This window comes from Erithacus rubecula (genome assembly GCF_903797595.1).
Source record: "Erithacus rubecula genome assembly, chromosome: 5".
NCBI classification, from domain to species: Eukaryota; Metazoa; Chordata; class Aves; order Passeriformes; family Muscicapidae; genus Erithacus; species Erithacus rubecula.
Window position 1 is genome coordinate 5,921,281 of NC_136687.1, and position 127,508 is coordinate 6,048,788.

At 42.3% G+C, this 127,508-nt stretch overlaps 1 protein-coding gene across 4 annotated transcripts; it reads right to left on the minus strand.

Moving 5' to 3' along the window:
- Positions 1-33,635: 33,635 nt before the first annotated feature.
- On the minus strand, positions 33,636-102,427 carry FAM53A (family with sequence similarity 53 member A). Of its 4 annotated transcripts, none has more exons than XM_079306622.1 (5): positions 102,325-102,427; positions 82,106-82,350; positions 75,382-75,436; positions 70,885-71,669; positions 33,636-34,829 (listed from the first exon to the last, which is right to left on the minus strand). In XM_079306622.1, exons 2-5 carry the CDS (start codon positions 82,181-82,183, stop codon positions 34,506-34,508), a joined length of 1,242 nt encoding a protein of 413 aa, XP_079162748.1. In that variant the 5' UTR covers positions 82,184-82,350; positions 102,325-102,427; the 3' UTR covers positions 33,636-34,505. The 4 variants fall into 4 exon arrangements, with proteins under 4 accessions (XP_079162748.1, XP_079162745.1, XP_079162747.1 ...); XM_079306619.1 differs by having other exon boundaries at positions 70,885-71,672; XM_079306621.1 differs by lacking the exon at positions 102,325-102,427 and adding an exon at positions 101,928-102,185 and having other exon boundaries at positions 70,885-71,672.
- Between the last annotated feature and the right edge of the window lie 25,081 nt (positions 102,428-127,508).

The window sequence follows — 127,508 nt, forward strand, 5'->3', positions numbered from 1 at the left end:
TTTGCAATACTGTGAACCCAACATGGAACCAGGTGCTGGACCATCAATTCCAGTCCCTTGGAAATGCTGGTGCAGCATCCCTACATCTCTCTTAGATTCTGACCCAGCTTCATCTCAACCTGAGTGACATTATTCTCCCTCAAGCTTCCCATTTGTGACCAGACATCACTTCTCTGATAATTACAAATTTCCTAATTTTCAATCCATGTTTATTTGTGTTTGACTGAGTTCAATCTGTTCTCGTGTCAAGTTTATTCTTTTATTAAATAGTTCTTTTCCTCCCCTAAATATCCCTTCTCCTGGATATTTAGTCTCCAATGCATTTTGTTTTCATTGCTCCTCCTCAGTCTTGGCCGCACTAAGGAAAATGAGCCACACATTTTATATCTCTTATTTTTATACAATTCAATGGCCTCTTCAGCAATTCTGGTGACTTTTGGAGAGCTCTTGGCTTAGCTACAGCCCACACTTTCAAAAAACAGATGCAGAAAGAGTGTGAAAGTGTTGAGGACCTCCTCTTAGGGAAGGAAGGTGTGGATGTAAGTGCTTACCTTCAGTTGCCCAAGTTGGAAAATGTTAGCTTCTGACCTCCCAGTGCTTTAATTTCCTCACCTGTAAAACAGAAAGAACAACACAGACCTCAAAGGGGAGTAATTAAGTTTTCCAAAGTGCTCCAAGATCTTAAAATGAAAAGTTCAGTTCTGAATGTGAAGCTCTTTTGTCTGCTGTTCTTTACTTGTTCCTTCTTAAGCAGTGCAAACCCTGGAGTGAAGGCACTGAGCCAGAGCAAAGCCAAGGCAAGCTCCTCATTGATTACAGTGGGAACCCCTTATGCAAAAGGTTTCATAAGGGGTGACAGGCATCTGCTGCTGAGACAGAGCAACAAAGATTGGGAGAGAAAGAATACTGACTGAAACCATTGCAAGGCCAAGTGAGATCAGTAGTTTTTCTTTAGAAATAGCAGCAAACAGTTATATTTATTTTTCTTGTTTTGCTTCAGCAGAAATTTCTCCAAGGATGATCACCATATGCACCCTCATCTGTAATTAATAAATGTTTGGAAGGACACTTTCCCACTCAACATATGAAATTATAGATGATCCCTTAATTCCCCAGACATTTGCAAGCCTTGTCTTGTCAGAATTGAATTTACTACAGCTGATTACCCTGAGAATGCATTGACCTTCTTAGCTCCTGCTGTGGTCTTTATTTTTTCCATGGCAGATAATATGGGGACCAGAAACTGGGGACTTGGTAGTAGGGATTATGTGATACTAATGAGACAAAGCTTATTGTTGATGTTAACTGTTATTACCACTAAAAAAGTGCACAACTTCAGACAGATGGACTTCACTTTGTTACACCAGGAGGGAGTGAATGCATTTTGACAGTAGCAGCATCTATTTAAAATCTGGATCACATCTGGTGCTTCTCTGAAGCAGACCATATCTGATCAATCAGAATTATGGCTCTTCAATCTCCAGACGAGTTAGAAGAAATTCATTATCTGTTTTGAAGCCTGCTTCTCTTTCATCTATTTAAAAAAAATGAATTGTCATCAGATCCATTTAGCTACTAAAAGAAAAAAAATGTACAGTAATTAAACTAACTAGCAAGCTCCACATCTGAAGATATGATTAATTCTTTGAAACTCAGTGTGTGTAGGTACTTGGCTCATGCTAGGCTTCAGTCAACAGTTTCCTAGCTGATGAAACAGATAGCCTAGGACTTATCTCCATTTCTGGTTAATTCATAAACTCTTGGAAATACCCACAGGAATTTCTCCAAACTCTGTCAGAAGTCAATATTTGTCTTCCAGTAACATTTAGTCCTGGGCATGGGGCTTGAGAGTTACCACCTTGAGGACAGCAGTGTCTCCATCCTGCTCCCAAGGATGTCACCCTGTCCTGTGTGTCCCTTCTGGACCTGCAGTTTCAAATGCTGACAATTGACACTGCATGCTGTGAGCTCCTCCATGTGTGGTCTGCTGAACCCAAAAAGGAGGTGAGAGTCTGGCCTTACAAACAAGCAGAAGGCAAGAGGATCCTCTTCTGGATCACTTTAATTTCTTCAGTCTCTTATGATTTTCTTCTTGCCTTTGCTGGTGAGCACAATCATCAGACCAACTAGAACTCTGAAGTTCTTATCACTGCTTCCATCCTTACCATATTTTAAGAGCACAGTTTGGAAAGAAGCCTTGTGAAAGCAATCAACTTACATCTCCCTCATTCACAACTTTTCAAACAAAACTATTATTAAAAGATAAAGCATTTTATAGGTGTTATAACTAAAGTTAGTGAGAGGGTGGGGAAACACAGGTTTTATGAGCAAAAGTATAAACTTGGAAGAACAATTTAAAAAGTTCATCAACATCTGTGAAATATTTCTCAAGCTTCTTTGTCAAAGTGCTGTTTTTAACTCCTGCTAACAAAAGCTAGGGAAATTATCTATTTTTTTTTTGAGTGAGGTGGAGGCAGTGACTGTAACCTTCCAGAGGAGCATCAGGTGTGCAAAAGAGACCAAGGCTGGCATTAATTTCTTCTGTAGCAGTGATAGCTCAGGAGCAAATGATTTTGACTGCTTGTTGATCACGTCCAGATGGGTAAAGCACAAAATGAGGTTATAATAGCTGCCTGCCTCAGTGCTAAACCACCCTCAAAATTAGGTGGGGCAGTTCCAAAGCCATTTATCTACCTTGGGTGCAGGACTCTCATGGCAAAATTGACTCAGGATGATATATATCAAAATCTCCTGCTGGCAGTAGTAACTCCTCTGGAATTTCTACAAATCATGGTTGACAATTTTCTAACCAAGAAATAAAAGCTAACAGTAACTAAGGTGGAAATGATTATGTTGGATCCCTGTCTGAGTCAGTTAAAAACACATGGTATTTCAACACAACCAGGTTCACAAAGCTGAAACAAGCACAAGCCAGTTGTAAGGAAGGACTGAAGACTAAAAGTTATGCATGCAATGAATAGTTTAAAATTATTTAGCTGGATGTAAAAAGAACCGAATAACAACAACAAAATCAGACTAAAATTGTAAGTAAGGAAGCAAGCATGGTTCCAAAAATCTAAAGTATACAAAATAAGCAATAATAATGGATGGATGTTTAGAAGACAGATGTTGCAAACACTGAAAATACATCCTGGAGCTATACAAAACTAATAAGGAAGCAAAGGGATCCAAGGAAATATATATGGACAAAAAAAAAAAATACAGGAAGGAGCAGATGTTTAAGTCCATTGAGACCAAGTGTAACCCTACTAATACTGAAAGCCCATGAATAGTAAGAGCACCAGAATAGTCAGTAATAATGCAAAAAATCAGAAGTGAGTGCCTTCCCTTCCCTGGAGTAAACCAGGACATGCTCATATCATAAGGAAAGAATGAATATTTTCTACTCAGGCCATAATTGAAATGGAAGGAAAACAGTCACTACTGAAAAAACTTTTTAACAACCAGATTTGTGGCACCAGGATTACTAAAAGTGCAGGTTAGGAAGTTCCTCTGGATGCTGCTTTTAGTAACTCAGGCCCAGCAGAGGCAGAAACATGAGAGAAAGCAAATACTATTGCAATGTTTGGACAGGGTGAAGGAAATGATCAAATAAGTATAAATCTGTCATCCTGGGACTCACTAAGGGTTGCAATAACAGAAAAATTTACAAGACTTAACTACTAAAGATTTCAAGGAGGTACTCTAAATATTTTGCAATTTATGGAAAACAGAGCTTCTAAAAGTTGCTGTTATGATCACTGTCAAACATAGAGACAGATAATACCTGTTGATTTTGCTTGTTCTCATCTCCAGAAAAGATGGGAAATATACTGCATATTCACTAAGTAAGAAATATCTGGGGTTTAGAAAAATGTGACACAAAATAGAGACATATTTCTTCGAAAAATATTTCTTATCAAACTTAGAAGGATGAAGGTCCCAATTAATGCTTGTACAATTTGGCCTAATTTTTAATTTAAAATTACCAGCTGTAATCTGTAACCTTTTATTTAGTTGTGGTGATGAAGTAATAGTTTTTTGTGAGTATTCTAAGAATGGTTTAAGGCTTTAAGGCAGTGCAATCCAAAACACCTGTGGACACCCACAGATGATACAATGCAATCTCTGTTGTCGCATAGGCTTCAGTAATTAAGCTCTGATAGAAAGAAATAAAGAATTTGTGAAAGAAGTGGAAGAGAAATACTCAACTCCATCTGATTTCCACCCAAGTCAGAAACAGGCATGAAGCATCATCTCCAAAAATAACTGAAATGCTTCCTCTTTTTTTTTTTTTTTTTTTTTTTTCTTTTAAATCTACCATTTCTCTGCTGAAACGAGGCATGCCAATTCCTTGAGGTGAAGAGCTGGATTCCCTTGTTGTGCTCCCTCTGAACCATGCCCAGTGGAGGTGCAGGGTGCAGAGCCCCAGCTCAGGCTCTCCATCGCTCCGTGCGCTGCCCAGCCCTGCCACACACGGACTCCAAACCCACCCTGAGCCACCACACCTGCTCCAAAACCACCTGTCACTGGGGGGTGGGCTGGAGAGCCAAGATTAGCACAGGGGAGCACAGCAAAGTGCCCACATTTGCATTGTGGAAATGGAATCAGCACAGGCTGAGCTGTTTTCCCGTGGAAGGCACTCGCTCTTATCAGCAGGTTAAATTCCACACAAGCCCCTTTAGCATCTAATTTTTTCAGAGAAATTGATCCAATGTTTTGCAGCAGGAAAACAGAGCCCTCTTTTCCAAGGCAATACTTCAATCTGTGTTTCTGTCTAATAAAATTTATCCCTAGGGCCATAGAGAAGGCATTGCTCACTGCTTTAAAGGAAATGTTTTTTTAAAGACCCCATAGTTCCTCACCTTTTATAAACTCCTCTGCCTCACAGATCTGTCCTCTCAAATCTTGATGCCTCATGGGTGCAGCTACACCAAAATTTTTGCAAATGCCATTCAAGAATTAGTAAAACCAAAGTTCTGCATTGATGTCAGCTTTTGGCTCTCTATGAGAATTTATTCCTCCTTGCTTCTAGATGTGCCCATTGACTCTCTTGAAGGAAAGAAAAGGACAGACTTCTCCCAAATGCTGTGTGTGCCATTCCACATCCAGCTGGGAAATCACAGCGTTGGAGCCAGGCTTGCAGGGATTGCAAATCCCTTGTGCCAGGAGTGTCCTCAGACAGACAAAGCACAGCCAGCAGAGAGCCTGGAAATGACAGCAGGTTTTGCTCAGGTCACCCTGAGCCATAACCTTCTGTGTGAACTCCCCCATTTCCAGGAGCAGGGTGGGAGGTGCACATGAGAACGCCTGGGGGAAGGAGGCACATTTGCAGCACATCTCTGATCATCCAGATATGCTGCCAGGAGTCTGTTTGTGGGTACTCGGTTATCACATTATGATTTGCAATATTCCAAAATACAGAATAAAATAAAAAAAGACCCCAAGCTGAGACAATGCCCTGCAGCACCAGCTCTGATGGTAGAAACAGATTTTCCACACCTGCTGACTTCACACCCAAACCCACATCTGTTTAATAAACAGTAGCAGGAATAAAAAAATACCAGCTCTGGAGTTTCATCAACAATTAGAGTAAACTTGTTATTATGTCAACAATCAGCTATTTCTGCCTGATGACTGTCACGAACATTCATCTGAGAATGTTTCTGAGTTGTTCTTATTTGGGACAAGGGCATGAAACAGGTGTAATTTTAAAAGCACTCAGATAATGTGGCATGGATTGCTTTGAAAGGACTCTCATGGTGGAACTCAGACACAAAGTTATCTTGCTCATACATGTGGTATCAGCACATTTTCATCCTTGATTGAGTTCGAATTTTAAAGTTAATTACATTAAGTTCGACAAGATGAGGAGATTGTGTGCTGACAGTCTTTTTGCTTTGCAAGCCATGCCAAATGCCAGTGATTAGCACCTTACAATCTCCTGATCTTCATCCCTAACATTTTTCTTCGAAGTCTTGTATTTCAGATTCTTCAGGTATTCTACACAGACCTACCTAATCTTCCCATTTTAATGTTGTTCCTCACCTTCCACACATGCCAAGCATTACAATGCTTGTTGACTCACTTAGCAATGCAGCCTTGCAAGACCCCAACACACTTGTCATAAAGAGGCTTATAATGAAAATACTCCATGGAAGAAAAGAGAAAACACTTATTTTTCTTTTTTTTTCGTTTTGTTAAAATACTGCATTTTAATTTCTTTATGAAAAAAAAATTAAACACAAAATGTTAATAGTTTTTATGGCTCTTACAAGAACACATGTATTAAAGCAAGGCACTAAGTTGGACCAAGTGCAACAAAGCATTATAGTCCCAATTCCTAAAACCAAGTAAAAATTCAGAATGCTGGCAGGAGTCAAGGCTCCTCCAGCTGATTATTACAGATTTCAGTGATCTGAGAAAATTAATGAATCCAGCCCACACCCCTGAGCTGTTGAATCAGCCTGCAAAAGAGAACCCTTTGCTGGGGTCCCGCTGAAGCACCGTCTGCCATCAGCTGTGGACACGTCCTGCTGGGTCCCAGCTCTGCTCCCCTTTCAAAGGCAGCCAAATCCATTTGTGTCACACTCTCTGCCTGCCCTGGACCATCCCCTTCTGCCCTGTGCCCATTTGGCAGGGCCCCCAGCCCTTCCTGCAGCCCAGGCTCCTGTCACACACACAGATTGCAGCCTGAGCACCGTTTTGGCACCTCAAACACACAACACCTGTTTTGAAGGTTAACAGATAGTGACAAGTATAATCACAGCTTCTGCTGAAGTTGTAGCCTGCCAGACAGCAATTATGCTATTATTTTCAATAGTTTTTTCTCCCCACACACATAACCCATCAGTTTTGCAAGGCAGTGCCACAGGCAGCTGCAACATGCTCTGTTTTGGCAAGGTGGTCACCTCTCCTTGACTCCTTCCTGATGGCCAGCAGCTCTCAATGCCATTCCCCACCAGGCCATGGCATTTCTCTGGGATGTTACTGCTCAAAGGTCACGGTACGAGGATGCTCCAGCAGCTTTTCCCAGCTTAAGTCCATCAGGTGAGGTCATGTCTAGAGCTCTCTGCTCACATTTCACCTTTGGGGCCCTGGGGTCTGTGGCCAGGAGCAGTCACGAGCTGCCCCAGTTGTGGTTGTGCTGCAGAACTGGGACTGGAGCCGGGGTCACTGCCAGGGCAGGAGGGGGAGGCTCAGATATCCCTGCCTAAAGGTTCCCACGCCCAGAAAGTTCCTCATAATCTCAGCACAGGGGCTTTCATTTGTCAGGGAGTGTGCTTTGACAGAGGTCTTCTCCCCAGGCAGCTGGGCTCATCTCTTGTGCAGGGAGGAAGAGAGGGAAAATTTTAAAATGAGAGTGTAATAACACCCCCAGCTCCTCCATCCCCTACAATGCACAGTTTCCTGCAGCCTCAGTGAGGACACAATTCCTGGCCATTACAGTGGGAACAAAAACACTGTCTTAGACCTTCATATTTTCAGCATTAGGCTTCCAAAAACTTCAGACCAGAAGCAATTATTCATTTTTCAGTGCACCATTTTGATTTTATCTTGGCACAGAAAGGAGAGACCAAGTGTTCTCCTTCCTTTCCTGGAAGAAGGTCTAAAGATATGTGCAACACATCCAAGGTCCATTTCAAGGTCCATCTCTATTGCAAGCCCTGCTGACCTGAGCTGAGCAGCACAGACACAAGTGAGGGATTCTTCTTCAGGGTGCTTAACACACTCTGCAATTGAATCCCTGGGGCAGAAAATAAGCATTGGACATGGGGGATGTAAGGACAGGGAATAAAAAAGAGGTTGTTACTTCACAAAACAGGGGCACACAACTTTTTGAAAATACCTTTATTTTTCCAGTTAAACTGAAAAAGAAGGGAAGTTTTAAATACTCATTTGAGTGGTCATTAACTCTGTCACCAAAAATTAAACAAATATAGTAGGATGAAATTACAGTCTGCAGCACTCCTTTCCAGTGAAATCCACTGCTTGTTTCCACTGGAGCTGATGTGCTTTCTGTGGGACTACACAAAACAGGCAGCCCTGTCCCTATCCCATGAATGGGGACAAGAGCCATGTCTAGCAGATTTGTAGATGGTGACAGGGACAGTACTGATATTTTCATTGTGGAAAATCAGAGGGTCAGGATGTAGCTAGGAGAAAATTACACTACTGGTGTTGTGATGTGCCAGCATAGGAAAACTCAGAGCACTGTTTCCTTTGGGGTGGGAAGGATGGACAGGGAATAGGGTTTTTCTCTTTGCTTGTTTCCCTGCTGCCTGGGATGCAGATGAGCATGGCATTCTCCTAGTTTTGGGGAAGGTAATGCTTCCCCTGTAACTTTCTGGCAAAATGCCAGTTTGGAGGAATCCACAATTTCCCTGCAGACAGGGAATGTGCTGATGGCAGCATGGTTTCCAGGGGCATCCCTTACCTGCTCTGAGTTAAGAAAGTTCACAGACCTGCACAGACGGGATTGTTGTGGGGGACCTGGAACTATCAGATGCCAAAATCTCATGCCAGTTTTTCCTGACCTAGGCTTGCACTGGGGGTACTTGGAGGCATCATGTCCCAGAATACAAACAGAGGGGCTTGGCATGGGAAGTGGAGCTGAGGATACAAACACCTGTCAGCAGCAAGCCCAGATCCCACCTGCCCTGTGCAGTGAGAGAGCAAGGAGAACAGGAAGGTGGGATCAGCTCCTGGGCATTCCAGGGTGGGCTCATGGTGCAATTGCTTCAAGAGAGGGGAGATCAGCCTGCTGCATCTCCTACCTGGACCACAGGGTGGGAGGGGAGTCATGGAACATACCCAAAATTGCAGGTGGTGCTTTCCTGACAGGGAGGTTCACAGCAGTTCATGATCCACCTGCTTCTGGTGTGGGACTTACACCCCTCCACATGCTAAAATGCTGGGCACAGTTGTGGATGCTAAGAAACAGAACAGCTCAGCAGAACAGTCTGCAGGAGGGAAGAGGTTATTTAAAGGGTGTTTGCCCAGGCTCTGCACCAGCACTGCTGTGTTGGGAGGCTGACAATCCTACTGGGGGAGCAGTACGAGGTGAGGAGCTTAGTGCCAAGTTCTCATCAGCCTTTTCCAACCACAACACTGCAGCTAAATTTAAACAAAATCTGTTCCTGTCCATTCTGCCTGCCGTGATCTTGCCTGTCACACACACAGTGACCTGAATTTGATACAACCCCCAGGCATTTATTTATTCATTTATTTTCAACCTGTTCACCTGGTGACCACCCACCCCTCCAGAGCAGCCCATGACCTCTGGAGCAGACAGTGTGCCAGGGGCACCCAACCTCCACTGCATGGGAAGGGACAGAAAAATGCAATGAATTTGCTGATGAGGTGCACTCACAGTCTCCAGGAATTGTTCAGGACCTGCAGCTGTCCAGCTCTCAGGTGGCTTGGGCAACCTTCTCCACTAAAAACAAGGCCAAAAAGAGGGTAACTTCACAAATATTATTTTTTTTCTGAGAGCAGATCTCCTTGGCAAATGCTTTTCCTTTTTCTGCGAGAGACAGAAGAAATATCTGCTCAGACCTCCTGTGTCTCAGCTGCAGGACAGGTCAGTGAAGAGCAGTGAAATAACTCATCAGCTGAGTCCATGTGGTGGGCTCCCATCCCCAATGATGCCACACGAGTTTTCCCCATATATTATAATCAAATAAAACCAAAATTTCCATTCCTTTTCCATCCTGCACTAGTGCCACTGGAATGATATGTAGGATAACACCAGGAAAGTTACAGCTGCAAAGTAAGTAAGGATTAAGTTTGCACACTGGAGGTTATTACCCATTAAAAACATTTCTTTTGTTATGTATCAGAGGCAGAGTTTTGAGGAAAAAATCTATTGACATACTGTCTATAACTAACACAGCCAGTTAAAATATTGTGTGGTATATTGTTAATAGGATACCAGAAAAGCCCAAAACAGGAAGAACACCATTAACAAAAACATAGTGCATGTCCTCAGCAGAAGGAAGAGACAAAACACACCTATATTCCACAACAGTATCCAAAACTTTCCCATTTGGCAAAGATGAAATATTATCCTCAACACAGCACTTTTGAAATCCAGGATGGGTGAGTGGGTAACTGCCAGACCCTTTTATTTCTTCTTCAAAAATTTCTGAAAGGAAATAATAATTTATGAAACCTTTCTTATTGATAAAAAAAAAAAAAATAAAAAGAAAAAAAAGAAAAAGAAAAAGAAAGAAGGAAGAAAGGAAAGAAGGAAAGAAGGAAAGGACAACAAAAAGTCCTGGCTACTTATGACCCTGCCAAAGAAGTTTTTTTAATTAATAACCTGGGAGAAACCTAGGCTGTGAGTTGGGTTTCTGTCCTAGTGTTCAGTGAATTAAAGTAATACAGAACAACATTAAAACTTGTTTGTTTTGCCAGGGTCAGTTATGGGCTGATATGGGACCTGTGACCAAACTACCAGGACTTTCCTGTGTCTGGTGCTGTCATGCTGGATTTTTGTTAAGAAACCCTGCACAGTCTGCACGTGCTCTCCAAACAAAACTAAGGCTGTGAGCACTGAGTGCACAGAGACAATCCCCCTGATGAGCCCAACAGCTCCCAAACACACACCTGACCCAATCCCTTCCCCAAAGATGACATGAGGACTCCTCTGTTTTAGCTGGTTACATTCAAAATTAAAGAGAATATTTGCTTTTCCATAACTTTCCTTTAGAGTCTGCATAGTCTCATAAACAACAATGGGCTCTGGGAGGATTTTAAAAAATCTCCTCCTGTTTTGAAAATCAGAAGTGAGACTGGCACTACACAGGCAAGTGTGCAGAGAGTCACTCTGATAGCTGGACCCAACCTCTTCTGTACTTCTGCTTAGCTGAAACTAATCAGCTAAATAATTACTGATTAATGCTAGTTAATGCTGAACCATTCTGTGTCACCCTACAAATGATCTACAGGAGCTACACAGGACACACAACCAAAGCCTTCACCCCAGAACAATATGGAAGAAGGCTCATATTTCTGATTCAGGATCTGTCTTTGCCACAGAGGATAAATGATTTCTGCAATACAGTCTTGGAGACAGCTCTGCTGATGATAACTTGTCAACAGGGCAGCAGGAAGGCAAGGCCATTAGCCTTTCAGTCCCTGTGTATGGAAATGGGGATGGATTTCTGGGCTGCTGCTCAAGCCCAAATACCAGCTCTGCACTGTTTGGAGCACCAGATAAATAAAGCCATCTACATCACTTATGAATGGCCAAAAATGGAGGACAACAGGGAGAACCTCCTGGGGCCTCCAGGCAAGGGGCAAGCTGAGCTGAGAGCAGAGACTGGCACATAGCTGAGAGCACTCCCACACCACTGAGTCACTCCCCACCACCAGGAAAGCAGAATCCATCCCTGCTGGCTCCTCAGGACAAGGTGACTCCAGCATGGGATGTGGTAGGGGAACAGCATCCACCTTTTTGGCTCATCCCTGCACAGCACTTTGCACCACAGAGGAACATTGTGGGACACCAGCCTTGATGCAGAGGAGCATGTTCCCCAGCCCCCAGCCACGACCTTGCAGTGCCCCTCCCCACAAGGACACCCCTGTACATTCATTTTAAATACTGAGGGGTGATCCACTCCCCCACCACCCTGCAGCTCAGTGATGCTTAGCCAATTAGATTGATCCAGGAGTCCTAAGTGGGATATAGTCAGCATTTAAGTAGATCACTGACAAAAATAGAAAATCAGAAGGACCTGGGAGCTATTTTGGTCTAGCCTTTGACTGTAAATGGTGTGGCTGATAGCTGAGACTACTGGCTCCATTACAAATAAAAGCCCCATCTAGAGTAAACAGATGAACTGACTCAAATAAACCAGCTTCTGTTTTTACATTTTTAAGAGCCTTTTCCTATGAGAAGTACTCTTAAAAAGGTCTGAAATGCCTTATCCCAAGGTCCCTCACAAGTGAAACAATTAACCCCTACTCTTACCAAATACCTTCTCTTTTTCAAGTGCACCCAGTTATTGATGTACACAACCATTTTCAGATTATGCCCTTTTATTCAGAACAACAATATCCATATATGAAAATACAGTTCATATCTCCTGGTGCTATCAGAGAATTTAGTTTCCAGTAGATAAGATTTCTGAACTAAACCATGTTTGGGAATGCAATATCCAGCCTCTGATCTTTGACTGCTTTAATATTGGCTTCCCACTGTAGCATTTGAGAAATGTTAATGGTCTCTTTTTTTGAGCAGCCAACACCTGTGAGAGGGAGGGAGGTGGTATTATCTCTATTTTACTGAGGATCCCTGTTAGCAGAAGCAAGCAAAGGTCAAGTTATCTGCAATGTCTATAGCCCACCAGAAATAGTTCTTCTGGGTTCTATGGAGGGTATTAAAAAGGTAAGAAAGTTGGTCAAAATATTTCTTGGAAACCAAACTTACCCTGGCAGCAGAAGAATGCTTAACCCAGAAAAACAAAACAAAACAAAACCCCAGCAAACCAAAACAAACTGCCAACACAAACCCCAGAGGGTTGAAGCTCAATTAAAGCACTGAAATAAAGAGTATTTTTCCCCATGGTGAGGATAACCTTACCATGATCTCCCAAAAATGGTGTCCAATTTCTTCATTTAAGAGTTTTAATACAAACCCATTTGGGAACCCTGAGCTTGATGCAAAATGATGTGTTATGGTTGAACCATGGGGGAGGTCAGGCTGAAAGAACATCACAGTCCCTTCCAGCATGAAAGTCTGTGACAGGTCAGTGTCTTTCATATGGATAGTTCTTGCTCCAAGCAGATGCTGAATTATTGCAGCATTTAAGTGTTTTGCTGCTGGCTCTGATAGGATTCTGTGCTCCAGCCATGCTGCCCTCAGCTCTCTATCTTCAGAAGAATGCCCTGCTGATAAGGGCTGACATGAGCTTTGACTTCCAGGCACCATGTTATTATAAAAAGTACCAGATCCAGAAATGGACTGGCAATCCAAGATAAGAGAGTGGCAAAATATCAATTTACAGCCTCTTGCTCAAGACAGGCACATCCCAGAGACAGAACACATGGATGAACTGCTTGCTCACATTGCTCCAACATGCCAAGGATTCTCAAGTCTACTTGCCTGGAAATTTTCCAGCAGTACCTGGGATGCCAGAACTGTGCTTTAGTAGATGACACCTCCTAATATGTCACCTTGCACTGATGTCTCTTGTGGAGGAACCTATTAGAATTCAGCCTAATTGAAAAATCATGGAATAATTAAGGACGGAATGCACCCCTACACCAACCCTTGCTTGAAACAGGGTCACCTTCAGAGCTGTCTGCTCCACTTTAAGTATCTCCAAGGATGGACAATCCCCAGATTGAAACTACTGAAAGAAGAATCATAAATAATGGAAACAAGCTCTTTTTGCCAGTGGTAGAGGGTAGAGCAAGAGCAGTGGTAAAGGGGAGCAGAGGAGGTTCCCAGCTGCAGCTCAGGAGGCTCTGGCAGCTTTGGGAGCTGGAAATGGGGTAAAACTCCACCCTTGGAGATTCTCCAGAGTAGGTGGCACAAAGCTGTGCTGGTCTCACCTCCTAAGGGCTGCTTTGAGTAGAGGTTGGATTAGACATCACCAGAGATCCTTCCCAAATACTGTGTCTGATTCTGTCAATAGATTGTTCAGTGGATCAATCAGTCAGTGGAAGCAAACATAGTTTTTGCAAAGTCTTACCTCAAAATCCTATCAGATATGTTGGAAGGATTGCCAGACAAGAGGGACAGAGCAGCTGGGTTGATTCACTGCACCTGGGTTTTGAAAAACTCTGATAAATGGTAAACCCTCCAAATAATTTATTGCCATGGACTATCATAAATTCATACCAGATTAAAACAAAGGAAGTTAAGAGTAAAGGATGGTATGAATGCACACATACACATATGGATCCATATTTTTGCATATATTTGTACATTCAGACATATGTAACAGAAGAAGAGTTTCTAGGAAGTCCCCCAATACCTTGTAAATATGCTGGAATTTCAGGTGTTTAGTGCAATCATAGTCATCTGGAAAGAGAATGAGTGATGAATGAAATGACCAATCATCAAGTATTAAAAGTTATCCAAGATTTTGTAGTCTAAGCCTGAATGTGAATAATTGTGAAAAGATGACAATGAAGCCACAGTTAAAAGTCAGTATCAATAAACACGGACTAATTTATGCAGTAGAAATCATCCTAGCCATACACAGAAAAAGAACTGACATAATTGTCTGAAAATTCCAGAGGCTTTGAAAAAGAGAGTGATAGGGTTTATCAGAAGAGGGCAGAGAACAAAATTAAAAGTTCATTGCACCCCCCAAATTTTGTGGAGGGAAGTGCTGATCAGAGCATTTGTGTGCCAAGTGACAGAGTGAACTCTGCAGCTTGCAGAGAGCTGATGGTGGGGTGTGCCCCCACATGCAGAAACACCAGAAACTGGCTGCTCCATCTGTAGGATGGCTTTCCCCTGACCCTGGCATAGGTTCCTTGCAAAAAGTATAACTGTGCACAATTCACAGCTGTGCACCCAGGTACCACCCATAACAGGACAATTAGCAGCCTGACACCGCTTAAATATTTCATTTTGCATGGCCAAATTTCATATGTGTGACCAGAGATCACCCATTTCAGCCTGCAGAGGGAGAGTGAGGAGGGAAGAAAGCAGGGGACAGACCTCTGACTCACAGGTGCTCAAGTGTGATAAGAATAAAAGAGAAATGGCTCCACACAAGATGCATCTTTCACACCCACGGGCTCCACGATGGGACTGTAACAACCATGCTGTCTTCAAGTGGCATCAGGAACAGCAGGGATTCCAGTTTAAGGCCACCACTTTTTACTTATAAATAGTACTGGTGGGTGGAAATTCCCATTTCCAGTTTTGTAAGAGAACTAATTGCTCTAGAAATCTCTGTTCTCTGCAGATAAATCAGTGTCAGAGGCTGGGGCAGGTTCAACAGCCCAGAGGACAGTCTGGGCACCAAGAGCAGTGGGCAGGACACTCTATTCCATGGGCCAAATTGGCTGGTGCACCAAATTGGACTTGCCTGTGGCTGTTCCCAGGTAATGAGTCCAGTGAAAGAAAAGCTGCCTGCTCTTGGATCACGATGAACTCTCTCCATCTCCGGGCCACATGTTGCCATAAGAAGCAGAGACCTGAACTGCCAAGAGTTTTTCTGTCAGCTGAACAAATCTGTGTCTGATGGACAACCCTTTCTAGAAAGATTTTCATACAAAGTGCTTAAATACATTGGAAGATTTACAGTGTAGGTTATTAAGAGCTCGGATATCAGAGAGTTCCCCCTCACCCTCAAACCCAGTTTTCCAGACACAACATACAGAACTTTGAGTTCTTGGTATGATAATCATGATCCAGATGGATTTTGGTTCTGCTCCCAGTATAACCATTTGTAAGTCATGGATGCAGTAGTATTTTTGGCAGAAGTATTTTGACTTCTACTCCTTACAGAATGTTGTTCTGCTTCTTAGAGAATGTTGTTACAGAGTCCTGCAAAACCAAGAAATGCCACTTTTGCATTTTAGTTGTGCCTGACAGGCTTCAGAAACTAAAACTCAACCCCACAGTTTGCAAGCAGAGAGAGTGACAGGAAAGCTGGCAGGCACCCAAGCCCATCCTGACAGGGGGAACTGGCTCAGCTGTTTCTGAAAACTACTCAGTTCACCCATGCACCGAGCAGTTTTACAAGTTAGTCATTAACCACCTCACCCCCACTGAGCCACACAAGTACAGCAGCCTGGCTCTCTGCAGACAAGTACCTTGCAGATGTGCAATGGATCCAAACCCTCACACGCTCTTTTGGGGTCTTGGGCAGGAGGAAAAGAAGGAGTCTTGGAAAGAGGCTCCCATCACAAAGAGAAGTCAGGAGCCTCTGTGGGTGCAGAGCCAAGTGCTGAAGGTGAGTTACTGGAAGTCAGCTGAAGCCTTACAGAACCTGAGAACAGCTGCTGCAAGTGTGACACTGCTTGCTGGCAGGAGCTTACCTAGGGCATGAGCAAAGAGCTCTTCTTCCACCTGGAAAAGACCCAAAGCCCCATGGTGCTTGGAAGATGTCTCAAACACAGGATCAGGGCATGTGCCCTCACAGGAAAGAGCTGTGGGGATAGATGGGGGCAGGTGGAGAGAAATGAGACCTGGCAACTCAGGCATGCAGCAGAGCCCTCACTCCCACTTCTTGTTCACAACTTAAGGATACACAGCTCAAGATGTGTGTCCTTATCACTATGCCATGCCTCCAATCTCCAGGACAAATTCTGTATTATAGAATTTTCTCATCCATTCATATTTTCAGGGGCCAGTTAAATCAGAAAGGGCTGGAATAAATCACACAGAAGAGGACCAGCCCTTTTTGCTCAACTTTGAAGAGACCTACTTTGAGAGAGCTTTGAGAGTCCCCATGGCTGTGGCTCTTTGTCCCCTCAGAGCAGGACAAGCCTCATTAGCACAGGGGAAGATTTCCTGACCACCTTCTGGTACTCTGGAACACTGCAGTGAAAGGCTGGAGAGAACATTTCATAAACAAAGACTTCCCTCCCATTCACATCAGCAACATCATGGAAGGAAACAAAACAAAAAGTGACAATGGGCTGAGACAACACCCTGCACCCTGGTACCCCAAAACCCCACTGCAGACAGTGGCTGTGGGGATACTGACTGTCTGTCCTCTTCTAAATGTGTCACTGCAGCCAGGGTGGGGCTGGCAGGTGGCATGCCACAGAGTCACAGAGTCACAGAGTCACAGAGTCACAGTCACAGAGTCACAGAGCCACAGAGTCACAGAGTCACAGAGTCACAGAGCCACAGAGTCACAGAGTCACAGTCACAGAGTCACAGAGTCACTCAGTTGGAAGAGATCTCCAAGATCAATGAGTCCAACCCACGCCCTAACACTTCAGCTAAACCACAGCACCCAGTGCCACATCCAATCTTTATTTAAACACATCCAGGGATAGTGACTCCACCACCTCCCCAGGCAGACCATTCCAGTACTTTATCATTCTTTCCATAAAAAACTTTTCCCTAATATCCAGCCTGTATTTCCTTTGGTGCATCACAGGACTGTGTCCTCTCATTCTATCAGTTGCTGCTTGGAGAAAGAGACCAACTGGTCCCAGCTGGGAATGGGGTCCAGGCACAGCCATGCAGTGATCTGAGCCCCTCAAGCCTCCCAGCTCACCCCAGGCCACTCTGAGCCACACCATGCCCTCCAAAGGAAGGATTCCATTTCCATCTGCAGCTCTCAGAGAAACAAATCAAGAGATCCCTCATTGGTTTTAAGACAAAAGGGGAGGGGAAGAACACAAGGTCAGAGCAGGACTGATTTTCAGCCTCCCTGCAGGTCTTTCCTGTTCATTGGAAAGTTTGCTGAGGGCTACAGATGAACCTCCAGTGCAACCTTTGCTCCAGACAGCCTGGAGTGCTTGGGAGAAGGAAATGACTGAGCTGGCAGTGTGTCCAGCAAAGCTGGGGTGTCCTGCCACTCTCTGGGGAGCAGAAAGCCAAACACCTCACAGGAACCTTTCAGGGCACAGCTCCTTGCCACAGGCCTCCAAGCAAAGGCAAACACCACTGGAACTATGGCTCTTGAGAGGATGCAGGCAAGCCCTGTGTCCAGCAGAGTCATGGCTGTCAGGGAGCCACGAGCACAACTAGAAATGAGGCCCTTCTGCCATGGGAGCACACTGGGATCCTCACTAAAGTGACTCAAAGGGAATGAAGATCTCACCCCTCGAGGCTGCTGAGTTTGCCTGTCATGCTCATCTGTGAACACTTTTAGCCTACAAACCTCAGGCATGTGGCCAAATAGTTATGGAGAGACATTGCCCTGTCCAGATTGCACTGGCAAGGAGGCAGCATTTGCTGCAGAGCCCTTGTTCCTGCAGTAGTGCTTGTAGGGCTCTGCTTTGAGATTATTTTTTTTTAATCAAACTTTAAAAAAGTTTGCTAACACGAGCCACTTTTCCCTTGAAATAGGCAAATGTGGTTGTGAGCCCTAGGTTATGAGCAAAAGTGCAGATCCTACAAAGCTAAGAGAAAGAATCAGAGGAGATCCTGCAGGGTGTGAGTGCTGTGTGCCCAAAGCCTCCTGCAAAGGCACAGCTCACCCTTGCTGGTCTCACTGGTACACAGAGATGCCTCTCAAAATGGCACAGAGTTACAGCTGCACTTCATGAAAGATGTCATTACCCTAATCAGTTTTTCAGGCTAATTCCTCCTTTAATTGAACCTCTTGCCCAGTCCTGGGCATCCAGGGGCTGTTGCCTTGCAGGGCTCAGCCCTCCTGCAGCCTCTGTGTGGCCAATCCCTCTCTGGCCAGAAGAGCAGCCCCCAGAGCTGTGAGCTGGGGACCCCCAGCCCCAGGGAGGTGACACCACAGCAGGGCAGCTGTTCCCCAAGGCAAACCCCAGGAGTGTCCCCTGAGTGCCAAGGGACACTCCTGAGCTGGGGTGACACATCCCACATGGGCAGTGGCCTCCAGCCCTGCCAATGGGCTACAGGTGGCCACAGCAACTGCAAGCTGTCCTGAAACTGGAGCCTTTACAACTAGTTAAATAACAGATATGGTCCATTAGTTTGGCAGGCCGACAGGCCCCCGTGCCAAAAAGCCCATCTCTACTCAAAAGGGACACTGTTAACAGTAACTCAAGAGGATGCAACAGAAGAAAATAAACAACAGTTGAGGCAGTTGGTGTAATTGGCCAGCAGACGAAAATAAATTTATGCCAGCTTGTGAATACAGCTGCTGAGCATGATTCAGTGAGTAAATCGTGTGGCACAGAGCACAGGGCAGGCAGGAATAAAATTAAGTAAGAGACAAAAGCCAGGCTGCCTCTTGGAGAATATCACCCCTCCAACCACCCATGTCCCCTCATGTTATTAATGTATGGGTTTCCCAGCCAGCCATAATGTTTTTCAGGAGGGACATATGCTTGAACCACTGCTAAAACAAATACCCAAACCTCACAAAACCCAAGCAGAATTTAAAAAAAAGGAAAATGTTCAGCAGAAAATCCCAACCATTTCAAGTGCTCTTTGAGCACCATACATGAATAACAAAGAGTGAGCCTGCCATTTATTCCTTTGCGGATCACTTTTAAGATCAGCTTTTGTTCTGTGCTTTTTAGAGCAGCTCAAGTCCAATGGACAAAAATTCCATTCCCAGGAGCACACAAGAAAGAACTGGGAGCCCTGGGCTGCACATTTCACCTTTACTTTTTCATTCTATACTATAAATGTTCAGCATGGTCTTAACAAACTGAGCCAGCGTCTTCCTTTATGCAGTGGGGCCAACAGCTTGGAAACTGGAATTCTGCAAGCATGAGAGGAGGATGGAGGGTGTGGATGATGTGAATCACCCAGGAAAAGAGACCTCAGCCAGAGTGGATGGGACCCTACCAACCATTAACACAACTTCTACTTTGCAGATGTTGCTTCCTGATTTTAGATAGCAGAGAAAAGTGTTCCCCTCTTCTCATCTTGGCCTGGATATGTAGAAGGCATTTTAAAACACCTGTTTATCTCCTGGTTTAGCTGCAAACCACTTGCTCTTATCAGCTCTCTCCGTGAAACACTAGCCTGTTTTTTTTTTTTTTTTTTTTTTTTTTTTTTTTAGAGCAGCTCCAGCTCTTGCTGGCACAAAGATGTCTTCAAAAGCAGCAGAACCCCAATGCTCATACTGTCTTCCACCTTCAAAGGGACCTCCCAGCTTGTTGCCAGCTCAAGCCCATCCTTTGCAGAGAGATGGGGGTTCTCCTTCTTACACAAACAAGCTCCTAGAAAGAGTTTTTTTGCCTTGCCTTTTTCCTTAAACTGATGCACTGCTTGATTCCCTCTGGTTTATTCACTCCATCTTTTTCAAAACAGCCAACCCAATCACAGTGCAAAGCAATGAGGTCACTGTAAACTCCACTGAAGATGTTATCACTATTATCCTCTGGTTCCCTCAGTCTTTGATTTGACTGCCTTGTTTTCCTGAGCCATATGGGAGGATAGTGCCTCCCAGCAAAATATAGACGTGAGGAGTCTCCAGGGCTCTGCCTCAGATAACTAAGACACCAGCATTTCCTTGACAATTATAACTGTAAGAAACAGAATTTTTTCCTCTTTTCAGTTATAGAAGAAATATTTGGGCCAGATTTTCAGTGTATTTCAAATCCCAAATAGGCACAGCCAACAAATGGCCTGGATTTTTCCCTAGATCCAAGAGGCTCTTGGAAAAATCAGGTCATAAAAGTGAGAGCAGGAGCTGCTGAAGGCAGAGACCTTCTACCAAACCCTAAACATCTTCCTGTGCTGACAATCACTTCACTTTCCAGCCTCCCATGGAGCTTGGGAAATAATGTCACCCTGGGAGCATCAGACAGTGGTGGGAGGTAAGGACCACTGAAGTTCATGTTGTTAGGAACAGGTGACACATTTAAGCAGATATATTTTCATGCTCTGGTAGGATGAACCAAGGCCAGGAAGACAAGTGTATGCCCAGTAAAAACACCATTTCTTTCTTTGAATATGACAAACACATCTGTGGGGTGGCCACAGAGCCCCCAGTCCCCAAGGCATTGTAGGGTGAGGTTAACTAATTAAAAGTGTTAACTAATTAAGAATGGGCTGTGTTTCGTGCACGTTTGAGGCCACAAGGCTCCTTTGGGAAAGCTGTTGGTGGCACATGTGGCTGTGCACAGCCACGTGAAGGCACTGGCTCTAAAGCCTGGCTTTGTCCCTGCAGAGTCACTCATCCAAAGTCCTCCAACTGCCTTGCAAACATTAATTGTGGGCTCGTGTGCTGGGGATGCAGGTTAATATCAACTGCCCTGTTTTACAGACCGTTGCATAATCTCAGCTGATGTCATTCAGAAACTAAAACCAAAAGGTCAGCTTTAAGGACTATATCCCTTTCCCTGCATTGTGCAATATTTCTTCATGTTACATAACCATTTTTCCTGGTATTTTACATGTGTGTCTATCCTAAATTCTGCTGCCTTCCACAATTGTCTGCTCTGTGACCACAGATAAGTGCCCTGCTTATTTATTGGAGATATCCCTTATCTGCAGGCTTTCATCACCTGCTGGAGTCCCCAGCAGCTCCCAGCCCCACAGAGCAGCACCAAGCCCCACGTGCAGGGGCTCAGGGGGCTCTTTGGACACAAACCTTGAGCAGATATCATTGAGGCAGCCTGTGAACCAGACACTCGTACAGCCTGTGACTGTCCACACACATCTGGAAATCTGAGATCCTGCATCAAGCCTGGGTGGGAGGCACATCTGCCCAAGTAACAACTGGCAAATTTTAGCTCTCTGGAGGCTAATTTTCAGGGTTTGGCACACAAATTCCCCCTTTATTTGGAGAAATGCCAGTGTGATCAGAGGGTTTTCAGCTCCTCAGACCTCCCTAGGGTGGTGGGTGTGTTAAACCACACCTCATAAAGGGACAGACAGCTATTGCAGAGTGACAGAACCATAGGGATGCATATCTCAGTTGTGGGGCAATTTCTGCTCATATTAGTGGGACCTTCTGCTGCTGCTTCATTATTGAAGTGTGCAGTGACAGCCAGCTTCAGAATAACCTTGTTTGCAGCAGGTGCAGCTCCACATTTCATATCTCTGAGTTCATCTTTTGTTTGCTTTTCTCTTGTTGGCCAAACTTCTGGTAGAGCTCTGCTCAGGGTGACAGCACCAAGTTACAAAAGCTGGATAGATAAGGAGCAGGAAATGAGTTTCTCTAATGGATACAAAATTCATCCAGATATCAAGGTCAAGCAGAAAATGAAATTTTCTTTCCCCCCCCTCCTTTTTTTTTTTTTTTTTTTTTTTTTATAACTCGGTGAAACAAGAGTGATATTCTTGTCACAACTGCAATGTAACTGGTGATAAGAGACATGAGAGGCTGTGCTTCACTCTATAGTGTCCCATGGAGCATGTCCACAAGAAAAGAACTACCTTAGAGAAGACTGTGACAAAATATGCAGCCCAGGAGAATCACCATGGGAGAAGCTTGAAGACTGATTTCCCAAAGGAAGCAATAGTCTGACATAGCTCATCCATCCACCTCTTTCTTGTCGTGTTCCCCTTGGACCTGAGGCAAGCAGACCTCACACTTCCTCCACCCCCACACTGCACAAGGTGTAATCCTTTAAAATAACTCAGCAAGACACCACTCAGCCTTTGCATCTTGTCAGAATCCATTTTGGAAATTCCATTTTCATCCCACCATGGTGGCAGATCATGCACTGGGACCTGTATCCACCAATCCAATAGCTATGATGGTGATTGAGGTTAAACCATCATCTTTGGGGCAAGTTAACTTCAGCTTTAAACTGATTCCTCTCCTGTAAGGACAACATGATGTTCTGTTCCTGATGACAATGACCCAGAAATGACCACAGCTCAGCACAACTTAGAAAGATGAAGGAAAGGTGCCCTCTCCTCCTGGCTGCAGTTGAAGTTATACAACACCTTCTAGATTTTCCAAAGGACCATTTTACTCTTTGACAGGCCCTTAAACTTTTTTCCTTTTCTTTTATGCTGCACAGAAGGGAAAACACTAGCCTTGCTGACTGAAAACTATTTCAAGCAGTAAAAGCTGGCAATACTGAGAAGAAACATAAGCTCGAGAAGGAGCTGTGCTCCAACGAGTACCCTGTTGTGAGATAAGTTTTTCTTTTAGTGATGAATCAACATAATAATCCATCTGTAACCCTAGATGTGTCTGCCTGTACTACAGCAAAGGGCCATCTGCCCATCTGCATATATGTTCAAAATGCTGCCGGGACAGCCACGATGGGCTCTTAATGAAAGGCACTTGGCAATTAGTACTTCAGTGAAATCGTGCCTGGGTGGCTCTGAACCCTCATTTGTCCTTCCCACTCCAGTGCAACAAGTGTCTGTAACTTTTTCTCTTTGTTTTTATTCCAGCAATTTCTCCTTAAAGCCCGGTGGGGAGGGGTGGACACGTTCTGATGCCTGCAACAGCAGGAGCCGAGGCAAGTTGTAATCAACATATGTCCTGTGTGAGCTGCAGGGCTGGGAATTAGCGGGACAAACCGCTCCTCCTTTCCAAAACCCCCACCTGCTCGGGGCCAGGCTGCAGCAAAGCCATCCACTGCGTGGCTCCATCTGTCTGACAAACAGGCTGCACGTTTGCTGAAAGCTGAATCGTTTTGCCTCTATTTACTTCCCTCCTTTCCCCCCCTTTCTTCTAATTGGGGCTGGTTTGAAAGGTGCAGAGACCCGCGGGAACAAAGCGGCGCAATGAGGCCGCGCTCGTTAAACTGCTCCAACCGAAACCCGCCGGCCAGAGAGGCACAGAACCTGTCAGCCTCCAGCCAGGGAGGGAAAATTTAAAATAAAATCACTCAGGCTACGGAACGGTGCAGAAAATCCACTGGGGAAGCTTTGTGTTAGTCAGAGGAAGTAGCTGCAACCAGGATGCCAAGGGTGATGCAGCTCATGGGTTCTGCTGGGGAGGAGAAAATGTCAGATGTTAAAAGTCCTGAGGACCAGCTCTCCAGCAGCACTTAGCAAAGGGGAAGCATGGGGGAGACCACCCTGAGTCCACCCCCAGCTCTGCTGCAGGCTCTAAGCAGTTCTAAGGTATAGCCACAACAATTAGATTGAGCACAGTCCCCAGAGTGCTCAAGAAAATATTGAAAATTGTGTGCATTGGCACTGCAGTGTCTGAGCAGGTGCAACCAGGAGAGCACAGCCCCTTGGAGGAGGTCTTCCCTTGGTGTCCACATCCTGACAGTGCTGTGGTCAGTGAAATAACCATATTTCTATCCCTGCTGCAAGAAAACAAATGATGGCCAGGAGGCTGAAATGCTCCCAATCTGGAAAGCATGGACTGCTGCATGGAGCTTCTAGGACATGGTGTGGTCATGAATCTCCTTCATCTAATCACTTAACCTTATTAGGGAAATGACAGATTTCTCCACTAATCAGACCTTCCATTTCACTTACAAAGAAGAGACTGAAAAAGGGAACTAATTGTGATTCCGAAAGACATTTTACTAAAAACTTTCAACAATCTACCAGGCAGTAAAGACACATTATTTTCCCAGCAGTCAGGACTATCTTCATAGTAATCTGTTATGGTTTCAGGTGGACTACTCTCAAAATGCATTAGACTGTAAAAGCTATTTGCAAGGATTATTATTGGTGGAAGCACCAACTTTCTGGTGAGAGAATGAGAGATGGAGAATGAGTCAGGTTTCAAACAAGATTTTGACAAGTCAAAAAGGGTGTTTCTGGGGAAAGCATCTCTCTTTACAGATGATGTGAAGTTTTTCTTCATTCTTTGCCACTTCCTCATTGAGTTTCTCCCTAGCATGGCATAGTGAGGATCTGAAAGATGCATTGAGCTAATATTTAGGACGGGAAGACTGTGGGTGAACAAGGTTCACTACACATCTGAAAGTGTTGATACACACAGCTGGTATTGCTGCCAACTCCAGTAGATTTCTCTGTGGGTTGCAGTGCTCAAATTTGGCTCAATGTCGTTAGAGGTGTCCATTCTTTCTGTCTGTGATTTGCTCTTTGGCTTTGGGAACACATATACTGACCTGTCCATCCAAGACAAGCTTGCCACAGATATCTCACCAGGAAGAGCAGCTTTGCCCCAGCCCCCCATGAACCCCCACTGCCTGTCTGTCCCTCCTGACTCCCCCTCTCCAAGCAATGCAATTTAAGAGCCCAGCAATTTACATGCCAAATTGCAGTTCAAAGTTTGCAGGAGTGGATTTCAACACCTGAAACGGTGCTTGGCCTTCAGCCATATGAATTGCCAGTCCCATTTTCCCAGCCTTTCTCCCAGCTCTGCCCAAAAGGAGGGTGCTAAATTCCCTGCATCCACGTGCCTCGTGCCCTGTGGGCAGAGCATCCCTGCCCTTTTCATCCTCTGAACCATGATGGGGGCTTTGGTGTCAGTGTGGACACAAGGAGAGATTCCCAGGAACAATTCTACAGGAGTGCATGTAGTGCAACCACTCACATGCAGGGACAAGGGAGAGGGGCTGCTGCAACTCATCCACTCTCAGTGGGCAGCTCTGGAGAGATTTTGTTTTATGGCTTCAGTGGGGAGAGCTCCTCAGCTCTGATGTGTGTTTACCAAGGGATGAGTAACACAGTGAGTGACAGGGAGCCACAAGGCAGGGAGGAGGGAAGAGCCCAGTCCTTTGTAAAAGGTCTGTGAGGCAGCCTGACCCTTTCAGCCCAGCCCAAGGCCACCAGTGCCTGTCCCAGTGATGCTGTAGGGTGCCAGACCACAGCTCCTCACCAGGATAGTCATGCAGGCTGGTGTCCTGCCCCATCCAGCCCTGTGCCTGGGCTGCCCCTGGCTGGGATCACCCAGCCCTTGCTCCCCAACACTGATCTCCAAGCCTGAGACCCCATTCCACAGCCTGGCAGGGGGATGCAGCTGTCCCCATGCTGGAACCTCCACATATCCCATGGGAGCTGAGCCCAGATGTCCCCCAAACCTGGAGCTTTCCACCTCCCTGTAGGACAAATCTGACACCAGGGCAAGGAGGAGAGGTGTGCACACCATGCCAGGAACCCCAGCTCATGGTCAGAGGGGTTAAAACAGGGGGAACAACACGGGATGAGCCAAGTTGCTGTGGCAGAGCCTGGATGCTGGCTGGAACATCATAATTTCCCACATCCCTGTGCATAGCTTCAGACATAAAATTCAGAAATTTTATCATTGCATGGAGGAGGTGAGGGTGGGATGGAGGAGCAGGGCACAGGCAGGTGTCTTGGGTTGCAATACAGGATGTGTCCAGCAATGTGTGTTCTGTCCCCATCTGTTAAATCTGGGTGGGGCAGTGCCCCTGATCTCCTGGCACATATTCTCTGCTAATGGGCCATCTTTAAACCAGCTGGGCAATCATCTTTGTCTTTCCCACAGCCCATCCTCCCTCCAGGAGATATCTCCTGTTCATGGCCATTGAGTCCCACTGTATGACTGATAAAATTCCATCATCCCACTGGGAGATGCCCCAGCCAGGGCAGGAGCCAAGCCTTTCCTACCCAGAGAAAAACTGAGATTTTGGACACCAAGGAACCTTCTTTCCACTGGATTCCAGAGCAAAGCCAGACCTTTCCACATCATCCCTGCACCTTCAGAGGAAACTGCACCTTCTCCAGGAGCACTGCTCCAGCTGAACCACATCTGCCACTGCAGGAGGATGCAGCACCATTGAATGGGACTGCTGCCAACACCCTGACTGACTGACGGGTACCAGCTTGGATTCTGACTCTGGCAGTGTTTTGGGATTGTTCTTTATAATACTTTATTTCTATTTTAATTTTCCTAGTAATGAACTGTCATTCCTAATTCTGATATCTTTGCCTGGGAGCCCCTTAATTTCAAACTTATAATAATTTGGAGGGAGGGGGTTTACATTCTCCATTTCGAAGAGAAGCTCTTGCCTTTATTGGCAGACACCTGTCCTTCAAACTAGGACAGCAGGGGAGTCACCCAGCCAGTGCACCTTGGGAATCCAGCATCCCTCCCCCAAACAACCCGAATTTTGGGGCACGCCATGGGGCTGAAGGTGAACTCTCATCAGAGCTCATCCCAAAGCCCACGCCAGGAGCAGGCTCATGATACAAAGCCCAGCTCCAGCCCCAGCCAGGTCCAGCTGCCTTCCTGTGCCCCCCTGGATTTGCATAACTATCCATGGGAGGAGAGGGGCCCAACAGCTGGCCATTGGCAAAATGGATTATATCAGCCTTTTGTCCCCCTGTCTGGCTCGCTCTCTTTGCATATTCAAGCTTTTTCCCCCACCCAGGCATCTCCTGTGCTGGGAACTCGAGGTGCTCCCAGCTCAGCCCCTTGCCACAATTCATTTTTTTTGAGTATACAAATATCCCAGTGAGGAAATGGAAACAGATCCATGGAACAGAGCTCACTGTGAGAGAAGCTGGGAGCATGGAAATGAGGTTGGATGTTAACATTTGCAAGTGGATTTAGGAACAGGTGTGACTCACTGGAATCTGTGAAAATGCAGCACTACACGAATTAGGAAAAAAAATACATTTTAAAGTTGCTCCTTTTCTGTCACTGTGCACAATACTTGTGTCTTCAGGAGTTCAAGGTCTAGACAGCTTCATGCATGCACAACAGACCCAGTGCTTTCCTGCCTATGGGCTAAATTCACATGATTTTCCTCAAGGGCAATAGTTTTAGGAAACTTCCCTTGGCAAGAACTCAAAGAGATTGGTGCCTAAAGACTATCCCAGCCATTCCCACTAGCTCTGAGTAAGGCTGACTGAAAGAAATTCCTTCCTTTAGAATGAATGTTTGCTTCACACCAAAAATATGTTGGGTAGAACAACTTGTATTTGCTACAGTTCAAACATTGTGCTACAACCCTTTTGGTTTAAATTATGATTGCCTATATTGGGCTTTTTTTCCTATTAAAATTTTGCCATTTCTTTTGAGTTCTCTGTTTCCCTTCTTTGTTTCTGTCACCATTTCCTCATCTGCCTAGACAATATAATGACATTTGAAAGCAGAACATTCACACCAGACAGGCATGCCAGACACACTCACCCTGCCCTAAATGATGGAGAGGAGCTCCCAGGTCAACAACATTTTTATTACAAGATCCTGATTTTAGAGTTGTTTCTGATGACTTAAAGGTGTTCAGGCTGAAGTTCTTCCATGGTGTTTGCTTTGGATTCATTCCTTCCATTTGTTGGAAAAAAGCTAAACTGGGTCAACACCAAAACCAAAACAACCCACCAACCATCTAGGTAAGAAGCCTTAGCATCTGTAGGGATTCACTTTCCTGTGATCATCACAACACTTGTGTCACAAATCAGCATTTGTGGTTCCTGTAAAGTTTCATCCAATTCTGACCTTTCCTTTAAGGTGGAGAAACACAGCACTTTGTACACCCTTATTTGAGATTGGAAATTGCAGCATCTCAGCTCTCTCACATTTCACATGGGATGGGCACACACTTGCTGTCCCATCTCTCTTTCACTGCCCAGGTAGCCCACACACCACCCAAATCCATCTGGACCAGATTTTCAGATTTTCCAGACTGAGAGAGGATAATGGATGTAACTGAGCAGTACAGAGGATAGAACAGAATGGTGGGATGGGGAGACATTAGGGATGCTTATGAGTCAGAGGGGAAAACCAGAACTAGATCATCTTGTAATAGCCAGACTAAATTCCAGAGTAAATCTTTTGCTCCCTAGGCATGGACATTGCTTTCTTGGCAAGTAAAAAGCTATGAAGACATCTGCAAAGCATGTATCTTGTTTCCTCTCTGGTGGATCCATTCTATCAGACAATAAATGCAGTAGTCCTAGGCTGTATGCTTGCATAGAGACTGACTCTGACGTGGGCCACACAGAACAACATAGAGTCATTTGGGTTGGAAAAAACCTCCAAAATCATTGACTCCAACCTTCTGACCAAGCACCACTTTGTCAGCTGGACCACAGCCCTGACTGCCACATTCAATCATTCCTTGGACAGTGACTCCACCACCTCCCTGGGCAGTCTGTTCCAAGGCTTAACAACTCTTTTCATGAAGAAATTTTTCCTGATGTCCAAACTGAACCTCCCCTGGAGCAGCTTGAGACTCTGTCCTCTCATCCTCTCACTGGTTTTCTGGGAGGAGAGGGTGGTCCCCACCTGCCTCCAACCTCCTTACAGGGAGTTGTAGGGTGACAAGGTCTCTCTTCAGCCTCTTTCTTTCCAGGTTTTTTCTCTCCAGCTCCCTTAGCTGCTCCTCACAGGACTTACAAAGGTCATGACAATGCTGTTGACTGAACCTGAACAATTAGCATATTTTCCTGTCTTGTTTCAGTGGAGGATTTATATCACATAATGTTTTCAAAACTTTGCTAGATGTAGATGAACACTGAAGTCCCTCAGAATTAGCAAACATCAGTTAAGGCTAAACACAGACTCACAGTTTGCTCTCATGCACCTTTCTGCATTATGTAAGATGTTCTATTTTCCATGGGAACACATCTCAGTGCATGGAAAGAGCTTTGGGAAAATGAAGCAGAGTCATGCAACAAAATCACAAACAAGAGCTACAGCACTGACCTTTCCCTTGCTGTAGACATCATGAGCTCTGACACTTCCAGAAACTTGTTCAGTGTCCCAAACCCTCCCTCACCTGATGCATAGTGGCTGTGAGAAGAAGCAAGGGGGAAAAAAATGCTGGGGCAGCTGAACATGAACATCATCCCAGCCCACACCTGAGTGCTCTGGGAGTACATCCTCACTCCATGCTGCTGCCAGGAGAGTTCAGCAGTTTGTTTGGGAAAGTGGGACACAAGATTTCAGTACTCTACAGAATATCCCTCACTTCCAATTCACATCACTGCTCACATCACACAGCTTTCCTGAACGAGGAGACCACAGCTCTTCATCCAAACCGAGGCATCATGAAAAGTTTAATCTTATGGTTTGGGTTTTACAGAGTTTGAGAAATGAAATGCCACTCTAAGGAAGTTTGAAACTTGTTTCCATGGGAGCTCATGCCATGTTTCCCTGGATAAAAGCACTCACAGCATAGATCTCAAAGGCATTTTACAACAGCAAAAATCCATGAAAGCAGTACTGCTGATGGGTCCAAGAAGCAGATAGTGAAAGCAGCCTCATTTTCTCCTAGTAAATACCCAGCACTTCAGCATGCCAGTGACTGTTGTGATGACCAGATGGCGGTGGGAGCAGTAAGTTGGATGATGTTAACTACAGACAAACTCCAAAACAACTGATGTCCAAACCCACTTTGAAAACACACCAGAATGGGCTGCTCAGCATATGGCACCAACACTCCACTGAAACTGCATTTGGTGTCCTTTAAACAACCAACAGGCTCCACCAAGGGGTCTGAGGACGAGCAGTCACAGCAAGCAGGGCCCCAGATCCCAACTATTTGATGCTTGTCCCTTTATAATGGTGATGAAAAGGTGCAGAGATGTGGTGGAGGTGTCAGCCTGCAGCTCCTGGACCAGGTGCAGGTAAGGTGAGCATGTGTAACACAAGCCACCAGTACAGCTGGGTCACCTCTTCTAATGACAAGACCTTGAAGGAAACCTCTGCTGAGCAGCACTGGATGGCTCCTAATGAGAGGATGAGCCCTGCTGTGAGAGCCCAGTGTGCAAGCACACAGATCTAGACTCGGGTACTTTCAAAAACAAACAATGTGTCGTTTGCAAAATAAACACAGAGAACAGATTGAGAAAAATTATTCTGGCATCTGCAGATCTCCACTGAGGGCTTTCCAACCAACCTGTGGGTTTTCAGAGGAACTGCAGAGCCCATCTTTACACCAACAGGTAAGTAGCAACTTCACCTGTGGTTTAAAAGTAAAGGTAAATTCGCTAGGCACCACCTCTCAGAATGAACCTGCAAACACAAAAATACATATTTATGTTTTTCTGAGAGATGATTTAGCCCAGTGTTACACCATAGAGGTCTATATTCTAACAATGTCAGCTCTGAGCAGCATCCACAGATCCCATCTGAACCATGCATGGGAGCTCCTTCCTTTCTGCTTGAGTGCTCTCCTTGCCACCTTATTTTAATCTTCTCTTTTTTCATCAGTTATTTACCTTGAAATATCAAGGCTTGCTTGGAGATGCAAGCTGTACAGATCCAGAGGAAAATGGGACAGGATCCAGAGGGAAAGGACTGTGGGAAGCCAGCCAGGCATGTCCCCTGCCCCAAAGCAAGCTGTAACACAGCTATTGCTGCTGACAGATGCTTGCTCTTAACAGATCTCCATTTGTGGAGCTGCTGCTACTGGCTCCCCACACATCTGTTCAGTGACTCCATACCCTTTTCTTAAATACTTGGCCTCAGAAGAAACTACCACTCATCCCAGCTACAATTTAAGCCCCATCAACCATATGATTTCAAGCTCAATCCTTCCACTGCACCCTCACAAGTCCCTTTCCCACATTTTCAATGTATCAGTCACACCAAACTCCACTGCATTTTCCTGCCCCATGTGCAGTGTCTCAAGTTGCACCTCTGAAGTACAGGATTATCTTGAATCTCACCAAATGCACTACCATTTGTGAACCCCAGCCTGAAGCTTTTCCACCAGCAGGACCAGCTTTGTCTGAAACAGTGCTTACAAGCTGCCACAACTCTGAATTTGTGCAGTTGTTTTACCCTGCCTAAATTTAGTGCTTGTCTAAAAAGGATCTTGTCTTTCCCCACCATCTCCTCCCTGCTGCAACCATTTCTACAAGTTGCCAAGATTATTTTGAATTCTAATGCTATCTTATCTTTCACATCTGTCCAGCTTCCTGTTGACTGTAGCTTTAACGTGCATACTACTTTGTTATCCAGGTTGCAATAAAAATGAAAGATAAGTGACCTAGAGCAACTCCCTCAGCCCCAGGCAGCACAGCCTTCCGTTCTGACACTGGGTGCAAGATGGAAGGAAACCACTCCCAGAGCAGAGCTGCTCACAGCCCACTCAGCTGCTTCCAAGCACAATTCAGTCTCTGGAACCACACTTTTCCCTTCTTGCAAACCATCCTCTATTTGCTCAACAGCCACATCACCATCCTATAAGCAAGTGTGCCACGTTCACCACCTGTAATTTTGTTTTAGAACAGGACTTGAGATCTCATGGGGAGGATGCAAAGTCCAAGCCTGCCCCATCTGAAGAAAGTTTCAACCAACAATTCCTTTTGCTGTTGGTTCTCATGGGGAATTACACACTGGAATCTGCAGACTAAGTGTATAGATTCCTTCCAGCAGATTTCTTCATTCACCAGTGTCACTGCACAGCTGTTCAACTGCTTATTTTCCTGTCACCGACTAACACGAGCCTAAACTAGATAATTACTGCTTCCTACTGTCATGAAATTCGTTCTTCAGTATTGAAACCCACTCCTTGCTGTTTGTTTCCATGAAAGGGCTATTTAGTTTTAACAGCTGGCTTAGCAGGAGGCTGAGTCCTGTGTTACTATCAGCAAATGTATCTGTAACTTCCCTTGGGAAAGCCCTTCCTACTCTAAGGATCAGGGTAGGAATGTGGCTTTGTGTTGACTGAAAGCAGCACACCTACAAAAGCAATTCATCAACACCATAGGCAGGCTGTATTTCAAAGCCAGAACAAATATTATCTGGTTGTCTACCCTTGCCTTTGCTTTATCACCATCTTATTGATAGCTTCAGCTCTTGTTATTTTTTCATTGACAATGCACATCTTAGCCTCCTTCTCTCTGTGTCCTCTGAGGCATTCTCTTCTTTTGCTTCTTCCAGAAGCTTGTCTTCTTTGGGGGAGGAAGAACTAAATGGATTGCCACATTAGCTATCTCATTTTGTGCCATTACACTTTTAACTAGTGCTTTTAAATAGGTAAATTAGCTTTTAAGTGATCCCAGTTGTACCATTGGCCTTTGCTACAATCCAGCATTAAAGCTGGATTTTACTTACTTACTGGACTTTACTTTTACTTACCTCTACTGCTCAATTAAGAATACACAGAGAGGAAAAGCAATTCTACAGCCAGCACCTGCAGTCCAGGAGTGAGCTGGGTGGTTCCATCACCACACTGCAGCACTTTTCCCATCTATCCATGAGGAATTGGCTGTACCTCACTCACTGTTTCTGGAGGAAGCACCAACAATAGTGATTCCTCATCACATAGAATTATTCCAACTGGCTGCAGGTGCCAGCACCTGTCTGCTCTGTGCTGCCCCACAGCAAGCATCTGTGGGGTGAGACAGTCCCAACAGGAGCTTCTGAAGGAACTCAAGTCTTTGCTCCAACAGCAACTCCTTTATTTACTCTAGAAAAAGGAGAATGATTTTCATCCACAGTGAGTGGCTTCACTGCTCCCACACAATGTGCAGTAACACACCAAGAACCTGGCAAGTCTCTGCAGTGTTCTTGCACCTTACTACACACATGCCAGTATCAACAGCACAGACCACTGCCAGTTGCAGTACAAGCTGTAAAAGCGAGAAAAAAGTTCAGAGCATCTTTCTGAACACCCTTTTAAAATATTGTTTAGTTTCTGAGTTATGTGCACTTGTTCAGTAATTAAGGGACATCCCTTTATGATCAAAGGTTGACCCTAATCACATGGCTGGATCCTGTATCACACCTTGCCACAGCCTTTGGCATATTCCTCAAGGGTTTTTTTTCATATTTTAATCATATTGCATTAGCTGACTGGTTGCTGTGTTTTGGTTTTATGTCACAAGTTCCAGTAGAAGTTGGCTCATTTAAGCACACTAACATGATGGACTCAAATGCCATTACCTGAGCTTCCTTTCCCTATCCCATTTAACACCATTGAGATGAATTTCCCCCTTGAAGATGTTCCTTATTGTAGCTGAACTAAAAAAAAAAAAAAAAAAAAAAAGTACATGTTGCAATAGTCTGCAATGAGAGCAGTGTGACATTTGAGATGATTCCAGTGAATGTAATCATTGAGACACTTCTGGGATCCAGCATGAGTTATTCCACAGCTCTCCAGACAAGCCTGATGTCACTTTTCTTTCAGATGACCAGAAATCTGCCCTTCCTCTCCACCAAATTCCACACCTAAGTACTCCATTACAGAATCTACTGCATTTTTCACCAGTGAAATCCATGACCAGACACAAGTGCAAAGCAAAATGTCATTTTATTTAATTCAAGGACTATTTTCCTTCTAGTATTGCTGAAGGGATCACCTCCTGGGGAATTGATCATTACAAAGTCCCTGTCTAAAAGTTCAAGTGCTCTTGTTGTACATTCTTTTGAAACACAGAAAACATAATGACCAAGTAGGTGGGCAGCTACTTGCAGTTTTAGCCCACCTAAATTAGCATTGCTTCAGGCTAGAAAACAATTCAAGTAGTAAAATAATGAAAAATGTTAACCTTTAAGGTCACTACCATATTTTGATCAAAAAGTCCTGAACGTATGAAAAGAACATTTGTACATGTTATGAAGTTGTTTTTTAACCAGACACTGTCAAAGATGGCAGTTAAGTATTTTGGACCAGTTGTCAACCAGATATTTAAGAGTTCTATCTGAAGGTTTATTACCAATTTCATTATGCAATTCACTTTTCACATTAAGCTCTTTAACAAAAGCAACATAGACCCGCACCAGAATCACTGTAGACAGATTTAGTTTTATAGAATGCCCTTCTGAAAATTCGTTTCAAAATAGAGATGCTTTTTCTCCAGAACTGTAAAAGCCATAAAAATGCAAAATATTTGTTAGGAAATTTTTAATCAAAATTATTCCTTAATGTTCAAAATAACATTTAACCTCCTACTTTTTTTTGTTGTTGTTGTCATCCACATATTGACCAATAGACTAAACAGGTAACAATGGTTCATGTTTTTCCCCCACCTGAAACATTTCTTCTACACAAGCCCAAATAGGCAAATACAGAGATTCAGGGACATGGATTATGCATGGCAAAGGTAATCCTCTATCACTTTAATTTAGAACAATTCTGCTTCTAGCACACAACGTGGAGTCTCAGTTGTTTTCAATCTGCTCTAGGTCCAAGTCCCCACAGTCTAGAGGGAAGATTCCCTCCTCAGTGCTCTCACAATCACTCGTGTCCTCGTCGCTTTCGCACACGGCGTCTGCTTTCTTATAATCCCTTCTTCTGAAGCCACCTTGGCATGGCCCGTGGTGCCTCCCTTCATCCAGCTGCTCTTTCATCGGGCTGGAGCCAGGGGTGATGATGTTCATAAGATCATTTGAGTCACATGGGGATGACACAATTGTCTTCATTTGTGTGTCATCATCATCATCTTCATAGTCAAGCGAGCAAAGACTTTTGGAATTTTTTAAAGTCTGCAATAAAAAAAAAAAAAGAAACCATGACTATATTAACCATGACTGAACAGGAGGAACAGAATAAATTTTTGAAATTCTTGTATGGTTTGAGTGTATGTACTCAAGAGTGCCACGTGCTTAAAGTAATCCTGGAAATGAGAGGCATGAAGAAAGAGGAAGAATGGTATTTACTTACTACACAGCCAGGCTTTGCATGGATATTTTGCCTAGATGCTCATTTGTGAGAAAAACAGTCCCCTTTCTTATGCAAGAAGATCCAAAAACCTATCCTTGTCAACTACATGAGGAGAGACAGACACCCACCCAGTTTGCTGTATTGGGTTTCTGGCAAATCCAGAGCATTTGGTGACACCAGCATTTAGGTCAGACAGCTGCTTGCAGCCTGGTCAACAATTAATTTCCCCTGTAGACAATGAGCCCTCAGGCGTCACCTCAGTGAGGCTGCCAGGACAACTGGCACATTTGGGTAATCTCAAACAGAAGAAACCCAAGCCTCTACTGGGAGCATCTTGCTCCAGAGTCAGCTCAGCTTGTCTTTCAGCTGGGTACTGTCTGAACAAGAGCTCAGGAGCAATTCTGTTTAAATTCAAAGAATATTAAAACTAGAGGGGCACTAATCTTTATTTGTACAACAGCAAAAGAAAAGAAACACTCAGCAAATGGGCTGCGTCTGTATCAGAAATAAAGGAAAAATTGCCTTAGCTCCTCATGAAGCTGTAAGGGACCCTTGGCTAGAATCCAGAGAGCATTTAAGAAAAAACAAATACACAGAGCAGAACTTCAATTTTAAGATGTAAGAAACTTCCAAATTGTGCCTCATGCATGCACCCAGAGAAAGGAAGGTGAAATAGCCAGGGCTCCTCTGAGAGGTGGTGCAAGATAGAATAATGTCACACTCATTTTCAGTCTCTCACTGGTCAAGTGACTCCAGTCTCACACATGGCAATCATTCGATTACAGGGAGATCCACAGGGAACAAGACCAACTTTCACACCCATTTCCAGCTTCCTCCCCCAATTTGTCATTTGTTAAGTATTTCATATTTGTTTATTTGAAATAGGAACATTGCAACATTGCTAGTATGCTGCATTCCAGATGCTCTTCCAGAGAATAGTGTAATGGCTCCTACTTCACCAATGCACATCAGCACATAAGGGGGCTCACCAGTATCTTTTTTGTATTTTTTAAACACAACTTCACAAATTCATAAGAAATTTGAATTAGCCTTGTCTGTATACAGCTGGTTAAAAGAGGGAAGCTCACTAGGGGAGGGAATTAGCTTGATCCCTTAGGCTGGAACACCTTGCAGACAACCCCATGCCATGCTGCAAGGTCACAGAGTTCCTTGGACACACTTACATCAAATCTACAGGGAAAGCTCAGGAAAGAGCAGAGCACTCCAGGTTTGGAGCTCAGCCACAGCACAGGCAGGCTGATGGTGACCAGCAGCACTGGGATGGGATGGTGGCCCCAGCACTGCTGCCCCTCCATGGGGAGGGCACTGCAGCAGCATTCCCTGAGCCTGCACCACATTTAACACACCAATTCAAAAATGCACAAATTTAACACATTTCTCTACTGATCAGAGGTTTCTTTTGCTCTTCCCCTGCTCCAACAGCTTTCATATCTCACATTAGATGAGTAGTTAACAAGTTACACATTTCTGGCCAGAAAGATCTATAAGGGATAACCTAGTTTATTTGAACAAACAAACAAGACCTCATCTAGGAGCTGATTTATGTAACCCCAAGGCCTCCATCCAAGGATGAGCTCTCAGAAAAGAAAAAAAAAAAAATACTGCTGGTCATAGTTCTGCTGTCAGGAGGAATCCAAAGTCTTGATCAGCCATGGTTAAAGCCCATATCCAGTTTTGTACATGACTAACACCAACAAGATAAATAACCTTGCATGATCAAAAGACTTCTATTTTCAAATCTCACTCCCCTGTGAAAACAGCTTTGGTACAATGTACATTCTTGTTTTCAAAATGCTTCCATATAGCTCACTTACAGTTCATTCAAGTAGAAACATTTGAGTTTCTTTCTATGACTAACAGGTACCAATTTCTCTCCTATTTACTTAAAAGCAAGCCAGTATATTTTTAAAGCAAAAAACTTTAAAGTATATTTTAATTCTAAGTCTATCTCATTGCTTTGAAAAACACAAGATGTGTTCTATCTCCTTATAGGGGACAATATTTTCAGTTCTTTAAACTTACAGTAGGTACTGGGAGGGATAGGAACCAAATAAAGAGAAGCTTTGAAGGTTCTGCTTTCAGTGTTTTAAAAAGGAATTCCTGAGTCCCCCTTCAAAATATCTTTTATTCAATTTACTGCTAGAAATTAATCCAACCACACAGCTGTCCTTCTAGAAGGTTTGTGTACATAAATGGAAAATTGCCTGTTAGCTGCACTGTGCTGAAACCACTTGAATGGGAACTTTTAGCCGGTTTCAACACAACAGCAAGTGCATTCAACTGGTTCTTTGTTCACCCACTTGTCACAACCTCACAAACTAAAAATAGGTGGATTTATTATCTCGCAGCACAATCCAGCTCCTTTCACAAAGCAAAAGGTAGAAATTGCAATGCATTCAGGCCCTCTGAACTGCAGCTTTCCATGTTACACTGGTACAGTACCACACCTTTCAAGAACAATTGTGCTCAGTGGGGAGCCTGCGAGTACTTGCTCAATGGTCCTCATTTTATAAAGGATGCTGGACTAGCAAGACAAAAGAGTCCACAGTTGGCAATGGATAGAACTCAATCAGCTAGAAGTATTCTTTTGTGTGATGGAAAAAAAGGGGGGAAAAAAAAGAACCTCAGAGTTTTAAAAGAAGTGAGGCGATAAAATGTCTGAATATTACAAAAAAAACCCCAACTTTGTACCAAAAACAATGGTGGGGAAGGAAATAAAAGAAATCTCTCTAGACCCTTGCCACACAAAGCAAACAAGAAAGGCCCAGAGCAGCTTGAAAGGAAGCTAATGTCTGTACTCTTTATTAAACCTTCAGCTCAGAAACCCATAATACATCACTTTCCAAATATAAGAAGCAATAAGAAGGTTGTTTTTGTTTTCCTAACAAAACTAGAGCATTTGCTACAGTAGTCAAGGGAAAAAATAAGACATTTATGTGCATGAAAACCTAGTGTATAATGGGAGCAGCAGTTCTCATGCTTCTCCCCCAAGCCCCCATCATGCTCCAAGTCCAGCCCGTGGCTCTGAAGATCCAGCTGCTCTCAAGAGGTGCAGCTGCAGCAGCTGGCACACTGAGCAAGCCTGAAACCACCACCAGCCCTCAGCCCACCCCACTGCTTTCCCAGCACCAGCCATCACCACGGGATGGGCTGCTCCCTGAAGTCTCAGGCTTAGGAAGAGAGGGAATTCATCCACTACTCACACTGGTTATTTGGCTTGCTTCCTGTCCCATCCTGAGACTTCTGCCTATAAGCAGCATCTCCTGTGGCATCAAAGACTGGCACACAGGATTTCTCAACTGTGAAGGTCTCTCTACCAGTAATGTGAAACACAGGGATGGTGCAGTGATCCTCATAAAGAGGAGATTCTGGAATTTCCTGGAGTATCAGCATCTAATCCAAGAGTAAAATACCAAAGTAGCAGAACCCAAGCATGGAGCAACGTGTGGCTTTTTTGTTCCTTCCTTGTATCTAGCCAGCTGATGGAGATGGGGCAAGTTAGATGGGCTGCACTTCTCTTTGAGAGCTTCATGGGTCCTTACTTCACTTCCCTGAATTATGTTTCCTGTAGATTAGTGAGACTGGCTCGAAAAAATGCCTTTACTGATAGTAACTCATAGTTAAACTTCATACCAGAAGCACCAACAGCACAATGCATTCACGTTTCAGACACCAACCTGTCCCCAAAGAGGTCACAGCTGAGTCTCAGCAACAACAAAACCCAACCAAGGTACAAACTTGTTACTTGAGGAGATTAAGGGGAAGGCTTAAGGAAGGACTTTATAAGAACTGACACAAAAGCCTGGTGCTGAGGAGCTCTCAGTCACACTGAGAACAAACCTTCACCTGGCTGACATCACACCCAAACACACACAGATGTGAAGGGTGTCCCTCCCTCTACACTGAATGTTCACTTCATGCACATAATTACTTACATTTATACTTTCACCTGGGACAATTCAAGCTGGAGATGTCTACTATAAATGATTAGAAATGTCAACTGGTTGTACAGATTTAAAAATATCCTATCACAGTACTAATTCCTGCATCTTCTACTATGCATAAAGTGAAAAATAGTATGAAAAAATGCTGTGTTTATGTAACCAACTATTAATCTTTCTGTAAAGTAAATCTCTTGACATGACTGACTTTTCTGTCTTGAATTGCACTAAGCATTTTGTGAACACTCCAGTGTTTGGAGATAACCTTTTCTTTCAAGATTCTTGCAAGTGAGTAGAAATGCTGCTTCACTGATACAAAGTGGTGCTGACAAGAGGAAAACAATATAGTATTCTCCATGATGTTATGTGCTTGAGGCTTGCTAATGCACTATAAGTTAAAACCCAAAGTTAAGTGGGAAAGAATCTCTCCCTGTTCAAACAAGAAAATAAAAGGTGCAGAAATACATTAGATTTTATAACTCAAGTGTCTAGGAAAATGCTTCAGATCTAAAATCACTGAAGATTTTTAAGTTATGCATTTGAAATAAATCAAAAGAGAAAGAATGATTTTTCTTGCATGAGGTTAGAAAACAAGTAGTGAACAAGAACATTTTATTTATGCATTATGTAGAAACCATCAAATCCCAAGAAAATTCCTGACACCTTCCTGGGCAAAATCAAACCTCTGTTCAAAGAGCCAAAGATGCTCTTTTCTCTTTCTAGCCCTGCACTTATCCTTCGTTTTCCTGGAAATTTAACATGTACTTTTATATATTCAAAAGGCAATGTTTATGTCATCATCTATAGCTAGTAATCAGAAAAGAACTGCAATACTGGATATGAATGAGAAAGAGAAAACAGCCTCTAACATTCTGCCACATAATTAGACACTGAACTATAATAACTATCCCTTGCAGCAGATAAAGAATTACTGCTGCAATTCTTGTAGTCAAATAAGGTAAAACTCTATTTGCAATGCCAAAGACCCAGTTAAAAATCAATACAAGCTGACAGCAATACACAGCACTATGGCTACAAAGTGAAATGACAATAGTTCAGTGCTTTGTCTCTGCTGTATCTTCAAAGATTACTTCAATTTTGTAGATGTAGGTGCCCAGGAAGGGAAAGAAACTGCCATCAACTCATTTCACATCAGATGCTAAACAGCATCATGATGTAACAGGCTTTCATCTCCCACTAGCCAGACTGTTCTAGATTTAAGTGTGCAGTTTTCTGGTGTAGTCTACCATGAAAGTTGATCTATTTATTGGCCTAGATATTTGTGCTTATATTCCAAATTGTGCCACAGTATCCTTATAAGTTTTGTTTACAAGCCACAAGAACCTGTGATTTAATTTGGTTTTCTATTTAGTGCTATTAGTTGAAAATTTAAAAAAAACCCTAAGAAATATTTATGTGAAATGCTAAATTTATCTAATTATGCTCAGATATGACAATACAAGGCTGCTCATTGTGTGAAGTAACTGAAAGAAACCACTGGAACAGTTAAAGTCTCCAAGTGGAAATAATAAAATGCACAAAGAGTGGGGTACAGGAGGGGAAATCGGGGTCCAGTCCCTGACTGAACATCACTGAACCCACAGAGGGTCCCCAGCACTGGTGAGGGGATTTCAGAACTCAGGCACTGCAGCCTCCAGAGCTGTACAGCAGGCCTACTCACCTAACCTGGAAACTTGTAGGACCCAATCAACATCCCTGCTATCACACCACAATCCAAACAGCCAATCCCAACAGGCAGATCCCAAATACATCAGGAATTAAAAATACCAATGCCCAAATACCTACTCCCCTTTGCCCCAAACTCAAGACTTAAAAATCATCCAACATGAGATTGCACCTAAGATAGTAAACTGCACACTCAAACTAAACAACCTCTCAAACAAAGTATCTTTTCATTCTAGTGGTTTGCAAAGATGATCAGACCAACTGAGAGCATCCCCAGCCCCTCTAAGAAGTATCAACTCACCCTCTTCATGCTTACAGAGTACATGCACTCAGTGTAGTCCCAACAATAAGTAACATAAGAAACTAAGGAATTTAAGGAGATAAAAGAAAAAAGTTTGTCAGCCTAAAAGTATTTAAACTGAATTTAAGCACCTAAACTACTGTCATTTTGTAGCTATTCCTTTAACAATTACATTTTGGTTGGATGAGGCAATTTAGTGCAGGAAAGTCAGTGCTGGGGGTTTAACAGCTTCTACAGGTAAGGACCATTCATCTCAGGGGTTAACTTTTGTTTGCTTTTAAAGACAAATTGAAAGCTAAGCAAGTTAATGCAGTACTTAATGCAACACAGTCAAGAATATGATTCAACACTAGTGCTAACATGGAGAGGGTGAGCATATAGCAATTTTCCCCTTTATAAAGCCCAGATCAACATTAAACCACATCTTAAAATTTTACAGTATGGAATTTTAATCAAGATGTTAGCCTCTTAGATTTTCTAATTCAGTGGATTTGTGAACTGTAACCTTTTACCTTTGCTGTCTGAGTAAGTATAAATCATGCAAGCTTTTATTGCAAGAATGTGGAATTACACTCCACAAACATCAGGCCTACCTATTCCACCTGCATGTAATTAAGCAGAGAAAGTTTCAGCTATTCTTAGGAGCAGTCCAGCAGGCACCTACAGATGCTATGAATTATGCCATTAGCTACAACAGAGGGGGCTCACATAGAGGATTTAACTCTTCTGAAGTGACTAATAATCAATACAGTGCCAAAGTGGAGCACTGACATTGTTTTGTTTCTCTGCATAATACAGTACAAAGCTTGGGCCAGGGACAAGGAGGTTTAAGGCAAATAGGACAAATTCCTAGATACAGTAGCACTGTTCATCTGAAATGCACCCATGCATTAAAACAGATTTCTTCAAAGACAAAGAAGCATCACATAAAAAAATTATTCCAAAGGGCACTGAAAGAACAGGGAAAGGACCTGGATGATAGGCTCTTGCTCTGGTCTTGTTTCAGCAACAGCTGCAGTCAGGGGTCTCTGCAGTACCACAGAAATTCTTCTGCCTTAATGTAAACCATTGTCTTTGCACACCTCCAGCCAGATAAATTTCTACTTGCTGCTTGACCCTAAACACATCTATTATGGACAGTGAATTTATTCTCCTTACAGATAGACTGAAGAGCTAGACAATATGGAATTGGGCCTCTACTGTGCTTGAGCTGCATAAGCTCAAGAGGTTTTGGTCCGGCAAATCCAATCAGCCAACAGCACTAATGAGCAATGGTGTGATGAACAAACAGCTGCACCACTTGTGTGCATACAGGGATGATAAACACATCTGGTTTTGTAGTAGAAGGACACAGAGGGAAACAATGTAAGCACATGCTCTCTCCCAGCAGAAGTGATTCATGCTTTGCCAGAGTCATTCCCTCTTTTCCTATTCAAGAACTATTACCTTTCCTTTCAGAAAGAAAACAGGCTGTGGAAACAAGAAACAAACTGTGTATTACCATCTTCCTTAGTAACATGACAAAATAATTTTACAAAGACTTAGTTTAAACCACTTCTAATTAATACAGATGAAAGAAGCATCTATTTTTCCACATTTTAGACTGGGAAACCAGAAGGCACGCACACATCATTAACATGAGCTACACACACATCCCTGAACAGAAACACAGGCACAAAAGGAGCAGCACAAGAAAACTGCTTAACAAGACTATGATTGCTTGCAGTACCATCTCTCAGTGTTCAGCATTCAGGATCCACAAACAAAGACCACCCTGGGTAGTCAAAGCCTTCTGATGTATTATTCCTCTGACAGAGGAATTAACAGACTACAATCAGCTCTGAAACAACACAAACAAAAAAGTTACCTCCAACCCCAGGAGTTTTAATAAGTTTCTCAGTTTCTAACTAGATACATTTAGACAAGAAAAGAAAAAGCTGTGCTTCCACAAAACTCCAAATAAAAAGTGACATTTTAAAGTTTGCCTTGCCATGCCACACTCTGCTCTCAAGTAACACTGTTTAAGTTGACTGATTATGCACGGGAATAACACAGGACAGGATTTGACCCTTGTGGCTTCAGAACATGACCATACTGGCTTAATTTCCTGCCATTTATGTGTCATCTATTTTTATAGAGAAGTTCTATTCCTGAGAAGTTTAGCCAAGGTCTTATTCCTTCATCACTTTGCTATGAGCTGCAAACAATTACTTTAACAACTGAATCACATATGCAGCGATTGCTGCAGTGAACATCCACATACCAACTTCTCTTAAAATTCCTGCATGTTCTCCTTTCATTTTGTTTTTATCCTTATGTCCAACATTAAGTTGATATGATGGGTCAAACTTAGGAGAAATTAGAGAAGCAAACTCCAAATCCTGATTCCAACGCTGCCCTCATTAGTTACTGACAGATGTCAGACTCACCTATATTATTGGGTTATGCTGGAACTCCATCATAACTAGCATTTTAAGGGATTCTATAATTGGGCCATAAAGTTCACTTCTGCCAGGGGAGGGGGATGGGGGAAAAAAAGGGAAAACTACCCCATCAGCTTGGGAACAGCTCCCCCTTCTCCAAATCAATTTTCCACTACAGAAATACTTGTCTAACACAAAGCCCTAAGATCTTGCTATGCAAGTGCACAGAGGGACACATGGGCACAGTCACACTCAGACAAAGCACAAGTGCTGCTATGAATCTTTTGCTCAGCTCAATGCAAAACTCACAATTTAACAGTAAATTCTTCCAGGAGCATTAATTCAAACTGTAGGTGGACCTTTACCACTAATTATTTCCAGTGACAAGTTAAATTGAACACAATGCATTTGTTTAAGAAGAACAGAATTAGTACCAGAGATTGAAAGTGAATGGTGCAAGGACTGCATTTTTCTAGCTCAGTATTTGATTTTGGGCTATTTGAACATTTTGGAAATAATGTGGTTATTGACATTAAATGACAAGATTGCTATTCAACTTGTACTAAAACTTCTGTTTGATAAATTAACTTCAGACAGGTTTGTTTATTGGTTCAAATACCAAAGCTGACAGCATGTCAGCAATTGATGCTCAGTATGTTTTTTTTTTTTAAAGTCATGAAACCATATATGAGGTCCTTTATCCTTCAGTGCAATACATGTTTTAAAACACATCATACCAAGTCAGAGGAGAAGCAAAGTGTATACAACTTGTGTAGGGTAGAGTCAACACTCATATTCCCAAAACAGAGGTAACACTAAAACTGAGCTCCACCTCTCACTGTATGGCCTCAGTTTCCCCCTGTTTGCATGAAAAAGCTGCAAAATTAAAAAACTATACACATTCAATTACTACATGTGCTTTGTTCTACAGATGAGGATCTACTTATGCTACTCCAGCTTGCAAACTTCCTTTTGAGTTTTAGTCACATGGCTACTAATATAATGAAAACTGAAATCAGGAAACTCATCAGAAGTCTCATTTATTTAAAATTCCTTTTCTGCTAGTATTTAAGTTTTACTGCAAAACACATGACATCAGAATTAAAGTGAGTATTTTCAAATATAGAAACAGATGAGCTATTTGATTATCTGCAGCTCACCTTCACACTAAACCATCACCTCCCAGATCACTTAAGCAGAAAAACCTCTCCTTAATTAGCTATTTTCCATTAGAAGTTGCATCTAACAGCAACTTAAGAACAGGACAAACATCTCTTCAATTTGTATGTACTTGAAAAAAACATGTAAACAAGTCGATATTTCCCACACTAATGGAAAAACTGACATCACTAAGTGATGTAGAGAAATTCCCATCAGTTCATTTTCACAGGCTTGAGATACCTGCTCTGCTTTTATCACAGCTATGCACCAGTGCATACATGCAGCAGGCACTGATCAATGCAATGCAAGACTAACAAAAGACCAAGTGACAGTTAAATTTAAGACTCTTCCAAGTGATTTTAATAAACCTCTCTGCAGAGAAAAGCCTCAAATGAATCAACCTGGTTTAAGGGGTTGTTTAGATGATGATGCAGCAAGTCAGAGAGTGACTGTCACAAAGCAAGGGAAGTTTCACAACAGATAACAGTATGGAAGAACAAAATTGAGTTTCTGAGTTAAGTCCTCACATTCAGGCACCACAAAAATGCACTAATCCATTAATTTGATTAACATGTTATTACAAAAATACTGAATATTTAAAAAAACCTCTCCCTGAATTAAATTCAAAGACATAACATCTTTTTTTAATAAATTTTAGAAGATTACACTGGGATTTTATTTTTTTGCCAAAAAAAAATCTGGAAAAAGTTCCCATATCAATGATGAAACATGAAACACTACTCGACACTTCTGCTAGCCATCATCTCTTGCAATTTAGAGCACAGGAAAAAAAATAACTTAATCCCCTGCCACCTGCCAAAACCCAGATGGTAGAACCTGAGAGAAGTGCTCTCACCTCTCTTTAAACCTTCTGAGGCAGCTTAGGCACATTAACTATAAGTACCCTATATTTAACACTGAACCACAGCTCAACTCAGTATTGTATTGTTTTCCAAACAACATCACCAATAATTTTAGCATAATCCAATTTTCTGATGGGATAAGTAATAATTAAAAATAAAATATCCACAGCTGGCTGAAACCTGGCATGTGTGTCAATAGATGGCCCCTTTCTTTTCTCATAATGTCAAATGCAGCTGGTCTGGTACTCATTAGCTCTTTCAGCAACAAAACTTATTGTACATACAGGAACTTGCAAGAAAGGAAAAGCAACTCTGCAGCAGATATTTAAGTGCCTCCTCTCCTCAGCACATTGCTTACAACAAAGGACCACAAGCATACACACAGAGCTGACTGCAGGTATGGCAAACACAGCCATGAGTAGCTCTGGGTATCTGCAAGACATTTGTTACAGAATCCATTCACAAAAGAAGGGAGAAACCTCCATCCTTAATGAGATTTCCTTTTCTTCACTCTCCTCAGGGCTTATACTCCCTCACTGTCAGAGCACAGGGACCCTCCAGCACAAGGGCTCACTTCATTAAATGCCATTTTGGGCCTAATTTCACATTGTGACCCACTCTGCCGAGGCAAAGAAAGCAAAACGCCAGATGCTCTCTGTGCCTGCCACCTCAGCAGCGTCTCATTCACTGCTCCAAAAAACTTCCAGGCATCCATTCAAAACCAAGTACCCCCAGCCTGGTCTGTCCTGTCACAGGACAAAGTGCTGGCTTGTCTTCAGCTCACTTTTGATGCTTGCCTATCATCTCCCAGCCCTGCCTACTCCTATCTCCTTTCCTTCTTCCCAAGCCTGCTGGAATTTGAACTTTAAATGGACGCCCTCCATGGCAACAATAGATAAAAAAGGAGCCTTTGATTGTTCATGCGTTGCAGAAAAGAAAGGAGGAGATTCATCCTGGCTGCGACCTAGCAGAAACTCATCAAGCACAGCTCCCCTTCATTGCAGTGGGATGCCTGAGCCTGGAGCTGCTCATTCAAGCTCCCTGCCTCTATGTTTCCATTCAAAGAGGATGAATTCTTCAGGTTTCCCCCCCTGTTAAGGAATTAAATGTTGATCCTGTGAATGAAGGGCAACACCAAGCTTGGAAAGCTGCCAAAAGGTTCTGTAACACTCAGCAGTTTGGAGTTAATTCAATACTTATTGATACCTAGCAGGATTTATAGCTGCATTATTTATAAGGGGGGGGAATCACAGAGCCATATTTAGACCTTGGTAATAAACTATTTTTAGCACCATCTGTTTTTCTGGTTTGTTCCCTTGCTTAGGCAAGAGCATACTTTTATCCAGCTCCCCCTTCCTTGCCCATTTAAAAGAATCCACAGAGTCTAAACCAAAGCACAAGTTCGTATCACTTGGATTATTTATTGTGCAGCAATCCTCCTAATCATGTTCTGGAAATCAAACCTGCTGACTAAAGACAGTCTTGGGCTGATGTAACACTATATCTTGTCTTCACACAACTGAGCAGATTTTTTTGATGTAAGGGGCAATGTGTTTCACACAAAGGAGGTTACTATCTGGAAAGAAACAACTGATCATTAACTGCATTAAGCCATCTGAAAACTGGTTCACAACTCCTGGCAGTGTTTTTCTGGGACATAGTTGCCAAGTTTCACCCTCAAACACATAGATTTTTATTTTTCTTTGGTCACATGTACATTCTGCCAGGCCAGGCTGCTGTTAGAGGGGGAGAAAAATCATAAGCAGCTGCTGCAAGCACCTTGTTTTAGAGATGAGTTTTAACTGCAGCTGTTACCCACTCAAAAGCTCCCACAACCCTTAAATTACCTCTGAGTTTATATGGATATTTCTGCTTTTAGTAGGTGACAACACTGGTGGCCTCTGCAGCACAACAAAGGACAGAATGAAGGGATTTCTGGTTCAATCTGCAGAGATTGAACTCTGAAAGAAGCAAGGCTTTGGGTACCTCATGCTGATTAAGTTGTCAGAAATGCACTTGATAGCAGCAATATATCCATCTTACCCTCCCAGCTCACAAAATTTTGTTTTTACCCAAACAGTAGCACAAATATTCAAAAGTTTCACTGTTAACTGGGTCAGAATAAGAAATTTTACTGTAGAGCAAGGCAGAAAACTGATGTAAATATGAGCTCATGGAGTTCTTACTTGTTACAAAGGGCAGCAGCATGAAGGGTTGCAAGCTGGTTTCCTAGTCCTTGCAGCACAGGTCAAGCATTCCTAGGAAGCAGACTGCATGCAGCAGAAAACCAAAATAACTCCCAGCATGCAGTACATAGGTAAAAATTAAATTCTACAAATGCACAACAGAAACATACAGCCACTATAATGGATTCCAACAATCTGGAGGGCTTTGAAGTTTTCAAGCAATCAATATTATTAATAGAACATTCATTTGGCACTGGCATTATGCAACAATTTCAGTGTGATGGAAATGTAACAGTGCTGCCCACACTGCAGCCCCTGGGATGTTTCCTTCCACTTCACTGCTCTTCTTGTTGGTTTTTCCAGTGGAAGAAACAGGACACAGCACTAACAGCAAGTACAACAAACAGCCAGGTCCATCCTTGGCAGCACAATACATGCACAGGCCATTCCCAGGGTGGTGAGGTCTGCTCCTGGTGAGAAGCATCTCCACACACCCCAGCAGCAACCACTGTGTCCCATCTGCCAAAGCTCCCCACTGATGTGACCAGTGCTCTGTCCCTCTCCAGGGAAAGGAAGCTCCAAATCTGTGCTGCTTGGAGAGGACACCTCTCAAAGGACAGACTGTCTCAACTGAGAGAGCTCAATAAAAGCTGCTCAAAGCACAGAATCAGCCTGCAGTACTTGGAGTGGCCACACAAAGCACATGGACAAAAGCCAGCACATACAGTAACTGTCGCAATAAACTGGAGATTTATTGCCAAGTATGTTTAAGAGTAAAAACTGAGATTACAACTTGTAGTTCAATTCCCTAAGGCTGTTGCATAACCTGCAAATATATTACAACATGAGAGCAAACTAATACTGGTGATTAACCAGGAATATAATCAGAGGATCTGGAAATCCTCAAAAAATGCAGCTTACTGCAATTTTTATGGCATCCAACTTTCAGGAGGCAAGGATGCTCACTTGCACATAAACACACACTTTTGTGAAGATTTGGAAGATGTAACCTACCTGATCATTTTTACAGAGCTGACACCTTACTAGCTAGCACATATGCATATTTAGAATGATTCTGTACTCAGACAGGACTATAGGGACAGATGAATCAATCTCAGAAAGCAGCTGGTGAAGATGATGGAAAAAAGATGCAGGATCAGGCTCACTAGGATCTGCCCATCCACCCCTTACACACCAGATGGCTCTGGAAAGAAAACAGTTTTCTGTCCTTAAAAATCAGTGATCACAAAGAAAGAACTTCTTGATTAACTCTCAAGTCCATACCCATTTGAGGGGTGGCTGGGTGCCAGTGAAAGGAACTGTGGCAAGTCAGAAGAATCTGTACAAACTCCATTTATATCCTGTTCCATTCAGGGATCTCTCCCCTCCATCCCAGTGACTAAGGGATCTGAGCAATTGGGATCCACAATACCAACACAAACCCTTTCAGTCAATATTCTTACATAGCTAACCTATGTGAAATTGATCTACAACTGCTTCTAACTGTACCAAATTATATATTGGCAAAAAAAAAAGGAACTATCAGGAGATTGGTATTGTATCCTACTTAAGTAGCATAGCTAAAAATCTATAAATGAAGTCTGATCTTATCTATCTTGAACCTCCAACTTTAAAAAAATGCTCCAAAAGCACTAAGGTAGTTTGAACAAAAATGTGACTTTTTTAAGTCATGCAATAAATGTATTTTTTAAACCTTGGTAAGTTTGTTACCACTCCTTAGCATTTTGAACAGTATTACTTCAGTCCTCATGATGATCATTAGTCTGCAACAAGTTTCCATGTCAAGACCTCCAATGGTAGAGCACAATGAAAAAAGTGCAGAAAGACCTTTTAATATATTAAATGAATTGCACATGTGCTCTGTAAGCAGCCACAAATAAATCTTTGTCTCCTGATACTAGTCAGAATAAACATATCAATATTAGCCTGCAAGGCCACTAACATTAACTCAGTGTTAACTCCTCCTGATTTGGAGTGCTATCACCCTTGCTCCTCCTAGCAGAAGCATTTTATCATGACATATACAAAACTCCCTGACAATATCCAACAGTTCAGTGTATTTACACAAGCACATGCTGGCTTATGTCCATTACAAATGTCTGGAGGCCATCTGAATGAGTCTGTGCTACACTTTGCTCAAGCTATAGGTGGGAATCCACCTCTTTAGTTAAGATTTAGGAAGTGGATACACACTTCAGGTATTGCAAATATGCTTTACAAACAACTCCTCCTACCCCCATCAAACAGAATAACCAGTGTATTTACCAGATTACCCATACCCTAGAGTTTAATCTGTTTTTGAATCAGACTGTATCACTACAAGATGTAGCAGAAACACTATGCTTGACATGCAGGCAACCCATTGACTTGAGGACCCATTTCTCTTAAAACTGAATTCTTCTGCTGCCCACTCTTGCAGGCAAAGGACACCTGCAGAGCTCAATCACCACAGAACAGAGGTAAAATAAGCTGAATTTAAACCAGGGCTTTGTCCAAAGGAGATGAAAACCACCAGACAGTTTGGATCTCAGAGAGTTCATTGGTGCCTCAAAAGATGGGAATCAATTAAGTTCTTTCTAGTATACTGAAGCCAATCAAGATTATTCATTACTACCTAACTACTCAGGGTCCTTGCTTTCTGCTGTTAAAGGACCTTAGGCTCAGTAACAGAAAGGACTGAACATTCTCATTTCTTCTATGGTTATTCTAACTCTCCATGAGGTGTCCTCTCTCTAGGAGAGCAGAAAGAATTCAGTTCTTTTAGAGTATGAATGCCAGAGAATAGTATTTTTTAACATGGAGCATATATACACTTTAGTCACAAATCTGAAGTGAGTCTGGAAGTGAAACACTCCACTGCAAAGTTAAGTATTTCTGTACATATTAAATTCCATTATTACATTCCTACTCACCTGACAAAGTACTTCTATTCAAGAAGCTTAAGGGCCATTTACCAACCCAAATGCACACTTGCATGCCCTGAAAGCACACCTTACTGTGCCAACTAGGTGAGCTTTGCAAAATTGAAAAATGCAAGTTTATTGCTCTGGGACATGCAATTTTAACAAGCCTTGGAAATTCAACTTAAAAAATTTTTGGTTCTACAGTAACAGAGGCTCAAATTACAAGAGTTATACAACCAAAATAATATTAAATGCTTAACACAATGGCTTGTGCATTGAGTACTTCAGGACAGTACAATCACTCCAAAATCCCTGAAACTTCCAAGTCCTTATTTTGATTCAGAAAAGTATGCTCAAAGCAAGTATGATGAGCAACACTCTCAAAAGAAAAACCTGCTAGGCAAGCTATTATGCAAAAGTAAACTCCTAATTAGATGGTGAAAGGAGAGAAAAAAAAATAAAAACCAAAAACAAACCACACTAAGCTTATATTTGAGGGGTTTGGAGCACATCAAGAGTCAGCCTCTGGATCAATTTTTTTGTGCACTAATGAAGAATTTAATTGAGGCTCTATGTTGACTACCATCAAGCATATCTTTTTTCTGCCACTCTCAGCACACACTGCAGCAGTTACAAGTAACCTTGAAGCTCTACAAAATAGGACATGACAGTTAAGCCACAAGCACCTGTCATATGTGTTTTAAGATCTTTCATACTATTTGCACATCATAACACTACTTCATATCACTTATTTCAACCTACTAGTTGAAACTTAAATACCCTTGTAACACACAGCTTTTAAAAAGGACAATTTTCAACACACTGGCTGAAATGGAGTTACCCAGCATTAGCTGGAGTTCAGAAAAAATTCAGTCCTGCTAAGCAATTGACACCACAGTATTCTTGTTCCAATACTGCCAAGACCACATAGTTCTCCTGCTCTTTACTGGTAATGTGAATTAGTCTAGAAGGCAAGCAAAGCACACTCTGATCAACGTAAAACAGAACTGAAAACTTAGATAGTTAAAATATAACTAGACAAAGGAAAAAAGTCTCATACAGTACCAAGAGCCACACCTGAAGAAGGCTGGGAATATGCAAAACCCTTTCCCAGAAGGGCAGTATCTGCAGAGCTTAAATTGCTCAACCTCTGGTCTTAAAGGCTCTTTTAAACTCTGTACTTGTAAAACCTTTAGAGACTCAAGCATCATATACAGAATTTTTGAGTTGTGACAAAAGGACCACATAGGCTATGTGCCTTCTGGTTTTACTGCTCAGGCTTGGCTGAGGGAAGGCAGCTGCTTTCAGCAAGAAATGTTAGTAAGTGTGGAATGGCAGCCTCCTGCTACATGCATCCTTCCTGGGGAAGGGGGAATGAATCTACAGCAGGCACCAGTGACCCCAGTGAAGCATCAGTGACCCCAGAAGGGACACACTGAGCCAGGCCTTGGTTCTAATGCACACTTAAAGATCTACCCAAGAGTGAGACCTACCACTTCTCCTTCCCTTTCCACTCACAGGCACAGGATGTTGTTCTCCTATTGCACTAGAACACAGTGTCCTTCTGAAAATGAAATAGTTACATACAGAAAAAAATCTGCAAGTAGAATTTCGACACTTTGATATTTCTGATCAAGGCAGACTATGCAATGATACCTGAAACACTAGGGTACTGCAAATACTCAATGCTAAAAACTTTCAACAGGCCTCCGAAATATAACTCCATATTTTATCCCACTGAAACACATCATGAAAACACTTTTGTGCTGGAGATACTTCATGCTTAAAACATTCTAGTGACTAAGAGGGCCAATTTTTGCAATTCTTAAAACTGAAATTATTAAGGGTTTGCATTTGCAAAGAACGAATTTGGAATAGGCACTACACTAAGAGAAGAGTGTCTGCATTCAGCTGTTCTAAAACAGACATTGTCCTTCACACCTCACACCCTTCTCACTTGAAAACTGCTACACAGGCAAGTCTCAGCTCACTCATACATGGGGCCTTCCTACAACTTATCCTCTCAAAGTAACAAGTTGTCAAATTGGTGGTATGATTAGGGAAAAAAAAGTTAAAGTCCAGGCCACCTTTGGTAATAGTGCAAAATAATTCATGTGAAAAAATGTTAGTGTTGTTTTCAAATTAAAGTCAGAGGGTGTTTCCCTGCTACAGGAAAAACATGTTTGACAGACTAAAGATAACGCTTGTCAAATCATCCTGCATACCTTGCATTAATAAAGAACAGTTCAATTTAACATTAGCACAGTTCAGATGAGTTCATGCAGCAAAGAAGCAGTGGTCCTAGGTCAGAGAAATACAAATTTGTACAAGCATCTACAAAAAAGCTCCATGAGTTGATCCTCTCTCTCCTTTCCCAGTTTCCCAAGTACTCTGCATTTTTGCTTCCCCTATCATCCTTCTTTATGATGCCTATAAGAACTCTTGTAGATCAAAAAGAAAACTGCCAAGGTTACACTTCACAAATTAGTTGTTGAAATTGTTTTAGTTTACATCAGTTTATCAGTTCCTATATCTAATTTGAATACTTGAGTACTTAGTCACTTGGTTGAAGTTGACAAGGTTACCACATTAATAACTGAGTTATCAGCACGCTGTTGGCTGCTCAGCAGTACTGGAAGCAAGTAAAAACAGTTGCATGTAAGAACTGAGGATGCATTTGCTATTTCCCCAAAAGCAAAGGAAGACAGTTAAAATGGAAGTGCTGCTTGCTGTTCAGCAAACATCCGGATCGATGGAACAGTCATTTCACAGAGCACTGAATGAACCAAGTTATTTTTTAACTACTGCAAGTTCAAGATTCTTAAAAAAGGCTGTTGGGCGGATGAAGTGTGTCACACCAGTATTGCAACAAGAACAACTAATGGAAAACTACCCAGGCTTCTGTTTCACACAGCATGCTGCAGCTCAGACTCCAAAAGGTTTGGGCTAAGACAAGCTCTTCACATTTCTGCCATTGTATTGTGGAAGTCAGAGCATTTTAGCCACTGCAGGTTTGCCAAAAACACCCTATCAGCAAGATACATCTTTTGACATAGCAAAATTAAGCTTAGCACAAAGGCACCTATCTACTTATCCAGTTGATGACTTGCACTAGAAATATTATTTAATCCCTGATTATCTTCTACTGCACTTCAGAGTTAAGAACTCCCATTCAGGAGCTGCATTTTGTTCTCCATCACTTCATTATTACATCAGACCTAATCTCCAAGGTACCACCTTATTCCCCAGCTAATGCAAATATTTACTTGAACTATTTAATTGCATTTTTCAACCAGACAGGTGATGTCTGATCAAAGTATTTTCCTGAAAGTCAGATTCACAACACAGCAGATGTGCTCACGTGGCAAAGCAACCTCAAAATCTGTGGTGGGATCTCCAACACTGGGAACAGTGCAGAGAAACTATAACCATGACAACAGCAACTCACCTACAAAAAAGAAAAAAGGCTGCAACACCTCCTGATATCAAAACAACACAAGTCTTTACTTCATCCTGCATTGCCCAAATGCAAGCAGCATTTTTCACTCCAAACTGACACTTTCAATCTTGATCTCAAGAGCAAATCTGAAACCAGCTCCTTCTGCTACACATACATGAATAATTTATATAATTAAAAGTGCATCAATTTAGAGAATTATTCAAAAACTAAGAAAATCAAATACTCCAGGACCTAAAGAAAAGTATGTTAAAATAATTCATTTTTGAAATCTCTGCTTGCACAAAAAGTTGGCCAACTCCAAACATCTGGATATGAAGAAACTAGCAAGATTTGAAAGAAATTTAGTCTCATTCAGTCCTGATTTTCTTTAGACTCACCTGAAAGTAACTGTACTAACTTCTGACATAAATAATTTTTTTCATTTAGCAAAAATTCTTTAATCTTTTGCTTCAAAATACACAGTAAAAACCACATACACCTGACAACTTGAATGCTGGTAAATCCCCACAGATTCCAGAAACACTCAAAATCCACACCAGAGGATTGACTGCCCACCAGCACTAACTGCCCTTCCTGCTGCTCTCTCCCTTCAACCATACCAAAAAATCCCCAGACTTTAGAGGCTTCTTGGCACTGTCTGTCCCTGGGTAGCTCTTCTAAAACAGACAAGATCCCTTTTGCTTTTTGCCAACTTAAACCATTCTCATTTCAAAATGGAAATTCTCCCCTACACACAAGTCCTCACCCTTGTAATTTTTGCAACAAAAGCTCATTTCACACCACGACTGCAGCTGCATTTGTTGTAAGCCAATTTTCTTCCTTCACCAAAAATCCCCAGCAGTCATTACAGTCAAGTAGTCTTACAGATACAAGTCTGAAGCAAGTTATTTTCCCTAATATGTTTATAAACCACACTGAATTTTAAAAGTCTTTTTGAACATCAAAAACCCCACAGAAGATACATGTTCTCCACTAATCCAGTTCAAACCTAGTACTTTCTTATCTTGTGTGCACTGATCTCACAGGAAGTTGCTTGGGTGGAGACTTCAGAAAGTTTTCAAAAGCCTCTGAACTGTATCTGAATTACTAGTCTGGTTTTATTGCACATTCCCACTTTCTACAATCCAAACAGACCTTAAACCAGAATATAGTTCCAGAGAAAAAACTCTGCCCTGGCATATCTTCAAGCCAGGGAGATCACACACCCCACTCAGCAGAGCAATTCATGTCACATTCTATTTACCCTTACTGACATAATCAAAGCAGGTTAAAAGACTTTTCCACAAGTAAGAGAGGAAAGGAAGCTGAGTGACCAGACTTCAGTCCAAGGGAGCCCAGAACAGCAGCATGACACAACTGGTCTTGGAAGTTACACCTTGTCCCAAAAGGAGAAGGGTGAGTTATTCAAAACCATGCTATGACACAGCACTTGGAATAAAAACCAAGTTACAGTCTGTACTAGAGACCCTAACAGCAACAAAGCTGCACTGCCCACAAAAATAAAGCATTGAACCTCAATTGCTTACTCCAGGAAAGTACACAGAAAGTTAAGTCCAGAAGAGAATAATTGCTCCTCTTCATCATGACCAGAAAGTTTTCTAAGAACTGCACCTCTTTAGTTTCATGTATTTAAGAACATTGGTATGTTTATCTAAAGTGTGGCACACAAACCTGTTCCAAACTCTAATGTTGTCCTCCATGACCAGCTAAATCACCATTTATGAGTTTTCCATTACACAGTGCAGCAATACTGAGACCCTCATATGGAGCAGAAATCTATTCAACACACAAAACAACTGCTCAAAGGTGGAGGTGGCAATACATCTTTGTGGCAATGCATCTGAAGACTGCTTAAGAATGGGAAAAATATGCCCCAAAGTGTACATTATATCCACAAACTTCATGAGTTAAAGTTGAGTGACATCAGCCACATAAGGGAAGGCTGGAATATTCATGAACTTGATTGAAATGATATCATGGGCACATTTATAGAGAAGCACAAGGTCACACCATCAAACTGCATCACGAGGAATTAATCAGTTGGAAGGGTCAGAGTAGGACAAGAAAAACAAGTGACTGAAGTCACCAACACAAAACAGCCATAAAAGGAGAGAGAATAAAAGCAAACAGAAAAAAATAGAGGTAGGCTAGGTTCACAGTCTGCTTCAGCAGAGCCTGGCTCACTTTGCATGGCTAAAGAGACAATCAGCAATAACTTTCTCTAAGCAGGCACACTGCAGAGAGATCAGCTGGAAGGAAGAGCTAAAGAGCCAGCCAGGCACAGGCACACTAGGTAAGGACATGTGATATGATCAGCCATGAGTAACTTTAAGAAATCACTCATAACCTTTTTCATGGCAGTTTTCTAACAAACCAACCATGTTGGGAATGTACAACAAAATCCAATTCCAATTAAAATTCATGGTAGATGGTGCTCACATGCTAATCCTAAAAGTAAAACATAACACACCACAGCAGCTTCTGCAATATTCACTGATTTTTACAGAGCCCAGGAACCTGTGCAATCTCTTTCAACAAGAGACTTCAGCTTGGCTATACTTCTGATGGTTAGTGCTTCTTAGAAGTTGATTCTTCCACAGTATGTAAGAAGTGAAGAAGGTTAAGGAAGAGAAACTAGCAGGGTGGGGAGTGTTACACAAGAACAAATTTATCATAAATCTCAGGACATATTTAAATAGATCACAGAAAAATAGTTTGACCACAAGCTGGCCAGTGAAGGGTGAAAGTAGCCTTACTCTGTGTACACAAAACCTTTTCAGATGGAGAGAAGAAAAAAAAACTCAAAGTAGGTATGAGTCACTTAAAGAATTTAAATACGACTGCTTTGGAACTGACGTGTAGAAGGGGAAGGTTTGAAGCAGAGGGAGTTAACAGCAGCACTCACAGTTCAATAACAGTTCCACTGAGGTTTGTTCTTACAGATTAGAGGTTATTACAAATACAACTGTTCACTAAAAATGCATTTCAACATCCTGCCCCTCCTTCATTTCCTCTCTGTAATCCTTTGGTTTACAGTTTCCAAACGTGAACTTCAAGGACCAAGTTATTTCTGCTGTAACCCAAAGGTAAAACCACTAATATGCATTACAAACCATATTATCATTACAAAACTGGACTTGACCCTCAGTCTGAATGAAAACAATCCCCCCCATGGAAGACATGAAGTCTGTTTCACAGCAAGGGAAAGACTTCACCACAACAGAAGAAAAAACCATCCCAGTGTGACAGCAGCTAAATCAGCCAAGCAGTACTGCTTGCAACATCTCCTGTAAAATATCAAAGCAAAAAAAGGTTGTTTTGTTTTTAGATAAACAGAAGAGAAACTCAAAGTGTCCCAAACCTGTCACTTGTTACACTCTGCAGACAGTACGTTGTAGCACTAGCTTGAATCTCCTTCCTATTTAGGTCACAGTTCCTGCTACTCCCACAAGTTACTGTAGGACAGAAACACCTCATATTGCTGCTACTACTTGTGGTAAGTGTAGCAGTATATTGATTTCTGCTTTGTGTAACTGGCAGTTGGTTTCATCACTACTCAGGAGAACAGGAATCCTAACTGAAGCTATTTCACAGGTGCATGAGGCACTCCTAAAGTAGAAGATCCAGCATGTATCAGTAGACTCATACCTGAAGAAAAAAAATAGCATTTATGCTTAAACAAATATTTGAAACCAAAGACCGTCTCAGGAACATCAGCTTTACAAATACTGCTGCTCAGGGAATTAATAATTGGAAGAGACAGGCACTGAGAGCTATTTATAGACCTAGAACATACACTAAAAGGGTTGCAGAGGACATTCCCTCCTTCCCCCTCCAACTCTGGCATCCCCTCCTGAAGTATACTAGCATGCTTTTTTTAACCCATAGCTTTAAGGCACTAACTTTCAGACTATCAAACTACTGACAGTGGCAACATAAACAAAAAGATATCCCTGAATTCTCCTTGGGAACACACCTTTTGGGCAGTTTTCATCCTTTTGCCACCATCCTCTGGCTGCTGACTGCAACTTGTCTCACAGTTCCCCAGAGGCCTTCATATTTTTCAGAATATGTATTAAGGCAGAAAAAGCCAGAACTATGCTAAGTGGATTTCAATTTAATATGGTAATGTTAAAGATTCAAAACCACAGTCATGGATTGCAGAAGCAGATTCACTAAAAAAAATACAAGTACAAGCCATAAAAACAGTTGATCACATAAGCAGAAGGATGTCCTGTGTGTCTGGGAGCAAAGAGTGGACAAGGAGATGTTGGAGGGAGTTCACATGGCTTCACAGATGCTGGATGCTCTCAGATATGCCATGGCTACAACATTCAGCAAACATCAGGGTCACTAGATCCCAAGCCTACCTAGTCAGGGCATGTTTTGTATAAGGCAGCTTCTTACAGTAGCCTAAGAATAGCTCAGTGTATTTAAATAGAACTAACTGTGGGTCATGTCACCACACAAGAGGATCAGAGCACTCAGTTCCACTGGATCTTTCTGCTACAAGTCATAGAATATTCCTTAGTGCCATAATGCAAGTGGAGCAGGACTTAGTGATGCTCAGCACCAGGAAGGACAGCTGGTTTTCTGGACAGCTATTCTCTACAAGGATCTAAACAGGATTTTGACACCAGACCAAAGAACTTAAAAAAACCCTAAACAGAAAGCAGAGCAGAGCTGCAAAAATAACTCAGAGCAAAGCCAAAGGGACTCACAGAACAGCAATGTACATGAAGCAGAACCTGAGGAATGGCAAACTGTGTAAACTACTTAATTCTGCACATGTCTTGTTCTCACACAGTAAATAGAGAAAGAATCACTCCTGCTTCCAACCCTCCCATTCTCCCTCCAAAAGAAAGAGAGCTTACAGCAGCAAGTACTAGTCCATAACATCCTTATAAAGCATAAGGATATTCAGGAACACACAGATACAGTAATAGGGAAAGAAGCTGGCAACACTTAGGAAGAAAAAAGTTTTTAGACCATGTGAAATTAGCCAGCAGACATCATGCTGAGTTGCCAATTCCCAGTAAACACAGACATGCATTTTGTAAAGATGCTTAAATGCCATCTGAAAAAAATATTGACTCCTAGTAGAACAGTTCCATACTTTAGGTTTGTACCATGTAAGATTCATCCTAGAGGAAAAGGCCTTACATGCAGACAAAGGTTTCCTTTTTCAAGGCCTGTTACTGAAGGAGCTTTTCAAGTTCAAGATTTTTTTTTTTTCCTTAAGAACACAGCTGGGCAGAATAGCATCCAAATTCAACAGTATCAGAGGCAGAGACCAGAGGTTCTCCAAACCCTGTGTCAAACCATCAGATTAACCCCTTCAGGCAACAATGTTCAAGGTAAGAAAAACAGTCATCTATCTTTGAAAAATAACTAGGTCAAGAAAAATACTCTGCTGTGGTTAGAAAAAAACCCACAAGGCCATTTCTTGACAAACTTTATGACCCGTATAACTCCAGTTTGGAATGCAGTTACCAGTTATGTTTCAGCACAGAAAACTTAAATCTGTTTGCGACAGCAAGATCATTTTAAGGATAAATACTAGAGGGAAAAAAAATACTCCCCTCTAACACCACTCAACATAAAAAGTTTTTGTAACAAATTAAGGGCTCCATTAATTAGAAATTACAGCTATAAGCAAAGGACCTTTTCCATCACAATAAAGGGGAGAATTACACAAGAACTGCACTAGCCAAACTCAGATGCAACCACAATGGAGCCTTAGACAGCAATTCCCAACCCCCTTCCCTCCCCTTCAAGCTACCTAGATACTCATCTTGTTCATGGCAGGAAAAAGTAGAAGAAAAAAAAATCAAAGTTAAAGTCTATTATCTCCAACAACTTGGCAAACTGTAGATTATTCCTCAGGTACACTGATAGCAGAGTAAACCAAGTCTGGGTAACTGGGTCTATTTACTAGAATAGGATTAGAAAAGTTAAAAGCATGCTTGAATTCAAGCCTGGTAGAAGCTGAAGGCATTGGGACAGGACCTGCTGGTCCTGCCTGAAGGATCTGTCATCAATATGAACAGTTGCTCCCATAAGTCTGAGACTATACAAGAAGACTCAGATGTGCCCTGGAGCTCTTGGGAAAAGCTTTCCTTTTCTACAACACTTATTTTGAAAGGCCTTCCTTCTCAAAAATGGCTGTTCATTGGATAAGGTGCAAAGACTAACAGCTCTAGTGTCAAAAAATCATCAATAACCAACAGAATTTCACGAGTTTTTACCAGGCACAGAGCTGTATACAAACACCAGATGCACTGAAATAGCAGGGATTTGGAGACCACTCATACCCAGCAGATACCAAATGCCATGGCCAGGACTCTCCCACAAGTGTGAGCTCTGATGATTAAGTGCCCCAGGCTACTCTCAGAAGAAGCCAAATACTGGCAACTGGAAACTTCTATCTTACTGAATTAACTACCTGTAGTACTTTGAATTAAGTTAAAAATACATAGTCTTTGATATATCAAGGATCCTTCTCATCTAAATCAGTATGAAGCTAGCACTACATACACACCAATACAGCCAAAATATATCACTTGTCCCCTCACTATAATTCATTTTTAATAGACTTTGTTTCATTTTTAATAGATTATAGCTTCATCTGTGATGTCCTAAAATATACTCAACAAGAACTAAGCAAGTAAGAGTTCAGAAGGTAACTCCATAAGATCAATTCATATTGTTTTTGTACCACGATATAAAAAGTTGGCATTTCAAGATTTCACATATTAGATCAAATTATAAACTGGGTATAGAATATTTCTCTAAACCACCCCACTAAAAATACCTGTCAGGTGCTAAAGCTTAGCAGGACCAGGACACCAATTATCCATGATTCATTAGCCATCCCACCAATCTGTTATTGCTTCCTCACATGGAAAGTTCTTAAGGACTGTCATATTCTGAAGCCTGGCAGTCAGAAGATGACTCACTCACTTTGAGACAAAACATGATGACCAAAATATAATGCCTGTTTCATACAGACATTGTAATCACCATTGTATTTGAAAGATGAAAACAAGGAAAAGCAATTCAGCTTCCCTTCCTCTGAGTCCTCCTCATACAAAACTCAAACCACAGGGGTGGCAAGGGGAAGGGAGTGAGGAAAGGAAAAACAAATGCTAAAGTGGTTTTTATAACCAAACCCTTCATAATTTCAAAGCATGTATGACATTAACATGCTGCAGAGTGACCACAGGAAAGCACAGCTTCAGAGAAGATAATGCCTTATACCTTGCACACTGCCATTTGCTTAAGGACATCCCTAAACAACAAAAAAATCAAATAACTGGAGAGTGAACTTAAAATTACACAATAGAGGTTGTGAAAAGAAGTGTTTCACAGTTAGCACATCTTCATAAAATAAAACACAAGAAAACTAAAGCAGCAAGTGATGATGGAGGGTCTGTAATTCAGAACAAAAAAGGATAGTTTTAGTTACTTTTTTTACCTATAGAACTTATTGGACAAAATTAATTCAAGTTACTAAACACTTTATTGGATGGGAAGGAGGAGTCTCAATTACATCCCAGATTCAACAAGAACTGTGAGGAAGTTGAGAAGCAGTAATTTCAACATCTCATTTCATAATTACACATGCCCTTTTCTCTAGCTTTATTCAACTGTAGAATTATCTGAACTGTTAAGTTCAAGAAATTGATAGAGCAAAGACCAATTGCTATCAGACATGCTTTACTTGAGTAGAAAAATTGCAGCCATAAAGGTTCACATGGACAGTTCAAAAGGAAAGTGAATTCCACAGGGCAGTGTCCCTGGTAATTAAATCCACTTGGAGCTGAGTTACATGTTACTTGGATAGAGCCCACAAGTCAGTTCAGCAGCCACACACCATTGACCCCATTGGGATCTTAAGCCCTACAAGATTCATTGTCAACTTGAGTTATGACCTGTCCTGCTCTTCTTATAGGCAGATGTTGGAAGGTTTATAGTGTTTACCTCCTTCTGAAAAAAAAAATGTATTAGATACCATTCTTCATTTTAAGGAACTGTTCTCACTTCCACAAAAATTCATGACAACACATTAAAGAACTAAAAACCACACTTGAGTCTTTGCTCCACCCCAGTAGCAGAGAAAGCTCCTGAAGTTTGCTCCCCAAAGGCCCTTGAAAGTCAGTCATGGCACAAATGTTGTTCCTTAGGCACTGCTCCTACACACATTTTGGTTAAAATTCTCAGCTCTTTGTACAAGAGTACTTCTGTTTTCACCTGGTACAATGCCCGAAATTATTTCAAAAATTAAAGCCTAATTCTGCTATGTTGCTTTGCCAGTTATTAAGCATAATACCCAGTTTTAAAAATAAAAGATTTTCACACGCTTACACTAAGAACCATCTGGTAAGGGATGGAAAATGAACATCAGTTTTGCAACACCACAGTGTTAATAGGAACTGTGTAATTATAGATAAGCCTTTTAACTGATGTTAACAAAGTCACTCTTGAAATAGAAAAATTTAGAGACCTCCTACGTTACTTTCACACAACAGATGTGCAGTTCAGCTATTTAGGATTAGAAGGATGAAAGAGCCATACAACCATGTCTAAAATGACAAATACAACTCAAAACTGATTGTCAGATAGTAACATAACGCCCAGTGGAAAATACAGATTTTTGACAAGGTTAAAAAGCTGTCTTTAAGCTTAAGTCAACTACTTATGCCACAAATGCATACTCTAAAAATAGTTTCCTACTCCCCTGAAAATATCACTGTTAGTTAAACAAGTTCCTGCTCAAACAATGGACACAGCAAGAGACAAGCACTAGATGGCTAAATATGAATAAGAAGTTTAGAAGAATGCTATACTGATTTATAATGGCATAAAATAAAGTTGGGGGGAGGGGTTGTTGTTTTGGTTGTTTGGAGTTTCTTTTAAATATCTGGAGCTGAAGTCCAGCTTTTTATTCTGATGCAATCCATCTTAAAGAATTTTTTTTTTTTTTTTTAAACCAGCGCTTGAGTATTTCTAACTTCAACATCGGAAGAAGCATCTGTATTAACACTTTACAGAGTAGGGTAAATAAAGCTTAAGATGGCTGAAAAAGGTTCACCACTTTCTACACAATATTCATTTCATTAACCTATTTTACTGGAGTACTTTGAAAAGGTTTAAATTAAGAGACCTAACTATCAGGGAAAGGAATAATCTAAGTGTTTGACTGAAAATGGAGATCTAGCTGAACACCTCAGCTGACACTACTCAACTCCTTGAAGCTCTGCAAAAAACTCTCATCCCTGGCTATTATTTCTCAGAGCAAAAAGCTCCTGTTCATGTGTAATTCTCTAACTCATGAAAAAAGAATTCCAGGCCAAAAAAGCAAAGTCATTGATAAATTTCTCACAAAGCAGAGAAGTGTAGCTGGATATAGGCTCCCAGTCTATAGGTACCACTTTTAAAATCTGCTATTCCTCCTCTTGCTCCTGCAGAAGTTGCTTTCATATGGAAACAGACATTTCATGATTTTATTAGCTAGAGGACCAGGAAGAACAAAGTTCTATTTCAATTAAATATTATCATGACAGTAGGAATGAAATCTAAAAATACATGACACTATCTTAAGTGAGTCTGAATGAGTTTTATAGCTTAGGCAAAACAGCCTCTGCATCCCACAAAAGACTCTTTTATCTGCTAAGGAAACCACATCCCTGGAGGCATTTAAAAGGCTGCAGTGGACCAAATACTAGAGAAATATATATTGTGGGAAGTAATCATGCATCAACAGAGGAGGAGACAGGATGATTTAGGACATCTTTCCTCAACCATGATTTCCACAATTGTTTTTTAGAGATTGATAGCCAAACAAATAGTTACTCATACAAAATCTGATTCAAACTGATGCATGCTATTTTTTATTAAATTTGATAATATGGGAGGTTTAATCACACTACATAGCAGATGCATATTGCTTAACTTCAGAGAGGCAAATTCAACATAGTTTAAATCAAATTACTTGGGAATTTATTAAACATCTGCTGCCCAGAGAGGTGCAGAGCTCAGGAATAGCTCTGCTCTTCCAGCAGTGACACAAGTCCTGGGACTGCCACTGGCCACCACTGAAGTTTGCTCAAGAAGTAAAAGCCACAGGAGGAAGCATCTCAAGAAACTGCTCCTATCTTCCACATACCTGCTCCTCTCCAAAGAGAATTTCTTCCTGATCTTAGCAATTCTCTGGCCTCTTAATTGATTTACATCAAACAAATATAGCTCGACCAACCTCTGGCAGATTAAGGCTGACTTGCACTTCATTGTTCAAAATCTTGCAGGCATAGCAGGAGTTTATCTTCACTCTACTGAAGCTTAGAAAACCTGCAAGTATCTTACTGTACTCATTTTCATTCAGACATTTGTCCTCCAAGGCAAGATTACTCTTAAAAAAAATACATTGAAATATTGAAGTTTTTCACCCCCTGCACACAGGGGACACTGCACAGGCAAGGAGTAGAAAAATTTCCTTTGAGGTCCATTGCTCACAATTTATTTCCAGCTATAAATTATGTTTATGTCTAGAATTACACCAAATGGATTTAAACCACTGTTTTACTTAGCTGGGCAATTTTGATACAATGTTGATATTTGAAATACAAATAACATCTTTTGCTTGCTTGGTTTATGATCTCTCACAGAAATTGCCACCACAGGAAGAAAAAAAAAAAAAAAAAAAGCCCAACAAGTCTTCAAAATGTTTTTCAAAGTATAGGTAGGCCAGGATTAGTTGTGTTTTTCAAATGTTAAGTTAAAGACTTGCCTGGTCATAGGTATTGAACTTTAAATAACTAAAATTCTCTTCTTGGTTCAATTGCTTCATTCATAGCTGCTCTTTCTCATCTTAATCTCAGACAAAGGGAAACTACTAGTGTTATACATCTATATTTGCTACCATTTTATTGATCCTACTCAACTCCAGCCCAATCCTCCTGTATTGTATTATTAGTCATCTGTATTGTATTTTCCACAAACCATATTCCAAAACCCAAGGGCATGGAGGGTGCCCTGCAGCACAAGGCACCCACATGTAGTGCAAGGACAACCACCACCCATTTATCTGAGCACTGCTGCACCATCAATGCACCAGTGAATTGCAATGTGTCATGTACAGGCAGCAAAACCAGACCTACATTCTGACAGAGATGCTGTAGAGTACATCTTGCAAGTGAATCACAAGAACTTAAGTGATTACATGCTGCAGTTGTATTAAAGACCTTCCCCAAATCACACTGCACACTGTGCAGGGCACAGAAAAGCCTTTGCTGCCTCCACAAGCAGAAATTACATCTACCCCAAATAACCTGTTTGTTCCCATTTAGACAGGAGGCTACGAGAGAAGCTTTACATAAGCATCTCAAGCTATTTAAAGCAACATGTTTACTATTTCCAGAACACAATCTGAATGAACTTCATGAGCCAGCACTTAACCTACTTTAGCCAGGGCAGCCCTGACTCACAGGGCAGGCACCCTGGGAGCTTAGTGAGGGACTTGATATCACTTCTTTATCTTGCACATGCTAAAACAGCAACCTGGGAGAGAGCTTAATAAAAGGGAGCAGCTCCTTCACTGTACTAATCACAACAAGAATTCAAAGAATCAAGAAGAATGCTTCCACATTGACTTTGCTTAAACTTGGTGAGGTCACAGTATGGCTAATCCATAAACTTGTCCCCATACTAACCATTACAGCAACCTCAAAGGGCAAAAACCAGCCACTGCCTGGTAGTTCTCAGACTGCAACCACACACCATTACCCTGGCTTATAAACCTAAATAAAATAATTAGTATTACAGCTCACACTTGTATCTATTCATGCTGGCTTCTACAAACTGACTCACACGAAGTGAAACAAGTATGTGGATGCAGAGATTGCACAATAGAGATCAGGAGTTACCAGGAAAGTCTCTGTAATAAAAGCAGCAGCCACCTGACCCAAGTTCAGTTGCAACACTGCTGATGTGCTCTGCCCTTTATTAAGTATTGCCTCCTCCTCCCACCCTTCAGGGACACATATCCACCTCCAATATTCACCTCTGCTTTATACAGATTTTTAAACTGCTGTGGAAATCACTACTAACTAGTCCTGCTGCTTATTCTCACATGTAAGTGATACTAATTTTGCTGGTTTGGTCCAAGTTGACATACTCCACTCATTTATTCACACTCACTCCATCAGAAGCCCTTGTTACTATATAGAGCCATTACATCACTGCTATCTGCAGCATAAAGGCAACAGTCATAAAGCAATTTTAGCTCAATTCACTTCGATCCTTAAAGCTATCCAAGTGCTTGCCTGCTAAAGAGCTCAAACTTCAAGGAAGACTAAAATCAAGCATTCAGGTGTTGCAGGTCATGAAGAACTGCTCACAGAAATTAAACAGTTGTGTAACACTGTGGGGGTCCAATATACGTGGTTAAAAAAGATGATTATCAACAGAAAATAGCTCTTCCAGTAGTTGCCAGAGTTTGAACCACTGATGCACACCCTGAAGCCCCCACGATGCACAGTGGCAGGAGCCAGGCCATGCTGGAGGAAGTATCACATTGCACATTCATTGTTCCTGCATCCCTCAAAGCAGCTGCTTTGGTTGGGCAGGGTGCCAGCTGCAGCTTTGGCCTGACCTGGTGTGGCACTGAGGATCTCTCTCAGTACCAAGAAAACCCAGTAGTATAAAATCCAGATGACTTTAAAACACTTCTAAGAAAAGCAGCACCCTGTACTAGGAAATTACAACTTCAGTTCCTGAGTTATTTGACTGTTTAGAGACCCTTAAAACTCTTCATTGTGTCATCTCAGTCTAATGCTAATTAACACATGAAATGCCTCAGGATTGAATCGCTGAAACTACTACTTATGTGGATAAAATCAGGTATTTGGTATTAACTATTTAAACAGACCAAGCACCACTTCACAGAAAACACAAATAGTTTGGGATTTTCAAGTATGATACCAGCATTATTACTTTCTGGAACTTCGTGCCACCACACTGGGGGAGGAGTAACACAAGAATGTTGAACAGCAGAAAGACTTCAAACTACAGTGTGTTGTTTGATCTAAAAGAGAATTAAATCTCACTGTCACAGTAAAACTTGCTTACACACCAAAAAACATGTGCAACCTCTTGGCTGCTCTTTCCTTGTTGCACCTCAGGATCAACTGACATAACTCACAAAACAGAGCACTGGAAAAAACTCTGCACTTTCCACTTCAGCAAAGAAACATTTCTCTCCCCATACTGCAGTTAGCAGTGTAAACACCACCTTGACTCATTCTGTGGCAGCCTCTGAGACAGAGTGGATTTGCTGCAGGAGAGCACAAGCCCAGAGAGGCTCCTGGCCACACACAGGCATCTCCAAACCCCAGGGTGACAGGGTGTCTGCTGCCACTGTCACTGCAGCCAGCTTCTCATTTGGGTGGTTGGGAACAAATGTCCAGAGGGCACAGACACTGTTCTGCCATGCTGCAGCTCCTACAGCTCTTCTTGTGCATAAAACTGAATGGAGAAAGTAATTTTGAGCCTTCAGAGGCTGAAAACAACTATTGTATTTTGTTATCTTTTCCTACAGTCTCTTCCACTTGTTTTTACAGCTGTCTTCATGTCCTAGAAGGTCTGATGTTTCACAAGTTTGTATTTTCAGCCTCTAGTCCAGAAAAAGATCCTTCCAGAATTTAGCACTATGTGAGAGCTAAGCAGGGGTGTACAGCAATCTGCCTGAACACTTTAATCTCTTTCTACATATATGAATCACTTGCTGGATATTAATATAGCATTTTCCATGAGAATTGAAGATATTCCTTCCCAAGAGGGTGTGAAAACCTAAACAAGAGGGGGAGTGCAGTGAAGTGTGAAGGTCTGTGAAAGGATAAAGCAAAGCCAAAGTACATAGAAATAAACAGTTGGAGGTATTCAGAGGTGCCCAATTTCTTAACCTCTTCTAAATAAAGGCACAAATCAGAATACTAAAGATGCAACATTAGAAGCAGCAAGCCACTCTCTGTGAACAAGAACAGAAAACCTTGGAAAAATCTTGCTTTCAGAATTAGACTTTTCATTTTTTTAGCACAAATATTTATCAAATTACTAGAGACCGAAGCAGCAATGGGCAAGTATATTTTCAGAACTCAACTAGCAAAAAAACCCAGTTCAGTAATGAAAAAAAAGCCCAAAACAACCAACACCAAAACAAAAACAAGATGACAAAAACATCAAACCTACTTTCCACCCTCTTCTGCCTCTAAAGATTCACCCTACCACAGCTATTCAAGATCCTCATTCAGATATAACAGCCCTTGCTTCAAGCTAAAGTAAATGAATCACTTAGTGCTGATAAATACTGATTACAGAGAATTCCTTGCTGAGGAGCATTCTGCAACTTTAGCAGGTGTTTGTGCCAACCTCTCAGGACACCAGAGCATTGCAGAAATGTCTGCAGCCCCAAAACTTTCATCCTCAAGTAGTTGTGCCTCCAATATTTGACCCATGGTAAGTTCTCCACAAGCACTATTATCTAACTGCTGACCTGATATTGAGCAACTACTTGGTAAGTTGAGCTTTTCAGGAAGATTTGAGAACATCAAAATATTTGCAGTAAAGCTTAAAACAAAAAACCTTAAAAGTGCTCTTTTCAACAAGAGGTATTTCATAAACTGACTTGGAAGTGAATTGGAAATCACAGAAAAAGTATTTTTGGAAACAATAAGGAGCCATCAAGACATTCAGAAGGTCTTACTGAACTTTCCCTAACAGTAGCCCTGATCTTTCACTGATCTCTATGCAGATACAGGACACCTTGTATGACACTTCAAAACAAGCCTTCTATAGTATTAGCTCATGATACTTTGCACAGCAGTAATTTTGCTTAAGTTTCAAACCATATACATCTGCCAGGATTTAGGGCATGCAGAAAAGGTAATATATGAAGACTCCTAACAATAAAATAGGTAAGCAAGTAGACATTCTAAAAAATTTCATCATATTCTTAGTACCTCTTGGAAACTTAATTCAATTTTTACTTCAAATGTTTCCAGTACCTGCCTAGGTTTTAAACATGTTTTCAGTAAAGTTTAGCATGTTTGGAAATTGATGTATTTTCAAGCTATAGCTTGTACCTTTGATTAAACACACAGTACTATCTTAATAGGAAGATTCTACTGAAATAGTTGGAAAGAAAATATCAGGCCTTGACACTGCAGAATAAACTACTCATCATGAAATCATCACTTCAAAACAGTAGTCAAGTAGTCAAGACTGGTTAAATATTAGTGTCATATACAATTCTGCAGCAAATCTAAACAGCCAAAAAAGCTTCCTACAGTCATAGGATATAACAGGCTTTTTCCATACATACTGCTGTATGGATAATTTAAAACTAAGATCTGAGTAACTGAAGTTATTCAGTAGCCTGAAATATTGCATCTCACCTCCAGAGCCTGAAGAATGCAAGCTCTGAGTCTAGCCAAAAAAGGGGCAGGTTTTACATTTTGCATCAAGAAACCTGCATTAGACCACACAGGCAGTTGAAAGGCAAATCCAGTAATACTTCTGGTCTAGATTAGCAAACTAATCCCAGCAGTGATTAACACAGAGAAACAGGTAAGATCTGATTAGCTAACTAGTAAACTTGCATCTTAGCCAAAACTCAGCACACTGTCTGGTCATACCTAGAACAGAACTAGATACCAGCCTTGTAACTAAACAGATTGTTCTGCCTTACCAGCTTCACCAAAAATGTTGCATTTTTAAAGAGGAAAATCCTTAAAGATATAAAGGAGTTTGATAAAAGTACAAGGGAAGGACAGTTGCCATCACAGACTTTTAGCCAAGTGGATATAATAAATTAGCTACCATCAGATAATTCCAGTATCTTTCTTACTGCTATTTTTCCCATGTATTTTGATGTAAAGCCTACCAACACTGGGGTACCACAAACTGCATGTTTTAGGCAACACTGTCTCCTATCCAGCTTTTCTTTTGCACAGTACATCATATACAGGGATACTGGTGCACAACTATGTCCTTTCCTTACAATTTTACTGCTACTTTTGCAAACTGCCTCCTCACCACTAGTCATAACAGATTACCACACACACCTTCCAAGTCTGGTGTCTACTGAAGGCAGTAGAGTTATCATCACAAGCACAAAGTGTGCTCTAGCCATAATGTTAGATTCAATTTTACATCTTGAACTGTAGCACTCAACTCCATGGACAAAGAAGCTCCAAAAAAATGAGCTGTGTTACATGCATTTGTATTGCATGTAAAATATAGGCATGAACTGAAGTTTTCCAGTTCTTGAATCAGCACCTCTACTTTTATGAGGAGGGAAGTAGAATTCTAAATAACATTCTGGAGTAATGTTAATGGAGCAACAGCTCTCCATTGAGCTAGAGCACCTGCAGTTTCCCTATTAGAATACTATCTCTTTCCAACTGCCTATTAGCAGCTTCTTTAGTTAATCCATTTATACAGGAGTTTGCTTGCTCTCATTTAGCTTTATGGAATTACTCAAACTAAGGGGAGGCTTAATCAAACAGATTGGCACTAAGATAACTCAGAAATCATGGCACTTGGGAATACAATGGTATAAATTCTTTGCTACCATATCTACTCCATTCCCCATGGCATCCTTGCTTGTTGAAAAGCCATTTTTCTGTGACCTCTGCTTTAAGCACTCAATATTAAGTAGAATGGACTTGAAGAACTGGGTTTCACAGGCAAGATCTAAGTTGCTTTAGGGTATAGCGCAAGCAACCTGCTCTCCTGCCCAAGGTGAGAGACACAGGCCACACACAAATCTGCAACAACTACGAGTTACTGTTGATCTAGAGACAGCCTCTCTGCAAGAGCTCCCTTCCCACACCGAGGAAAACAAAATCTCACCCGTGTCATTTTAAAAAAGTCTAACGATGGCCTGCTCCATCGTACGTCCTCCTCCCGTCTGCGCTTCAGCCGGCTCTTCTTCTCGTTGAGCACGCAGGGCTGCGAGCGGCACCGCAGCAGCCCCTGCCGCCGGCTGAGCTCGGGTGTGGAGGTGGGAGTGCTGTTGGCTGAAGGCAAGAGGTTCCCTGTCTCGGTGATGTGCTCCTGGGAGAGGGAGAGGCGGCGCCTTGGGTTAAAGTCACAAGGGCCTCCGGAATTCCAGCGGGTGCCGGAGCCCGTGCTGCCCTCGCTGCTGTCCACAAACCCGCTGCTGGCGGAGGAAGGTCTGGGTACCGGAGAGGTGTTGAAGCTGGTGACGGTGAAGACGTTGTTTAGGGACAGGATGTTCTGCGGCAGGCTGATGCTCGTGCTTCTCTGCAAGGTGGCGCTCCCGTGGCTGTTGCAGCGCTGCAAGGTAGCGCTGCCGCCGCTGTTACAGCGTCTCTTGGACACGGGAGTCCACACCTTGGAGCTGCCGGGCTTCCAGGGCGACCTGCAGCGGGCCAGCTCGTCGGGCTCCGACAGCGAGCGGCAGTGGCGCTTGGTGGGCGGCGCCAGGGGCTGGCCCGAGTTCTCGTTGAGGTTCAGCTCGCTGATCCAGCCCGACACCATGGAGGTGCTGCCGGGCTCGGGCTGCCAGGGCACGCTGCCGGCGCCGAACGGGCACGCCGCGAACGGGTACGCGGAGCTCCCGGCCGCCTCCGGCTGCAGCGGGTAACCCCCGCCCAGAGCCTTCCACGGACTGGCTTCTGAAACAACACAAGAGAGGGGTTACAGGTGCAGAGAGAAAAAACGGTTTGTTCCAAAGCTAGTTCAACGTCAGGCCATCAAAATCGTCACAAGAAGGATGAGCCATATATACCGAGATCTTAATCAAAATTTCACACTAAAAAAAAAAAAGGAGAAAATTCAAAAATGAGCAAAGTATTCCAGGAACCAATCCAGGCATCCCAATGCATAGGTACCCTGTTAATAACTCTTCCTTTATACTGCATAACTGCAGTATGTGTTTTTCAGTGAGCAACAAAATTTCCTAGTGCACAGCACATATCAAAACTAAATCATGTAACAGTGAATAACCTTGGGTACAAACAAAACAGATTAACAATATGAGAAGACATCAGGGAGCTTTTTTTTAGTGCAAAAGCAAGATAATCTCTTCAGACTGGTCTTCTTCACTTATATTTTATGCTTTTCTATTAAGAACACCTTATAAAAGAAAGCTGGCAAACGGTGTTCACATCCTCCGGTCTGAAAAACTTTACTTTAAATTAGAAATAGCAAAAAGTTAAATCAGACTGAAGGGCCTTCCCCCCCCTTACACTCTGAATACAAGAAAAATCCCCAAATCTTAATTTAATTTTTAAAGTATCCCTTAAGAACCTCCTGCAAGTTTTACTGTGAATGCAGACATAGTGCACAACTCCTCATCTGAAGTGGCAATGCTGGGTTAAAAGCAGTCTGCCAGTGCAGCCTCTCACTCTTTTGTGAAGCATTTCTTTGAGAACATTCTGCACATTTTACAGCTGTTCCTCCACATTATACAATGAAGTGTAAGAAGAACTACAGCAGACTTTGGATTTGCAAATTGAAAAGCAGCAAAACTGTTGGCCAGCTAACAGTGCTTCATGCTTGGTTAGAAAATTTGCTAATTTAAACCAATTAGCCAAATAAGTTTCACTTATCTGGGCTTTAAAGAAATTTTTTCCCATACACCTATTTTAAGAACCTAGATAGAGCCTAAACACTGAATACTAATATCTTCTTATGGCTGACTTTCTAAACTAAGTTTTAGAGGATTCAACAGCTAAAAGATTTGCTGAGTAGCTTTAAAAGTTGTAAACCCAAATAGTTGTACATATTCCATGCCCAAAGTATGTCATGGATTATCCTGTTTATTTGGATCTTATTTAAAGAACACCCTATTGTCTCAAAATCATTTAACTGTGCAGACAGCTGGCCTATTCAAACATGTTTTATTAGAATTCCTCTGTCCTTCCTCCTCCATTCTTTCAGATGGGTACAACCACATACTGTGCTTTGCCTTAAGCATGCAAGCTCTTCAAGGCAGGGACCATCCATAATTCAATGCAAGTCAAAGAGCCAACACAATGGGATCCAGCTAATGTTTGAAACTCCCAGCATCTACTGTAGGACAATTTCCTAGCTGGGACTCACCTGATTTTTTTTTAAATTCTTAGGAAGCTTTCTTCCAGGCTAGGAGGATTATTTAAAAGTTTAATGTAAAAAAAAAAAATAATCCAAGAGTTGAATCTGTGCTTTAATTCTCTACATGGCAGAAGCATTTAATTATTTAGTCTGGAAAACAGCTCTAAGATCAGAGTCCAACCATCAAGTTAACTCCACCAAGCCCACTACTAAACCATGTCCCAGGTGCCACATTTACATGTGTTTTAAATACCTGAAGGGATGGTGACTCCACCAGTGCCCTGGGCAGCCAGTTTCAGTACTTGACAAGCCTCCCAATGAAGATTTTTTTCCTAACATCCAATCTAGGTCAATCTCAGTGCAATTTGAGGCCATCTCCTCTTGTCCTGCCACCTGTTATTTGGGAGAAGCCTTTCCCTCATGCTCAAGACAGATCACCTTGTTAGAGATGGAGATCAGGCTGGTCAAGCAGGACCTGCCTTTCACAAAGCCCAGACTGGCAGGACTGTAAGTCCCAGATCCTACTTCTGGCCCTTCTGGCAGATGGGTGTCACATTTGGTGACCTTCAGCCACCTGGGATCTCCCCAGGAGCCAGGACTGCAGGTGAATGATGGAGAGTGGCTCAGTGAGCCCTGAACTCCCTCATCCTCTTGGGGGGATCCCATCCAGCCCCACAGACCTGTGTGGGTCTAAGTGATGCAGCAGATCTCTGACCATTTCCTCTTGGATTTTGGTGCTTCATTCTGCTCCCCATCCCTGTCTGCCACCTCAGAGGGCTGAGTACCCAGAGAACAACTGGTCTTCCTGTTAAAGACTGAGGCAAAGAAGGCATTAAGCAGCTCAGGTTATCATCATCCTTTGTCCCTGTATTCCTCCTTGCATTCAGTAAAGGATGGAGATTCTCCTTAGCCCTCCTTTTGTTGCTGACACATTTATAGAAACATTTTGTGCGTTTTATGGCATTAACCAGATTAGGTTCTTGCTGGACTCTGAGCCTTCTAATTTTCTCCCTGCATAGCTTAACATCCTCATAGTGCTCCTGAGTTGCCTTCCCCTCCCTCCAAAGGTCAACTCTCCTGGCTTTTTTTTCTTAGCCTTGAGCTCCAGCCAAAGCTCTGTTCAATCAGGCCAGTCTTCTTCCCCAGTGGCTCATCTTCCAGCACATGGGATAGCCTTCTCCTGCACTTTAACCTTTCCTCCTGAAAGCACATGCAGCCTTCCTGGACTCCTTTGTCATCCAGGACTGCCTCCCAAGGGATTCTGCCAACACAGGCTGAAGTCTGCCCTCCACAAGTTCAAGGTGGCAGTTCTCCTAATCCCTGCCTCTTTCTTATTCCAAGGAAAAAAGCCCCAGTCACTGTACCCAGGGCAGTCTGATCACCACATCACCACCAATCCTTCCCTGTTCAAAACCAGCAGCCCATCTCCCCTGGCTGAGCTCACTCATCAGCTGCATCAGGGAGTTTTCCTCCAGACAATGCAGGAAGCTCCTAGACTGCTTCCTCTCTGTTGTATTGCATTTCCAGCAGACATCTGCTAAGTTGAACTCCCCCATGACACCAAGGACTAGCAATTGTGAAGCTTCTCCCAGCTGCTTACAGAATATTGTGTCTTCTCCTCATCCTGGTTGGGTGGGCTGTAACAGACTCCCACCAGGATACCTGCCTAGTTGGTAATGCTATTTATAACAAAGCCCCATTTGCCTTTCAAACCTCTCAAATTAAGATTCACATTTTATGAAGAATCCCACTGTGCAAATAACATGCTCAGAGAAAACATAACATGCAAAGTTTCAAGTCCACTCCTTAATACGGCAGTACAAAGTTTACCCATCAATAACTGGAACTATTGTTTTTGTTAGATAAAACTTATTCTAATAGGACCAAGGGGGAATAAAAGCAAGTAATACTTCTGTGAGGGCACTGGACTTCAACTTAGGTTTGCATCATGCTGCATGGTCTATGTGGCAAAGAATATAATAAGGTGTACAAAGATTTATACTAGCTGAGGAATCTGAAGATGCTTAACATGAAAAACAGCAGTGTGCTTCTGTACACCAAGGCAGATATTGGACCAAAAAAAAGTGTTACAAGGGCTTTTTACTATGCAAAGCAGATCACAAGTACAAAACTAACAACCAGCTATTCCCAGTATTGTTCAAAGACCAGCTTAAACCAGCAGGCTCTACAGCAGCATACTCCATCCCCCTCACCTTATTTACAAAAGAAAGGCTGCTTGCTATACCAATTACCTCAGTAAAACACAGCTAAGGTTTCTGAAGAACTTACCATTGATTTCGAAAGGGAACAAGCTGCCACTTTTGTTCAGCTTCTCAGATGAGTACTGAAATCAATCAGAAAAAAAAAGTTTTAACTGTAGAAAGAGTCAGCATTCACTTCAAGGAAACCACATGCAGTTTTTAGTTTTCCTATATGTGCACTGAACAATGGCTTTAAAAAGATGGGGTTTTCCAATGTAACTTGAAATTCCTGAACAGCTGATCTTTATAAATAAGCCTCTGGCACCTAATTATTTGTAATGTTCTCTGATATATTGCTAAGTATCAAACTGTTTCAAGAGTTACAACATCAGCCCATGTGAATAAACTGGAAAATTAAAAGTGATAATTCATCCTTAATGAAAAAGCTTTGATCCAATTCTCATTTCAATAGAGAGGAAATTACAATCTGGCAGTTGGGTTTCCATTTTCAATCTTAAAGTTAGAAGGCAAAACACTTCATCTTCAACTAAGGGACAGGAATAGCTTTATCTAAATTAAAAATACAAGGTCTTGAAGTTCACCACCATGAACACCATTCCAATCAGGCTTTATTAGTATTTTACATTTTCTTATAATCAATGCAGTGAATTTTTTATTTCTTCAAAGTAGAAAAGCCATTAAAAAAAAATCTTTCCTTACTGACTGCTTTTTAAATCTCATCTTATTGGTGGGAAACAACATAATAGCCATTTTTAAAACAAGGTTTGTGTGTAAAGGCCTTCAATTAAGCCTCATCAATAGCATCTGCACAGTAGGACAAGTTTGTAACTGATTTACCTAAAAAATATTACTACAAAGGCATTCTTAATGGTCTAGATTTCTCAGACAAAGCACAGAGCTTGCAATCCAGCCTCCTATAAAGGAGCTATAAATAAGTGGCTCATAGCTCCATCAGCCCACGGGTCATTATTCACTCCCCCACCACCAGCTCAGGAGGGAGAGGAAGATTGCTTCAAAAAACAGCAACACACTTTATGTGAACATTGTTCTTTGTGTATAGCCAAAGAAGATAGCATTGTACATACACTTCCTTTCCAGATACAAAGTCAATTTTTAAACAAACATCCTTGGGCTACAAAGCTTTTTCTTTTTTTTTCTGTACAGCAGCACACAGTGCTAGTGACAACATTATATCCTTGAGCCCCACAGAGACAAACACTGAGCTGTGGTAATATTCCCTTGGTGTTATTGTTTCACAGGTAGGAAATAACAGAACAGATGAAAGGACAGGACAGCAGTGAGGTCTTTAATCTTATTTTTTATCAGTATGTGCATGAGACAAACCATTTCATTTTTACTTTGTAAATGCATCTGAAGATACATCTATAACCTCATTTTAAAGAAGCTACTCTAAGTAAGCAGCAGAACTCCAAGTTAATCTCATTGGATCTGCTGTTAATTGGTGCAATTCAAACCATTTCAAGTCTGCAACCTACCAGTTCTATATAACTCACATTAAAAAAAGTCAGTATCCATCATTTACTTTAATCAGGTACCAGCTTCATGTGAAACACAGGAGCACATTAAGGCAACAGTAGTTACATTTCAGCTGCCCCTGAAGGGGAAATGGACAAATTGAAGACTTAAAGATAAGGTCTCCCAACAAATTCTTCCTTTCCAGCATTCTCCAAATGAAAGGCAATACCAACCTACTCAACTATCAGACTGCAGCTATGGAAAATGTGTTTTTGTAACCTAAGTTCTGAATCAAATCTTACAGCTTATTTATCCTGAGCCAGATGAAAAGGGAAGATGATGAGTTAATATGAGCATAATAGTTAGGGATGTTTAGAAGAGTATTTATTCACACAGGCCAAGACATTCACTGCTTATAAAGAACAGAACCTCAAGGACAATCCTGTGTGGCAGCTGATATTTAGTTTTTACAGTTTTCAGCCAAATGCATCTTTAACTAGGTTGCCTTTATGAACGTCCAAGTTGCTTGACTACCTGTATTTTTAGCACCTTAAAAAGACTTGTCTATCACGTAGAGATTAAACTACTTGATCTTTGACAGCTGCAGAGCACCAAAACCATTTTTCAGAGGACCATGGAAAAAGCTGGATCACATCCACACTGAATATTTGTCCTCCAGAGAACTGCAATGTTCTCTAACTCAAACAGTAACCTTGTCCTTACAGCTATTTCTGACCAGTTTCTGGAGAAGTCAATGCCATGACAAAGCAGACATACTTCCTCTACAACTTGGGATTGTTTATACAGAATCCTGCTCAGCCACAAGAAATCTTTGCTAATTCTTTGGAAATTCAGACCAAAAACCATAAGAACATGACATGAGACATCACATGCTGAAACTGCAGTATTTCCAGCAAAAGCTCAAGGCACTGAAGTAAGGGTTGAGTGACTAAGAGGACAGTAAGTAACAAATCTCCTTTACAATATATGCTTGGCTCTCTATAACTGAAATGCAAATACTTGGAAACAGTGTCTGCTGGTGTATTTTAGCCACAATTGGAAGCCCACACTTGAGAAGACCCTGCCAGGCTGTAAATTTTTATAGGAGGGAGGATTTCTTTTATCTATACAGCACATGGCACAAGTCCCACTAGATATTCCTGTAACAGGGCACTGAACCAGTTTATCAGCTCTCCTGGGCTGGCCACACTCTTACCCTCCCCCACTACCTGAAGCTTCCTCAATTAATACTTTATTTTGTGATTATGCTTGAAAAAGATCTTGCAATTCCTAAGAACCTTGACAGGGAAGTCTGCTATCCTCTGTGTGAAATATTCCTTAGAATAAGGCCAAATTATGCAACAAGGTCACTTTCCTGAAGAGGAAACACATCCATCTTGCAACTACTGCTTTTTGAATAGATGTTAAAACATCCACAAAGATCTCATGCCTCTGGAGAATTTATTAGGGAAATAATGGCAGATTAAGATGGACACACAAAACAATGAAATTACAAGTTTCACCTGAGGTTAGCATTTTCTGCTTCATGCCAAGAAATGGATCTACTTTGAAATGCTTGCTCACAAATAGAATCTCTTTTGTGCAGCTGGAGAGAATGTTCAAAAGGAAAGGAAATGTGTGGTACAACATTTAGGACAATGCTGCAAGTTTCAGTTGGTTTTCTGTATCTTAACAGCTGTTCTTTTGTTAAAATAGTCACTAACAAAGACACCTAGTCTGAACTGAGTAACTGGAAGAGTCATGCAAGTGAGGCTGAATTATAATTTACATCACTAATTTTAAGTGTTCTTTGCTAGCAGAAGCCAATTGTAACAAAAATAATTCTGGTTATTCTTCTACACTCCAATGTGCTGCATTAAGGACTTCACAGCCTGTGCTATCCCTCCTCATTATTTTCAGAATGACAATTTCATCTTCATACTTTTAAAATTAATGGCTTTAATTTCAAGGCATTTTTTCCAGTTTCCAAGTATATTTGAATTCCTCAAATTTATCAGCATCCTTTCCAAACCACAGGGAAGCAATTGTTTATTATTCAAATACTAATTTAATCACCACCACCATACAGATGTGACTCAGTTTGAATAGGCCATGCCAGACCTCCATTTCTCTACCAAATATCCTCCAAATATGACTGGATATGAAATAGTGAGGAGAAACACTGACCTTTGCTCAGGATGTAAAGAAGTGATTAAGTCAAGTAGTCTGACCATTGGCTTTTCCTCTCAGGAAGTCAGTCTAATTATGTATCTTTCAACATAAATAAGCCTCAAAAATTAAAAATAATGAAACCCCACATGCCTGGAAGGGGTTTTACAGTAAAACTTGTTCCTTTCACAAACCCTTGACTGGCAGTGCTCATGTTTCCTTCTCAATACCACACCTTGAAGTCTAACAGCTCACATGCTGTTACTTCACAAACCAACATGAGATTCTATAGGGGAATATGAAAAAAGTACAAGTTTAGTCAGAATATACTGAAAAATCCAAGACTTTTGAGCTCTATGAAAGTTCTGAGAGTTCAAGGAAATACAGACCAACTATTTCATTTAGTGCTGTTTTCAACCCATGAAAGCCACAATGTGCTCACAGAACTTCTCACTCCTTTTGTGAGGTAGAGTTGAGCAACCAGGGACACTACCTTGTGAGTACAACACCCAAATCGAGGAAAAAAGCTTGGAACAACCTTCCTGCTTCTACAGCAGGTCACTCACTCATTTTCCTGAGGGCAGGTGCAGAACAAGGCTGTACAACACAACTGAGCATGCACTGGCTGAATTACACCAGCTTGGAAAATTAGCATGTCATTTAACAGAGCAGTAAAAAGCTGCAGCCAGTATTTTACAACATAAAAGAGAAGTACTTGGTCACCACACAGCTTACACAAATGAAAAAGTGTACTATGTCCTATACATGTTGTCTTTCTGCCCAGTTCAGCTGCACAGTAAATAGCTTTGAAAGAGCTATTATTTTTCTTTTATAACCCTCATTCATGAGCTGTATTACAGAATAGCTTTCCCCCAGCTATTTTATCTACTTGTGCCAATACACTTGTGCAGATGCACTGCAAAAGGTATCACAAAACTGATAAGGTTTAACTATATTAACCCAGGCAAGAAAAGTTGGTCTTAATCCTCAATCAGCTCCCAATGAGGGTCACCACATGGTGTCACAGAACTTTGTGCCAGCACAAGTAACAAAAGGTGCAGGCAAGATCACTTCACAATTGCTCTAAACTGCTGCTATTCTAAGAAAATACAGAATTAATCTGAAGTTCTTGCCAAAAAGCCTAAATGTGCTAGCAGTGATACCAGACCATTACCAGCAGTCTTTTTCTCTTGGTGAAATATTGTCTTCATCAGTGGAAAAAGCACTTTTTCTCATGTTAGGTTCACATTTTAGTCAGGAGGTCATTATTTGCTTCCATGAATCCTTTTTAGTAGGGAACAAGCTACTTGCACACTTTTATTCGCACTTGCTTCTCTATTTCCATACCTAACCATGCAATTTCCACACTTTTTCAGGGTGCCATTGTGTACAAACAGAACCTGTTCCTGTCCTCAGAACCTATTTTCTGTAAGAACTAAAGCACTTACAAAACCAATTACTTGACAGATAAAAGGAGGAGAGGAACAGGAGAAGGGCGAGGACGAAACAACTGATGAGACACCACGCGCCATTTTCCGCTCCACTTGTTCCTTTTCATGCTTTATTGTAAGTCCAGATAAGGACAGGAATAAAAAAACCTACAACACATTACAGCAAGCCAACACACTCCTGTACAGACTCCACACAGGGTAAAAGCAGTGATATGTCCCTCTCTGCTATTAGAGGTCTGTGGTTCAAAACCTACAGTGACTATTGTTAAAAAGACTAGAAACTACAAGATATTGCTACATGTTTGTAACTAAACACTGCTACTGGTTTTAAGTCATTATTGGCTCAAAATTAGGCCCAGAATTCAATTTCCAATAATGACTTTGCCAGTTCACAGATACAGCAGACTCTCCTACAAACTGCTTGTCCCAAGTGCTTTATCACACCAGACAAAAATGCAAGTTAAGTATGCACTTCTCCTGAGAGTTAACATCATTTCAACACCTTAAATCTGCCTTTCAAGAATAGCACATATTTAAGGGGAAGGTGAAATAACAGTAAAAATCCAATGGACCTGCTACAGTTTTGAAAATAAAGCTGTTTGATTAAGGTTAGATATCCTTACTGGACAAGGAACTGCATACATGAGAAGTGCAGGTGCTTGTGCACAAACTCCACCACATTCATGGTATGCTTCACCTGCTTTGGGCTTGTGAAATAAATAAGGAAGCAGTTCAGCTGTTTAAGTAAGTTACAATGCAGGGAGAATTTTAAATTAACTGACACACTTCAGGTCCAATATTTGGTTATTTTAAAAAGTAAAAAACTATAGTTGAACAACGCTTCAACATTTAGTCAAATTAAGTTTTTCTGTGTCCCACTGGAACACAAAAGTTTGACCAACAGAAGGGTGCCACTGAAAAGTCAGTAAAACAAAATTACTGCATTCCATACAGAACATGGTTTTGGGATTCTCAGGTAGGCAGCTAAAACTGACAAAGGACTGTTCTGTATTACTCACTCCAGAGTAAATATTTCATTCACAAGAGAGATATGAAGACAATAGAGTCCTTCATGCTTGAATCACACAATCTACTCAGATTAAACCAGCAAGAATAACACCATAAACTACAAAGTTTTGCAGAGCACCAGTCACCTGAGACACTGAAAAAGCAAGGATCCACTCTACTAGCATCAACAACAGTCTTTAGTTTAACTGTATTTACTTAATTACCTGTTCTCCTGCCCAGTGCTGATAATTGCCTACCTAGCAGTCAGGGATTTTTGTAATTAAAACTCTTGTCAAATATAAAGATATCAATCACCTAGTCTACATGGGGTGAAGAAAACACCAACCCATACAAATGTATGTGCATTTTGCTAGCATCCTGAGATGCCTGGGTAATCCTTTTCAGTCATTAGAACACTTCCATGAGGAGAACTGGCTTTTTGCTAAGTAAAATGAAGCAGCAAAGTTCAAAAGAGTGATTTTTTACATTAAAAAAGCATCACTTCAAAAAGGGACTAAACACTGAAGATCCACTTTTTCCTTTCCCTTACTACTCTCAACCAACCTTGCAAACCAGTCCTAACTTAAATAGCTGAATTCTGGCTGATCTGCATTCTTGAATTTGTTATGCAGTTTTGAGTTACTTGGCATTTCACATTTATTTAAAGTTGTTTTGGTAGATCCTTACCAGATTAATATTGTATGTTTTACAGGTCAGATCATCCAAGCTCTGGTTCTGCAGCTTTTCTGTTATTAGTGTTACCATGGTAGTTGTTCCTTTTCCACTGCTCACACAAGTGTTGGAGGCTCTTCAGTCTCTTCTTTCAATACTCATGAGCCATTTCTGTTTTGGTCTAGAATCTTGAGATTTATGCTTCCATCTTACTGCCAAAGTTTATTTCCAAATGCTGTCAGTGTATCATGTCTGGTTTCCTGTAAAATTGGATTAGAAAAAAGGAAGAAGTCAGAAAAATTCTTACATATATCATAATTAGTATTGCAATTACAGAACTCTTATTTGTACTATTCCTTCATGCAAATAAAATTAAAGCATTCTACTGTATTTTTTCATCACTAATCCCTTCCTAAAAAAAGAGAAGTGAAGTAGTGGTAACAAATACTACACCCACTTCCCAAACCCTCAGCTACTTTTTATGTCTTGCCCTGCATTTTTTTTTTCAGTTTTTTCTTTAAAGGTTACATAATTGTTACCTGTCAGCCAACACCAGATCTGGTAACCAGGACAGATTCCCATACACATAAAAGTATCACAGACAACAGCTTTGATATATTTATTCTGTGAGCAGTCATCTACATCAAAAGCACTAGGTTCATCAGCTACCTCTTTTTACCCTAAACATCCTCTACATATTTTCTTTCCCTCCAGGGACCTGCATTAACCATTCCTGAGGATTTAACTCTGCCAAGCACATTCAGGGAAAGCTTATAGAATATAACATGGGAAGAGATCTTCATAGAGGTATTTCTAAATTTGATCATGAGGCTTTGAGGAAGAATACTGATGCTACTAAGACCATAAGTTTACTTACATTTTCTAGTTTTAACATCTATAGTTTAAAAAAACCCAGAAAATTATTTTCAAATAATGTTTCCATAAAGATATTGCCTCTTCTACACTACTAATTAGCTATTTAAATAACCAGTAGTAGCAAGGAATAAAAGCAACTTGAGGCTATGAGTCAAGTTAAACCCACTTAAAACGAAGATATTAACAGTAGTAATGGTGATGTTAGACTATCTTTTAAACTTGTTGCCTTTAAAGACATCCTCAAATGTGATTTTCACAGATATGATTTTCATATGCTAACCATGCACTACTCCACCTTTACAGCAGTCTGCTACACACGAGCTTCCCTCAGCCTGAGAGTTGTCCCATAAACCTAACTTCTGCCCAACTTTTGGCCTTGCTTTTTTTTTTTTTCCTGTAAGATAGAATGCTTAGAAATGTTCTTCCACCACAAATAATGCTATCCAGATAGCTGGCAATTCAACTGGTCTGTTTTTACTTCATGTGTCCTATCAGGAATGCACACAACTTCAAATATTTACACCTTTTTCTGAAATTACACCAGGTCAAATATTAAAAACCCCAGTTGATATACTCAGTGGTAAAGGTGGCACATGCATTGCTCAATGTGAGCAGTCAAAGCAAAGTGTGGTTCATGAAATATTGAAGCCAAGTTTAAGGGCAAGCATGTGAACACAGCAGCTTCTAGAGCAGCACAATCAAACACTGCTGTGTCCCTTTTAAGCCTGGTGGAGTTGAAAGTAAATCTGGAAATCCAGAAGTCACAAGAAAGGCTGACTGGAGGTCAGATGTTGCTCCTTTACAGATTGAAAACATACTGAAGAGCTTCACAACTGTGTAAAGACTTTCAGACCTATGTTAAGGATGGATGTTTCCACTAGTAAGACACTACTACTAAGAACCAGCTGAAAAAGTTCAGCATATGTTTAGTTACTTTTACTTGGAAGGGCCATAGAATAATGTGGGTTATCTCCCTCAAGGAAAAAAAATCAAAGCCCAATAAAACTGGTTTTTAATCAGTTAATAGTAGTTAGATACTGCTTAGAACTTCAAATGTTTCACTGAAAGTTAAGTCAGCTTACTACAAGCTAAAATAAGGAGAGACTAGACAGAATGACATTAGACTTTAGTTAATGAATCAATTGAATCAAAGGATAAAGGGAAAGCAAATGAAATCATAGAAGCACAGCACTTTCAGAATCATGCTGAATTGTAGCTATCCACATTCATAAATCCTACCAGCTACTGACAAGAATATTCAGGCACTGCAACCATTCAGGCTCTTTCTGACATCATGGAACCCAATCAGTTCTGAGACACAGGCAACGTGGAAACACCCCCCCCCACCACCAAAAGTTTCATTTTAGCAGCTCACACTTAGAATAATAATTTTTCAAATGGAGACATGCTCCATTGACTAAGATTTCAATTTTAAGTATGGGGCAGGGCTGAAAAGATGCTGAAAAGCCTTCACCTATCTGCTCCCACTTTCTCCTGCTCCCACACAGGTAAATCCCATTTCTCAATGTGAAGCACAACCCTGACAGCAGGGGCTGCAGTTCAGATCAGAAGTACAGTTTACAAGTGAATTCTCTTCTTAAATGTGCTTGATCAGTACACTGATATTAACTGTTTTACACTAGAAATCTGTTCTTACTGGGCAATTCTTGTTAAGGATGACACAATAACTGTTTAAGTGGTCAAAGTGTCACCAACACACTCCCACCACTGACAGTCATTCTAGGTTGCAGTTTGATGTACCTCAGCTGCCAACACATTCTCTTCTCTGGCTATTTGTGGCCCACAGCAGTGTGCCAGCACAAGTGTTTCTGCTCATCACAGAGAACTAGATCAAGGAATTTTTTTAGCTGGATGAAACCAAAACACTTCCTTTTGTTTCTGGGAAATGTTTTCCAGCTGGATTGCCATGAACTGGACACAAATGCTTGTGTGGGTGCATTGTAGGATGCTGACACTGCTTGTCCAAGTACCTGTCCAATTACAGCATCAGAAAAAAAAAAATCCTCACCATCCAAGAAAGCCAGTTGACATCAGCATTTCCTACACTGAGCCACACAGATTCTTCTTTAATTAGAAATTAAATCATCTTCTCCTGAAGTATGGTTTGAAAATATTTTGCTCCCATCTTGCTTTCCCTTTTGTACTCCTTTGACTGGTCAAACTTACCAGCTCAAAGAGACCTGAAATCCCCCCTGCAGCCTCAGCACCTTAACTCAGTGACCAAACTCCTGGCTCACTCAGGCTGAGCTATGTATACTCTACAAGGAATTGTTTCCCTCATCTTTACTAATTAATATTGGCTGCCAGGAGACAAGAGTGTCTTCAGAATGACTTCACTCAGCTCTGGTCATTTTAAATCTTCACTATTATGTATTGTAAGCTTTTAGCCCCTCAGTACCTCTTAGAATAAAGTGCCTCACTTAATTTTCCTATTTTTTAGGGTTTCATTTATTATAAGAGACTCTGCTATGGTATATATTTCATGGATCCACAGCAAGAATAGAGTAAGGAGTTTACTTAATATACATTTTTCACCATGCTGTATTTCTAGAGCTGGTTAAAGGCAGCCAACTTGATTTTTCAGTCTCTCCTTATCATACTCTATGCTTATCAGGCTGAATCCCTCTCAAACTGCTCAGCACTTCATACTAATTGGATTTTCAGTAATATGAACCATTCAACCATCCTTGCTAGGCCAACAAGGATGCTGCTGAATTTGCATGGTTTCAGAGATCCTGGCACAACCCAGTCTTGCTCCAGTCTGCACAGAGCCTGGCAGCACAGCCCACAGGTAACAAACACACCTCTGCTGTCACTGAGTCTCCACAGGCAGCAGCAGAGCCAGGCACTGCCAGTTCAAACAGGAATATCCTCCAAGCCTGGAGCTCATAACAATAGGCCTTGGAGCTCCAAGTTGGATGCAGTCCTACAAGATCATGGCCATCTTTCCCTTAGCACAGCATCCTTTGTGGAGCCTGATTAGGCAGGATAGTGAGCAAGCTGAGACCTCCAAGATAAACACACACAACAAAAGATGTTAGTCAGTCTCTGTCCTGGGAGAGAATTAATCTTCCTATGATCTCCTTGAGCTGAGGGGCAGAGGTGAGAGATGGGGAGGAAGAGAAGATATTTTGTTGTTGATAGGTAGACTACTCAAAAGGAATAAATGGAATATAAAAATCAAACTCCAAATGCAAGCCAAAGCTAACATTCCTCAAAGCTGGAGAATGAGCTGTGATGGAATCAGTATCACCAGTGCCTCTGATTTAAAGTTCTTTTCTATTCATTCTGGAAGCTGAGAAAACTAAAGATTCATTATTATATCTCCATAGTACTACTAAATGAGAGAGGGCTTATTTCTTTAAAAGATTAGCTACAAGTAGTAATGACTTGTAAAATCTCTGCCCAAATTAACAGTGGAGATAGAACAGAAGTGCTCATGTCACGAATCCTGTATCTTCTCAGTGACATCACTAGTATCTTTTTTGGGGAAGACTACTAAAAATACAGATTATCCAACCTCCCAGTCAATTAAAGGATGTCAGAGGCTCATTCAGTTTGACAAGCTACTTTCAAAGAGATGAAGAGTCCTGATGAAGAAGACAAAGCCAACACAAAAAAATCTCTCCTTGGCTCTAAGAAAGTAAGGCAGCCAGACTCATTTCCCAACCCACTTCTCCTCCTCTGCATCCCACAGGACAAAATGTTCCAGCAACAGCTCATCTCGGTGGGAAAATTTACATTTGTTTGAAACACTTCTAGCAATTTCTTCTCTGTTTCTGGAAGCTCTATCTTGGATAAAGAAGAGGAGATCACAAGATTTTTAGATGAATTCCCCAGAACACAAATGTAGGTGTTTCTTGGTGATGACTATTCCATTATTTTCCTGCCTGTGGCATTAAAATGACCTGTGAGAACACAGGGGGTTGTTTCCTCTCTTACTTGACATTATTTCCCACCCTTTGCTCTGAGTGCTACATGGAACCTTTATTGCCAACAATCCCATACATGCACTTAGCTGGCTCCCAGCAGAAGAAAAGGATTAGCTGGAGTCAAAATTCCAACTGGGATAAGTAGGTCCTTTAAATTATTATCTCTGCTTCAGCAAGCCAAAGGAGCTAATCACTCCAGCAGTACTAGCTCCAGATCTAGATGATTTCACCACTAGGCTCCAGATGAAAGGTGATATGATTTTTTGCCTCCTGGCACTTTCTGCAGCATCCAAGAAGCACTTCAAAACTGAAGCATCACACAAAACTGATCAAGTTTTAACTTTGTCTGTCCCATCCCTCTTATGCTTGCAGCAACACTAAGTTAGAAGACCAGCTTTTCAGAATACTTTCTACCATCTGACAAAAAGCTACAAAATATCTATTTTCCTGCAATGCAAAATTTCAACTTCCAAAAGGGAAGAGAACATTCTACTTCTAAAAATACATATTATTTACTACAGTGTTAAGAAGTTCACAGAGAGGCTAAGCATTCCTTACAACATAAGTCTATTATTAATAGCTTTTAGCCCAGAAAAGTTGTTGATAGCAGGCACTTAAAAGAGAATTATTTGGACTCTATCCTTTCCAGTACTAATCTCCAATATGGCTATTCTGCAAACCTTCCAAAATTCCACACCAAGTTTAAAAAAAAAAAACAAAACAGTTTTAATTAGAAAGAATTCTTTCTATAGGTGTAGAACTCCTACACCTATATATTTATAAATAAATATTTGGGGGATTTGTTCTAAAAGGGGACACCTCCAATTCCAACATATAATTCAGGAGTCCTCTCAATGCCATTAACTAGCACCCCTTTACTTTCTGAAGTTCTTTACAAAGAGGTTTTTAACAGAGCATTAGAATAAGTTTGGCCAAAAGGGACAAAGAGGAGAGAGTTTATAATTCTAGCTTGTATTCTGTAGAAACTGTTTCACAAACATCTAAAAAATTCTGTTTAAACTGTGGTTTTTCTCCCTGAAGAGATCAGATGTGACAAAATAAAGCTTAAAACCACACTCAACACATTCTAGAACTCTGAACAAGCAAACCAAAGAACCCAGTTTCAACATTTGCAAGTCAGTTGCTCTAAAAGGACTGAAGACATTTCATTTCTCTTCACTTTCTCCATGCAGTGTTTTCATGAGCCAGTTTTTATAAAAAGGAAGCTTCAATATTAAGAGGCATTCAAGCTGGGATTCAGGTTGACACAGCAAAAAGAATAATAGGCTAGAAGACATCCTTTACATCAACTTATGGGAACTGGAAAAAATTTCAGATATTCCACAGGCTCTGGAAGCACAAGGAGTATCAAGAGCTCAAAACTGTCTGCTGATGAATATGCAATAATGTGCAAGGCTGAACTACAGATACCACTGTGAGGTTAAAAATTAGGAGTGGGTTGTTAATGTCTCCAGAGAAAGATGAGACTAAATATTATGTTTACTTACCTCAAATGTAGAGAATCACTACTGAGCCCAGAATTTCACTGTTTTGACCCTAAAGCTTCACCACTAAGCCCAACCAGTCAGTGAGGCCAATGAGACAAAATATAAGTTGCTACTAAATAAAGCTGCATCCTGCACACTCACTTCTACTCCATCTCCCACACTTCAGATCCAAGAGCTCCTATGAGAAGGAGGCAAAGTCTCAACCAACATACACAGCCTTTGGATTCCACTTTACTTAAAGACAGGATATGCTGGGAAGAGGCTAAAGGTAATTCTTTGGTATTACCTTTGATGGCATGGTTACCCATCCTTAGCTGTACAATTCACCCAGCTTGGCTGAGGAACAAATACAAAACAAACCTAAAATAATTTAATACATTTTGAATTAGAACCAAAGTATTTTACATGATGAACTGTTGTCCGCAATAAATACACTCCCTTTTACTTCTCAAATTACTGTCAGTGGTCTGGTTTTAAAACAAGATGAGTCTCCTTCCAGAAATGAAAAAGAAGGGTAGAGACAGGCAATGTTAAACCTTTGTCACAGTTTATAAAGCACACTTCTCAAAGCAACAGAAGTGGTGAAGTAAGCTCAAGAGACTTTTTCCAGGTCATACCTAATTAAAGCAGGGAATATATCACTACAGAAAACTAGGGCTAAGAACTCAACTCAGCCAGAGGTTAAAGCATTTTTTTATTGCCAACTCCTATCAGTAAGAAGTCAGTCTCTCAGGCCTGATGAAGACCCAATACTCATATCACAGACAAGTCATCCTGCATCTTTTAAAGTACCTTTGTCAGACAGGACACCAGATGAGCTGTGCCTTGTGTCTGAGGCTGCACAACACTGCTGTTCCAAGATGCTTATGCTCTTTCCTAAAATAATGCACCACACTGACAGGAAAGGATTTCATTATTTTTTCTGAAGAATATTTATATCTGCTCTGTTTGGAGTTCCATTTGAATGAGCCATCAGCACTGGCCCATGACCAGTCATCTCCCTGCAATGTGATATTTGGACTCCTCCTCATCCCTACTGCAGAAAGACTATAATGTGATGTTGAAGAACAGAACTCTGATCTACTGAGGCTTGAACACATGAACACCAAACCATTGGCTTTTGCTGCAATTATGAACTAAATGAGCTAACAGTCATTATTTTACTACACTACTCACACCAAGAGCTATTGCCTGTTTAAGCAATTCAGAATAGAATCTAGTGGGTAATCACCACTTCAGTGCAACTTTTAGTGTATATTACTAAAAGCTCAAAGTTCAGGTCCTACACAAATTACTTCCACCTCCATATACTGTTTTTATGAAAATGCTATTTAAAACCTATGGAAGTATTTACTTCATAGACTAAGCCTCCAGGAAGATGCAAAATTCTGACTTAAATAGTAATCTATGCTGATAATATTAGTGTTTGGAGAAATGCACCAGATTTTCATTGAAGCAAGTGATCCAGACTGTGCAAGACCCATGAGTTGACTTTTTTTATTCTAAGGCTTGAAGAATGAAAAAAAAAATAGAACAACTGGCCCTACTACCAATATATTTGCTTCACTCTACTGGTTAGAAAAGCCAGAGTAAAAAAAAAAATAAAATAATGAGTAGTATCACTTACTTTCTCATAGTGTTTGCCCTTAAAACTGAAAAATAAAACAGGCACATTTTTTTCTTTTTTAAAAATACCCAGGGCTGAAAAAAAAAAAAAAAAATAACACTGACCTTTAACTTGCATGGCAGTGACAATGATTACCCCACACACATCCTGCTCCACTGTGACAGAATGGAACAATACCAGCACTGAAGTACTGTTCTATTACCAAAGCCTATGGGCTTGGAGCTGAGGGATTATACAAATCTCTTCCATACATCCTGCTCCCAAAACACACACAGCTAATAAACCTCCTCCTGTTTGCCTTCAGGTTCATTCTGAGGAGTTTCAGACATCTGGTTGGCTTGTTTAAAATAAAAAGCCCAACTAGTAGGTTTGTTTTTATGATCCCAAGTGTGAAATGTTCTTGCTGGAGGCCTCAGGCCAGGTGAAAACCACTTATGCTAAGATGCTACTTCATGGCATTTCAGGGATCTAATGAGCTATATAATCTGCACACAGGGACATCTCCCTTCATTAGCTTGCATACAACTATGGAAATTAAAAATGAGGAACCTATGGTAGTCCAAATATTTTTCAGTAAATAGTACAGCTGGTGAACTGTAGATAGAATTAAATTTAGAACTCAAGTTCTGAGCAGTATTCTGTAAATATCTATACATCTCAATGCTTACAGCAAGATGAAGCACATTTCTCCAAGCCTCACTGTACTTATTTTTCATACTATGAGTAACATTTTCTTCTCATGACAAAGTATTATGCCCAATTTAGCAGTTTAAGCAAAGTGTCTGTCTCAAAACTGGAAGTCTCCAGAAGATCACTGTGCAAATAAACTGAGCATATGAATGTGTGCACCCTTATTTTAGCAGTTCACAAGTACACTGTTGACATATTTTCATATAAAACCCTGAAGTATAAAATAAAACAAATTAAAGGAAGAGTTTACACAACAGTAAAATTCTATGCAGGCTTGCATTAGGGAGTTAAAGCTTGCTGCTACATTATCTGTGGAAAGAGCATGGAAATGCATTGAACAGATAGGAAATATGGTGTGTAGCTGACAACCAAGTTCCATCTCATGGCCCAAACTTGCTCTCTATCATGGCTCACCATCTGCAATTTGTCACTGAAGAAACTCTAATTCCTGTGGCAGGAGATACCACCTCAAGAGGTGGCACACAAAGATCCCAAGTTCTGCAACACCCATCTAGTTACCAGATCCATCAGAATCCAGGCAATAAAAACCAAGTACTACACAGCTTTCAAATAGCAAAAACTTACTTAAAATAAAGACATCTTGGTATCACACTACAAACAGCAAAACTGAGTGGTAGTTTGAAGGATTTCTTCTTGTTGCTCTCACTTTGCTAAACTATGGTTCCCATCAACTCAATAGGTGGTTTCCAACTTCTGTTTTGCACATACCACAAGATTTTGAATGGTGAAGTCTCTGAAGGGATCTGCACTACATATAATCTGCTCTACATATGATCCTTCAGTCCACAAATGACCCAAGTATGAGCAGACCACAAATTAAAGCCCATTAAAATAATGGAATGAAATACAAAGACAAAGGCAGCACACATCAATACTGTGTGTGCTTTCAGCATTCAATTCAGACATTACTTCAAGTGTCACCAGGGACATCCCTCTTGCCAGACCTATTAAAGGTACTTCAAAAAAAATTAGTTCAGTTGAGCTATGCAGCTCTTACTAGTTCAGACTATTTGAAAAGCCAGATAACTACTTTGTCTCTATGCAGTCAGCCTTGAGCAGCACACTGAACAGCTGGATTCAGGAAATGCTGTGCTAGAGGTCAAGACACAAACCGAGGGGTATACATTGCAGTAGGTATTTAGAAAAAGCATTTGTAACAATTACATCAACTAATGAAACTTCATGAGACAAAGTTACACCATGTCAGAGAAGGGAAAAAAAAGTGAACTATTTTAGCTACATTAGTATGAATGTATTTCCTTTAAATATTGGAAGATCACCTTTGCTTGTTGGAAAAGCTCAGTATTTTCTGTGTACTACCTCAACATTACCTGATGTTCAATAAATGACTCACTGCTTCTACAAGCAAATTCTACTGGAAGACTTACTTGTCAAGTAAATCTTAGAACTCCTAATTCCAAAGTTTACTCACAGAGGATGGGCTATGAAGCCTTCATGTAAAATCATGTCCCAGTATAGGAAGCAAACAGGCACGAGGTCCCAGTTAGTACACAAATACTACAGACCATACTTCAGTCAGTACAAACTAAAACAACTATTTTATTTGAACACAGAAATGCCAGTTGGAAAATGAGTGTTGAGAAAAGCCTTCACTTTTAACCTCCCCTGACTGGGACAGAAACTCAGCAGCTTTGAATGGCAGCAGGTAAGTGGCTTGGCAAGCCCAACACATAACACCTGCAGACAGCAACTGTGCAAAGGAGGACAGGACCAAGAGTGCTTGGAAGGGAAATGGGACCTCCCACTTGGGCAGTTACCTTTACAGATGACAGCATTCCAACAAGATCAACTTTGGAAACAGAGCTGAAGCACAAAACAGTAAAGGTTTATCTGATGAAGTCAACACAGATGCAGTCTTTCAAATGATCTTTCAATGCTGACAAGAAGTGTACTACATCTAAGCCTCCTTCAAAATAAGCCTCTGAAATTACATCTGGGCTCCTGACATCTTCACACATGCAAAGGTTAAGCACGCCACAATCTGCATAAAGCAGTGACATCTTTCCTGCTGAAGATCTGAAACAAATGACTGTGTGAGGGGAAGTCACTGGCTGAGCACCTGGACTCAAGAAGCACTGAGGTGATAAACAAGCTTCTGACAGCAGCAGCCTTTTCTGCAGGTGCAACAGGCATTTACCTCTCTGCAGTTTGACTCAGTTCAACAGCCAGTTTAGTGCTCAGAAACAGGTTTGGTATTATTTGATCAGCTTGTGCTCCAGTGAGAAAAGGACAAAGGGAAGGTTCTCTCAAACTAGTTCCAAAGTTTAAGACTGTATATTTAATAGGATTATAAAGTTTAATCTCAAGGATGCATGACATTTTGCAGTCAACCATATTGGTAAAATTGGAGTATCACACTTTATACAGAAAAAACCTGCCACAACCATGAACACACCTTGGAAGAGCTTTGCTAAACATAGCTCCCCTATAATCCTGCCTAAGATCTGTAATAAATAAACAACTATTAGCCTAAAGTACATTCAGCACAATTTTCACCATACACATTGCCTTTAACTTCCCAGCACCAGGTGATGCTGCCTTACTGTTCTGGTAACAACTTGTGGGTTCAGAGTAGTCACTGAGGTAATCCCATCTAACAAACATTCAATATCTTTAGCAAAGGATCATCAGACTTTCTAAACCTCTGCTCAATTTAATACTGCAGCATGGTTTCAAAGCATATCTGTCCACCTCCTTAGAGCATCCAGTGGAAAGAATGATTGGAACATTAATTATTCCAGCTTGTAGCCAGGCACAATAAAACTTTTAACTATGCTCAAATACATCTCTGTGATGAGAATAAGCTGCTACACATGCAGGGACTGTAAATAAGGCAATGATAAGAGCAAGTCTAAGGGAATTACTGAATGGCAGAGATGTAAAGAAAGTTTAGAGGAAGAGGTACTAGAGAAAAAACAACAAATAGCACTTAAGAGAACTGTGTCAAACAGCCCCAACAGGGACAGGGCTCAGAAATCCATTCCTATGCAGCACAAGATTTATTATGTGCATTGAGTTTGACAGGGGAGATATCAGAACTAAGATTTCAAACAGAGAAAATTGCACCTACGGAGATGACAAAAAATACTTACAAACACAAATCCAAGAAAAATACTCTAAAGAAAAGCTGTTCCAAGCAGTGGAGCTTATCCTTTGACACACAGCTTGCAATGAAAGAGCAACTTCATCTCAAGAATGGACAGCTTCAAAAAACTCTAACTACAGATGACTTCAGTCACTAACACCTGGAATTATTTGCAAGGTACTAGATTTAGGCTGTTATATGATATATTTGAATACAGACAAACAGGACATGGCTGGGACTTTCTTAAAACAAAACACAAAATTGGGTTTGGACATCAGTTTCAGGTTAGGCTGTCTTCATTCCATGCCTACATTAAGAGAAAGGTCAAAATTCATGCAACCAGTCTCCAATCCCCCCATGTTTAATTAGAACCCCTGGGAAGCTTTTGTGAGCACTAGAGGTGTGCAGCACCCACCTGGTTCACTAGAACATGAGTGTAACAGGGTTTAGGGACAGGGAGAAACCTGTGAGCTCACTCACCTAAATTTCAGACTTGTGCTGCTGGGAGGTGAGCAAAGGCAGTCCTTTGGGAGACAATCACAGCCAGAGAGCAGCTGCCAGTGGTGCGTGGGAGAACACAGAGAGCAGGAATCCAGCTCAGTTCCATTTCTGTGCTTCCCATGATCTGCTGCTGGCAGAGGAGGCTTGTTATATGTAGGAGAACAGCAGGAAGGGCTGACTGCAAGACAGCCTTAAAATCCTGCATAACTTTGACAAGTTGGAAAACTGCTCTGCAAGTAATAGGACACAAGTGAGTTCTGAAAGGCACGCTCAGGCAGGATTAAATGAACAAACAGGAAGGTAAGTTCTTCAGAAGAAAGCTGTGAGCTAGGTGGGATCAACAGGCTGACCTTGAAATGAGTGTTAAGCTTTGTCTTTTATGAGTGTAAAAAACTCCAACCTATGGGGATGCATAAACAGGAATATCAGCTCCAGGGCACATGAAGCCATTTTTTCACCCCACTCAGCACAGAAATTCTCAACTGCAGTACAGACTTGGGTTCTGAGCATCACACTTGAAGCCCAATGTGAACTAACTTGAGAGAATGACAGGAATGATCAGAGCTGAAAAAAACATGACCTCTCAGGAAGACCTGAATATACTAGTTTTATTTAGGACAAAAGTATAACAAGGGTGGAGGGCAAGACACAAGGAAACAGGAACATTGCTAAGAAGAGCTGAAGTATTTTTTAAAAATTACTTACTACAGGGGAAGGAATAGCTGTCCCTTATGTCCAGGGAATTGGGCAATAAGCTTGACCTGCAGTAAGGAAGATATCTGTTCCATATTCAGAACAAGTTTTAGTCCAGTGCTTTTGCTGTATTAAGTAGAAAGAAGAGCTGCTCAGGCTTCTGCCATGAATCACATCAGATGTGCAATACCAGTATGGGGCAGGAGACTCACAACCAGCCTACACCTTCCACAGTCCTACTTTTTTTTTAATGATATGCACAGTTTCAAGCCCCTGTACCATTTTTGTTTATCCTCCTATAATATTTTTTGAGTATCAATGAGCTAGAAATTACTTTTCTGCTTTTTCAAATTAAAACTTCAGGATTTGCATAATGAGGTTATTTTATTATTATCCAAATGAAGTCACACCCACCCCATACTTTCTTCACGCAGAAGTAAATGCCCTGCTGTGGCAGCATGCAAGTTTCAGCAATATTGCAGTATCCTGCTGCATCTTTGCTGTGACCAAGAGAAGCCAGAAGCCTATTACTTCAGGAAGACAGGCGTGCTTTGCCTTCTAACAACCCAGCAGGGTGATGTAATGGCTTTCACTGATGTGGTGTCAAGGCACTGTCACACAAACGTGTGTGCACCTTTTACACCTCAGGCTGGGTTGGGACTTCCTCAGGATGGCAAATGCTGCACACGGCAAGAAAAGACTCCAAAACAAAAATTAAGATATGCAGCATTTTACAAATGGAGAGTTGAAGCAAAGAGTATTAGTTACAGCCAGAATTCACACTTAAACTGCAAAATCCAAAGTCAATAAAGCACAGAGGAATTAACTCTTAGGAGCTCAAGCATAAACAGACCACCTAAAAAGAAAAAAAGTCAAAGTACCATCCTTGTTCATCCTCTGTAATAGTCTGGTACTACAAGCTATCCAGGTACTTTCCTGCTTTATTAAATGACATTCTTCTGATTTGTGAAGCATGAAAACAGAAGAGCAGCAGCAGCCCACCCTACCCTCCCACAGTTCAGCAATTTCTTATCCAAATATTGAACCAGAAAGGTCTGGTGATGATGGGGTGCTAATGGAAGAAAAGGATGAAGTCAGCAGGCACATATGCAGCCAAGGGGACTGCTGTGCATCCTGAGAAGGGAAGAGGCCAAGCACCAGGCTGGCACTGGAACATGCAGGCTCACCAGCACCATCTCCAAACCAGCAATAACCTGCTGTCTCAACCTCTGGTAGCCTCTTACAACAGCAGCACTTCAGTTTAGCCTCCAAGTTACTCACACTTCTCAAATCCATCAAAGTTCAACTCTGTTGTTTCATTCCATCGTTTTTAAGAAATGAAAAGATGAAGTGCTGGGTACTTGTTCCTTTCCCCCTTCCCACTACAAGAAATACAAGCTGTACTTTTAGTCAATTCAAGTAACTAGTTCTTGAAAGCTGTTTTCATTACTCCTCTCTCTTCTCATTTACTAAATACTACATCAAATTATGCTCTGAAGCTCACCACTAGTCTTGAGGTATGCTCACACCACTACCCTCCATTCCAACAGATGGCAATGAATTATTTGCCCCTATTGTCACAATGAGATAACTGGGCAAAGAGCCAATTTTTTTTAAACCAAGATTTCAATTTTAACTGTCAGTTCATCAAAAATGCTGTACAAACACACAAGTAGGTCTCAGGTATCTAAAGAGAGACCAGTACTTTAAAAAAAAAAATCAGTAAATCACACCCTCCAACAGTCCATAGATCAGAAATTTCCTATGTTATGAAAACATAACATGACACAAAAACCACCTGCAGCCTCAATGGCCATTTACATACTAAGAGATGCTGAGCTGCAGAAGGCAGAACCCCAGATCCAGACCCACCATTCTGCCTCCACTATGCTCCCACAATTGTTTCATAGCCTACTTCACACCTCCAAACTTTAACCTCTTCCATCTTCTGCATACTACTTTTGGACAGTGGAAGCTGATAAGGCCACAGGGTTTAACAGACCCCAATGACACACAGCTTTTGTCACTTGCCCCCTTCCTTAAACACAAACTTTCACCCCTCTAAAACCAAAGAGGGTCAGATCAACAGAAACCTTGAAGACAGAAAAATGTATTTTTTCCTTGGGAAAGCAGGAAGAGTTAAAGAAAAAGAAGCCTTCAAAAGAAGAATTTTCATTCTAAACAAACTTTTGAGGGTAGAATAAAGAACAAAAATATCATATGGCATCTAGTAATAACTGTATGAGATGGATGAATACTTTACCAAGACAAAAATCTAATGCCACAATTAAGAAGGTGAAACATAACATGTGCACAGCACTGAAGGAATGATTTAGAGCTACTGACACCAACACAAGCTGTGCAGAGCAAAAATTAAGCATGCTGCAATAATAATAAACTGAACTGCCCAATTAGGTTAACAAATACATTTACCCTACAAATTAAAAAACCTCCTAAAGCCCTCGAAGGCATTAATGCTGTTCACAATGTTATTTGAGATGCAAATTAGGGACCTAAAGTTAATATAACACCAACAGAAGTTTCTATTATTCCTATTAATGGCTCAAGGGGAGGTGACAGTAAAAGAAAAGCCACAGCCCTGTTACATGAGGTCTCATTAGGACAGTACACGTTTTTCCTTCATTTTTAATACCTTCACCTTAATGCAGAACTGGGCAAGTTAAAAATGTGATCTTTCATAACCCAAGAAAACTGGAGTGAATTAACAAATGAACAAATGAAGCTGGTTGTCAAGGCTGGCTGGATGAGGGGAGTCTTAAGGAGAAACAGATTCCTCTAAAAAAATGGAATTTGGATCCTGTCTTCCAGCACCAGATCTCAGGCTACAGCACAAAAGCAAAGGTATAGACAGTGGTGCTGCACTTATTTCTTCAACTATTTCCTGTACCTGCTGGGTGTTCCAATTCTGAAGCTCAACAAATGCAGAAAATTTCTTGCAGCTCAAATGCCCTCCCCACAATGACGTGTAGGTCTTGGTACACAGAGCCCATTTTGCAAATGACACTTCTAATGAAAGCTCCAGGCAAAATACAGTTTGATTTCACACCCTTGGCTCTCTCTGCACACACACACTGAAGTGCAGCTGCCATCACTGGCACTGGATGTCCCAAGCTCTGGGCCTGATACATCACTGACAATTCTCCCCAGTGCTTTCCTACAATTTAATTCTCACAGGGACTTAAAACAATGTTGCCATATCAGGTTCAGAGCAATGATGTGAACATCAGGTGATCAGAACCCTTGATCTTACTGCTAACACCCAACCTACAGAACATGGCAGCTGCATTTTACCAGAATACACTCAAGCTCAAACAGAAGAAAGCAAATTATATTAGTTTTGTTTATATAACTCAATAAATACCCTAATTGAAACACTTCATATTACCTTAAAGCATAATATTCAACTGCTTACTTTAAAAAAACAGTGCTGTCAGTAAACTGAGAACCATAACCCAGATAATGTATTTAGTAACAACCCTGCCTACTTCCTCTCCTCAACCTAAAAATTAGCAGCAACACGGCCTTCAGAAGTTATTTACACCCACTGCAAAGCATTAGCAGTTAGCTGAGCAGCTTCTTGCCAGCTTGCTAATGATACTATTCCCCAAAACAACCAAAAAAGCCAAAACAGCACCAAATGCAGAAAGGGTTATGCCAAGAGTTGACAGTTACCTTGATCTCAGGTTTCTCTATATTTAAGAGTACCAAAATATCCAGTTGGATCATAACAAAAAGCTGTAGAGCAGACTGGAAAGGAGTTAAAAATATGCCACACCCCCTGTATTTTTTTTTTTACAGGCCTCCTCTTGAGTGAGAAGAAAATCCTTAAAGAAAATCATTTTCTGAAAATATGACTGTCTCAACTCCCCTAACAGAGTGTTTACAGTTAAGAGAAACCAACAAAGTGAAGGTGTTTTGTTTTTTTAAAGACTGATCACTGGACTGCAGTACTTCAATGCTAAGATCTCTTTAGGGACACAAACTTTATGATAACCAAAAAGCACATTGTGCATGTACAGAATCAAGAGATTAAAGCTTACCTCCCAAGAAAGTATCAGACACTGCACTGACTTCAAGGACCTGCATTTCTAGCCATGAACTTCTCCAGAATTGAACAGGGGTTCCCTGTGCTGATTAACCCTTCCTTCAGGAGTGCTCATCAAGCCCTCCACAGGTTTTTGTGAGCAGTTTCACCCTCCCCCCACAGTAAGGTTATATTAGTTACAATATGCAAAGTAAAAGTTACAGATAATTCCATGATGGGCAGGAATCCCTTGCATTTTTAAGTAGAGTGCCTACAAGATCATTCTTACCTGACTAACAGTGTTCAAGAATGCAGTAATCAAAAAAGTCCAAAAAGTTTATTTCACAAAAATTAAAATTACAGTTTAAAGCAAAGTTTTGTCTAAAAAGAAAGCACAGAACTTATGAGCTTACAGGAGACAGAGTAGCTCCCTGTTGCCAAAATACAAAATTTCTGTTTATATTATGACCATCAACATACACAAAAAGAAATGTAAATCATAACATAAATACTAATATTTTCCACTCAAGGCTTAAGGAGACTTCTTACTAGTTTTTAAGACAACTCCAAGCAGAACCACAGAGAACAAGTTTTTCTAAAAAACTCAAAGCCAGCATCAAAAAAGTGGAGGAGCAAGGCGAGAATTGTGCTTGGAAAGTTTTAAGTACACCATGATTCTAAAGGGAATAATCTATCAAACCACAGGAGGTGACTAGAACTGCCATCATCACTGCTAACACAAAGGAATGTAGATTGGGGGAGGCAACAGAGGAAGGGGGAGAAAGCACAGAGAAGGGAAAAGAAGGAACTAAAAAAGGGAGCCACAGTAATGGCTACCAGACTCTCAAGGAATTCCTAAAGGAAAGAATAAATCCTTCAAGGTTTGGTTTTAAATAAAGCAATCCATGCAATAAATTGCAGTCTTCTCAGTACAGTCAAGCTTTTGGTTTATCTGCCCACTATATTTTCATACATAGAGTTTTACATCTCTACTAAACTCCCAAAGCTCAGCACAATGGCTGCAAAGATAAATATTTCTTCTCTCAGCCTCATCATTCTTCTGAACCATAGCACCCTACAGAAAAACAGGTTTTTGAAAGGAAGTAGGGAAGTTTAACCATCCTGAATTTAACATATCCCCTTACAATAATTTAAGCAGCTTTAATTCCCCAGTTAAAAGGACAATAGCTATGGGTTACACACTGGCAGGTAAAGGCCACTAGAGGACTGCCACATTTCCACAGAACATCCCAAAAGGGCATCAACTCATTAGGGGACTGATCCTGCAGAGCACTACTTTGAGTTTGTGTCTAATAGGCAGCATTTACTTCCATAGGATGAAGAGTAGCATCTTGCTACTGATGTAAAAAAATAGAACTCCTTTAAAAACAGCAGACATGTTAATATGAACATTATCTCAAGGAAATTCAAAATGAATGAGTAGTGAACCCATTTTCTAGTTCAGAGTTCCAGCAGATTATGTAGAGCTACTTAAAATGTATGTTTTAGTCTCCTGCCTCTGAGCACAATTCTTCCAGGCATTTTTGGAAACTCTAACTGAAAGGATACAGGCTCTTTGGGCTTGAACAAGTACACTGCACCTCCAATAAAACCAGATCAAATAACATGCTTCATCAGGAAAGTTTCTGCTATTCAGCAAACATTGTGCTACACGTTTCATAAGCCCGACTAGAAGCAAGCCGACCATTCACAATTAAAACACACCCAGAAACGCTTCAGCTTGCCACAAGAGATACAAACTTACTGGTTCTTGCCAAAAATGGCAAATTTTTCTGACAAAAATATTTGCTATCAGTCAGGCAAATGAACGGGAGGCAATGCAACAGTAAATGCTCCAAGAACTGTTCTCAAGAGCTAATTTTAATGTAGGCACAGTGAACCAGAAAATGGATTTGACCAGCTGGCTCAACTCATCCCCAGGCAGAGACTTGGGGCTCATGGTGAAAGCCAGGGACAGAAACCCCCCCAGTCCCTCTCAGCACTGCCACCCCAAAGCTTTCAATGCTGGGATGGGGATGTCCTTCCCTAAAGGGGAAAATGCCTCAACTTTTCCATCCCGACCCCCGGAGCTCAGATCCCAGAGCACCAACCACAGCGGGTGCCTGCGCTCTCTCTCAGGACCTGAAGCGACCTCCTGAAACAGCACCCAGAATTTCAACCACACGCTTCCAGCCAGCCTTCCAGCAGGCCAGGAGACATTTAATAAGCCAAATAACCAGAACAAAGCCATGTTATTGCCTTGAGAAAAGCAGGGCTAACACAAAGAGCCCATTCAATCGCCCACTGAGTCCAACTGGTCCTTACACTTCGGGGCCATAAACTAGAAATCAACTTTCTCATTGCTGAGGGGAGGCGAAGGAAGAAAATCATCACCGTTTCCACCCAGAAACCACTATGGAAGGCAGCTATTGTGGAAAAGCAGGCACCTCCACAGAGGTAACTCTATCCTTGAGCCAGACAGGGGGGAATCGCCTCAAAATCGCCGGGGTACGTGCCTGCAGACATGTGTTTCCAGGGCAGCGGCACAAAGGAATGTCCGAGCCCCGCCGGGCCGGGCACCTTCCCTTCCCCGGGCCAGGCCCCGGGACACACGGCAGCGCCGCGCAGCCGGCCCGGATCCCGCCCCACAGCGCCCACGAACGCCAATAACTCAATTCTGGGGGGTTACGGGATTTCTGCCTCCCGGCCTCCAGCTCCCAGCGGCGCACGGCAGCAGCACCGGCGCTGCGGGGGGAGCGCGGCCCGGGCCGAGCACGGACAATAACAACACAGCGCACAATATCCACACCGCTTTACCTACGTGCCGAGGTAACCGGAGGGATGAGCGGGCTGCAGCCCTGCGGCAGCAGGAGGTGCCGCTGCGGGGAAGCGCAGCCTCGGGGTGACACCCCCGCCCCGCAGGGTCCCCCGGGCCGCGCTCGCTGCCCCGCCCGCCGGAGCTGCGCGGTGCGCACGGCCTCCTGCGCTCCGCCGAGGGCTCCGCGGATGGCCGGGCCGCCTCCCCTGTGCCCCGCACTGCCTGCGGGCCGACAGCGGGGCTGCTGCCTGTGCGGCTGCTGCCTGCAAGGCTGTTATTACCTGTCCGCCTGTTACCTACACGGCTGTCACCTGTTACTCGCCCGACTGTTGTTACCTGCCGGCCGCACTCGTTGCCCCCCCGCCCCATGCCCTCCCCCACGACAGCCGCCGGTACCTGCGCGGCCGCGCCGCCTCCCCCGCGCGTATGGACCGGGCTGCTGAATGGCAACCGAACAAAACACCGCCGGCCACGCCCCCTCCACCGCCCGCCCGCGCCCATTGGCCGCGCCGCCCGCCCGCCGAACCTTGACCCGCTCTGCCATTAGCCGGCGGGGGTGTTCGGCCCCGCCCACAAAGGGGCGGGGGGCGGGCGCTGCCCCGGTCGCTGCAGGGACGCGCAGCTGTGGTGCCGGGCGGGGTGGGGAGCGCGCGCTGGACTACAGCCCCCAGGAGGCCTTGCGGCGGCGGGCGGCTGCCACTGACTGGGCAGCGCGCGTGCGGAGGGGCGAGGGGCGCGCGGGGGTGATGACGTCATCGCGTGCCCGGATGGAGCCGCAAGGGGGCTGCGCACCCTCGTCCTCCTCCTGCTTTCCTTTTCCTCGTCTTCCTTCTCGTCTTCTTCCTCCTCCTCTTCCGATTTCTCTTCCTCCTCCCCCTGGCATGCTTTCTGCCTGTGCTCATGCTGCTCCTGGTCCAGCTGTGGATTCTGTTTTATGGGAAATTGTAGTCCACCTGCTTCCACGATCCCTGTCCGTATCCTTGGCAGGGATTTGACTCCATCCTTGCAATCAGCTTTTTTGTTCGCAGAATTCCCCATGAAAAACAAGCTATCCCCTGCAGCACTTCATCGTTAAATCCTATCCAAACTTCGAATTAATATTTTTATTTTATTTTCGATGAGAAGGAAGCGGTACGGTGCGCTCCACAGCCGGCCGGAGCCGCGGGGCTGAGGCGCTGCCGCCGCTCCCCTCAGCGCTGTGTCCGTGTGCTCACACCGCCCTCTGCTTGCCCGCTCCTGCTCCCTCACGGCTCCTCATGGCCCCCACTCGCCCTGCTCGCCCCACGGAGCCGTTCCGATGGGAGTTTCTCAGGGTGGCCGTGAGTCAACCCGAGCGGGGAAGTGGGATGTGTTTGGACAACAATTACGCCGTGCACTTGTCAGGGCAGAGGCTGCTTTATGTGGGTGCATAATCCTTAACGTCATGAGAAACCGAACCCTGATTTACTGCTGCCCACAGGCCTAACATCAGTGCGGTGCAGGTATTTCTTATTCACGGTAACTGCTACCTTTTAGTCCCTGTGACAACCATCTGTTGTTTCAGCCTTCTGCAACCTGTTCTTCTGTGTTTGCACATGGAATGATATTTCACTCACCTCTCCTTCGACCCTCGAGTTTTTCAGCTGAATTTACAGTATTTCCCTGGGAGAATTTGCTGAATTACAGGACAATGCTGCAAGAGACACCCGAGTTAACGTTGCAATGCAGAGTCCAAACCAAAATTGTATTCCTGGGAAATGTTTACTTTGGCTAGCTTACCTTCAAATTTAGACCTTAAGAGACCAATAAATTAAACCAAATTTCATTTTAAACAACATTACCAGGTTTTACTGCTGGTCTTCATCACTGTCCTCCCACCTTTTGCACTCTGTACAACCCCACTGTACTTTTTTCACAGTTTTCCAAGATTCCTTCCCCTGATTATACAATGAATATTTAAATCAGTGTTCTAGTTCTCTGTAAGATCAACACATACCTCTCTTCAGAAAGATCTTGCAAGCGATTACAGGTACACAGAAGAAAGTACACAACTTTCTCCCATTGCTCAGTCCTGGCTCTTGAAATGCTTTGTGATTGTGCTCATTTTGCTCCTGGCCTTATTGTGGATTCTGGTGCATGGGAAATTTTAGTTCATCTGCTTCCATGATCCTTGGCAGGGATTTGGCTCCATCCTGTAATCAGTTCTTGTTCGCAGAATTCCCCACTGAAAACAAGTTATCCCTGAAGCATTTAGTTGCTAAACCCTTATCCAAATTTAGAATTAACAATTTTTTGTTTGTTTTTTAAAATGAAGTTATGATACAATTTGTCTTTCACAACCATTATAAGTATTCCACCGGAGTAGAGCAGCTCAGGTGTGAGATTTTGATGTAAAACTGGCTTTCCTTTACCTATGACTTCAACCATTTCTATAGTTTGCAAACATTTGTGTTTCCATTATACTTTCCTCCAGACTCCTGTACTGTTTCTGTTTCAAGCAGGGTAAAAACAGAGGGAACTTCATGTATCTGAAATTGAAGTTTCTCAGTTGCAAATGTTCAGTCACAGCCCTGGCTGCAGCTTCAGGGGAGGCACGTGAAGGGAGCACAGCTGCTCTCAGCTTCCACAGGCTGGGAATTTCAATCTAGGGCAAAACTTTGCAGGAATTAAAATATCTTATGCACTAGATAAATCCCTGAACTTCTTTCTCTTCTTCTGTAATTCCCCCTATGTAATGTCTCCCCTGATCTATCACTTTCCATTCTCCTCTCCAAATTTATGTTTTTCACAAACATGTGAAATGTGTGATAATGGCTTCTTTTGGGATGGAAGTGCTTTTACCTTTCTATTGGTTCAAAACCACATGGGAAGATGAGCCTTTAACTAGAGATGTTACAGAGGTGGTACCTCCTATGATCCCAAAATTATCAGATGGGGAAACCATATACAATGGTCAACAAAACCTGCAGGACAGGGTGGGAGAGAGGAGTGAGTGATCATGTCTGAGACAGGGCAGGTGGTAGCTCTAATCAATGTCACTCAGTATTCAACCAGTCTTCTTTCATTTTATACCCAAGAGTAAAGCCCTGGCAGGGATCCAGTTTATAATTCAGATCTTGGTAAACACAGACCTAAATTTCCCTCATGACAAGGTTCGATAGTAATTGTCTAGCACTTTAAATATCTAATTACAAACATGCTACCACATGGTAAAGTGGTCCGTGTCTGTTCACTCAACTGTGTGTCTTCAGGAAGGGCCATCTGTTTCCAGCAAAACAGTGAGACACCAATGTGGGCAGGTTTCTAAATTAAAAAGAAAAAAAACAGAGAGGGGAAGAAAACAAACTAAAGAGAGACACAAAGCTGTCTTTGCAGTGAAGCACAAGCTGAAATAGGTGCCCTCAGAATGAATCTCAGGAGACAGTTTTCACCTAGGGAACCAGTGGATGGCATGGCTTCTCTAAGATGTCCTTCTGAGCAATTATGTTATGCATCTAAACTGCTGCATTGAGAATATGGAAGTCTTTACTACAGGATGAGTTTGGTGCATCTTGACCCTCCTGTCTCCACATCCAGGTCATGGATCCAGTTATTCAAGAAAGGGAATGTTTTCCCCTCCTTAAAGCATGGCAGATAAACATGAGTGACACTCTGGCATTGCCTGTCAGGCAAAAACAACAGCCAGACCTGAATGCTATAGGTGTGTGTTAGAACTAAGCTGGTGCCTATCTAGGCAAATTACCACCTAAGATCAGGAAGGGAAGCAAAGGAGACTGTGCAACTCGGTTCTTTTTTTTGTTATTATTTTCATACTGTTTGTAGACAAGGAGCCCAGCAGCTATTTGATGTAAGGTCATGAAGTGCAAAAATAGTTCAGACACTCTGTAACGTGCACAACTGCTCGTAAAGGTCAGATGAGCATTTCCAACACTATTTCAATCTGATTGCAAATTGTTTTGCTGTGGACACTGATTAGGTCAACACTAGTACCCCAAAACTTGTGTATTTACTGCATACAGTGTTCTTTTAACAGTGACTTACAGAAGCAAAACAAGCAGGTTGGGATAGCAGGTCTCAGGTAAATTTACCCTATGTCTTGCTACCTCTCTTCTTGTAGCAATCACTGCTGGCCATTCATCTCCTTCCCCATAAAATATATGTAGTGGGAGAAGGGGCATCTGTTTTAAAAGATGCATTTATGAAGCCTGTCAGAAAGAGTCCAGATCAAATAAAATCCTTCACTGATCCTGTTTCCCTCAGGGTCTCCTCCTGAGGAGCAAGAGAGCAATGTGGATTCCATCTCCCAGCCCAGGGAGAACCCACACAAGGGGTGAGGAAAGACATTGGAGTGACTCTGGACTCTGACACACAGCAGATTTGAGCCCCCAGTTGAGTCCCAATTGAGTTCAATTGGGTTCACTGTGATGTTCTTCCTGTTTTGAGGGGTTGTTTGAGCATGGCTGAGCCCATCAAAGCTGCTTTTCACACTTCTCCATTCTCTCTGCTGAGCGGTTTCACAGCTTCTGGGCACAAGAGGAAGTTCTGCCACTGATTATATGTATCAGTTGGTGGGTTTAATGCAGACCTTGCTCAGTCTGCTCACTTTTCCTTACATTCACAAGCTTGCTACAGATGAGATAAATCAATAAGAATGCTAAATAAATAAGCTGGAACTGAGAAGCAGAGCAGTGTTCAGTATCAAAATCTGAAACAAGCAGAGGGCTGACATGCAGGGATATTAGAGTCAGGGGTCTCTCACATGCCACTCTGAGCTGGCTAGATATTATGTTCCTTGTTAACTCTTTAAAGGATTTTGAAAATGTTGAGTTAATCATGACCAGATCAGTTTTCATTTGGTTTCATGGAAGGGTGACTCCATCCTGTGCCCCCTGCACACAGCTGACTTTTCCTACACCTAGCCTTTCACCTCCATTACCTGTTATTCCAGCTACACACTTGCCTGTTTCTTCTTACATTGAGCCAACTGGCCAGGATATATTTCCTTTTTCAGAGTATGAATTAGCCACCGGATTTCAGAAAGGGCCAATCAAGCTCCATGTGCTGAGCCAATACAGCATTGTTCAGCTTTTCACTGCAGCCCCTGAGGAACAGCCTCACTCCTGAGAACTCTAAACCACTAAGAGTTCAGCCAAAGCATCTTCTGCCTACTCAAGTTTCTAGTCTTTCCTACGTGCATTTCCAAGTGCCTTGTTCTTTTTGCTGAATACAGCACTTCCTTCCTAGACTTTCCAACACTTGTCTGCTTTTCCAAATGGCTTCTTCATCTCTTGACTTAGCTTTTTCTCAGCCCAGAACTTTTCCCCAGCTTGTGTCTCCTTAAAAATGCCAGGGGCAGCACAGGTGCATGAGGTATGTACATCCTGCTGCTGGAGTTCTCAGGTTTACAGTTTTTCTGCCAGGACAGGGCTTGCAGATTTTCAATACAAGGCACAGGGAAAGCATATAACTAACAAGTCAATTTGATTAGTAAGCCCTGTTACTGAAAGCCCACCCTGCACAACACATCATACTTGTTATGGGTCACCATCCTTAATATAGAATTTCTGTATGAGCCATTTCATCTGATTCCCTTTTTTTATGAGTTGAGGTTGGGGTTTTTTGCTTGGTTTCGGCTGGTTTTGGTTGGTTTTGCTTCATTTTTGGTTTGGTTTTTTTTTGTTGTTGTTTTTGTTCGTTTGTGGTTTTTGTTGATTTTTTTTTTCATTTTGTGTGGGGGTTTTGTGTGATTTTTTTGTTGTGTAATTTTTTGTTTGTTTTGTCTCATTTTGTTTTTTGTTTCGTTTTGGTTTTTGTTTCAAAGAGATGTTAGTTAGCACTGTTCTAGTACTTTTCTGCATTTACTTACCCAGGAATCTGAGAGAGCAATTAGCAAACTAATTTTCCTGTGGAAACACACTGGATAAATGTTTTGTTAGTGTTAGAATTGTTTATATCTGCATAGGTATTATTTTCTTTTATTCTGCCTCAAACTTGGCTGTGAAGTGGGCGATGTGCAGTGGGCAGTGTCACAGTGTCAGGCCTTGATATCTTTTACCAACTCTCATGAAACAAAGGTTTTTCAAACATGAAACTTCACTGGAGAACAAAGTGATTGCAAGCCAATAATATCTGTATGTCACTTCATCTCATTCCTAAATTGACTCTGGTTAGATAAAGCAGGGACTATTTTAATCCTCAAATCAAAACTTAGGAGTATAGGGATGACTTTTCCTTGTGTTTCAGCCAAGCAGAATGATATGTACCAAATATTTTAACCATGAATTCTTCACCTAGATTTGTGCATACTAATCATAGGGGATATTCAAGTATTGAAAGGTTTTCTCTTACATCTTATGTTTCTGGATAATTGCCCATGCAAAAAGCAATTCAAACACTTTTCTACTCATGCTCCCAGACCTGCCTGCTCTGCTCCAGCTGAAATCACAGCCTGTCAGAAATCCTGTCTCTGACACATAAGTGAGGGATTGAGCCCACTGTGACTCAGAGTTTTCTTCCTCTCAGTCTTCCCCTCAACGAGCACAATCCCATCCTGACCCCCTCACTGCTGCTGCAGTGACAGCCTAGCCATATCCTTTAGCCACACAAGCCTCCTCCTCCTCCTAACTCTGGTGGCTCTGCTTCTGTGCTCTCTTTTAGTTCTATCAGCCACAAACTCCCCATCTTTTCATTCAAAGCCCTTCACAGCCTGTTGTGCCTCTCACTAAAGCAAAGGCTGTTCTGCCTCTCCAGCCCCCCAGACACTCTGAACTGCACCACTGTGACCTCTACTCACCTCAGGCCTTTACATTTAACAAAGGTACTCATTTATTAAGCCCAAAGGTTTCAATTAAACTAAAGCATTTTCATTCTCAGGAGAGTAACCTGTGTTTCACAAGCAGAAAACAAGAGTGATCACCATGGCCTGAGGCTTTTTTATGATGACCTGAATGATTCAGGGGGTCAGCCAGGCCGCTGGCTGTAAAGGAAAAGGATAAAAAAAGACAAATGAATCTTCATGTCCCTTCTTCCCTGACTGGGAGGGAAATGTCTTCCTGACCCCAAATCAACCCTGTGCAAGGGAGCAAGAGCCATCCATCAGTCCTGTAGAAAGAGGGTTTTCCTCATCACCTCCAAGCACTCATATAAGCTGTTTTGTGTTTTGACCTGAGACATCTAGGGTATTTCTGAAGAAGAGAGGGGATGATATTAGAACTAGTACATTTTAAAATCTTTCATGAAACTTGGTGTCTATGGATGTGTTTCAAGGCTGACTGACTAAGATGCAAGTCCTGGCTGAAACATTTTTGCCCTTGGGGTAGGAGAAAGCCTCACAAATTTGTTTTTTTTCCTGTGTTCTCTGTTGTCTGAGACTACAGGAGCTGATTAAGAGGCCTTGTCTTCAGCAGAAATACTTGTGGGTGTTTTCTATTCAGTTGGGTACTTCCATGAATTTTGTGCAATCTCAAAAAGTCTCTAAACCTCTACCAAATTCAGTTGAAGTTGCCCAACTGGTTTTAAATCTGTTACATCGTGTACAGATATGCACAGACAGGCATGGATGACATGCAGCCGTGGCTGTGTGTTATCACAGAAGCACAGAATGGCTTGGGACCTTTAAAGGCCATCTAATTCAGCCCTCCTGCAATGATCAGGGACATCTTCAACGTGGTCAGGTTGCTCAGAGCTCCAGCCCACCCAGCCTTGAATGTGCACAGGGATGAGGCATCCCCCTCTGGGTAACCTGTGCCAGTTCTTCAGCAGCCTCATTATAAAAAAATTTCTTCCTTATATCTAGCATAAATCAATTCTTTTTCCTCCCTCATCTCTGATACTGTTGGTTAAAGCCAGAAAATTTAATTATAGATGTTACTTGAATACCAAGTTGTTACAAGTCCAGCAAAGACTTACTCCCAGGAAGAAGGAACTGAGCAGGAAGAGTGTGACACAGGTACTGGGCTCAGAAAGCAGCACTGAAACCCTCCAGCTCCAAACCTGTGACCCACAGGGCAAGGCTCCATGGTTTCCTCTTGAAGCTAATGAAGCATCTCTTGGCTTTCTTTATATCAAAGGCAAGTGCAGTGCATTGCTGTGTAAGCAGCAATAATTATTTAAAATCACAAGAAAATGTCTGATTTCAAACTGCAATAGATCAACACAATGAGGACCACTGGAATTTAAAGATCAGCCATGGTATCTCTGCCTTTTTTAAAATCTACAAAAAGACACCTCTTGGCTTCTGTGTGCCTCTTGGCAAGGGTTATACACTTATTCTGTGTTGGTGCACTGCCCAGCACAACAGGGACCTGGACCATCACAAGAGTTCCTAAGTTCCTTGGGTAGATAAATAATAATGGTAATCTGCAAACAAGAAATTGTTTTGGGGGTTCAGGGCAGTAGAGTGTTTTCTGTGAAGCAAAGAATAATAGCTTGTCCTCCCAGAAAAATCACTTTTAATACTCTGCATACAGATCTGTAGATCCCAAATGCAGGCAGGCACTATTAACAGCTAAAATAATTCCTCTCTCCCCACCCCAAGAACTATCATCAAATATGTGTTTTGAAGAAGAAGTGTAATCTTTGAGTATATTTTTTCTGTTTCAGTTCTTTTTTAATGTTCTAAAGACAGTGGGTACTTACTTAAAAAAAGCATCTCAATCTTTGTCACTAAAATAGCTGTTCTGATTTTTTTACATTTTTAAACTCATTATGTATGTCTGTATGCTGAGGCTTTCTGTGAAAAAAAAATAAAGGCAAGCTTCATGAGAGCAATGTACTTTTTTTTTTCCTGGTTACCAACCTTGTGCAAATTAAAAGCACATTAGCCACTTTGAAAATAAATCCAACTGCAGTTCAAACTCTTTGGAGTTTTAGTTTGAAGATAGCAGTGGCATTCCACTGACTAAGCCACTTGAGTGAATTTCCTGATTTTGCTTAGTTGCTTAATTTCCTGTTGGGCTCACATTTTGCCTAATTCAAGACAAAAAGACCCCTATAAATGGGATAAATGATTGAAATTGCAGAGCTGGACATAGTAATTTGATTGCAGTTCAGCATGTGCCTCTCTGAACAGAGGTAGAATTTCTGAGGCATGCATATAAGTAACCCTAAAAATGTCTTTAATTCAGCATTTTCTCCCCTTATTGAATTACCCATCAGTGTATCTGAATATCTGTTATCAAAGGTCTTCTCCTTGTGTCCAAGGTTTAATGTGTGTCCATGACAAGTTTCCCTCTGTTATGACATCACTCTTGAGGCTCTAAAACAGGACAAAATGTAAAATAGGAAGTGCTGTGGTCTGTTCTTCATAAAAGCTCTCCAGCAGTAATTAGGAGTACATTTAAAGCAGATCTCCTTTTTTGCCTTATTTTTGCAGTGATAGGCTTTAACTTTTAAATGTTTAGGATTGTGAATGGGCCTAAACAATGTCTTAGCCATAGCTTATAAATCATGGCTATATAATACATAGAATTTAATTCTCTAACCTGATGGTTTCACACACCTTTCCTTTATGTACTGCTGTGCAAAATTACTGGGCTATAAAAACTTCAAGTAAAACTGTTGGCTTTTTTCCTTGCTTGCTCAGTGAAGAGCACTGCCAATGTGGGCTTATGTATTGGTTAGCTCAGGGGAAGACTTTATGAATTTAAAAATGCACTTTGCAGCTTTCCTCAATGCCATCAGGCTGGGCTAAGCCACATCTTTTTTGGGATGGCTTTCTAGGCAGCTCTCCCTGAAAACTGAGTCTTTCCACAGCACTGGCCATGGTCCAGGAGCTCCCAGTGTGTCACCTGTGGGGCTGGAAGCTTCAGGGATTTGAACTCTGTGTTGACCGAGGCTAAACCAAAATAATTGCATCACCCCATTACCAGGTCAGTTTCTGTAACAGCTCTTCAAGTATCTTTTCAGTCAAGAACTTGGTGGTGGATTGAGTACCAAATAAAGATAGTTGAACTGCACTCTCATATTAGTTAAACTAAAATATTAGGATTGGATGCTTGAGCCTGATGATTCTGCAACACGAACAACCAGCAACCTGATTTGCTTCAAAGGTGACAGACAGATCCTTCAGGAAATGAAAATGCTGCCTTCTTTCCTGAATATTATTGTTGTTGTTATTATTATTATTACTAATTGCTCTTGTATCTGTCTTCATGATCAGATGGCCTGTTAGAGGCAGGGATCTTCTCATTATATTAAACATCTGGTTATTGGCCTAGGACTTCATCACTGTTTACAGATATTTCTAACAGGAACTGAGATCAAAGATGAAGTTAATGGAAGAAAGAGCAATGAAAGATGAGAGCCTGTGCTCTTTCAGGAGGAACCAGATTCTGTCCTTGTAGAGCTGTGTCTAATAGGTATTTCTCCATCTTTGATGACTGTAAGCCAGATTCTATGATTTTTATATTGACCAGCTTTGTGTTTAAAACTACATCAGTAAGACTGTATTTAATTTGGGCACAATTTGAACACACTCCTCTTTTACCTAGCATAAGCTATGTAATATTACCTCTAAAAGTATTGTGTCTGGGCATTCTCATTGCCATGAACCAAGATACTGATATTTTTGTGGTTGTGGAATTGGTCTGAAGGTTGCATTACCTTCTGGGTTCTTGCAGATAGAAGAATGTAGGTTGAGACAGGAAAATAATTTCTTAGAAGAACCAACTCCACATGTATCCAACAGCCTCTTGAAACTTTACAAACTAGCTTTGAGAGTGGGCTTCAGGTTTCCATTTATACAGGAGCAAATGTAACAATATATATATATAACATAAACATGACCAAGATACTGTGACTGATTTGGGTGGTTCTGTTTTTATGTTATTTTATTTTTAAGCTCGGTGGGAGCAGCCATGGTTTAAATTTAACCCAACACTTCCACATAATTGAAGAGGGATTTACAGAAGATGCAGACACTTTCCGTGCCAAATGTTGTGCACGCACAGAATGAGAACAAACAATTACAGTTAATTTCTCAGCCCGTGTTCTGTACCCAAGAAGCAGCACAACAAATGCATGGGGGAAGGCGTTTTATAGGGAGGTCACGCATTTATTTTCATTGCTGTCAGGACCTGGAAGTTGTGAAACGCCTCGGATTCCTTCTGCATGCGTTTGTGCAGGCTGGGACAGCGAATGGCCCGGCAGCAGCCGAGAGCTGGAGCGCGAGTTGAGGCGGACCAAAGCTGCATCCCACCTGCGAGCGGCACCGCCGGGAAAACCAGCACCTGCGGGGAGCCCGGCCAGGCTTGCAGCCTGCTTAATTTATGGGCCAAGTCTCGCCCGGACAATGGGAGTCCCGCTGTCAGTGCTTTCACCAGCTTTTACAGGATGTCACTTTGGGACGTGAAAGGAGGTTTGAAGAACACTTTGCAGTGATGGTGGCTGACCTACTGCATTTCTGGTTACGATTAACAGCACATTCTCACCCACTCCCTCTGATTCTGCTTCTTCACAGGCCCGGGGGCAACCGGAATATCTCTCTTTTGTCCCACACTCCTTCATCACCACGGCAACAAATGGGCAAATATTATAGTGTTTTCGGGGTTTTTTAATTTGCAAGTAGACTGGTGAGTTTTCAAGACCACACACACAGACACGCAGTACGCTCAAACTCGGGATTAGCACATTAAAACCATGGGTTTAACCAGTAACTTGGGCTGTGGCCTGGCTCCTGGCCAATGCCCACTGGAAAACGCCCGCACAAAGTCACACAGCGGTGGGGACAGCGCAGGAATGTGAGCCATGGGCCTGTGGCTGTTGTCACCAGCAATTACGGGGAGGTCGAGGTCCTCCCCAGGACCACCCTGAGTCCGTCCTAATTGTGCCACTGGTGGAAACAAAAGTCAGCTCTTGTGCAGGGGTTTGAAAGCTGAACTTGCAGCCCCAAGGGGATACTGTAGCCCAGAGCCCCAGGGACACCAGTCACTAATCACTGTGGCCCGGGCATCAAAGCCACCATCTGCTTCAATAATTGTCGCCAAATGAAGGGGCAAAAGGAGTAACACCAGGAGTTCATCATCCACTGGGAGTTGAGGGGGGGATTCACCTCTGCCCACTGAAACCCCTGTGTCACAGGAACCCCATGGCAATGCTGGTCCATGCAGCAGCTAATGACAGCGCTGGGACCACAGGCACATGGAGTTCCAGTTTCTGCTTTGGAGTCTGGGAAGAGATCCCTGCCAGCTACAGGTGGTGGAAGGTGCCTTGGCATGGCCATTGGGCTGATGGATCATCTGGCACCCGAGCCAGGGAGCTTGAAGGCTCTCATCTGCAGCCTCTGGATCCAGATCCTAGCCAGAAGTGCTGAGTCTTCCTTAAGCACCCTGAATTATCTGTATCACTTGGGTATTTCATGGGAAAGTTTTCTTTTTGTTGGTTACGTGTTGCTGCTTGCACACGGTTTTTTTCCCCCCATGTATCTAGACCATCTATTCTTTTCAAGTGACAGATACTAAAAGTAGTAAGCTGTAAAAACATGTACCACCAGAGCTATAAAGAAAATCTCTTGGGAGATGGTAAAACAAACCCAGTCCCGAACACCCTCCCCTGGCCCACGTTGCCAAACCACCTCCTTTTCTACCGCCCTGCCAACAACTCAATTCTTCCACAATACCTCCAGGGAGGGAGGCGGCAGCAGATTAAAAAGCCAGGTTCCTCCCTGGCTGAGGTTTCCCAGCACGTATTGCCGGCCTGGGGAATACGGGGGAAGGGCAGAGGAAAGGCTGGCTCTGCCCTGACTAGGGCCCAGCAAGTTTCCAGCTCTATAAAATATATTAAGTCCCAATCGCGCTGGAGCCGGTGCTGAAAGATTTCAGCAAGGCCAGCCCTTGACCTTTGGCAGACAATAGCCGCGGCCCTAATTGGCGAGGGCTCATTGTGCAGCGTTCAGCTGTGCGGAGCAGGCGGGGTTCATGCTCATTCCCCCGTGCGCCCAGGTCCGAGGTTTGGCCCTTCCTGATTGTTCTATAATGCCACCTGCTGACTCCAGGGCCACGGCAGCCAGTCTATCAAAGGTCCTTTCACGGAGCCCTGCTTTTAACTTTAGTGCTATTTATATTAATGGGATCATTCAATGCACTTCACTCACGTCCTGATTTAGAGTCCGAGGACGGCCCCGAGTTACAAATCCTGAGTGAGCACCGTAAGATATATTGGACACTAACTACACTGGCTTTTTGTGCTTCAGCTGGGCTGCAACTACAAAATATAATGAGGAGGTGATTGAAAAGGTCCTGAAACTCAAAATATTAACATGTCTGTTTATAACACACTGTGCTTGTTTGAGACTGAAACAAGCACAAGCATCTGTGTGACAGCACTAAAATGTATCTTCACCAAGTGGCCAAGGTGGTAGGAGAGGGCAGACACAAGGGGCTGTTCTGTCTGGGAGGCAGATCTTGCTCCAGCTACAGGAGTCCACAGCAATTCATGCAAGGATACATAGATTAAGGAGGCTCCCATCCAGAAAAAGGCTCTGTACCATGCACTTTTGCAAAGCCTGGGAAAGTGCAAACACAGACCTGGGAGTGGATGATGATACACTGCTAATTTAATCCTTTAGCAAATTGAAAAATCATGGCCCTTTTATCTGACAAAATTTGCACTTCCTGAACTCATCCAATTATGCCAACGAGTCCTTGTTCTTACTTCCCTGTCTAGACCAAAATTCAGCTTTCACCTCCATCTCTGGGTGAACCCTTTTACTGAAGGATGATCTCCATGGTAGGGTGCTCCCAGCACACTCCAGCTACTCTGCCTATGCTCTGCTGATCCCCTCACATCCATTCTGGTTCTCTTTCCCTAAGTTCTGGCTCTGCTTTTGCTCCTGGCACCAGCCTCATTTATCACCTCCATAAATAACTCTTCATCCAGCACCTGCAGCAAATCTTTGAGCTCCTGGCTGACACTCAGGGTACAATTTTTGGAGGGCTTCTGACATGGGCAGCTTGGTGCTCTCCAGCACAGCAAGACAGGCACTGCGAGGCCTTTGCACTGCTCTCCTCCTTCTGGCACCTTCATGGGGTCTAATTTTTTGTGCTGGCCTCCCACACACTTGGTAAGAGAAGCACATTCAGGCAGGCTTTGTGCCCAGAACACAATTAAGCACCCAACTGTCCGATCTGTGTGGCCAAATCCTCTGTTCCCGGGGCTTCTCAGGTGCAGGTTCACACTGGTTCATCAGGTTTCCATAGGGGGGAGGAAATGTAATTTAGCTCTTTCAGTCTTAGTCATTGAAAATAAAAGGGGAGTAAGTGAAGCTTGTCTCTGGCTATTGGAATGGCAAACAAACCAGCCATGATTCTTTATCTTAAAGTGAAATTTGCAAGTGAACAAGGCATTATAATTGATGCAGATTTGAAGATTTAAGGTGAGGCTATTCTGTGTTTGAATGACAAACCTTATCTCACTTTTCCCATCCCCTCCCTTTTTCTTCCCTTGCACAGCAAAATGCCTAACAATAATTTCTTCAGGCCCAGTTCTCAGAATTGTCATTCCCATTCTTAACAACTTCAGCAGGTTTTTTTTAGCAGATGAAGGTGTTTAGCAAGCCCGAAAAAATCCCTCCATCAAACCCCTCTTTCATCACAAGCTGACCACAGAAATGTCACAAGCTGACCACAGAAATGTCACAATACCTGTGATGAGCAGTTTCCCTGCATGCCCTGGGTCAGTCTCAAAACATTTCATGTGATGAAAACAACCCAAAATCACAACACAGGAAATAACTATCATCTCTACTGAGGACAGATCAGGTGTGTTTAATTCCAGAAACAAATCAAACTTAAGCTCTGGACTATTAACTGTGCACCCTGCTAAATTAGCAATGCCTTTCATCATGAAGCTGTGGCCTGTGCCCATCAGTACCTTCCCAGAGAATGCCTGGCATGGCTTGGGGAGCAGCAGGCATTCCTAAAAAGCAGTGTGGATAGTACAGAGTCAGCTCTGGCTCCCTCCATGCTCCTCCAGCACTGGCTGAGCTGGCTTTGCATCCTCAGCAATGTCTGGCCCCTCCTCGTGCTGCACACCAGGGCTCACCAAACACGCACACCTGCAGGTTCACACTGTGAGAAGCCATCTGCATGGGACACAGCACAGCTCTGGCAGTGATTTTTGAACACTTTGTGTCTTAGGCTTAAAGGCCACACAGCTCCAGAGACCTTCTGTACATAACTGGCTGTGCCACACTTTTCTTTGGGGCTGAAAATAATGTTTGCTCTGTTGTATTTAGCAATACAGCTGTCACCATTGAAAGGAACATTTTCACCTCCTAGGACTTACCAGGGGATAAAGTTTTAAACTATAAACTCCCTTATGAGTTTAACTTTGAATCTGAAAAACTAAAAAAAATTGTGTAGAACTTGGTCTCTTCTGTTTGTCGAGACAGAGAGAACAGGGAGGTTAGAAGATGGATAGGAATGGCTGGCATGAAAGTAGTCTTGGATGAACAGAAAAGTAAAAAACAACATTTTATAACACTGCTACTAGGTGACAGAGCCATTAGCATACTGATGCCTTGTGTGATTGCTGTGGGAGGGATGTTCCTCATGCATCCAGAGATGGATCTGTCTAGAGATGGATTGTAACCTCTATCTCTGTCACACCAGCTCCTTTGCACACACTTGGGCATTGCATTGCCTTTGCCCCTGAGCTGTAACCAGGCAAGCAAAAATAAAGTGTGTAAAGGAATAAAAGCTGCAAAAACACTCAGACTTCAGTCAAAGCAAGAGACCTCTTGAGCTCTAGAAGCCCTCTTGATTTGCATTTTCCAGCTACTGCAGAGGAAAATGAGATTTCATCTGACTGAAGGCAGCACTGGCCACTGGAATGTTTGCACAGAGACACAGATGAGTCTTTGATTAGCTCAGGTTTGAAAGAGGTGCACAAAGAGGGAAACAACAAATGGGAGAGCAAATGGAAGCTAAGTACACCTTGGCAAACTGAGCTCTAGGGGGTTTTTCTTGTAACTAGGAATTATTGAAGCTTCTCTGAAAATGCTCTGCTGTATATAATAAAAGGACAATTTCACTGAGGGGGTCAGTCTTACTAGGTTATATACCTTAAGAGTAACAAGAGTTAGAAAAGCCCAAATCACAAGATACAGAACAATCTATGTAGGAAAAGTCCTTACTTTTGGTCAGTGCATTCAGTAAAAAACAATTCCTATTGCACAAGAGCAGGTGGAAGTGTAAAAGAGTCAATGAGCTAAGCATGTTTCCCATTTTTTAAAAAGCTGTCAGCCTCTGCAAGGATGCCCAGGAGCTGCATCCAGCACCTTGTTGTTTATCCAGTTTGCAGTTTACCAAATTTATGTAATCTTCCTCCTTGCTCTGCCTCATTCTCTCATTTTTCTACCTTCTTAAATGTCCCAATTTCCCTGCCCTCTCAATTACCCAGAAATATCATCATAGGTCTTTTCTCCACTCCTCTACATCCTTAATATTGCCAAGTAAACCAAATAAACCAAGCACAGCATCCTCACTGTCAGAAGCTCTGAAACACCAGGCCTGGGGGTCTGAAGGACAGTTATACCACAGAAACAAAGAAAATAAAAACCAGACTGTAAAGATTTAAAGGAATTCCTATGTAAAAACTTAACTTTTAAACACTTCTGTACAGATACTCCTGTACAGCTGTTTAGTATTAGTTGTTGTGTGATACAAAATGCAAAGATAAATTTGCTTTAGTGGGAAGGTATTTTTTGAGTAAATCAGAAGGTTCTAGGTTTAGTAAAGAGTCAGTTTTTAATTATATTTTCTATTTTATTTGTTATATATTTATTATGTTTTCAGTGCTTGAAATGAGAGTGAGAGAGAACATGAGAAAAACCTTGGTTTGGGTGTTTATCCAAAAAACCAAAAGTCTGAAAACTCACTTTGAACTAACATTTCCAAAAGTTCTGCCCAATCTTTCAGCTGCTGAGATTATTAATGCAGGTTAAAGCAATACTGATATTTTCATTCCAGGTTGAAAATAAAGGCTGGATGAGGAGTCCCATTAGAGACCAAAACTGCTGTTTGCAGCAAACACTAGATGGGATATTTTTCTCAAATAAGAGGGGGAAAGAGGAAAAGGGAGAAAGGAGAAAAAGGAAAAAGGGGAAAAGGGGAAGCACCAGTACAGGACAGCCTGCTCAGTGGTCTGGTTTAGAGCAATCTCAAGCTTTTGCACGCTGGTGATCTTCCCAACTCAACTCCAGATGTTAAGGCTGGCTGGAGGGAGGAAGGGAAGATATAGAGAAGAAAATGCACCAGAAATCCAAGATTAGAAGTTATGATTCTCAGGCATTCATGAAGGATGGGAGCTTGCCAACTCCACATATGGAATGGGGTTGGGAAGTGGGAAACAGCTGCTGCTGTCCCGTGCTGCCTCCCAGCCATGGAATTTGTGCCACTGGCCCACCACAGCCAGAGATGGAGAAAGACCCTCAGTGCAGAAGCACAGATGCTGGAGTTAGAGGACAATAGCTAGAGGACAATCTCATCCAGGAGAATCATCCCTGGCCCCCAGACTACACCTGACCCCTGGCAGTGGCAGCTGGGCTCCTGCTGCACCCACTGGGGTGATGCCAGCCACCTCCTTGGGGAGGCACTGACATGTGAAACCCACATGTGACTGTCACACTGTCACATTGATTGCAGCACGAGTTTCCTGAGCCCCCCTGTGTGACTGATGGGGTTTTCCATTTCCCCAGACACCTCCAGAAGGAGCTGGGCCTTTGTCCAGCTGCAGTCCATATCCCAGCTCATTTCACAGGCAGCTCAGGCTGTTTCTGTCTGCAACCCCGGGATGCTGAAATCCTGCACCACACTCTGCACTTTGATGTGGCATTGGCAAAGGGAGGATGCTCCCCTCCAGCAATGTGAAACCTTGCAGTGAAATGCCGAGTCCAAGCAGGGTCAGGACAGATTCCACAGCTTTTGTGCTGCCTCCCCTTCACTTTTCCCTTCCTGTAGCAATTATTGCTCATCAGCACAGATTAACAATTGCACAAGTAAACCCTCAGAACAAATGGAATCAGGGCTGAGGGCCAATCTTAGTCGGTGGAGCTCTGCCACTGACTTTAAATGGGATGGGGATTTAGCCCTGCAGCCTTTCCCTGTGTTTCCTCTTTTTACCCATTCATGTGCTGCACATGTGTAGCTCTCTGGCAGCTCCTCTGGCTTTGTTTGGGATGAGGCTCTCACAGGTACGAGCTCCAAAAGTTGCACCCATAACCTTCTGGCATTCCTCTCCACCCACTCCCTGGCCCTGGCTTTCTGCTAATTGTTCCAGCCATTTTATGATATCTTTTAAAAGGTAGGAGAATAAAGACAAAAATAGCTCTCAGTCCATTCATACGGGTTTCTGCTGGGCTGTGAATAATTTAAAGGTCTTCTCACCTCATCTCTTGTTTATCTCATAGCCTCAGGCCTCATCTACATGAAAGAGTTGCACCCATTCAAGTAGATGTTAATTTAAACCAATTCATTAAACTAACACAAACCCCGGAGGGAGCAGAGGGAGGGATGCTCCTGTGTTAAACCCAGGCTCCTATCGGTTTGCTTTAATCTGGTGAGAAACTAAACCAAAGTAAGGAGTGCCCATGGACAGGTTTGCTCTGGTTTTACAGAACACATGGAACAGAGCAATGCAAATCATGCCAGGGAGTTCTCACTGGCAGGGCTCTGCTGCTCACTCCCTGCAGGGACAAGCTCAGACATTCAGCAGAGATTGGAACCACCAAAAAAAAAAAAAAAAATCATCATGAGCCTCTAGAATACACCCAGGGCCATGAGCTGGGCTGTGCTGTGGGGGTGTCACACCTCTCACCCAAGCCAGGGGCTCTGTTGCAGGTCTGCACATTTTGGCCAGTGTTCCTGCAGGTGGTAATAAAGCCACACCAGTGCTTTCATACCATGTTTAATATGGGCTATATGTGAAGCCAGGTAAAGTGTAGGTCACCTGAAAAAACTGCAACGTCAGTGGGAGCCAAAGAATGAAAGATTTGCAAGGAACACCATCCCAAAGTCACACAGAAAATCACTATTCAATGAAAACAAGCCCGAAAAGAAAAGAGGGGAGGGATGGGAAGGGAACATTTTTGCTTCACAGTTCTGCCCTCCTTTCAGTGAGTGGAAAGGCCTGAATCACCTGTTGTCAGTATTGAATCACCTGTTGTCAGTATTGAGTGAGGACTACAAAGAACATGAAGCCAGACTCCTTCACGTGTGCCTAGGGGGAGGATGAGAGGCAGCAGAAAAATCAGCAAAATTCCAATCAATGTTAAGAAGTTACTTAATTACGAGAGCAATTAAATCAGAGTCCAAAGAGATGATGGTGTCTCCATCCATGGAGATAATCAAAGCTAAGCCATACAGAGACACCAAACAACCCAATGTAATGTAGAAGCTGCCAGCCTGCTCAGCAGGGTGAAGGCTTGATCTGGTGGCTTTAAGTCCCTGTCAATTTATTCTGATTTATTCAGGTAAAATACAGCAGAAATTTCTTTCCTGAAGCCAGCTTCCCTGATGTTCCAAAGTCACACAGCTGGTAAATTTACCTGGCTATTACCCAGTTGTTCACTCTTCCTGAAGAGAGAAGGCAAAAAGAAAACACTAAGAGACCTGTGTGTCTGCAAAATGGTGCCAATTCCATGTACAATTCCATGGGGAAACAGAAGATTTCCCATCAGGAAAGTGCAGGTGGGACACTGGAAGCCTACAGAAAGCTTCTTAGCATCCACCTCCTTGCTGAGTGGACACCCCTGGGCTTGGGAAGTCACTGGAAGTTTTTCTAGGGATGATTCTGTCATTTGGTTTTCCCCTGTGTTGGCAAGCACTGGGAGTCAGGGTGTAGGTGGCTGCTGGCTGGTTCTGGCACTTCAAAGCTGCACCTGTAGCACCACACCATGGTACCTACACCTCTAGCAGCAGCCACAGCTCCTAAATTTCCATCACTGCGAGTGCTCAAGGCTGGAAGAGAGACAGAATCACTGTTAATATGGAAAAAACCCCTTAGGCCATATAGGGGCAGCATAAATACAACATTGTTTCAGGAAGGGAAATGATTTTGCAAAAGGTATATAGATTTTACCAATACTTGAATATTTTTGGGTTTGTTTTGATTTCTATATATATACACATATTGTAGGAAAAACATTTGTGTTGTGTACATGAATTTTTCATCATACTGGAGAAATCCTGCAAGATCTGTTTTTATATCACTGTGGTTCTTTTCCTCCAAGAATCTTTTATCAATTATCATGCCAAATCTTTCATGGGTTCAAAGACATGAAAAATGAATTTCCAGGAGGAAGGCATGCCAAGGGTCACAAAACACAGAAGAATGATGTCTGACTCAGGAAGCCTTTAAGCCATGGATAGCTGAAAAGTGGGATAGTGTACCAGAGAGATCCCAGCACACAGTGCTGTGCTTGTTTCTGTCCCAGCACCCAGCACAGACAGGACACTGCTATGTGCTGCTGATCTTCTCAGCCTGATCCTCACCCCTCTGCTCCAGGTGATGGTTGTGCTCCACTCATCTCCTCTCCCTAGGAATTACCCCTGGGCTTTGTCCATGCTGCAGGACCTTCTCCTGGCACAGACTGAGGGTGCAGCTCCCCCTTTGTCCCCACTCCTCCCTCACACCGACCCTTCGTGCTCTCTTCAGATCCCTTTGAGATGCAAACGCCTCTTGTACTCCCTGTGTGCTTTTCTGCCTGCTCAGCCAGTTCCCTGTGTGCCAGAGCTGCCACAGGAGAGGAGGGCAGAGCACAGCTGGAAGCAGAGGAGGAGTGAGACTTTCCCTCCCCATGAGCTGCTGCTCTCTCTGCTCCTGCAGTAACACAACTGCCTTGGGCACAGCTCCACCATCCCAAAGATCTCTGCTACATCTCCAGTGCAGCCTCCTCCTCTCCTCCTCTCTCAGCCTCCTGCTCCCTCATTTTTTGCACAGGCTCTGGATTTTTTGTGACCTTCACTGAGCTGAACCAACTGGCTGATGCACCAGTTATTTGGCCTAAGAGGAGCCTGACAGCTACAAGTGATGGCACAAAAACAGCAGGTCCATGTGCTTGTCTTGAGGTCTCCTCCAGCCTTAAATGATGTTGGGCATCACTTAGACCTTGCTGCAGCTGTTGAATTTGACTCACCTCTTCCACCCCACTCCCCAAAACAGAAGTGTTTGTAAATTATAGCCAGATTAGAAGGAGCAGTGAAGACCATAAGAATGCAAGAGCAAACAACAGGTTGTAAATTCTGTTGGGTTGACTTATGTACAGTTTTCAAGTGGCCCTGACCTTCAGCACAGCACAGCCCTGAGTGTGTGTGCAACATGGGCAGAGGAGGAGTCTGCTCTGCTGTACTTTGACAATCCAAGATAACTGTGGAGGATGGAGGAGATCTCACAGATCACACAGAGCTTCCCAGAATCTGCTGACAGCTGCTGTGAGATGCATCACAGCCATCCTCACCTCACCTGGATGCTCATGGGAGATGCTGAAGTCAAATCCCAACTGCAGATGCAAGAATTCAAATCTCAGCTTCCTGATGGGCCAGGGGGTGCTGGTGAAGCCATGTGCTCACAAACCATGCTCAGTAAACCCACCAGACAACAGCCCAGCACAGTTAGCACACTGCTGCAGCCTAGAATGAGAAGTCAGACAGAGGCAGAAAACCTGATGTACACCACCAGAATTACTTCCCTGTCACAGGTGGAGTTTGTGGCCTTCCCAAACATTTAATCCACCTGAAGTCAGCAGGAGGTTTCCATTTACTGCAGATCTCATATCAGACCATATAATCTAAAAAGCATTGGGATGCAAGGATCTTTCAGTTCCTGAAATCTGTAGAACTTGTTGCCTTGGTCAAATTTGCACAGATGTTAAGCTGATTTCTAGTACAATGTCCAGGCATAGTTGAGGGGAGAGGGTGCTTAGAGAAGAAATCTTACTAAAAATACTTTTTAAAATATAAAAGTTATCCTCCTACTGCCAGGAAAATATTAGTTTTTTGTACTCTATTGGACTGAAGACCAGTTTTTATTTTCTGAGAAAGTACTGAAGGGAGTTGACAGAGGCTTTAAGAAATTATACTGAAACAGGTAGTGTAGTTGTCACTGGGCTTGTCTTTGGTTAAAGATCAGAACTCAGGCTGTGGTCAGCTTTGCATGGCAAAGAGACACCTCAGATTTCCAATCACAGGACACCCCTCTGTATTTCATATCTGTTCCATTAAATATGCCCACCCCAATACAATTGATTACATCCTTGGACACAGAGGATAAAATACATTTCATTTGTATTTAATATATGGTGCAGCTATTGCATACTCACAGCTGTAAAACAAAGAAAATAAGTGAGAATATAAAAGTTTCTTCTAGTCATGTGCTGGCAAAACAAGAACCTGTATCTCTTTTGGACAGGAGGGGAAAGATGAGAGGAGGGCAGCCAAAGCAGTTGCAAATAACTATGTCTGTTTCAAATTCAGAAACAATCATCTTCTTGGTGTAATTTCTGACAAATAATTTTCTTGTCCAACAATTTTTAGGTTGATCCTGCAGGACTGCTGGGATAATCATCCTGACACTGCAGATAACAGGATTGTGATCATAAATCTTAAGATTCAAGTACATTCACCATGGTTGAGTGACCACCAGCATTTTGAGGGAATGAGAATATCTTTCCCCGAAAAAGATGACAGCACAAAGGGCACATGTGCAGAAAGTGAAGCCTTGGAAATACAGAACAATGCATCATTTTTATTTCAATTTGCCATGCACTCCTTATCATTTCACCCACACTCTGCCCACTAATCAAGGGGAAGAGGCTTGGCTGGTGCAACTGGTTCTGGATTGATCTATTTGTGGCTGTTGCTATTGCAGCAACAGCAAAAGTGTGTTTTTTATAGAAGAATCTAGGCTCTGTCACAGAACCTAAGTGACTTATTCTGTGAACAATTCTTTTTATCTACAGAGTAAAAGAACCTTTACACCAAACTGGTATTGTGTGGGGCTATTCCAGTCGTGCACATGTAAGTGATGAAGGGAAATACACTTCTTTTCATTATTTGGCCCTGCTTTGTACAATTCTGCCTTTCCTCCACAGAAGAGGAGAAACCAGGTATTTTAGTAATATTAATATTACAGAATATAATATAGTAATATTAATAATACAGAATATTACAGGAGCTGGGTTATTTGCCATTTAAGGATAGTTTGTCTTCTGCAAGCAAAATCAGAATACAAAATAGCACGAAGTTGTTTATCAATATGAAACACTCACCTGATGAGATACATTAATCCACAGGCAAACCCTGGAAAAAGGCCCAGCCAACACCTATTTAAGCCACCACCTCACTCCACAGCTTTTACATATCCAATCCCTGACAATACCTACAATTTGAGCCAATTTCACAGTTAACCACAGCCCTGCATATCCATGGTGATCAAACAAATGCTCACCTTCCAAAATGTGAGGAATTTGACATTAATAAAGGCGTGTTGCTCCCTGCTAGGCAATGCATGAACTGACCAGATGTGCCACATTATATCACTTGCAAACTGGCAGCATCACAGGGCAAGTGTGTTAACTGGGACACTGCTGTGAGAAGGGGATGTCTGGATTTACTTTCTTCCCCAAGGATCTTTCCAGCAGCCAGCATCTTCTCCATTACACATAATTCTCTTTTCCTAGAAACACCTGATAGGTCTTGTAATTCCTGTCCTCATGTTGCAGAGTGCTCTCCCCTCTCACATCACTGTCCTCAGGCCACACAAGACAACCTCTTTAAAAGAACAAAAGAACACAGAGCTGAGAGCCAGCAGAGGTGGAGGCAGATGACCCCCAAAAAAAACCAGAATAAGGCTATAAGCTGTGCTGCAGACCTCAGGGGGTCTAACAAGGAGTCCCCCATTGCTTCCATTTCCCCCGGACTGCAAGTTGCTGGTAAAGCAAACAGACCTGCAAAAAAAGCACTGCTGCTGCACAGGATGCCCAAGTTTTTCTGGAAAAAGTTGCTTAAGTTGCTTGAATTAACGATTTGTTCCTGTCACAAGAACAGTGACCTGGAGTACAGCAAAAGCCTCTTACCTTCCCCTCTGCAATAGCAAAGCTCATGCCCCAGGACCCTCACACCCTTGCTGCATGGTTTATATATTCTGTGTGCGTGGGAGGAGTGCTCAGGGATTTGGGAAGGGAGGGGGAAAGGGTCCAAACAAAACATTTAAATTTGATTCCTTTGATGGTGCAGCTGTGAGAGGGCAACTGAGATGATTTTGCTGTATTTCAGAAGCTGCAGTTTTCCTGTCCTTTATTAATTCCAAAACATGTTTCCATGGCCAGGCTCTTCTCAAGTCAGCCTCTCCTGCCTGCATAGCAGACCTTGATTCTAAATTCCTACACAACAACTGATGTTTCATTTCCCCCTTCTTATGACCCCATCTCCCACCTTCTCTCCCAAGCATGGCACACCAGAACCATCTCCTAACCAGTGCAAACAGAACAGCACAAATGAACCCAGTTTGCTTTGTGGGAAAACTGCAGAACAGTGCCCAGATGAGAAGGATGAGTTGGGGCACTGGAATCCCTCTCAAGGCAAGTGGCTTCCTGGTTCCTGCCCAATTCCTTCCCGTGCTTGTGCCCTCCTTCACGAGGTGCCATGAATCCTGGTCTGCAGGGCACGAGGAGCAGGAGCAGAGCCAGCTCAGGGTGATGCAGCTGCACCAGGAGCTGTGGCAGTGCAGGTGGGAAATGCAGCCTTGCCCCTGATCCTGCAAGAGCACAGATCCCTGATGGCTGCAACACCTCTGCCCCAGGCTCCTGCATGGAGCAGGGACCTCCCCAGTGCTCTGTCCAACACCTGCCAGGCAGCAGCAGTGGCACTGTGTCACTTCACAGGGGATGTTTTAACTGCAAGGCAGTTCCTGCACTCCAGCACTGCCTTCCTTCGACCCTGCAGCCCCCAGCTGCAAACCATCCAGCCACTTCCCTCTAACCTTGGTCAAATCAGAGCTGAGGTGACACAGTGCTGCAGCACTGGGCTGGTGCCACTGGACAGCAGATGAATGGCCACAGACAAGGCAAGGAGTCAGCACCTCCAGCTTTCTGTGGTTCTATTGCAGCAGTGGTGGGGGAGGCAGGGGAGGGATGGAATTCTGTTTTACCCTCCACGTTCAATAACATACATTGAAGGTTTTTCAATCCCTCTTCCAGAACAAATAGCGTGGCTGAGCCTTTCCTAGAAGTGATGCCAAGATGGTTTTTTTTCCTTTTACTTTATATACCTTTTATATAACTTCTATGTATCCTCAGTATTCTTAGCATAGATACTTGTATTTCATAAAGTCTGATAACTTAACATACCCCTAATGTTTTACAGGAGGAGACCAAACATCCTAAAGGCCTCGTAGAAGGCTGGAAAATGCTATGCTATCTTGGGAAACCAAGGTCCTCTAGAACACATCCTGTAAACTAGAGATTTGGGCCATCCAGGGGGGAATTCCTGGGGAATATCATTGGGGCATTCTTTTAGATATGCTGATTTGTAAGGTTTGTAAATTGTATACACGATCTATTGTGTGTGTGCATCCCACTTTGGTGAAGTGGTGCACCAATAAGGATC

Bases quoted from the DNA above. Each gene is read 5' to 3' on its own strand.
- FAM53A (XM_079306619.1), bottom strand. From the start codon at position 82,183: ATGGTAACACTAATAACAGAAAAGCTGCAGAACCAGAGCTTGGATGAT. The intron at 71,673-75,381 runs GTAAGTTCTTCA...GTGTTGTTTCAG, and splicing joins GTTCCCTTTCGAAATCAATG to AAGCCAGTCCGTGGAAGGCT. The intron at 34,830-70,884 runs GTGAGATTTTGT...TTTTTATTGCAG, and splicing joins ACTTTTTTAAAATGACACGG to ACTTTAAAAAATTCCAAAAG.